This window comes from Lutra lutra, chromosome 8 (assembly GCF_902655055.1).
Source record: "Lutra lutra chromosome 8, mLutLut1.2, whole genome shotgun sequence".
Classification (NCBI taxonomy): Eukaryota; Metazoa; Chordata; class Mammalia; order Carnivora; family Mustelidae; genus Lutra; species Lutra lutra.
In genome coordinates this window covers 72576172-72720350 of record NC_062285.1, presented here as the reverse complement: position 1 = coordinate 72720350, position 144179 = coordinate 72576172, and the positions used below count along the sequence as shown (strand labels likewise).

At 37.5% G+C, this 144179-nt stretch overlaps 1 protein-coding gene and 1 pseudogene across 2 annotated transcripts; one reads left to right on the top strand and one right to left on the bottom strand.

Moving 5' to 3' along the window:
* Positions 1–53175: 53175 nt before the first annotated feature.
* ETNK1 (ethanolamine kinase 1) lies at positions 53176–115314 on the bottom strand. Of its 2 annotated transcripts, none has more exons than XM_047740468.1 (8): positions 114905–115314; positions 92301–92560; positions 77704–77844; positions 74883–75025; positions 65506–65589; positions 63596–63756; positions 53622–53695; positions 53176–53290 (listed from the first exon to the last, which is right to left on the bottom strand). In XM_047740468.1, the coding sequence occupies exons 1-8, from the start codon at positions 115058–115060 to the stop codon at positions 53218–53220; spliced, it is 1092 nt and encodes a 363-aa protein (XP_047596424.1). In that variant the 5' UTR covers positions 115061–115314; the 3' UTR covers positions 53176–53217. The 2 variants fall into 2 exon arrangements, with proteins under 2 accessions (XP_047596424.1, XP_047596425.1); XM_047740469.1 differs by lacking the exon at positions 114905–115314 and adding an exon at positions 97779–97784.
* A 347-nt stretch (positions 115315–115661) lies between these two features.
* On the top strand, positions 115662–138726 carry LOC125106937 (60S ribosomal protein L21-like; annotated as a pseudogene).
* Positions 138727–144179: the final 5453 nt, after the last annotated feature.

The window sequence follows — 144179 nt, the reverse complement described above, 5'->3', positions numbered from 1 at the left end:
AGTTCGAATGTTTAGAAGACGAGCCTCTCCTGGGAATAATGGGTATCAGGAGAAATGTCAGGCCCCCTCCGCAGCAAGATCATCTCATTAAAGAACAACAAAGAAGAAAAGGTACTGGCCTCGGGGCTCCTCTGAGCATCAGAGTCGGCCCACAGAGACCCCGTGGTCTCCAGCTTAAAAGACCCTCCCCCCCTTAACATTCTGAGTGCCCATAGACAGCGTGTCCTATAGGACTTTCCCCAAAAACAGGACCTGTCAGGACCTTCTGCTTACTGCATTGTTTATTTTTCCTTTCTCCTAATTAAGCCTTCTTCTAATCCTACAAGGTAATAATATTTGCAAATGAAGAATACCTGGTTATCTAGCAGGATGAATTTTCCAGGCTTCTGGGGAAAAAGTCATTCAAGCCAGAGAAATCTAATACACCCTCAGAAGGTAACCCAAACCCTTCACGATATAAATACATGGGTGCGGGAGTTAAATGTATACTCAGCACAGAGAAACCATGAACATTGTGACTCTGTGTGTGCATGTGTAACTGTAGAATTCTAAGCTGGTAGGGTGTGCTTTATATCTATATCATATGTTATCCAGATACCAGTTGTATATTATAAGCTGCATATGCAATACCATATGGACACCATAAAATATCACATGTGTTGTCAGGATAATTTTACATTTAGTGCACGATTAAAATGTCTTATATACCTATCTTCTCTGTGTGTACATGGATTTATCTAACAAATTGCCTTCACTATCAAATTCGGATACAAATCAAAGTTAAAGCCTCTTTCCTTAAATTTAATAAAAAGCAATATGGAAACGTGAATACAGTTTGTTTTTCTTCACTAGATTTTTTCTGCCACGCAGCATTTAACACTGGTGCAGCTGTCAATACCCATTCATCTGCTATCGGGCAGCTTTTTCCTTTCACTCACTGTGACATTTTTAAAGTGGCAAAAAAAAAAAAAAAGCTTAAAACAGCATATTTGTCACTTTTTTTTTTCTAGTGACCTTTTAAGCACTAGGGAAAATTACTCTCTATGTACTAAACCTTTTAATCATTACACACACATTTCACAATAGTGCTTTATATAGGGGTATCATTTAATTAAATTTAAGAAATTTACATGGTAAATGCTGCTGTTCATTTAATTATTCAGAAATTTAAACATAAGAAATACTCATAGCTCTTAGCTATGGTAACCATGTAATGCAACTGTAATTTATATTAGGAATCATTTTTTATAAGTGGAATTTCAGAAATAACTTGTACACACCCTCAGTTTCCAGCTTTTAAGTTAGCTTTTAAGACAAATAGCTATATGAAATATTCTCTTCAGTAAATAAAAAAAGATATGTGGATGGTTAAGCATCATAGGGAAGGTTTTGAAAAAGAAAATGCAAGCCTGAGTCTCGACCCTATCTCAGATCAGCTTTGTGACCTTGAGGGAGTCCCTGTGTCCCTCTGACTTGCACCTATTTCTCATCATGTGCAAAATAAGATACTCAAAGCCCCTTCTCTCTCTCACGGTGTGATTACAAGAACCAAATTAGCAAATGTTTGTGAAAATGCTCTGAAATCTATACAAAATGGAGAGTAATATGACTTTTAGTTCAAAAACAAAAATTTTGTTTCCTACACGTAGTGGAGAAATTTAAAATTCTTATAACGCATGAGAAAGAAATAAAATGCTTACAACAAGCTAAAATATCAACATTAGCAATACATTACTTAGTGTCCTTTCTAAAAACAGAAACAGAAATACTACTGTACTTTCTATGGATTGATATTAAAAATTGTAGGGGCGCCTGTGTGGCTCAGTGGGTTAAGTGTTTGCCTTTAGCTCAAGTTCTGATCTCAGAGTCCCAGAATCAAGGCCCAGGTCAGGCTCCCTGCTCAGTGGGGAGTCTGCTTCTCTCCTGCACCCTCACCTTGTGCTCTCTTTCTCTTCTTTGTCAAATAAATTAATAAAATCTTTCTTAAAAATTATAAAAGTTAATAATTCTGGATTTCCTGTTTTGTCTGACTCTTATTCTTATCACTTTCACTATAACTAACATATCATTAAAAGTGACCAGGTCTTTTTCCTCCTATACTCTCTACTCTGCAGCCTCGAAAATAAAAAGTGAATGGGCCTTATACCCTAAGACAGAATAGCTACTTTACCACCTATGAGTTGGTCATCAAGAGTACTTTGCTTTCCTTTAAAAAAAAAAAGATTTATTTATTTCTATTTTAGAGAGAGAGAGAGCGCAAGCCAGGGGAGGGACAGAGGGAGAGGGAGGGAATCCTCAAGCAGACTCCCCACTGAGCCTGGAGCCCAACACAGGACTCGATCCCATGACCCTGAGATCATGACTTGAGCCAAAATCAAGAGTCGGATGCTTAACCAACTGAGCCACCCAAGAGCCCCGAGGGTACTTAGCTTTTCAAAACATCAGATTCCTCACCTCTAGTAAAGAGAACATTTTAAAAGAGAGAAAAAGAACAAATACCTACCACATAAAGTTCTTTTGTGGGTCATAAATGGTATATTCTCAGGACCTGATACATAATAATCTCTCAGTCAATGGTATTCATCACTGTTGTTTGGGCAAGAAAATCTCTTACCACACTTTGCTCTAAAAGCAACAGGGAAGACTTATTGATTTGGCAGTTGAGCAAGAATCCTGGGAATCAAGACAAAGTCTTCATCCTTCCGGTAGTGGTCTTGGAGCCCTCTTCATTAGGCCTTCGCATCATGGTGAAGCGGCTTCTGGTAAAGACAGTCTCCCCTCAAGGCAAAGAGTCACTGTTGGTTTGCAACCTCAGGACCTTGGGTTGTAACCTAGGTGAAATTTGAAATTGGCCTCTGTGCAGAGAGGACAAGGAGAGACAAAAGAAAGAGGCAGGCCACTCCAGATTGGTAGATGGCCGTTTTAATAAGCAAGGGAATTTTGATATGAGGCTTATGTTGAGCAATTGCAAATTGAGAAAATTTCCATGCCTGCCCTTGAGAATCTTAGAAGTTTACATAAAGGTCTTAACTGGGTTCAGTCACACATGCCATCCAGATGGCCTTAGTACCACCTTACTCTCTCAAGGCTATGTCTAAGAAATAGCTCCTTGTGTGGGAATACTGGGTCACACAAATTCCAAGGGCAGGAGAAGGGGTGAGGAGCCTCTGGTTGTCTGTGTCTTTCCAACAGATCAACCAGTGGTCACATCCTCTCAGTGAGCTCCTCCAGCGATCATGGTGTCCTTCTCCCCTCCCCACCATTCCTCATATAGGCAGATAAGTGATGGAATGGACTTAAGTCATGCCTGGTAGTAAAAAGACTATTCTAACAGAGATCACTAAGTATCATAATAAAGACAAGTATTAGGACCACTTGAAACCATCATGTCAGGGAGCTTTGGAATAAGAACTGGGCTGGGTCTTAAAGGATGGATGAAATTTGCCAGGCTGTCATGACGGAGAAGAAAGCTTCTCTAAGTAGCACGCTCAAATATCAGCATTGGTGGTTCTGCTCAGATCAGCGAAGAACAGTTTGGGAACAGATGGAGATCAACAGGGATTGACTCATGGTACCATCCTGGAAAGTCTAGGTTTTATCCTCTCTTCACTAGGACCCAATAAAGTTTTCAGCAAGGAGGTAACACTCCCACATTTGTGTGGTAGAAAGATCACTTCACTGTGTGGAGAATAGGTTGGAAAAGATTGCATGATGAGAGATTAATTAGCAGACTTTGGAACAGTCTCAAAAAGAAAGTGTGAATCTGAACTAAGGCAGTACAGGTTTAAGTGGGAGAAGGGGGCAACTAAGTGATGGCATCAACAGAAATGAATGAATGAAAAGAAGTGAGAAGGGGAGAGGAGTTGAGGATTATTCCCAGTTTCCTGGCTAGTGTGACTAAGTGGACAGATAAAACATAATATCATGGTCAGTATTTCATAATAAAGTGAAATAGTGCTAAAACACAATTACAACAGCAGATATAATGAACCAATTACATATTTGCACTTATTTACGACACCTTTTTTTTAATATCTGACCCTTTGTAATAAAGGCTGAATAATTGTACTCCTATATACATAATTCACCTTGAATGTGTAACAGCTACAAATGCTATGCCATCTTATGAGCCATGCTATGCTCTTCAAAACTGGGAGATAACTCTCAGTAATGTTCTGTCATGCTGATAATGTTTTCAACAAAACATGGTATAATTTCCCTTACATTTACATTTAGTTGCCTTCTTAGAAAACTCTGCAGGGGCGCCTGGGTGGCTCAGTGGGTTAAGCCTCTGCCTTCAGCTCAGGTCATGATCCCAGGGTCCTGGGATCGAGTCCCGCATCAGGCTCTCTGCTCCGCAGGGAGCCTGCCTCCACCTCTCTCTCTGCCTGCCTCTCTGCCTACTTGTGATCTCTGTCTGTCAAATAAATAAATAAAATCTTTAAAAAAAAAACTCTGCATATGTTTAAGTGGTACAAATTTACTTTATGTTCACAGGTAAAATGGAATTACATTCCATGCTTAGAAAATTATGAACAGCTTTTTTCACCTACATAAATGGCTATTGGAAATATCTGGAGTTCTCCAGAAAACAGGGTAATTCTACATGGAATACAAAATCTCAAGCATCCCTGCCTCCCCCGTGCCATAGTAACCCCTAAGTCACTGGGGCACCTAAATCATTGGGACAATTAAAAATCTTCCCAACAAATTTCCAAAACATTCTCCAGGGAATGTTATCACTCTGAACCCATTAAGAAGTTGTGTGCTTGGGAAACGTTCCAGAAAAACATCATAGCATCCACTTTCTCAGCATCTGTGAGGCCCATTTCAGCCTAGAAATGAAAAGTCAACTTCTTCAAAAGGACTGTGGATCCTGCTAATTGAGAAATCTTCTTAGTTTTGACACAAATAATAATGGCCAACTGGAGAGTATGAGAAGGAAAAAGACAGGATCATATCCACTCTTCAGTTTTTAGGAGTCTCCTTTCTGTCTGAGTGTTTGCGTGACCTTGGGCAATTCAGGAACTGTAACAGGCCCCACTAGTCTGGAGGGAAACTGGGTGCAGACATGGAGAATGACCATATCTTTACTTTATGGTTGCCCTGCCCACTGGGTTGTTGAATCTGGGAGCATGCTGGAGGAAGCTCTCACTGGCTTTAAGAGCCAACCTAAATTTTCTAGAATTCTTTCAGCCAGTTGACAATCTATTGGAAGCTTGAAATTGGCCATGATGGTAGCACTTAAACACAGACATTGGCAAACACTACAAATCAGGCCTCTTCCTAATACCTGGAGCCGGTTGTTAAACACTAGCTGTAACCCCTCAGCCGAAGTTTTCCATTACCCTATAGGAAAGGGAAAGGTTGTCACCGAGGAGGCATTACAAAGGCCCATCATCCTTGATGTCCTATCTGGCCACATAGGCTGTTCATTATAACCTTACTCACTGCTTGGTGATTAATGCTACTGTTACTTGTGGGCGCCTCAGTGCTGTTCCTTTGAAGCATGCATGCAAGCATTTCACGGACCAGTAGCCTCTGTGCCAGCCACGGATATAGGAAACTAAAATGGCTCGCCCTATAGAGATGCTTCTGGGAAATCCTAGCACTTCTACCCGTCAAGGAGTGCGTTCCAGTCCTCCCCTAATCCTCTTACAGCAGCTAAGCTTTACTCAAACATTACCCTTGGGTTTAGAAACAGACTCACTCAGTTGTCACTCAGTCTATGGCCCCTATAACACCAAGCTGGGGGAAAAGCCACAACAGCCTCGAAAGCAACTTGAAACTGACAAATCCTTGAGCTTCAGTTTCTGGGCGGAAAAGAGTTAAGAGTTTTGTCACCTCCAAGTCACTAAAGGCTTCAGAAGTCAGTCAAATCTGCCGACTCAACACATTTTGCTTTAAATAGGAAAGATGCCAATTGAAGTTGAATGGCAAAAGAGATTTCCAGGCAGTGGCAAAGCTAAGGAGAAGACAGGAGAAGGGAATGTGTAGTAATAGCAGTGATTCCTACTTCAAACAATCTGACAGCATTTTCACTATTCTGTCTCCTTTCTCAATATGTCCTCTGAGTTAAGTATTATTTTGGCCATTTTACAAGTGGCAAATTAGAATGGTCAGATAAACCAGCCAGTTCCAGAACATCTGGAGAAAACAGAACTAAAACCCCAGTCTTCTGATATCTTTCTCTCAATCATTCTGACCCTGGGTACATGTTTCCCACTCAATAACAAGATAATGTAACTAAATATCCCTTGAACCACATTTATGCTTAGACTTTTATGCACATAAAACTTTTTTAAATAGCTGAAAATAGTCAAACGTCCATTTAGTTCAATTGAATTCTAGCATGTTTTTTAAAAAAAATCAATATAAACTACAAATAACTCCATATACTATCTGCTCCTTTTATCTTTTTCCTTTTTTTAAAAGTTTTATCGAACTATAATAAGCATACGATAAACACAGTAAGAGTACAATGTGAAAAGCTTCGATATATATATATATAAACCCATGAAACCATTACCACATTCAAGATAATGAATATTCATCACCCCCAAAATTTCCTTGTGCCTTTTATAATCCTTCTCACCTACCCATCCCACCTACCCCACACACAAACCAGGCAACACCTGATCTGCTTTGTCAATATAAGTTTTCATTTTCAAAGTTTTATAAAAATCGATTCATACAATATATAGCCTTTATGTGTCCTCTTTCTTTTTTTTTTTAATTTTTTTTTTTAGATTATTTATTTATTTATTTATTTGACAGAGAGAGATCACAAGTAGATGGAGAGGCAGGCAGAGAGAGAGAGGGAAGCAGGCTTCTTGCTGAGCAGAGAGCCCGACGCAGGACTCGATCCCAGGACGCTGAGATCATGACCTGAGCCGAAGGCAGCGGCTTAACCCACTGAGCCACCCAGGCGCCCTATGTGTCCTCTTTCACTCAGCATAATCATTTTGAGATATACTCATGTTGTTGCATATATTAATAGTTCCTTCCATTTTATTACTGAGAGCATTCCATTGTATGGATATGCTACAATTTGTTTCTCCATTCACCTTCTGAAGGACATTCAGCTGTTTTCCAGTTTGGAGCAATTACAAATGAAGCTGCTACGTCTTTGTATAGGGATGCCTGGGTGGCTTAGTGGGTTAGGCATCTGCCTTCAGCTCAGGTCATGATCCCAGGGTCCTGGCTTCAAGTCCTGCATCGGGTTCCTTGCTCAGTTGGGAGCCTACTTCTCCCTCTGCCTGCCGCTCCCCCTGCTTGTGCTCTCACTCTCTCTGACAAATAAATAAATAAAATCTTTTTTTAAAAGTCTTTGCATAGACATACGACTTCTTTTCTCTTAGGTTAATACCTTACACTGGAATGACTAGATCCTCTATAAGTGTATGTTTAACTTTTAAGAAATTGCCAAACTTTTCCAAAAGTGACTGTACCATTTTATATTCCCAAGAACATCATCTGAGAATTCCAGTTCCCTTACATCTTGGTCAACACTTTTTTATTTTAGCTTTTCTAATAGGTATGTTATCTCATTGAACGGTATCTCATTGTGGTTTTAATTTGCATTTCCCTAATGAATAATTATATTAAGCATCCGTTCATGTGTTTATTTGCCATCCATATAACTTCATTGGTAGAGACTACTTAAATCTATTGCCCTTCTTTAATTGGGTTGTTTTCATATTATTGAGTTTTAAGAGTTCTTTATATATTGTGGATATAGTCTCTTAGCAGATATTTGCTTTATGAATATTTTCTCCCACTCTATGGCTTGTCTTTTCAATCTCTTAACAGCACCCTTTGGAAAGAAATTTCTAATTTTTATGAGCTTTAATTTACCAATATTTTACTTTATAGACTTTTGGTGTCATATCTAAGAGAAATCTTTGCCTAACCTAAGATCACAAAGATTTTTCTCTTTTTTCTAGACATTTTATACTTTTCAATTTCCCATTTAGGTCTGTGATCCATTTTGAGATTTTGAGTTAATTTTTGCTTATAGTAGAAGGTTTGGATTGAAGTTTATTTTGTTTTATATATAGATATCCAATTATTCCAGCACCATTTGTTGAAAAGACTATCCTTTTTCCATTGGATTATTTCTGCATGTTTGTCAGAAATCAACTGGCCTACGTATATGTGTGTCTGTTTCTATGCTTCATTCTATTCCATTGATCTATTTGTCTATCCTTACACCATTACCATCCTTATTGATTACTGTAGCCTTTTAACAAGTCTTTATATCAGGTGATATTAGCCTTCTAGTTTTGTTTTTAGTTTTCAGAATCACTTAGGTACTCTAGATCTTTTGCATTTCCATGTGAATTTTAGAATCAGCTTGTCAATATCTCTCTCTCTCACACATAGACATACAAACACCCACAAAGACTTCTAGGATTTTAATCAGATTTATATTGAATCTATAAATCATTTTGGAGAGAACTGACAATTTTATTTCTATGTATGTGCAACTCCCCAAAATTAAAAATGATGCCACTTACAACAGCACCAAAAACATAAAATACTTAAAAATAGGTCTGATAGAGATGTGAAAGACCTGTTCACTGAACACTACAAAACAATGCTGAGGTAATTACAGAAGACCTAAGTAACTGAACTGAAATGCCTTGTTCATCAATCAAAATACTTGATATTGGACGTATTTCTTTTTTTTTTTTTTTTAGATTTTATTTATTTATTTGACAAATGCAGATCACAAGTAGGCAGAGAGGCAGGCAGAGAGAGAGAGAGAGGGGAGGAAGCAGGCTCCCCGCTGAGCAGAGAGCCCGATGTGGGGCTCCATCCCAGGACCCTGGAATCATGACCCGAGCGGAAGGCAGAAGCTTTAACCCACTGAGCCACCCGGCACTGCTCTTCTTCTTTTAATAATAGTCATCACTCCTTAGCTTCTCCTGGAGGTAGGTGGGGCCATTTAACTCTGTTCTGCCTGAAAGAATCTAAGCAAAAGACACATGCGTGACCTCTGGTTCATATCTTTTTCACTTTCTGTTTTTCCCTTCCTGTGGGCTGGTGAGGATGAAGTCAGCATTCTAGGGCAATGCCTCTTCACTGTGGTCCCCTGACCAGCAGCAACAGCATTAGAAATGCAAATTCTTGGTCCCTACCCCAGAGCTATTGAATCAGAAACTGGAGTTGGGGCCCAACAGCATTTTTAAAAGCCCTTCAGATGGTTCCAATGTGTGCTAACATTTGAGAAGAACCACCTTCTGACTGCAAAGCATCAGTTAGAACCTGGTTGGCTGAATAACCCCACAGATCAGAGTTGCCCACTCTCGCAGGATTCCCAGCTCACCTCCATCCTCTCAGATGACAGAGAAATAAACTTCTCTTGCTTGAGACATTTCTAATATTTGTCTCTCTGTTATCCCAACTTATCCTATCCCTAACTATATCCCCATCTTCCCTCTATGTGATAGTATCCTGCCCTTGTGTCGGGGGGATTCTCTTTTCAGATAAACTGTTTATCTCAGTGATAGTATCAGGGCATCTCTTCATGCCAAGGACTGTGTTGGCAAGGACTGTTCACTGATGGGTATATCACAGCAATAGCTAATACCTTTCCTATATAAATTCTGACATTTTGAAAAGCTGGATAAATAATAAAGTTATATTAATATGCTATATTCAAATAGATACAATTTATAAATTGTCCTATATAAGTCAGTCATAAAAATTAAAGTATGGAATGTATTTTCTGCCACTTTCCCTTTTTGTGTAATTCCTTTTCTTTTTCCCTAACTCTAAAGAGGAACTACAAGGTTTCTCTTTAGAGTGTTTACTTTTTCTAGTTCACTCCCATCATGTAGGTACTTTAGTTGTCAATAGCAGCAAGAACTACCCAGAAGACTCTTTAAAGGAATTAAGAAGGTATGAATAGCCCTAGTCACTAAAAGTAATAGAAGTAATGCTTTAAATAATAGTCACACTTGATCATTTTAAATCAAATCTACAAGTGGAAAAAAAAGAGAAAAATTATGACCTGGAAAAAGATGTATTTTTTAATTAGATAGTTGGACATCTATTTATATATATTATATGTACGTGTGTGTGTGTGTGTGTGTGTGTGTGTGTGTGTGTGTATATATATATATATATTCAAATATAGTGAAAGTGCAGTCCAGTCTCAGTGGAAAATTTTCAGTGGTTTATCATGAAGCACTTATGATGCTTGAATGAGCCTGTCAAACAACTTGAATACTTCCTGGTGACAGGAGATTCAAGTGTTCACAGCTCATTCAATATCATACTTATTTGTTAAGCACCTACTCTGTATCAGGCAGCCTCTTCAATTTCTGAACAACTACAATTGTTTAAAAGTTGTAACTCATACTGAGATGAAAACCTTCTTGTAAATAGCTTCAACACAGCTCTGTTGCAGAAACACAGGGTGCTAAGAGCCAGGGTTAGAGATTCAACTGCCTTCAGGGAGCTTACAGTGTCACGAGGGTAGGGACAAGTGATTCCAAGATGACTTCCTCATTCATGTACCTGGAACCTCTGTGCTCCCGGGACTCTCTCCTCAGCCACCACCTTTTCCTCTCCTCCTCCTGACAATGGAATTAATCTGACAAAGAAATTAATAAATGCCAGTGCACAGATGTTCAAAGTGCTTTGAGAACATGGAGGAACAAGCCACTAACTGATAAAGGAGTGGTCAGAGAAGGCTTTAGAGATAAGATGGTATTAAAGAGAGTTCTAAAAAATGAGCAGGAATCAAAAGACAAAAAACATTCCAGATATACTAAGAGTATGGTACAGGCATGGAGGCATAAGAGAACATGATATACTTGGGAAACTTCAAATAGCTCGGTATGTCCAGAATAAAAGGTTGGGGGATAAAAGATAAGACTGGCACAAATCTAGAAGGGACAAATTAGAAAGAGACTTGTACATCGTAAGGAGTTTAGTACTTCATTCTCCAGGGACTGGGGAATCAGGAAAGAATGTTCAGTTCTGATTAGAACAATTACACTGAAGTATAGAGAATGACTCAGAGAAAGGGGAAAACATAAAGAAGAATGGAGAGGAGAGCTATAAAGTGTTTATAAGTTTCTTCCTGTTTATTTCTTCTCTTTCTTCCTCTAGAAATAGGAAATATTTCTAAACCAAGGTAGCAGAAGTAAGGATATAGATAAAGGATATAAATATAGATAAAGGATATAAATATAGATAGTGAGATCATTATCAGGACTTAGCAACCAATTCAATATGGGGATCAAGGGAGAGGGCTCTCCTTCTGCCCTGTGAGGCATCACAAAATTCTTCCCTATGATACCTCTTCAGTTATTTGAGGATAATTATCATATTCTTTTCCTCACCCTTCAAACAAACTCATCCTCATCTCTTCAACCTAAGAACAATAAAATGCCATTCCCCAGTCCTACTATCTTCCAGTACTTAATTAGAGGATGGCTTATGTAAAATTTCTTCAACTCAGTAATAGACCCAAAGCTCAGTGAGTTGATAGATTCACTCCTCTTCAGCTTATAGGTATTTACACCAGCCAGAACATCTCCCTCACTTTTCAGTTGTCTAGAAAATATATTAATACTTCTAAATCAAGAACAAAAATAAAATCACCCAGAAATAAAGTTTAACATTTCATATTTTTGGCACTTAAAATATTCCTCTATTTGTGCTATCCTAACATGAGCATATGACTTGCAAAGTGAAGTAGCCATAAATCAGGCTACTGTAACACCCCTCCTCGCAGACATTTGTCAGGAAAAATAATTAGTATACTGGCTAAAAGAACACTAATAAAGCAGTGCATTTCATTTCATTTGGTCCTTATTCAACAATGGCAAAGAGTTCCAAAGCAAAAGACAAAGAAAATTAGAATTATCATTACCCTATACCCAACCCTACTGATGAAGCACATTTCTTGCAGCTGGCAAAACTCCTGGACCCAATCTTTATTTTTTAACCTATTGATCCTTTTCCATCAGGGGCAGACTTGTTCTGCCACAAGAGTTAGGTTTCCAAATTGGCCTTAGGGAGGCATGTGGGTTAGAAACAATATTGTCATTGGCCTAGTTTTGGCAGGATTGGTGGAAAATCAAACAACTGTTATGTTTTGGAGTTGTGGGCTAATAGTGCCCTCTGTTTTCCATTTTTGCTCCCATCAACAGAATTACCAGATGGCCAAGAAGCCACTAGAATAGAAGTAATGTTCCAATATGGTGGAAAAAGACCAACCCTGTAAACATTCTAACATGTATCCAGTGGCTTGAAATAGCAATCTAAATGTTGAGAGGTGAAGAGAAAAAAATAAGAAAGAAAACATAGCAGATGGGGCGCCTGGGTGGCTCAGTGGGTTAAGCCGCTGCCTTCGGCTCAGGTCATGATCTCAGGGTCCTGGGATCGAGCCCCACATCGGGCTCTCTGCTCAGTAGGGAGCCTGCTTCCTCCTCTCTACCTGCCTCTCTGCCTGCTTGTGATCTCTCTCTGTCAAATAAATAAATAAAATCTTAAAAAAAAAAAAAAAGAAAACATAGCAGAAGCTCTAAAGAAACTCACTCCTTTCACCACCATATCTTGTCCTTTTAGAGCAATAAATTCATTGCATATTCTAGTACTCTCAAAAGATCTCACCCAGCCTTCCAAATGTCAAACCTTATAGCTCAGTGAACCAAAATCAACTGAAAGGTTTGTTAAGACTCTTCCTAAACCCCCAAACTGGGTCCACAGTGAAGCCCAGAAATCTGAAATTTTAAAAATATTTCCAGATAATTCTAATAGTCACTCTGGGGACCACTCAGAGGAGTTGTACCTACAGGAAGAATTTTCAAGTGAGGGTGCTGAGTAGGGAAGTCATCAGTTGGGTAACATTTCAGTTTATCATCCTCTGCTCCCAACCCCCCTGATTTTTTTCTGTGCCAACAGAGAGAAGGTATAGCACCCAGGGTGATCAGATCCCCAAGCTGAGAACCAAAAATCTTTGGAATGATGAGTCAAGGAACTGCCTGGAGAAAAAAAAAAATCATCTCTGACAGTGTGGACATGCAGAACTAGTAGAATTCAATCATAAAACCTCACTATTTCTTCACTTCTGTCCTCAATTTTGGCTTATTTTAAGGAGCTGATTCTTCCTTTCCTCCTGTAAGAAATTCTGGGAAGACAGAACTGGTTTTTCCCGGCATTCTCAGATAACAAAGTCATCTTATCTGAAAAACTCTAATTTTATACTTAAAAATCAAGTCAAAACTGCAGGGTTTAAAGTTAAATCTTCCCTCCTTCTCCATTTCAACCTGCACTCCCAGTTTGGGCCTACACATTCAACTTTTTCTCAATTTCCTCTTGTTTCCTCCACCCTCTACTCTCTGCACTGCCCCCCCCCCCACCATGAAAGACTAAAAGTGGGACTGGGGTCAGAAGAGAGAAAGGAGAAGGAGGAAGGATACAAAGAGAAATGCTTTGGCTGACCAAAATTGATGCAATCTGACACTGGCTCCCTCTGGCTGATTTATAAAGTTGACTCTCACTGGTGAAGTGCAATGAAAGTTTCTTTGGAGACCCCTGCGGTCAGTGAAACGGCTTACCTGCAGAAGTAGGAGAATTCATTTGCTCAGGTACATGACTCACAATTCCTCCATTCAGTTCCTGATTTCCCCCATATACCCACAGCCTTTCTCAGATGAGCTCCCCTTGCCCTCTCTACCCCAAGGGACCTGGGCAGCATTCTAAGGCAGTCTGAAGCCAGCTTTCTTTCACACTTGTGGCCCACATTTAATTCATGGAAAAGACTTATGTGTCATTCCATGTCCCACCATCAAGGCAGGAAGCTCTAGCCAGAGCATCTTACTTTGAGGGGCTTCAAGCCTCTCAAACACCAGACAACTGCATCCCCCAAACAGCAGAAAACAATATCAGGATCTCTAATTTATCCCTTTGAAGCACATTCTGCTTGACTTGAGGTATAGAAGAAGTCTTTCCTTTAGTCCATCTGAATGAGAGAAGGGGATGAGTAGCGTACTAAAAACCATCTCTGAAAACTTGCCTCATATCTGCAACCACCTCCTCTTGATCTCTCCAACTTCCTTCATAGATTGGAAGTGGATGCTCTGTAAAATCAGTTCATAACAACCATCTTCTCAAAATGAGTTTAAGTGATCTTGCACCCACCCTTGGCACACAGTGTTTCCATTGTCTTTAGACCTCAGATGAAACAGGGATTTAAAGAGTCCCATTTTGCAACTGGGTGGCTAAAATCCTAGTACTTTAGACTGCCAGACTGAGAAGGGCAATGGATTTCCATTAGAGGAGCTGAACATGCCCTGCGTTCAGTTGGCTCTTTGACATTTGAAGTCTGGGCAGACTGGCAGGTCCCATTTGCCAAGGAGCAATTACTTCTGCAGTAATTAGGTCTGAAATCATGTTGCCTCTTTGAATCAAAAGCAGTTATCTGCACAAGATAACATTCAACCAGTACAGACACAGAAGAGTGTAAATAAACAACCAATGTTTCTTCAAACCAAGCACAGCACTGAATTTCATAGCAGATAAAGATTTTTAGAGTATTAAACATTATAAGACTATAATCACAAGGCTACCAGAGATTTATTAATTAAAGCCAAAACCTGGAAGCATACACTGAAGTTATTATTTATATTGTAATAGAAAAGGAACAGAGGAACAAAGGGGCTGGGAGAAGAAATCTTAAATGGTAAACTGAAAAGCAAAATCATAAAAATTTAGATATACCAAGGATTCTAAAGATCAACTAGTTTAATTCTTGTTTTACACAAAATAATAACAACAGTGATAGGCAACCCTAGTGAGCATTTACTATGTCTTAAGCACTTTATATATGTTATTTCATTTAATCCTAAGAAAGGCTGTGGTCGATTTAATTACTGTTCTTGAGTCTTCACTCCCTCCTTCCTTCTGCTAGGGAACCTTAAGTGCACTGCAGTGGGGAAAGTACACTTCTCCCCCTCATCCCCCACAGATAGTGGGCTTGGCCATGTCTTGCTTTGACTAATGTTTTGTTAGCACATGTAACACAAGTAGAGGAATTATGTGTATTTGTATGATTGGACTTGTCATCTTGCATTGTTGATATCCTTGCTGATCCAAGGAAAATTAAAAAACATATGGAACAAACCTAAACTCAACCTGAAGCCTAGAGCCAAAACCGACTAATGAGTATTCTGAAACAGATATGCCCCAACAAACCTGCAGACCCATGAGCTAGGAAAATTAATGCTGTGGTAAGCCACTGAGTTCAGGGCAGATTAGTATGTGGCATTATTTTGGCAACAGCTGACTAATTTGAAGGCCTAGACAAAGAGAAAGAATTTGTGCTCATCGTCAGAACAGTTCAAAAGAATTATATTCCCAGTTTTTCCCGGTCTACCTATTTGTCTCAATTTAGATACCTTGACTCTAACTTGTGCTCATTGCTGGAAGTTAAGGATTTTATTTGGAAAGAGATCTCCAAGGAACTCACAGAAATTTTGATTACCAAAGAACTAAAAACTTTGTCCCTCTCCCTTTTGGGGAGTGGGGAGTGGGGACGGTTGCTCTGTGTGAGATGTAAAGACAACGAGACATCTATAGTGTGACTCAAGCAACACATCAGCTTTAGGATGAACAAGAGCAAAGCAGACCAATAAAAGTTTTTCATTCAAAATGGACCATCAACTCCCAGGACCAGAAATATATAAATTTCTGGTATTAACTGATAGGTGTTTGTTGAGTGCTTATGCAATAGTAAGCCGAGGGTAAAGGTGGCAAGTCAGGAGTGGGTACTTGGGAGCAGCTAAAAATAAGAGTATGAGAAAGAGAGATCTTCCCTTGAGAAATTTTATCCCCATTAAAAAGAGACTCTCAGAGGTTCAAATTCATTGTTTCAAATCCCAAAACATTCAGAACTGCAAGGAAAGTCATATTTTGCTTAAAAAATAAATTTTAATTTGCTAACAAACTAAAACATCTGCCCCCACACACACTAGATGAAACCTACAGCAAACATCAACATAATGGTGAAAATTTTGAAGCATTAAGTTTAAAATTAGAAATAAGATAAACTGAGACTCTTGACTCCGGGGAAACAAACTGAAGGTTGCCAAAGGGGAGGTCAGTGGGAGGAGATGGAATAACCAACTGGGTAATGGGCATTAAAGAGGGCATGTGATATGATGAACACTGGGTGTTATACTGAGCTAATGAACCATTGAACATTAGATCAAAAAATGATGATGTATTATACCCTGGCTAATTGAATTTAAATAAAAATTTTTTTAAATTAAAAAAAAATGAAAAGAAATAGGACAAAGAAGGCTAATACCACCACTTCTGTTCACATTATACAGGTTCTCTGAAACAGTAAAATAAGAAAGAAAAAAGAAGTCAAAAGTCTGAGAAATGGAAAGGAAAAAAGTCAACAACCATCATTATTCACAGAATATATGATTATGTATATATAGAAACCTCAAAAGATTATACAGACAAAGTATTAGAACTATCCAGGGATTTTAACAAGATAGCTAATTAATTAATATTAACCAATATTAAAAAGTCAATTATACTTTTATATCCCAGGAACAGACATTTAGAATATATAACTTTTAAAAAAATCTCATTTAAAAGTCAACAATTTAGGGGCGCCTGGGTGGTTAAAGCCTCTGCCTTTGGCTCAGGCATTGGGATCCAGCCCCACATTGGGCTCTCTGCTCGGCGGGGAGCCTGCTTCCCTTCCTCTCTCTCTGCCTGCTTCTCTGCCTACTTGTGATCTCTGTCAAATAAATAAATAAAATCTTTGGGAAAAAAAAATCAACAATTTCAGGGCGCCTGGATGGCTCAGTGGGTTAAGCCTCTGCCTTTGGCTCAGGTCATGATCTCAGGGTTATGGGATGGAGCCCCGTTATCAGGCTCTCCACTCAGCAGGGACCCTGCTTCCCCCTCTCTCTCTACCTGCCTCTCTGCCTAGTTGTGATCTCTCTCTCTCTGTGTCAAATAAATAAATAAAATCTTAAAAAAATAAATAAAAGACATTTATTTTTTAAAAAAAGATTTAAAAAATTAAAAATAAAAGCCAACAATTTAAAAAAGGAATGTATTTAACAAAAGCTTTGTAAGATCACTGAGAATAAAAGTGAATACTTTACTGGAAGGCATAAAATATTAATAAATGAGAGATATACCACTTTTATGGGTTATATAAACATGTATGTATTGCAACCACATCACTAGCATGTTCTATATCTCCAATTTAGTTCCATTAACAGTCCAATAAGGTTTCATAAGTCATTAAAAGCTATTTTCAAAATCACATGTAGAATAATGGATGAAGAAAGATGGATAGTTATGTGACAAATCAATATAGTAAAATGTTCATTGTAGCATCTAAGTAGTGGGTTCAGAGGTGTTAGCTTACTATACAATTCTTTCAACTTCTTTTCATTTTTGAAACTTTTCATTTTGAAATATTGAGGAAAAATCACATGAAAAGTTCAAGGACTAGAATAGGCCAGACACTCCTGAAAAGGAAAAGCCAGCTGTTTTACCATATAGGAAAAGTTCGAATAAAAGTTATAACAATTAAGAGAGGGTGGCATTGGTTTGAGAACAGAAAGATGAAAAAATGGAATATAATAGAGTGTGGGCATTTGTGAAAACTTGATTTGTGGCAGATCTGATACTATAGACCTTGGGGAAGGGATGGACCACTCAATAAATCGTGCTAGGAAAATAAGCTATGCATATTAAAAATAATAAAAATATTAGAGACAAAGCTTTAAAACTTAGAAAAAAAGGTAAATGTATCTTCTAACTATCTTTGTAAAGGGGAAAGGTTTTTTTAATGACAAAAAATCATAACCCATAAAGGAAAAGATCAGTGTAATGTATTGTAAGATAAATTTTATTACATTAAAATTAAAAACTACTGTTCAACAAAAAATGGCATAAAGAGAGCAAAAGACTGAGGTGCCTGGCTGGCTCGGTTGGAAAAGCATGCAACTCTTGATCTCAGGGTCATGAGTTTAAGCCTCATGTAGGGTATAGAGATTACTTACATAAATAAAATTTTAAAAGAAGAGAGAGTAAACAATTCTACAATCTGGAAATAGATTACTTTTCAACTCACATGACTTTTCAACTCCTATAACTCAGTAAAGATTAATATCTATGTTTTATAAAAAATTTTATAAATCTTTGAGGAAAATGAAAAACAACTTTATAGAAAAAGTGGACAGATACAGGCATCTCACAGATGAAAAAGTACAAATAGACCATATATATGTTAAAACGTGTTCAAATCATTAGTTATAGAGGAAATACAAGTTAATACCATATGAAATGTTTTAATTGGGCAATATGTATATGAATGTTTATTTTATTGATGTTTTTAGACTGTACACATATATGCTATTTTCTATATGATATGATTTACCATACATGTCTCTTAAACAAATATATTAAATATATATGTCTTAAACAAAAATTTTAAGTGCAAAAAGATGTTGAAAAGCCTATAGGGAAGTAAAAATCTAAAAATCTCAATAAGGTGGAAAGAGATAAGCAAACTCCCTTAGAAATTCTTAACATTTCAGTGTCCTTCAACTTCAGAAATAAACCAAAACAAAGGTGACACGGGCTTATAATGTCCTTTAGAAAATTTCCTAAACTTTCCATAAAGTATAATCTAGTAGCTTAAAAACCACATAGGAGTTGATGAAGCCTTATTTATTATTCTCTTTGAAATTTACTAATTGTAGTTAAGTATATCTTTCTGTCCTAGGAAAGAGAGCAAAAGATGAAAACTATGACCAAATATCCTTTTTTCCTTCCTTTCCTCTTTTCTTCCTCCATTTGTCCCTCCTTCCTTCCCTTTCTTCCTTCCTTCCTTTTCCTTCTCTCACTCCTTCCATCCTTTTTGTCCCCTTCTGCATTTGTTTTCTATTACTGCAGAACAAATTAACAAAAAAAAAAAAAAAATTAACAGCTTAAAACAAAACAAAACAGGGGTGCCCAGGTGGCTCAGTTTGTTAAAGTATATGCCCTCAGCTCCAGTCATGATCCCAGGGTCCTGGAATCGAGCCCCACAAAGGGCTTCCTGCTCAGCAAGGAATGTGTTTCTCCTTCTCCCTCTGTCCCTCCCCCGACTCATGTTCTCTCTCTCTCTCTCTCTCTCTCTCTAATAAATAAAAAAATTAATTATTTCACAGTTTCTGTGAGTCAGAAGTTTGGTCACAGATTAACTACATATTCTGCTCAGGGTCTCACCAGGCTGAAAACAGGTGTGGTCAGGGTTGGAATCTCAACTGTGACTTAAGATCCTGTTCCAAGCTCATTCAGGTTTTTGGCCGAATTCAGATCCTTGTGGTTGTAGGACTGAGATCCCAGTATTCTTGCTGAGTTTTGGCTGAGGGGTCACTGTCAGTTCCTAAAGGCTGCCCTCAGGTTCCAACTACAAAGTCCTCCTGCAACATGTAGCCTACTTCTTCAAAGTCAGCAGATAAATCTCTCTCATGCTTCAGATCTGTCTTAACTTGTTTTATGGGTTCACCTGATTAGGTTAGGACCTCTTAGGGTAATCTCTGTTTTGATTCACAGAAATTCAACTGACTAGAGACTTTAATTACAGCTGGAAACCACAAATTATTTAAGATGTCTGAAACAGAATGACAGGTGGCAAGTGGGAGAAAGCTAAAGATATAGAGGCTAAGTCACACAGGACTTTTTATGCCATATAGGGAATGTGGCCGTTGTCCTAGCAACAGTTAGAAACCACTGAAGGAGTGAAGGTTTTTAAGAACAAAAATGTTAGAATGGAAGGGTCAGATCTGCATTTTAGAAGAATGGCTCTAGAGAGGAGTAAGAAAGATAAAGAGGGCAATTTATGGGGCCGTTGGTGGCACAGTCAATTGGGCTTCTGACTCTTGGTTTCTGCTCAGGTCAAGATCTCTGGGTCTTGAAATCAAGGCCCATCCCAGGCTCCCAAGTCAGTGAGGAGTCTGCTAAAGTTTCTCCTTTTGTCCTTCCCTGCACTTGTTCCGTGCACTCTCTCTCTCTTCCTAAAATAAATAAATAAATCTTTAAAAAAAAAAAAAAGAGGCAATTTATTTGAACAAGTATTTGTGGGACAAAGAGAGAATATGTAGCAAAAAATAACTCCAGAAGCTATTCCAAATTACTGTGGCATGCTCTCAGAAATTCTTTAATCTGAAAAAAAGTACGTAGCATCTACTCTTTGCCCAGGGACAAAGCTTATACACCAGGGGAAAAAAAAAGTGACCCTCCTCCTCTAGCTTACCACCGATATACACACATGACTTTTGATTAAATAGCTGAAAGACTCAAAAGCAAAAGGCAAAAGAGAATAAAATTTAGGGGAGAAGATTAGCACATCTAAGTCATACCACATCTTCATCTATTGTTGCCAGGTAGGGTAAAATTTCATTTTGTCCCTGAAGTCAAAGGGACACAGGAAACGTGGTCAGTTACAAATGTCATTGTATCCACAGGAGATAAATTGTTCAGGAGAAGAACAAACATGCCTGATGGGGAGATTGAGAAAAACTTTTCCCAAGGAACCTCTGTTATTTTAAGTAATACACCAAACTCTCAAGAGGTAAAAATAGAGGAGTGACCAGTGCACAGCTGGGTTTGCCAAAAAAGGTCTCCTGATGAAGGAAAGAGAGACTCTGTCTCTACAGAGAGAAGGGGCAAATCCTAGTAGTAAATTTATCTCCATACGCGGCATTTGATTACTTCTCAATTTGTCAAAGTGCTTGTTTTGTGATTGGAGCATCCCATGTGTATAATAAATTGCTAACTCCATCTCTTGACTGATTTGTAAATCTTGGTCCTTTTCAGGGATTAACTACTTGCTAAATTCATTTATCAAAATTAAAACTAGGTTTTTCAGAAAGCTGCCCTCCAAATCCCAAGATACTATGAAAGATTAACCTTTCGCAGATCCTTCCAGACTGCAAACCAGTGGGTGGCGTCAATGCAGGTGATTAATAGGAGCCATCTAAGGGCTGGGGGAAAGGCTGACTGACATTTCTCCCAGGTGACAGCATTAGCCATCTCCTGATCAACCTAAGAAAACACACATCCTGATACTCTCCATACTAATGGAACATTTCCAATTCATATTAGAACATCCATAGGAATTCTGTTTTGCCCTAGTCTACCAGAAGCTTTGACAGGTTTATCAGGCCTGCTTGACGCTGTAAAGCAGAATTCATTGACTTACCCTTTTCTTTTTTTTTTTTGACTCACCCTTTTTTAATCATTCTAGATAATCAGGAGCAGCAGCAGAATGAAACATATAGTCCAGAATGAATTAGTCATAGCTCTTCTGGTATGCCATTCTGAAGAAAGGATACTGGACATTTTTTTATTCCACTGACCCCTAACCCATCCAAATTGTACACAGTCTATGTATTCATCACAGGGAAGTACCCTCTTCTTCTGACTTCTTTCTCCCTTGTCTATTTACAGCCTGAGGTGCTATCTCGGGGTACTAGAAGCATTTCATCCAAATATCCACATTCACACAAAATGTTCCATCACCTTCCCAGTACAATCCTTGACATTTTCTCTTCCCTTCCTAAGAGGTGCATGCGGCAAACCTGCTTCTTGTGTGTGAAATGGCAGCTGGGCTCCTTAATGGTTCCCTCAGATCCTCTCCCTCCTTTATTCCTCAAAACAAACTCTTTGCCTCAGTTTGGAACAGGCCTGAGGATGCCCTAAATAAAGTGCCATCGAGGCTTTGTTTCCCACTGAAGGGTACAGGTCAGACCCAGATGGAGACATAAAACAGCATGTGTGCCACGAAAGTATTCCCAGATCCCCCTAATTACACTTGATGGAATTGTTCCCTTTGTAGCCTCTAAACCAGTGGTGAGTGACCTTTTCTCTCCCTTGGGGGCTACTAACTTACAGGATAATCACTTGGGTGCAGAGCATACAGGTTATGCTAATTCCATTCATCTTACAAGCCTCTGTTAAAGCTAGCATTACTGAGCAAGTATGGTGACCATGCACCGTGTAAAGCGATGTATATGCATTATTTCCACCAATCTCTACAACTCTGTGAGATATAGTCAAGTACCAATATCCATTTAAACCTGAGGAGACTGAGGCACTAGAAGAGTACATAGCTTGCCCAAAGCCACCCAGCTAGTGAGTGGCCAGGCCAGGAGTCAGACCCTGGCCTGCCTGGCCTTGGAGCCTGGGCCTTCTTCACCCCAGGTGAACCTCTACAGTCAGTGAGTTCTAGAATCACATGGACAGATGAGTCAGATGGAAGCAGAAGACAGCATTTCTGCCCCACCTCTCCCGGGGTTTTAATTCCAAGGAAAACATGTTAAAAGCTATTACAGAACAAAGAACAGTGTGGTGGTCCAGCATGGAGATTGAGACAGCTAACTCAGCCTGGAAGACTGAAGAAACCTTCTCGAGACAGGGAAGATTCAAGCTGTAAACGTGATGAAGAATATTCAAGGCAGGAGAATGGAGAATAAGCAATGGTCTAAAGTAAGGTGTTAGAGGGGCCATCTGGGCACTGCAGGCGGTTAAGCGTCTGCCTTCAGCTCAGGCCATGATCTCAGGGTCCTGGGATCAAGCCCCATGCTCAGCAGTGAGTCTGCTTCTCCCTCTTCCTCCCCGTCTGTGAACTCTCTTGCTCTCACTCTCTCTCAAATAAATAAATGTTTAAAAAAATTTTTAAACAGACAAATAAATAAATATAAGTACAGTGTTAGAAGAGGACATATACCAAGAAAATCAAGAAGCTTGACATGACACCAATAGAGTGGGCAGGAACAGGAGACTAAAAAAGGTTAATTTGGGCCTTAACTGCCATGCCAAAAAGTTTGGTTATTATTTTTTATATATTTTTGGATATTATTTTTTATTTTTTATTATCAGGTAAGGGAGCCCATTGCTCTTAAGCAAAAAAAAAAAAAAAAAAGTTTTATTCATGCTGACTTTTTACTTCAAGGAATATTAGCCAAGTGGAAGTAAGGCTAATGGAATAGCGTAGAGAGAAACTAGAAGCAATAGAACCTGTCTGGAGGCCAGAACAACAGGGAAAATGAGGTATTCAGAAAGACAGACCAGGTGTCTGGTCAGGTGGCTCAGTCGGTTAAGCAACTGCCTTCAGCTCAGGTCATGATCCCAGAGTCCTGGGATCGAGCCCCGAGTTGGGCCTCCCTGCTCAGTGGGGAGTCTGCTTCTCCCTCTCCCTCTGCTGCTCTGCCTGCTTGTGCTCTCTCTCACTCTCTCTTTAAAATAAATAAATAAAATCTTTAAAAAGAAAGAAAGCCAGACCAGTGGCAGCACCAGTGGAAAAGAAAGGCCAGCACAAGATACATTTTAAAATTTCTCCACATTAGATACCATCATCTTTTATACTATATATTTACTTAATGATTTTTGTATTCTCTGTCTCCCACTGAATTATAAGTCCCATGAGAGCCAAGATGTTTGCTGATCCATAGTGCCTAGGACAGTATCCCACAGAACCTCCACAAGTAGATTTAGAATCAATGAAGTAAATTTAAAAGACTTTAGGAATTGGCTGGATTTCATAGATGAGAGTGTTAGACTATCCAAATATCTAGTTTGGAAGACTGAATGGATGGTGACAGGAGATCCAGAACTCACCAGACAGAACCATTTTGAAGTGTTGGCAGAATTCTGGATTGATGTATGTTGCAGGCCATTTAAAGTTGGGGACTGGATTGCAAGAGAAGAGTTGAGACTAGTTTGAGAGAGTCTGGAGGCATCTGCACAGAGTTAGGTGCCAAAGCTATGAAAATTGATAAAACCAGGCAGAGTCTCTGAGGCAGGGGAAGAGAGGAGGGGAAGAGGAAAGCCATAAGCAACCATGAAATTTAAGAGCTAGGAGAAGCCAGCCAAAGAAACAAAGAAGAAACAGTGAAAAAAATCAAGAGAACTGGAAGGAAAGGTGTTCCTGGAAACACGAAAAGAGAGAGCCCAGGAAAGCAGAGCCTGGCACATTTGGGGATGATCAGTTGTGCCCTTAGCTATAAAAATAGCATGGAAGATGGGCCACTTGTTTCTGACCATCAGAACCTCTAGAGAGAAGAGCTGGAGACACAGAGGCAAGGACTGAAAGTAAACTGTTGACACAGAGGAGGTAGAAGTGGGCCTACCAGGAGCTCATGGACCCCTTTGTGCACCTTAGAGGAAGGCAGAACTTCTGGACAGAGGCAACCTTGCACCAGGATGCGTGGACCAGCAGGCAGAGCACCCCCTCCCACGTGCCCCGACCAGAACACAAGGAACAATGGAAAAGTCAATCTAAGATAAAGGAGAAAAGCTCACCAGTGTGGTACATTCAGGATGCAGAAAGAATATGCCTCAGAGTTTAGGAAGCACGGCAAAGGTTTGAAATGGGACAATAAAACGTACTAAGGACAAGAAAATGATTATCTCATCTGTTCTGATACTGGTGCCACAAATTGTGCAGGTGTATAATTTTCTTCCATCAGTGTTCAGAAGCTCAGCAAAAGAAAGGAGATGGTTATCTTCATCTTAAAATGTTTTAGAAAATTACAAAATGCTTCACTACCCATTTTAAAAATTGACATCAATCACAAAAATCTAGACTCTAGAAAACTACAGGAAAAGTAACTTAGTTTCCTCAACAAATAAACTGCAAGTTGAAAAAGAGAGAGAGGGGCGCCTGGGTGGCTCAGTGGGTTAAAGCCTCTGCCTTCAGCTCGGGTCATGATCCCAGGGTCCTGGGATCGAGCCCCACATCAGGCTCTCTGCTCTGCGGGGAGCCTGCTTCCTCCTCTCTCTCTCTGCCTGCCTCTCTGCCTACTTGTGATCTCTGTCTGTCAAATAAATAAATAAAATCTTTAAAAAAAAAAAAAAAGAAAGAAAAAGAGAGAGAAAGCTGGGAATGTGTACAGTAAAAAAAAATATGAGAAAAAAATCAACCAGTTACAGTGTACGTACTTTATCTGACTACAGATTCCAAAAGACAAATTTAAAATAGTATTAAAAATTTACATGGTAGAGGGATTAGAAATTTGAACATTAACTGGATTTTGTAATATTAAGGAATTGTTAACATTTTTGGAGTAATATTGGCACTGTCTTGCTTAAGAGTCCTCATGTATGAGCGATACATACACACTTACAGATGAACTTGTTACAGAACTGGAGCTTGCTTCAAAATAATTTGAAAAGCAAGGAAATGGGTGGGGAAATAGGTAAAATAAGAGCAGCCTTTGCAGCTGGAAAATAGGTACATAGAGATTCATTATACTATTCTGTGCCCTTTCAAACTGGTTTCCATTTTTCTACAATAGGTTTTGTTTAATTCTGTGACAAAGCTCTATTCTGTGAAAAATGGAAAAAACTGCATTACTTCGAATGATGGCCAGTTAAGGAAGATACAGATAAGGGAGGGAGGACATGTAAGGCAGAAAGGGGCAGAGATATCAAACAGATTGAAACACAGAGAAATAAAGGCATAAATATAAACAGAAAAAGAGGAAGCAACCAGAGTGAAGGACAGACTTGTGTAATGACATTACCACCTTGTGGTCTTTTAGGAGATTGCCCCCAAACAGGCAAACCATGATGTTTTTTCACACCTGTAGGCATTTGTGGGGTTATCAAGTCTACCCCTGCACCAGGTGTAACTGAGTTAAAGCCCATTCCTAAGCTTCAGTCGGGAGGTCTCTCACTTGTGCCTTAAACCTTCTTGACTCTTCCAATATTTTTAGATTGTACCTCCACTCATTGTCACAGGTCCCTACATTTCCTAAGCTTTATCGTCTGAAATTTCCCTTTATATATTCATGGTTAGCTCCTAATTTGGTATTTCAGGACATTATGAACAGATAGATCCTTATTCACTTGATCCAAACCCCTAATGATTTAATTAAAAAAAAAATAAGTTTTACCAAGGTATAACTGATATACCAAAAAATTGGACATATTTAATATATGCCATCTGATGAGCTTGGAGATATGCACACTCCCGTAAGACCATCACCACAATCAAGGTAATAAACATTCATTGTATCCATTTATATCATCTTTTCATCTTATCTCCAGCCTGACTAATCTTAATTTTTTTTAATGATTTTATTTATTTGACAGAGCAAAAGCAGGTGGCTCAGCAGGCAGAGAGAGGGAGAAGGGCTGAGCAGGGAGCCCAACGCAGGACTCTATCCCAGGACTCTGGGATCATGACCTAAGCTGAAGCCAGACACTTAACCGACTGAGCCCCCCGGGCGCCCCCTAATTTCTAACTCTTCTTTGAGCTTCCTTCTCCCCTTTCTCTAACCCTTCCCAACCCCACAGAAGTCATTCTTGCAGTGCATGACAAAGCAGCATATGTGTTCATACAGTATGGGCGGGGGTGGGGTGGGGGGTGGACAAAGGAAACAGTTAAGAACGTAGAACCGGAAGGATTCTAAAGCTAAAATGGCCCCACCATTCAGCCAGGCGACCCACACCAGACCACGCCACCTCCCTCACACTCAACAGCCCAAATAGCCCAAATCTTCTATCACCTGTGTTACATTTATTTTTTTTTTTTTCCTAATTGAGGAATTAAGGTTTACTGAGGAATAGCACAAACCTCCCTAAGAGGGAGAGGACCCAAAAGGGCTGCCCCGCCCGTGTGACTGTTCAGTCAACCCTCCTCCCGCGCAATGCTTCCTGCGTGAGCGCGTGCCGTGGGCCCGCGGCTGCGTGCGGAACGCGCTAGACGCCCAGGAGCCTCCCTGCTTCGCGTCCGCAGCTTCTCCCGCCTACCCTCACGCTGCGTCCAGCTACTTCTCCAAAACGCAAATCTAACCATGTGACTTTGTTTCCAACGCACCTCAACACCCACCAGAAAAGAACCCCAAATACGGACAGCCAACCTCTGCCAACCTGCACAACCCAACTGCTACGGCTCTTCTCCCAACTTACGCCCTCCGCGCCAGCCAAACCAGCCTACTTGGGGTTCCCAACAAGCCACTCTGCGCTTCGCACTCCCTTGCCTTGGCACATGTTGTTATCCCTTTCCAAAACCCCATTTTTAGGCCTGGCCAACGCCTAATCTTGATTTGTCTTAACTCCGACACTGAGTTAACACTCAGACCTAACCTCATTTTCCCAGCTGAGGATTCCCAGATACCTCATTCACACTATTGCTCCTTTTAAAGATTTTTATTTATTTGAGACAGAGAGAGAGAGAGAGAGAGACAGAACACAAGCAGGCGGAGCAACAGGCAGAGGGAGTAGGAGCATCACCGCCAGGGCAGGGAGCCCGATGTAGGACTCGATCCCAGGACCCCAGAATCAGGACCCGAGTGGAAGGCAGACCCTTAACCATCTAAGCCACCCAGGCTTACCCCCCACCACCACCATTACTCTCAACTCACAGTATCGTAAGAACGTGTTTTGTAGTGTCTCTCAACCCCTGCCTTCAGGCCCCCTTAAATGTAAGGTAACCTGAACAGTGCTACGAAGCTGTCCCTCCTGACCCACAAGGATATGTTCCAGGACCCCCGCGGGTACCAGAAACCACAGCTACTATTTTATTTCCTATGCATACATAACTGTGATAAAGTTTAACTTATAAGTTCGGTGCAGTAAGAAGTTAACAATAGCTAATAATAAAAGCGCAATTACCACGACATATTGTAAAGAAAGTTAGGCGAATGTGGTCTCTCTGTCTCTCTGGAATTTCTTACTACGAGGTACTCACCGGTCTTCCCGCGGTGACGTGAGACGATGAAATGCCTACCAGAGCAGATGAAGTGGGGGACGCCGCTATTACGACGTAGTGTTACGTCCTATTGCCTTTCTGCCCATTTGTCAGAAGGAAGATCACCTGTTCCAGGCCTGCGGTTGACCTGGGGTAACTGAAACCATGGACAGCGAAACTGCCGGATGGTGGGGGATTACTGGATTTACTTAAACTGTCCCAGAATTTAGCCCAGTGCCGGGGAAGGCGTGCCTATATGCAGTAAAGACTGGCTGCCTTCTCCCCTGCAGCTGTTTGTGGGAATCTAATCTCCAAAATGCAGGGGTTGAGAAACAGAGTGGGTGGCCAAAGCTTTAATGAGAGAAAGAAGATACCATTTGAGACTTACTGGATTTGGCTGTTTTTTAAATAATCAGCCAGTGTTGCAAGGATCTTCAAATTTCAGGTAGGAGTAAATGCACATTGGGGAGCCTGGGTGACTCAGTCTGTTAAGTGTCCCACTTGGTTTGGCTCAGGTCATGATCTTAGGCCCTTAGGCTCTGGCTCCGCGCTCAGCAAAGTCCGCTTGAGATTTTTTCCTCACTCCTCCCTCCTGCTCTGCTCCTCCCCCTGCGCGCCCTTGTGCTCACTCTCTCTTTCTCTCTCAAGTAAATAAATAAATAAAACATTTTTTTTAATCATGTACATCATTAGACCCAGAATTCTACTTGTAAGGATTGCGATCGATAATGTACACAAAGATTTAGACATAAGGATGTTTGTCCCATCACTATTAATGAAGTTTTTGTTGTTGTTGTTGTTGTTGTTTAAATCTAGGAACCCAAAATACCCAGAATAGGAACTTAGCAAAGCAAATTGTGGAATGGAATTCTAGGCAGCCATTAAAAATGATATAGTATGAAACTGAAAATTATTCTCCTAAAAAGCAAAAAACAGATTATGGTTATAAAACAGACATGGTCAATTGTAGTGTGTGTGTGTCTGTGTGTCTTTCTTTCTGTGTTCATTCCTACGATGGACTAATGTAATAGATTCATGTACATATATACACCTATAAACAAACACAAGACAGCCATGCATAATGGAAGTTTGGAAAATATATATACAAAAATGAAAATAGGCTTTTAAATAATTTGTTGGCTTATCTATTTTCTGATTTTTCTCCAGCAAACAGGTATTGTCTTTATAATAATAAGGGAAAAAAATAAAGTGGTGTGTTTTTGTAAAAGAAGAGGAGGAAAGGAAAGGAGGCTGAGTCCCCAAAGCCATCAGGAAAGCGGAACAGATGAAGCTGGCCTGAATTTAAAAGAGCATCTGAATCTCAATAACAGGAAGACCTATGGAATTTTACAGAAGGTTAAGCCAAGTGGTCGTACGTGCTGTAGTGTCAAATATTCAGATCAATATGTACTTGAGGTCAGTGTCAGTGGATGGAAATGATCTGAGGAGGAGGGAGCTAGAGGGAAAAGGTGATGTGAAGGTGATGTGTGTCAATATTAGGGGTCAGCCTATTCACATAACCTTTCTTTCCTTGGTTGCAACAGCCCTACACCCACCCCATACTGTGGCCCCATCCTTACTATAGGGACTTGGAGAATACTAGAAACTTACATTTGTCCGTGGAGAACAGGAAGGGTCTCCATGGAATTAGTGCAAGAAGAGTATCTAGGCCATGTACCTGCCCAGTATATCCTGATCTGCTTCACTAGACTTGGGCTTCCCTCTCCTAACCAGAGGTGAATGGACAGATTCTTGCCAAGTGCTTGGAAATTTATCTAAGTTTAGGTTTCACCAAAAATTTTGCACTGGTTGATTTACAAAGAAAACCAATAAAGAACTCTCTGCTCTCATTAGAATAGATATCACATATTCATTTTTAAAACCTTTTGTTCTGACAAAAAAAAATAAAAATAAAAAACCATGTTAGAAGAAAGAGGAAGTTGGAGATTATAATGGTTTGTTCTATGTGTTAACTTGACTAGGCCAAGAGATGCCCAGATAGCTGGTTAAACAGTATGTCTGGGTGTGCCCGTGAGGGTGTTTCCAGGAGAGATTGGGATCTGAATTGGTAGACTGAGTAAAGTAGATGGCCCTCCCCAGTGTGGGTGAGCATCATTCAATCTGTTGAGAGGCTGAATAGAACAAAAAAGGCAGAAGAAGGGAAGATATGCTATCTCACTGTTTGAGCGGGGCCATCAGTCTTTCACTGCCCTTGATTCTCTTGGTTCTCAGGCCTTCGGATCCAGAGTGGAACCTACACCATTGGTTCTTGGGCTCTCAGGCCTTTGAACTACACCAGCTCTCCTGGGTCTCCAGCTTGCAGATGGCAGATCATGGGACTTCTCAGCCTCCATAATCATGTAAGCCAATAAATTATTTTATATATATTTCTTATTGGTTCTGTTTCTCCAGCGAACTCATACAAAGGTAAAGAAGTGGAGATGGCAAGAGTAAACTGATCTTTCAAGAACTTTGGCTATGAAGTCAAATATAGAAGTGTGCTGGTAAAGGGGGGTAGTTACTTATTGTTATTTTGTTTCTCTGTTTTAAGATAAGAAACTTCAGTATTCTCATGTCCTGTGAGGAAAGCTATTAAAGGGGAAATACTGAGCATAAAGGAGAGGACACAGAGGGAGGCATTGGTATTGAACGAGATAAAGGGCATTAAAGCATCTCTACTTCTAAAGCTGCAGAAAAGCAGATGAGGAGGATACATAATCCTTGTAGTTTTGAAGATGTGATACGGTGGGACTTTTTGATTCTTTGTTAAATTGGAGGCAAGATCAACTGCTAGAGAGAGAGGGAGGTGCAGGGTGAAATAGTGGTTTTTAGGAGCATGATATATTTTTGGAAGAACCACCACAAATAATGCCTTCTTGGAAAAGACATGTCCCAGGAGGTGTCCTCTGGGAAGCAGACACAGAGACCCAAGTTGGGAGTACAAAGGATCACTGGAAAGTAACACCTATGAAAGAGGACTTAGGCCATCCCAGAAGTTCAGGGTTGTTCTGTTTTGTTGGTTGGACATTCAAAAGCGTCAGATCCAACTTGGTAGGTAGGAATTCATGCTATTAAGCCCATGCATAGCCTCCATCACTGCTAATACGGCCACTTCATGTGCCTATCATGCTAGCCTCCAGTGGCCACTGGTAAAGGCTGGCTAATGTCAATGGCCAAGCCATTTTGTCTACTTGGTTGGTTAGAGCCTCTGTGATGATGGATTCTCTCTGGGGCATGTTAATGGTTGATAGATTTTACATTTTTGTCCACTCCCATATATTCATCTATATGTCTCTATCTCAGATCTTGTCACTGATGTCTCAACCTTTATGCATCTCTGACCAGCTTGTCACTGCTTACAAATCCTTATATAGCGTAACTTTCTTCCACCCAAAGTGGTTAGTCTATTGTACCATACAGTATTCTGTCCACTGGGAATGTTTTCTTTCACCACTATATTTTTCAAGACCACCTTCAGGGGTTACCCTGAGTGGAGCAGTAATTCAGTTCCTGTCCACATCCGGCTTACATCTACATATCAAACCAACCAGTCTATAAATCAGGTTGAGGCTCGTTCTCCTTCCTTCAGCTGGTCAGACAGGACCTCCCATATGACGATAGGTATGAGTTGGAAGAGGGACAATAGTGCAAATATGATGACATAGGGGATAGGTTATCTGCTCAATCTGCTTATATCTTTTGGTACTGCTCATATTTTGTCCCAGATGTATTGTTGTTGTCAAAAACCAAGCTCCGTGCTTTGGAGCCAAAATATAACACAAAGACAGAGTGTGGGATAAAGAGGAACAATAGCTTTGTTACTTTTCTAGGCAAAGGAGGCTACCGCAGCTATGGCCTTCAAAAACTGCAAGCCCTGCGGAAAGCCATACACTTTCTACAAGAGCCAAATGGGCAATTAGAGACATGACAGGGCCTACCATTTCTGCAACATCTAGATCTTTAAGAATAGGACTAATCTCCACTGTCTTCCTCAGGATGCAATAATTTTTTTATTTTATTGGCTTGGGTGGGGGCAGTGCTTCCACATGGCCTTCCCCACTATGACTAACATCACCTCATAGGTCAACGATCCAATATGGAAGGTACTCCAACTTCCAAATATCTCGATTCCAAGTTTTCAGTGGGTACTGGGAAAATTACCACCAAAAAGTTGTATGAACCCAGTGTATCCAGTACAGCCAGACTTTGACAAGGACTCCACTTAGGGCCTGAATTCTACATGTCCCCACTCTAATGGGGGAACCATCATGATATTTCTGTTTCCAGTTATTAATCTGTGTTCCACAGACCTCAGATTTTCCAGGAAAATTCTCTTTCTCCAGTATACAGTCTCAGTGGAGGTCCCTTTAAATAAGGACAAGTCATTACAGTTTTATTTAACTATGGTGTTGCACTTATGACCCCCCTGAGGATCAGGCCAACTCTCTTGTAAATGGATTTCAAATTTGAAAATCATTCCTAACAATTGGGCAGGAGATTTTTATTAGCAAAACTGCCCTCAGGCTCATCCAGTTTTGCTCTTATTTACATATAATATGCTCATCTCTTTGCCCCAGGAGATGCTATTTTCTTTTTTTTTTTCCATTTTTTTTTAATTTAATTTTATTTTTTATAAACATATATTTTTATCCCCAGGGTTACAGGTCTGTGAATCGCCAGGTTTACACACTTCACAGCACTCACCATAGCACATAACCTCCCCAATGTCCATAGCCCAACCTCCCCCTCTCCCAACACCCCTCCCCCCATCAACCCTCAGTTTGTTTTGCGAGATTAAGAGTCACTTATGGTTTGTCTCCCTCCCAATCCCATCTTGTTTCATTTACTCTTCTCCTACCCCCTTAACCCCCCATGTTGCATCTCCTCTCCCTCATATCAGGGAGATCATATGATAGTCGTCTTTCTCCAATTGACTTATTTCGCTAAGCATGATACCCTCTAGTTCCATCCACATCATCGCAAATGGCAAGATTTCATTTCTTTTGATGGCTGCATAGTATTCCATTGTATATATATATATACCACATCTTCTTTATCCATTCATCTGTTGATGGACATCTAGGTTCTTTCCATAGTTTGGCTATTGTAGACATTGCTGCTATAAACATTCGGGTGCACGTGCCCCTTCAGATCACTACGTTTGTATCTTTAGGGTAAATACCCAGTAGTGCAATTGCTGGGTCATAGGGTAGTTCTATTTTCAACATTTTGAGGAACCTCCATACTGTTTTCCAGAGTGGTTGCACCAGCTTGCATTCCCACCAACAGTGTAGGAGGGTTCCCCTTTCTCCGCATCCTCGCCAGCAAGGAGATGCTATTTTCTATTAACCATCTCCACCAGACCCAATCCGTAGGTGTGTAGGGCTCTGAGTAAATGTTTTATAGGGCCCAGTCTGTATTTAAATTAGATTTAAATGTATCACAAAATCCATGAGCCCATGTCTAGTGACTTATCAATGAAGATTTAACACAATGGCTAGAGAAGAGGTAATTATATTGTTTTTCTGCTCAATCAGTGCACATAAGATTCTTTGTAGTGTCCAGAAACCACCTCTTTGTGTTTAGGTTTAGGAACAATCTCTTAATCTTTATTCTCAAATTCACCATTTCTGGCTAATTTCAGATCCTCTACTATTAAAAAAAAATAGCAACACAGTTATTAATCACAGTGTGATGGCTCTGCAGAGTACTTTGAAACATTAAAGATCTTCTTGTCTCTGCCTGCAGTTCCTTTATACCATTTATTTAATGCTGGTTACATCATTACTTGTGATTTTGCATCATCCTTTGTAGTTGCCATGAATACTGGCTTCCAATGACTCTCTCAAAGTTATTCCTGTACTTTATTGATGATAACTGCAAATGTGAGTCTTACCCAAACTATGAAAAAAAATGTGACCAAAAATGTGTTAAATTTACCATTTGTGGTTTTATAGCAAAAATGTAGAGCAATGAAAAAAAAATAGAACAATGTATCTTCCAACCATGTCTTCTCTTGAACTCTTTAGGCCCTATCACTACATTCCAAAAATATAGTCCCTTTTTATTTGACATCACTGTCTTCCACATACTACCACCAGCAGGAGAATAGATGAGGAACCCATGGGAGTGAGGTGAATGGTCTTAATTGCAAAAGGATTGTCTGTCTTTCGTCTAGCGTGGCTCAGTTGTGATCCATGTTAATCAGAGGCAAAAGAAGACATCAGTCAGAAGGACTCTTTGTTACCACAGAGCAATAGTCTTGAAAACCCTCAAAGAAGGTAGGTGCAATCACCCCAGGAAGCCTTCCTGAGCTAAAGGAGAGAGTGGAGTGACCACTCTGAGTACTAGCAGGAGAAGGGCTAGCAGAGTAAATGATGCCTAAAATCATGCCAACTGCCCTTGGGTGCTGTAGAAGAGAGCTGGTACCATGGCCAAAACATATACAGGTGAGAGCAATGCATGGGCCTACATGTGGTTCAATCCCAAGAATCAGCAGTAGACTATTGGTAGCCCAGAATCCTAAACTCATTCTGGTCCTACAGGAGTCACTGCAAAAGCAGAATGTCAGAACTATTTAGGTAGTAATCTTAATGATCTGTTGATATGCTAACAGTGGCTGGTACTAGCTTATGAGAGCCAACTGCTAACATCTCTCCCCAGCTTTGCATTCAGTGACATCACGGCAGTAGCCTGAAATTGGTCATCATAATATTTACACCTTCAGAACTGGCAAACTTCAGGGGCTTTTTTTGTGAGAGAGCTAGTTGTTAAACATTTATCAGCACACTGCTGACATGATCCCATGAGAGAGATACCATGATGAGCAGGAGTGATCTATTTTTCTGGCTGGCCTCTATAACTGAGGCCTGACCACAGGGCTCCAGGACAACCTCAGAAGATGAGTCCCTGGGCTTTTTGGGGAATCTCGTTGACCCCAGATGAAGGGTAGAGGACCAAAGAGCTCTGAAAGGAGAAAAATGGGAACCGGAGCCAGTGAAACCTGGTCTAGTCTTGCAATATCCTGCCTGGATGACAACCCCAGCCCCAACTGGGACTAGGCACCAGAGGAAGACTTAAGGTACTCCAAAGCATGGGGCTCATGGCAGGGCTTCTGCTTCCTCATATCTAATGGTGACGGGAAACTCATAATTGTCAACTGGTCAGGCTCCCTTGGCTGCTACTTCAGGCTTATTGTTTGCTTTGATAATCATGACCACCTAATTAGCCATCACCATCTCTCCTATACACTTAGAAGCACTATCATCCTTGCTATTGCTGAGACACATTCTGTGATAGCTTTTCCTACCATCAACCCTGGCTTCCAGAGGAAGTCCATTAACTGAACTTCTTGGTGATGTCAGTGACCCATTCACCTGCCCATTCTTGATGGCATTGGTGAGTAGTGTGTCCTCCAAGTCTCCCTGTGAAACGATCTTCTGTTGAGTTTTCTGGCCTCATATATCCAATTTCAGCATGTACAACTTCCCAAAACTTTAGTACCTTTTTCTAATGTCTACCATGGTGATTCAGGCATTTCAATCTCACTCACTGGGCCACTGCTTTTGCAACTTCTTGGAATCATCCTAGCAGTAAGTTTGCATCACTCCCTGGAGCCCTCACTAGGAAATTAAATTGCATATCCCAAGAGAATGCCCCAAATCAGTCAATTCATTGTAAGCGGTCATTGAGATGAGCTCTATTACTTGGTTTGCAATCCTTAGTTAACTGACCTCAGTTTTTCATTATCCAACTGCAGGATGTCAATGTAATTTACTAACAACAATCCAATTCTATTACCTTCAGATTTATCATTCTTCCTGTTATTTCAAACTCCTGAATGATCACACTGACCAATACATTTTCATCCTCCAGCACACCATCCTATTTCATCAACAGTGAAAGCATTATCAATTAGTTTGCCACTTAAGTACCAGGGTCTGTCTGTGTACCACCTACTAGGGCAGTGAGTAAACCAGCTCCAAGCTTCTATCTTATTGCTGCTTTCTTGGACGACTCATCACCAACTATTGCAGGTGGGTATTTCTGGAAAACAAATGCCAGGACAAGAGTCTGAAATGTAAAAGGCTTATTACTGGGGAATAGTATCTGTGAAAGAAAAGAGGAAGAAGCAGGATTTCTCAGGGGAAAATTCCAGAGCACGAGGCAGGCCTGACAGACTCTACTAGATCAGTGGGGAGCTCCAGAGCAAAAACTCCCCACTGGAAGAGTCCCACACAGGGCAGAAATCCTTAGGTCTTTGTACCATTGGCTGGGGGCTGCCCTGAAAGAAATGTGATGTCAGTTTAAATGAGGCAGAGCCTAAAGGGGCTTACAGCTGGAGACTATCAGCTAATCACACTCCATATAAAGTTTTGTTTGTTTTTTTAAGATTTTATTTACTTATTTGACAGAGAGAGAGATCACAAGTAGGCAGAGAAGCAGGCAGAGAGAGAGAGGGAAGCAGGCTCCCCGCTGAACAGAGAGCCCTATTCGGGGTTCAATCCCAGGATCCTGAGACCATGACCTGAGCCGAAGGCAGAGGCTTAACCCACTGAGCCACCCAGACGCCCCCATACAAAGTTTTTTCTTGAAGGGAGATCTGAGCAGCACGTTTCCAAATCTGCCACAAATATGCAAATATTGGTAAGTTTTTAAGATACTTACCTTGATAGGATAAATATATATGAACATGTTTGTAATTAAGGTTAGCCATGTTAAGAGTAAAAATAGAATATATAACTTTTAACCCAGCCATAAGTAAATTTTACACATACAACAGAAAGTTGGAAATAAAACAGAAGGTACAATAATACATCATATGAAATACTGAAATAGAACTATTTTAATATTGCACTAAAAGTAAGTGTTTTATCTCACCAATTAAAAGAGACTCTCAGAATGAATTTGATGATAATATGTTGCCTTTAAGAGCCATTCAGAGCAAAAGTACACAGAAAGATTAAACATGAACAATGGAAAAAAGATACACCAGGCAAATATGAATCAAAATAAAGCTTGGTAACCTATAGTAGCAGGTTTAATATCTGACAATATATACATATTCTTTTAAGATAGATGATGATAGAGATGCAATAGAAATGTCATTCACTGATAAAAGGAACATTAGAACAGTCCAGAGAGCTATCTGGCTCTTCTTATTAAAACAAATATGTTCAGAGGTGCCTGGGTGGCTCAGTAGTTAAGTGTCTGCCTTTGACTCAGGTCATGATCCCATGGTCCTGGGATGGAGTCTGCATCGGGCTCCCTGCTCAGCAGGAGGCCTGCTTCTCCTCCCACTCCCCCTGCTTGTGTTCCCTCTCTTGCTGTCTCTCTGTCGAATAAATAAAATCTTTTAAAAAAATAAAAAATAAAATAAATATATGTATACTCTATGACCCAGCAATTCTTCTCCTTGGATATATCCCAGTGAAATTATTACTCATGTCCACTAGTCGGTATATAATGAGGAAGCTCATTATCATATCACTGTTGGTGGTGGCAGAGTTAGAAGCCACCTGGGTATCCATTACTGGGAGAAAGGATAAGTGAAATGTGTTGGGATGAGCACCATGAAGTATTTTGCAGCTGAAAGACACAGTACCTTAGAGGCACATATTCACATAGCTACACAAAATTAGTCTTTAAAATATAGTACACCCTGTGTGGCTCAGTTGGTTGAGCATCCAACTCTTGATTTTGTTTCAGGTCATGACCTTGGAATCATGGGATTGAATCCCAAGTCATGCTCCACACTCAGTGTGGACTGTGCTTGGGATTCTTTTTCTCTGCCCCCTTCCTGCTTATGCTCTCCTCTCTCTCTCTCTAAATAAAATAAGTAAATAAATAAATAAAACATAGTACTTGATGAAAAAGTACTTGGTGAAAAACAGGAATAAAATCAATAATATCAGTTGTGTGAGTTAAAAACAAATGGTCACAAAACTATGCACATATTGTAAAACTACATTCAAAAAAAAGGTATACAATAAAAATGGTTGTTTATGAGGAGTAGGGGAATAGGAGTAGAGGATATGGATAAAAAGGGAATGAATTAAAAAATTAAAGGATTAACTAACTACAAGGGCTTTGTTAGGACCAGGAGTGGTAACACAGATTTAGGAATACAGGTAGCTCAGCCCTCTGCTCCGGAAGCCAAGTGCTCTTCGGGGCCCAGGCTACATTAGAGATTTTGGGACTGTAGAGGCATCAGCTAGCACAATTGTGTCATCATGCAGGGCCAGCCCCAGGGGTAGGAGTAGATGAGGCACATGGTTAGACATAGCCAAGCCTAAAGACTGGTTGGACGGTGGTGGAAGAGAAACAGTGGAGATCAGTAGTGAAGGATACCTGGCTGGAGGGTCTGAAGTGACACACCAGTGTCTAGTCTAGGCAACAGTGATAGGTCCAAGTTCTGAAGGTTTTAATGAACTAAAAGAAAAGGTTAGGCAGAACAACAAAAAGAGAGAGAAAAAAGAAAGAGGGAGGAAGGAAGGAAGGAAGGAAGGAGGAAGGGTCAGTCTAGATAAACAGGAGAATGTAACCAACGATCGGCATAATGAAGTTTCACATTTTTGTGGCACGTCTTCAGATGATGAATTAGGCACAGACTATGACCATGCAAATAGGCTATTGATATGAAATGAAAATGAAGAACACTAAAATTTGAAGAAGCCAAAGAACTTTCACCTTGAGTTACTGGAAGGGATATTCAAAGTCCAGCTAAGTTTTCTGTGGTGATGGCAGCAGTGAGAAAGAGAGAGGACTGTGGTTCAGGTACTGAATGAAGCCCTTCATGAGTAAGGAGGTGAAACCAGGAGAATAAAAAATAACAGTATGAAAAACAAGTGCAGCATGATGGAACTATGTTTCATGAACTTCACATAGGGCAAGCGTTTGTAGGAGAGAAATAGCAGTGAGAGGCTAAGAAAATATCCACAGTGCTCTGAGCCCTAGACACACGGCTTAATGAAAGAATGCACAGTCTTTGCTTAGGGAACTGTGACTAACTGGTATCCTCAGAAGAAAGGCTAAGAAAGTACCTTGTAAAACAGCTAATATTTACATACTTCCATCCCTTAAACCCCACCTCCAACACACACATACACACACCCCTCCCCTTACATACTTAGAAAAGTTCTATGATGATCCATGTTCCTACCATCTGTATTAGTTGGCTAAGGCTGCCATAACAAAAATACCGTAGACTGGATGGCTTAAACGATAGACACTTATTTTCTCAGTCTAGAGGCTAGAAGTCCATAATCAAGGTGCCATTTGATTTAGTTTCCAAGAACTCTCTTCCTGGATTGTAAAAGCTGTGTGGTCAAGTAGCGTTTCCTCACCTGTGTACTTGGGAGAGGAGGGAGTTAAGTTCTCTAGTGTCCCTTCTTATAAGGACACTAATCCTATCAAATCAGGGTTCCACCCTTCTGAGCTCCTTTAACCTTAATTATTTCCTCAGAAGTTCCATCCCCAAATACAGCCACACTGGGGGGTTAGAATTACAACACATCAATTTTAGGGCAACACATTCAGTGCCTAACAATCCAAAAACTAGGTAAAAATGGCCCCTATTCAAAAAAGAACCTACATGATATTTCACAGATCAAGGACTTGACATGAGAGCTCCAAAGTTACCTCCCTGTGGTAGCCAGTGTTCTGATACAGAAGGATTGTCAGCTTGCTTACCTTCTGAAATAGGAATTTTAAGTAGGGAATGCAACAAAGGAAAAAAGTGATATGGCAACATGACAAAATTATATTAAAGACTCCCAGTTTTTATGACATCTTTTTCAAAGGTGTTTTGGTTATTGTAATGAGAAAACGAAGCCCATAAAACCCATATCGTCATTGGGAGTTCCTGTAACCTGAATAGGGTCTTTCCACTACCCAACACTTATCTCTAGTTTCTGAATGTCTCCAGTGAGATACTCTTTTTCACAAGGAAAAAGAAAAGCAGAAACTAAATTCCACTCAACCATTACAAAGTCTGGTGCTATTAGCAACCCCCCCTTAGCTTTCGTTTTTTCATTGCAAAAGATAATCTGAGCTGATTTGTCAACACAGAATCAGCTAACACAAGAGAAAAAAAAATTGCTCCTCTAACCAAGGAAGGAAACTCGCACTGGCAAATATGGTCAAGCGGTTACATTTTCTTTCTTGTTTATTTTTCTTAGAATATTGCAAAGCTAAAACTCAGAAATCTTTTTTAACAGGATTGCTTTGGGTTCTTGTTAGGGATGTCACTAAGACAGCCTTTTACAAGGCACCTACACAGCCTTCTGCTTCCATGTGAAAAAAACTGCTAGAAGCACAATAAAATTTTAAATTCTTTCCAAGTGTTACAAAACTGGGAAAAAAGAGAACAGTTTGAGTTAGATTCTTAAAATGTGGTGAGATTAAAATGGCAATCCTTTATCAACTAATCACTAATACATGTTTTTATAAGAGACCAAATAAATTTTCAGCTATTAAGATTAACAATATAAATAGTTGAGGAAACCAACTAGAGAAATTGCAGTAGAAACTAAGATGTTTGTTTCATGATCTTGTGTTTAATTAAAATAATACAGTTTAAAAAAAATGGTATGTCAAAGAGTAGTGTTTTAGACTGATTCCTCTTTTGTGATGTCCTGGGTAAGGAACAGAGGATGTAATCCAATGCAAATGCCAAATCTTAAGGAAAAGTAAGTTCTTCCCTGCGTAATGAATTATTAATGATGGCCACTTTAAATAATAAAGTCAGTGATGCTTGCCTTGGGTTTTATTGTGAATAAAAGTATTTACACAGTATTATGAGAATAACAATTACAGATTTTGACTGAATTCATGTAAAGGAAAAAAAAATTTGTACTGCTTATCTCAGTTATAGACATACATTTTTAAAAACTATCCTCTGGGTGGGGCTTGAAAAGCTGTTAGCATGCTAGGTTCTAAGAACACTATATTCTGGACACCTCTAAGAAATCAGTAACATTTAACAAAATATCAACATACTTCTGTAAATTTTGGCTCAACTAAATAAACTAAAACCAAATCATACAGAATGATATGGTTAAAAAAAAAAAATGGTTCTCTGACTTCCAAAATAGTTCAGTGCAGCTTCCCCTGTGAGGTAGCTTCTCAGGTATCATGTCAGATCAGGAAAAGTTATTCCAGCCAGTCATTTCCAGGGCTTATCTCTCTCCAAGACCAAACACAGTCTTATTTTTTGCTTGACTAGAAATATTTCCTAAGACTTTGATTCATTCATTTAACAAACTAAGTGAGGTCCCATTATGTAAATCTACTCGGGGAAGGGACGCCTGGATGGCTCAGTCATCTGGGCATCTGACTCCAGCTCAGGTCATGATCTCCAGGTCCTGGGATCCAGTCCCAACCTGGGCCCCGCCAGGAGTCTGCTTTTCCCTCTGCCCCTGCCCCACCCGCTTATGCAAAAAGCAAAAAAAAATGTGAACTACGTGACACTAAATATACGGTGAAAAGGATTTTGTTTACAGTATGGGAGCTGAAACAAGAACGTAGAGTGTCAGTTTGTTCAATCTCAGCTGGGAATGTGCATGTCAGACACTCAAAATTTTTCATCACTCTGCACGTGTACATGTCTACAAATGACCACAAAAGAGCCCCAAGAACCAACTTTGGGGTTGCAAATAAATTTTGGCAAATAAGCAAATTCATAAATATGAAATCCATAAATAGTGAGGATAGACTGTGTTTGGGTGTGCACCACACCCTGATGATACAGAATATACCTTCTTCTCAAAAATACATGGGACATTCTCAAAATTGGATCACATATTAAGTCAAACATCAATAATTTCCATCAAGTAGAAATAATACAAACACTTGAAATAAATCAAGATACTAAGAACAAAACCAAATATCTAGGTCCTTCCACCTAGAAATTAAACAACTTTCTATTGAACAAGGAACAAATTATGCGATTCCTAAAAAACAGTAATTAAAGCACTGCAAGTTATAATACATAGTATTTGCTTGAAGGTAGTATTTAGAGAAAATTTCAGAACATTTAACAACCATACCAATTTAAAGTGTCAATTATATTCCCAACTGAAAAAGCTAAGATAAAAAGGTTCTACATTGAATGGAGGAGTAACTCCTATTGGACCAGGGTTCCATAGATCATCATAAACTTGAGATATATGAAATTATGTAAAAACACTAGAGAGCAACCAATAGCAAAAAGAAACTAAAGCAGAATTTACAGTTAGATGAAAGAGAATGAGATGGAGTTGTTAGGGTCTGTGATCAAAGGAGCGAGACTGATACAAAGTGAAGGTCAAGCAAGGCTTTATTTCGCACCAGTATTGAGAATCAAACCAACCGGTCAGGGCCGTCTCTTGCAGAGAGAGCAACGACCCCCAGCCTCACAGACTAGCTTTTATAGAGCAAAGGCCATGTGGTTGAGCCTGGCCAATGAGATTGTAACACACAGAGAAAGTTGCATAGTCGTGTCAGGTCACACGCAGGTGGCCAGTTGAATTACAATTTACCCTATAGTGGCTATTTGAACTAGCCTATCACTCTGGTCAGAATTGGCGCCCAAAAGGTGGGGTTTACATTCTTTGGTGGTTAGGGAAACGGTATGTGTGCTTTACTGATTGGACGTCTCCACCTGGCCTGACTTGTCCTTGCATTCTGGGCTCTGTTATTTCCACCTGACCTGACCCATCCTTGTATTTGGGCTCTGTTATCAGGGACTGGTCGACCATATTTTACTGGTTTCCCAGGCTTGCTTCTAAGTAAGTTCCTCTGGGGGGAAGTGGGTGCAGGGTCAGTGTAAGTTTACTGCACAAATCAACAAAATGGCTATTTAACTGAGATGGAGTCGCTCTGGCTAAGTAGGCCCTTACAGAGTTTTCCATTTTACTAGCATTATGCCTGAGGGCAAGCCACAAGCCAGAGGTTTGTGGTGTCACTAAAACCTAGAAAACCTATAGTCTTACTTGAAGAACAAGAGGACAGAGTTCAAAACAACCTCACAGCTAGAAAGGTATGAAAAATTTCAAAAAGACCCAGAGAGAAATGGCAGTAAAATCTGCATATATCTACTCTGCCCAAAACTCTGACTGACCTCTGAAATATGCATGTATGGGGCATACTCCAAGCAGACAAGCCCCCCCCCCACAAATAATAAAAATTAAACCCTGAAAATTTTAGCTGCCTCTTACCAAAGAGGAACCAGAGTTTGAGTCTTCGGTACAGCCAAGTTATACTACCTGCTAAAACAAAGAAAATCAATACTTTTCAGAGGATCATAATAGAATCAAGAGTCTCTACAAATCAATCACAATGTCCAGGATACAAATCAAAACCACAAGACATACAAAGAAACAAGAAAATATGAACCACACGCAAAAGAAACCTAATCAACAGATAGTCTCCAAGATGACTTGGTTACTGAGATTATTGGACGAGGATTTTAAAGCTGTTTTACAGCTATGCTCAGGGACATAAAGGTGACTCTGCACTTGATAAATAGGAAATCTCAGGAAAGACACAGAAACTTTAAAAATAATCAAATGGAGAGTTCAGAACTTTTAAAAATAATACCAAAGCAAAGGGGGCAGGGGTTGCCTGGGTGGCTCAGTCGTTAAGCATCTGCCTTCAGCTCAGGTCATGATCCCAGGGTCCTGGGATCAAGTCCCACATCCAGCTCCCTGCTTCTCCCTCTCCCACTCCCCCTGCTGGTGTTCCTGCTCTCGCTGTCTCCCTCTCTGTCAAATAAATAAAATCTTTTTAAAAAAGAAAATACCACCAAAATGAAAAAAGTCACTGGACAGGCATAACAGCAGTTTGGAAATGAGATGGGAGAAAGTATCAGTGAAAAATGATGACAGACCAACAGAAATATTCCAAACCTGAGAAAAAGAAAATAGATATTAGGGAAAAAATGAACTGAACATTAGAGACCTATCAAACAATATCAGTCTTTGGAGACTCACAAAGAAAAGAGAATGGGTCAGAATATATACTTGAAGAAATGGTGGAAATTCCCCCCAAATTTGATAAAAGATAAACTTACAGATTGAAAAAGGTCAAAACCTAAGCAGGATAATACAAAGGATGCACATTTAAATACATCATAATCAAATCACTAAAAAGCAACTAAAAAGAAAAGAAAATCTTGAAAAACGAGCCAGAAATGGGGCAATTGGGTGGCTCAGTCCCAGTTAACTCTGCATTTGGCTCTGGTCATGATCTGAGGGTCCTGGGGTCAAGCCCCATGTAGGCTCTCCACTCAGCATGGAATCTGCTTTTCCCTCTTTCTCTGCCTGCCGCTCCTCCCCTGCTTGTGCTCTCATTTTATCTCAAATAAATAAACTGAAGGAAGGGATGAAGGAATAAAGAGAGAAAGGAAATGTTAGAAAGGAAAGAAAGGAAGAAAACAGCCAGAAAAAAAAATAACAACATACTACATACACGGGAAAAAATGGAGGTGAGAAGACAACTTTCTTATGAAATACAAGTATTGAGGGATAAATGAGATTCATGTGTGCAAACTGCTCTCAAATAATTCACGAAAAGAAATAAAGAGAAAATGATAAAGAAATGTCAAGGGAGTTTGAATAAGGATATAAGGCAGTGCACTGAACTATTCTTGAGACTTTTCTGTAAATCTTAAATGATTTCAAAATAAAGTCATAAAAGCAGATGGATAAATATAGATGCATGGGTGTGTTATTTTAGATATATATATATATATATATATATATATATATATATATATATATATATACACATATATCACATATATATATAATTTCCTGATTGTCAGCTGACAGAATATAGAAGCAGTAACACCCCAGCAACAATGAGCACACCTGACACCCAGATCTTGGTTTCTAAATCTCATTCTCTATAAAGTCAGGGCTCCTTGAAGAAATAATTGAATTGAGGGTTGGGGAAGAGAAGTTACAAGACTAGCCTGGAAAGTCATATGTTGCCAGAAAAGGAAATGCTCAAGAAACAATATGAGCATATTGAAAGGTTACAGCAACCAACTTAGAGGAGCTCTCACTCAATTACCAAACTGGAACAAATTGAGCAACAAAATGACTGAATATATTACAGCCTATAGAATTAAGTATCCTTGTATTCTGATATAGTTGAATAAATAAGTAAATTGGAGGAAAATAACTCTTCCTACAGTAAAATTCCAATTTTAGAATTAAAACTGAAAGTAGAAGAGAGAAATAGCATATGAGCAACATGCAAACATCACAATAACTGCTGCAGGCAAAAACTGATGGTGGGTGCTAAAATAGCATAAAATCCCATAGTTTCAGAGAATCTCCTCCCACAAGATGCTTATTAATTAAAAGTAGAAAATGGGAGGGGCGCCTCGGGGGCTCAGTTGATTCAAGCATCTGCCTTCAGCTCAAGTCATGATCCTGAAGGCCTGAGATGAGCCCCCGTTCGACTCCCTGCTCAGCAGGGAGTCTGCTTCTCCCTCTCCCTCTCCTTCTCCCTCTGCCCCCTCCCCACCCCTCCCCTCTCTACCCTTATGCTCAAGCTCGCACACAGGGACACTAATAAATAAAATCCTAAAAAAAATAAAATGGGGAGACACTTGGCAGACACCACTTTAATCAAATGACTATGGTTAAAATCACTATGACTAGTGAACTTTATTAACATTTCATACCTCATGTGATACAATGAATGAAAAGGGCACATTAATTCTATAGTATTCTTAACAAAATATATATCATCAGATAAAGAAAAGGGAGAACAAATACGAAATGGGAGAGGCAAGGGAGAACTCTGGAATTGGATTAAAAACTAAGTGTCAGTATGTAGTTAATTTATAAAATGTAGTATTTACACATAAATGTGTTTCCTTGCTCTGCCAGCTAAAAGGGCCTAGGATGCGATATCACAGAACTACTGAGCATACCCAGTTACCAGATTTAAGTTTCTAAGGACCATTAAAAAAATTCCTTGAAAAAATGGCTGATTCTATGGCTCTGGATTTACTATAAAGCAAGAAAGTGCTCAAAACATGTTCTGGTACATCAGAAGGCGCTAGATCTGATGGGGCTCCCCCAAGCCAAATCTCAGACATTTTAACATCAACGTACATAAGTATAGTAACAGATTATAATCCACTAAATAAATCTGAGAGTCTATACTTAAAATACTGCCACATGAATGATAGATGACTTATAGATATACAGAGGATTCCTTACAATAAAATGGTGATATATGGGGGTGCCTGGGTGGCTCAGTGGGTTAAGACTCTGCCTTCGCCTCAGGTCATGATCTTAGGGTCCTGGGATCGAGCCCCGCATCAGGCTCTCTGCTCAGCTTCTCGTCCCCCGCCTGCCTGCCTCTCTCCCTACTTGTGATCTGTCAAATAAAAAAAATCTTTTTTAAAAAATGGTGAAATATGTGTATCATGTAACAGAACTGAAAAATGAGTATTTTGTAGCCATCATAATAAAGATTGATTTAGACAAATATCAAGTGTTGCTAAGTCGGGAGGGAAATGGGATGTTTGACAACAAGCAAGATACTTACACAATCTTAAAGTTTCTCCCCACAGATTGCTTATTTCCCCACAAGGGAAAAAATAAACACAGCCCTTATGCTCTAAAACTTTTTGTTTTTGTTTTGTTCTATCAGTATTAACTATTGGGATATTACTGGTTTTGTATTTTTTTTCCCTTTGCAACAACAGTTCATATAATCGAGGTACAATCTGTTGGATTTTTATGTATTTATTTCATTCCAGTTTGATTTAATTGTTGATACTTGTCAAACAGTAGACATTACTTGTTTTATTTATGATATATTTCAGCTTAAAGTTATGTTATTATATGTGGATGTAAATATAGATTTGGTGTTTTGCAAAAAAAAAAAAAAAGGTAACGGTAACAAGGTAACAAGGTAAAGACACAGGATAATACTTCGGCCAACTGATCAAAATCAACATTAACAATGAGTTCCTCAGATGTGATATCCTCAAAAAGACATCACTTTTGTAGTATTTTGACTGGCAATACATAACCTTATTCTAATAGAAATTTATCTAGAAAACACGAGATAAACCCAAAGTGGAAAACATTTTATCACACACACAAGGCTATTTTTGTTATGGAGAACTGATTTTCATGATATCTGACAGTAGGGATCATATCTTTCACATTACCTGATAATTAAAGTTTAATAAACACTGGGTGGATACTCCCTGCATAGACTAAGATGCTAAGTCCCAAAGAGTGTCTTTATTTATCTGTTTTTGGCCCTAATTCACAGTGAAGATACAAAGCATAGTGGTTGGAAGAATAATGAATTTTTAAACTAAGTAAATAGAATTTGTTGGGACGCCTGGGTGGCTCAGTCAGTTAAGTGGCTGCCTTCAGCTTTGTTTGTCATCCCAGGGTCCTGGGATCAAGTCCTGCATTGGGCTCCTTCCTAGTGGGGAACCTGCTTCTCCCTCTCCCTCTTGCTACTGCTCCACCTACCTCTGCTCTCTGTGAAATAAATTTAAAACTATTTAAAAAAAAAAGTAAATAGAATTTGTTTACTAAGTTACATAACATTCCACACTCTCAACTAAGTTTCTGAAAGCAAACTTTTTTCAAAACTTTTTAACACTATATAAAACCAGAGAATTAGAGAAATTTAAATGATCACTTCAAATACATAGTTATACACTATGAAAAGCCTTGTTTTCTGCCCCTCCCAAAAAAGAAAAACCACCAACAAAGTAAGTTGCAATAACAAGATTTATGGTACACTGCAGTTAGAACCCAACTTTATTGTTACAACCAATTTTTATTTACAGAATATAAATCTCTTCAAAAAGATACATTCCTTCATTTAATCAATGGTGAAAGGCCTTATTAAACAGAAATAAAGCCTAAACATCACTCATATTCAAACAGAAATACAAACGACTTCAATAAAAGTTTCTGAACATACAGCAAAAATGTATTTTTACTTAAGCAGTTACATGAATGAGGCTGTTTTAAATTTTCTTCACTGGCAACCCCATTTTTATCCACAGAACAAATTTTACACTTAAATTAACAGTAGTAAAAATGTAAAAATTAAATTTTAAACATGAAAATATGCAACGAAAAACAGGAAGTATCTCCATTACCAAACAGATTAACAAGTTCTCAGACACTCAGATACTTTCTGAGGCATATCAAAACACCTACATCAAAATTTGCATTCATTTGAGAGGTATCAATACATTTTCAGTGCTGAGACTATTTGTAGCACTTACAGTATATACAAAGCAGCATTATACTACTATGGTTCACATTTGATAAACACAAATTTAAGCTTTATGCCACAATTTTTCAATTCAACACACAGCTAACGCAGTGACAATTATTTATTTTGGTTGTTTTTTTTTTTCTTCTGAAACTCAATTAAGGAAATTATCACTTGAGAACATGGAATAACACCATGTCTTATTTCTTAAGATAACAGTATTATTTTAAAAGTCAAATACTTCATATCATGGAAACTTCACCTAGCTGTAAAAAGATTCCTCAATACAGTACAGTTAAAGTTTCCTCTTAGCGGATTCTACCAATTTATAGTTAGTTTTAATACATATAAACAACAGGAAACTTCTTCAGATTACTGGATAATAAAAATTTCAGTGTGTCACTTCCTAAACTGAAGTAGCAGCACACCACAACCATGCCAAGTAAATCCTCTTGGCTCCTCCACTGTTTTGGGGGGGTTTTCTCCAGGTCACAAAAGCTAGTTTACATGGATACTACCAGGTCTCAACCTATCTCTGAAAATTCCTTTATTAAAGAATTTTTAAATTTAATTAATTCAAATCAGCCAGCTTCTTCTTACCCTTCACTAACTAGTTGCAATACAACATGTAATGTTTTCAATTTTTTTAAACATTGTATGTTTTGTAAAATGATTAATGGTATTATACCATTAATGGGTAAGATGTAAACAAAAATATGCCTATATTTAGGGATTAAGAGTATTTTACAGAGTAATTTTTCATAACTAGAAAAGCTGAAAGGTTCATAATGAACACAGATTTTACTTTAACCTGTTTGATAACATCTATAGAATAGCAAGTGCATTAAGTACAGGAGAAAAGAGAAAGCAGATTTTAGGACAGAAACCTACAAAAAAGTTGAATTTGGGGTGCCTGAAACACAAAAGGATATTTTTCTATAAGCCTGTCATTTTTGCTCATTCAAAGAGTTGAAACCTTCTATTTCAAATTATGATCCAGAAATGAAAGTTGTTTGTATAAAAACTGTGTTCAGAAAAATCTAATTCATTATGTAAGATACCTTACTGATTTCAGTTTTCAAGTATTCAAGTAATGCAAACCCAAGCATTTTCTTTTATATCAACACAGTTACAGACTAAGCTTCAAAGATGAGGGAAAAAATCATTTAAAATAACTGATATACTTTTCTGTCCAAAGACATCAAACCCAAAACATAACACTATAATCACACAAGTGATATGTAACTGGAAAAAAAAGGTGGTTCGATATAACTAACGTCTTTTTTTTTTTAAAGAAAATAAAAGCAAAACAGATTGCCTTAATATGTAGCTAAGTTTCCAGTCAAAGGACATTCTAAAATCTAGTAATCTAAGGAAGAAAAATCAGAGCAAATCAATTCTGAAATGAAGAGAAAGCTGCTTTACCACATACTTATAATTCATTTCCTTCTTGCATAATAATTACTTCTGTTTGCCTTTTGAGGAAAGTAGTGTAAGTTGCTGCCAATAACAAAATTCTCTTCCTAGCATAAAGCATTGGTACCTTTGTCTATCAACAGAATGAGTGATTAATATCAGAATCTTAAGTCTATATCACTTTGGAATCCAACTAAAATGCTTATTAAAAGCAATTTAAAGCAGAAAATCAAACTGATAGTATTCAGTCTTATTATGTGTAATGATACAGAAATGTAATGATACAGAAATCTTCATATAATATAAAAAATAAAAAATCTATATAATTTTTAAAGTGAAGGTTTTTAATTTTTTAATTGAGAGTGCTTGGGGAAACTTTTTTCCTTTAAATCTGGAAGCTTAGTAACATATTTATAAGCTAAAACAAATATTTGTAGTTCAGCAAAGATGAAAATAGCAGTCGTTAAAAGATTAGTCATGACTTACATCTTTTTGTCTTTTACAATCCCCTAATGAACAACTTTATATTTAGAGAAGCCAAATGAGATAATCTTAAGTTGAACCAAGAGCTAGTATCATATCTCATATATATGGGATTTTGATTCACACAGAGTTGTGCAAAATTTCAAGGTTTTTTTTTTTTTGTAGAAAAAGGTAAACAACCTTGAAAATAGGAAAGGATAATACTTCAGTCTGCAATCATCACATTATATTCTTAATTTGCTTTAGCTTAGAATCATGACTCAAAAAAGTAGCTCTAGCAGTTAGTTTATCAATTTACTGCTCATAGGAATCTAATCTCACAAAAACTAATGGCCAACTAAAGAATGAAGAAAAGTCATATTAGGCACTGAGAGGCTAAATAAATAAGTACCGACATTAACAAAAACTGATAAACCCTATTTTTCCAGTTCCCCTTGTTATCCCACTATGCAGCCAGAACTTTTGGCTATTTCCAGTCTAAAACCAAAGAGCTGAATCATTTCCTTACCAAAAAAAGGAAAAAAAAAAATCTACAAAAGAGAACACAAAACAATACACAATCTCATATGCAAGATACAATTCACACTAGTTTACAATCTTTATTTACACTGTTTTATATACATTCCAGGCAGACCTAGCTGAGTTTTGTGCTCATGTTGATCTCAAATGACCATGTGAACAGTATGATTCACTACCACATCTCTCTGATTTCCAGAAAATCAGGTGGTAGCATGGGGTCAAGAGGGGAAAAAAAAATATTACTGGTCAGGTAAGATCATATAAGTATGTAAGGAACAAAAGGAAAAAATGTGGTATTTTGCTTGTTAAAGCATCCAGGCCACTATGGTCTATTGACTGACAACAATGAGTACACATGAATGCCTCTTCTCTAACAACCATTTTCATATTTACAAAATGAACTTACTACCAGCTGAGTTATTAGGTAAGGCATTCAAGTTCCTTAGCGTAACATAAAAAGGCAACAGACATCTCAGCAAGCCAAAGGACAAATTTTAGAGGGATGTTTTTCCTTTAGAATCCTTTAAATGGTGGATAAAAAGAAAAGCAATTTTGAACCCACTTATTAGTCTGCAGCTTGATACCAAAGACCTGTACAGGATGTGGTAGCATCATGACACCCAATATCTAGCTAAGAGTGGGGAAAATATCTTATATGTCTCATTTTGTTTCCAACTTCCACTGCATACTCCCAGGGCTAAAGTGATAGCCTCTATTCCCCCTTTACATTCAGTTCTATATGAACCTCTCTGAAAAACAAGAGTATCACAGCTAGCAGCTACGCACAGTCTACCAGCAAAGGCTCAGTGAATCTCTACTCAAGATAGTTGGAAGAATATGGAATAAGGTAGAAAACTGATCTTCTCTCCTCCCACAGTTCTCCAAGATATATATTGTTGCACTTTAAGAAGTCAGAAAGAAAGAAGAAAAAAAAAAAAATCAGGGGTTTTTTAATATATTATTCATTGTCCTAAGAAAATGTTCCAATCACAGATGAAAATTCCACCAAAAACAATTCTTCAAGCTCACTCTAACATTATGTAAAAAGCTATTAATTAATTGGTTCCATTCATTTAGTCAATTAGGTAAAATTCTACTGATCCTATAGTAATATGGTTTATAAAAACAGAAGTGAACATTTTAACATTGGGGAGGTAGAAAACAAATTTTAGTCTAACACTGTTATAGAAACAAGCAGATTTTAAGATTCTATTTATGTAACTAGAATTTACCATTTAAAATGGCCTTCAAGTGTTTCTACTTACTTTATTAGCTTTAAACATCTTGAGATAATCCAAGTATTTTAAAGCACTTATCTGAGTATATAAGTCATTTGGAATAATACATCAAACTCCCCAGAAGATTTCTCAGAGGATATATTTGTAGTTGCATATTCTGAATATGCAGATTCATTAAGTCAACTTTGTACATGGGCACTTATGTGACCAAAGTGCAAAGCCTGTCAGACTAATTTTCTAAGTTAACCATGACTGCTCAACTCCACAAACCATCAGTCTTCAAAACTTGAAGACTACTGATTGCAAAGATCTAACTTCCTTCCATATAGTAATTGCCACCCTCCTACTCCCAAAGAAAAAAATACAAACAAAACCAAGAGAAACTAAAACAGAAGCCCTCCTACCATGAATATTTCTGTTTAATTCACATTTTGTTAGATTTTAAGTGTATTAGATCAATGTCCTAAATGTTATTTCTTTTAACTGCTTTTAATTTATTTCTCTGAAGCTACATATATCACGTAATCATTTGCTATCATTCTAAAGACATGGAGCCAAACTGAAACATGAAACAAAGTGTTAAGGAATGAATCTGGAAAGGTAAAAAAGAATCTATCTAAATGCTATTTTCTTGTTCCCAAATATGATAACCATTCTATCTTTGTTTCAGAAATTAGCATTTGTTCTAACTAGCTAAACAGACAGAAACAAAGAATATTTCAGTAAGTAAAATTTTTGGTAAAAAAAAAAAATGTGGTATTATCAAATTTTAAGAACAAACTAGCAACTTAAATGACTGTATTTAGTATGTGAAAACATTATTTAATGCAGATTTTGGTAACATAAAATCATATCTATTCCAGGATTATAGGTAAATATTAATATTTATACTGTCAGACTATGTATGAAAGGATAATTTAATTTTAAGATATATTCCCCCCCAAGAAAAACACTTTCCAATATTCGATTCAAAAAGATGTACCACTAAAAGTAGACAGTAAATGTAATTCACCCTCATACACAGATATTTTTCTATGACCACCCTAAGTTATCTATAACAGTATCTGGCATTTTAAGAGTGAATGATTCATATTTCTTATAGTGTATCAAGATAAAAAGGTTACAATGAACACCTAGATTGTTTGCTAAAATTAAAATTCCTAAATTAAAACTTTAAAAAAATTTTTCTCTGGAACATTTTCATTGCTTACACTCAACCAACAGATGAAAGAGATGAAAGCAGTAACAGAATTATGTTAAATTTATAATAAATAATTCACATATAACATAGATTAAATTATCAAAGAAAGGATTAAACGGACATATTTATACGTTTTGCAGATTTAACAAACTTCTAATCCACCACATACTGATAGCAGTAGGTATACTTCTTGACATCATTCAGTCTATTTAAAAAATAGATTGGTTGTTTAGAGGCATAATTTGTAAAGCAAGATAACCAAATTAAACAACAGAATTTTAACAAACATTGGCTTTTCAAAATTTCTTAAGAAAAGATACACAAGCATTGTTCAGCCACTTGAGAATAATCAAATTTCTTCTTTACTCAGGCACTTTTAATGCAGTAACTTCAGGCTTCATTTTAAAGTACTGGTTAAAACGAACAATTGCATACCTAGTGAGAAAAGAATAACAACAAAATTAATGAAAAATTTAATCCTTCCTTCATTTTCCACTCACCCTTCTAAGCTGATTTTTTTTTTTTAAAGTTTTAGGATTTTTCAAAGGATGTATTTTTAGTTTATTGCACCATCTACTGGACACTTTTCTAATACAGTATTTAACAGATTATACCAGATTTCCTAGCAGACCAATTATTTAAATGTATGCAACCCTTATAACAGTTGATTGAGAATAATAACTACAGTGTACTCTATGAGTCCTTTGTGTACATAAAAAAAAAAAAGTAGAGACAAATGTAATACATACAGCACAGTTAAACTTACCCAAGGAAATCAAAATCAATAGTGGAGTATTTGGCTTGAATCAAAGCCCACAATCCCCAAAAGAAATGAGAAGCCTAAAAAGGAGAAAAGGAAAATCAAGAATTATAATACACTTCTCTATAAAACAATTATCTAATAATGTTTCCCTTTTTTAATCAACTCAATGCAGGATACTGTCTTGATGCTTTTTTTACATAAAATACTTAAAATACAGGTAATACTGAAGTGTACAGTAACCTAGATGGCTACAGATCACTTCTGTCCACACCAAAAGAGGTTAGACTGTATTATAACTGCTTAAAACACAGAGCCCAGGGGCGCCTGGGTGGCTCAGTGGGTTAAAGCCTCTGTCTTCAGCTTGGGCGTGATCCCTGGGTCCTGGGTCCAGGGAGCCTGCTTCCTCCTCTCTCTGCCTACTTGTGATCTCTGTCTGTCAAATAAATAAATAAAATCTTTAAAAAAAAAAACAAAAACAAAAACCAACACAGAGCCCAATTCCTGTAACTATTTTGTGAAGACAGAGTTCAGCATAAGCCCTAATAGATATTGATTATAATTGCTAACAGGCTTTCATATAAAATACATAATTACCAAAAGACTTTGTTTTTTGACATAAAAATAAAAACAAAAAGAGAAATCCAAATCTCAAAAACAAAAATTATTTAAATATTTAATTTCATATTTAAATATGAAAAATGTTCTAGACATGACAAACATCTGAAAACAATTTTTATTAGCCCAACAATTCTGCATAACCAACCATGATATAAAGTAACATGATTTTACTTATGTCAGAGAAAAATGCGTCTTAATACTTTAAGAGAAAAACAGATGAATGGTAGGAGCTGTAAAATAACTACTTATGTATGTGCTGTACAATCTATTTCCAGTTAAACATGAAAATATTTTAAGATTCTGATAATAACTAATAAAACTTCACTTCCCTCAAAGCAGCCTACTCCAACTAGAAATATTCCAACTAGGAAAAAAAGTCTTAAAGACAAGGGTTTTATTTCAGCTAAATAACAAAGTAACAACAAAGGCATCTAAGAAGAAAATTGCTCCACAGCTGTGATCTTATTATTAAAACAACCAAACAACCCAATTTGACAGACGAAACAACAAGGTGTATGAGAAAGGATTCTTAATTTGAATTGAGAACTGTGGGGGTTCAAGTCCAGGTCCTGCCACTAACTCCTTTTTCAACTTTCAATAAGTCACACATTTTTAAGGACCAAATCATCACTTTAAAAATATGAGAAACTAATTATTAGCCATTCTGTATTCCACACAGGATTGTTGAATGATTAATGGAAATTATAGATAGATGGGTAGATATAAATTTTTACCCTCTAAAGAGCTCTTTAAAGTATGTTGTAAAAATATCTATTTAAAAATAATGCGCTTTGTGTTTAACTTCCCCAAAAAACCACTATCAGGATATATAACTTCCCATCAAATACAGATATAGAAAAGAATAAACGATGCAGTAAAGAGTAAACAGAAAGTAAAAAAAAAAAAAAAAAAGAAAGAAAGAAAGTACACGCACATGAAGCCTAATGGTTAACTTAAGAAGAAAAAAAAAAAAAGCTGAGCTCTGGAGTCAAACTGCAAAAATTACTAGCTGAATGGCTTTGAGCAATTTAATTAACCCACCTATACCTCTGTTTCCCCATCTATAAAATGAAGAAATGATACTATGCTTTATAATAATAAGAATTATGTATTGGTCTTCAACTACTGTTTCTGGCTCATAGTTCCCCAAATCCTTAGAATTTCATTATTAAGAGCGATGGGAACATATTTTTGTTATAATATTTGATCTTGTATCTTAAGTTTCTAGAACAGTTCCAGAGCAATAAAAGTGAAAGGAAGTATCTTGTTATTCATAACAAGCCCCTTTCAACTACATCTGTTTATGTTAATGAGGTGACTTTTGGAAACCCCCTCCAGAGGAAGACTGGTTGCCAGGGGAACCAACCATGTGATCAGAGAGATGATCTTCCAGCCCCACCATCTCACCACCTTCAGGGAGGGGAGAAGTGAGACTGAGTTCAGTCTTTCAATGGCCAATGTTTTAATCAATCTTGCCTAGGTAATTAAGTCTCCATATAACCCAAAAGGAAGGGGTTCAGAGAGCTTCCAGGCCCAGTGAACCAGAACACATCTACAAGCTAGAGGGTGGTTACACCCTAAGCTCTAGGAGAACAGAAGTTCCTGTGCTTAGAACCCTTCTGGACCTCGCCCTAATTAAGTCTTTATCTGACTATTCTTCTGCATCCTTTATGATAAACTGATAAACATAATTAAATGCCTGAGTTCTGTGAGCCACTCTAGCAAATTATTTCCACCCACAGAGGAAGTTTTGGAAACCTCCACTTTATAGCCAGTGGGTAAGAAGGATAAGGAACAAGTGAGACTTGAGACTGACATCTGAAAAGGAAGATAGTGGGCTTGTTGAGTCTGAATCCTTAACCTGTGGGATCTGACACACAGAATTGTAGGACACACAGTCATGGCTGAGAATTGGAGAACTACTTGGTGGTGTGGAAAAAACACACACTGGAACCTAGTCTTTATATCCAGTATGTAACAAACATTCAATAAAATGCTAATATTATATAAAATAAAAATGATAAAAATAATAAAAATTTTCAAAAATGGTCTTCTCTCTACCTGAGGAAGTCTCAGGTATCGAGAAGTGAATTATGAGAAAAAATGAACCTTCCTTCTTTTTAAAGTACAGAACAGTGGTTCTCAACCATGGGAAATTCCTGAGGCCCAAACTATTTTTTTTAGTATTATTAATGTGTTACTTGCCTTTCTGACTATTTTAACATCTGCACCGATGGTTTAAAAGCAATGGTGGATGAAGCTAATGGTACCATACAGTATGTCAAGGCAGTGGCACCAAACATACACACACACACAAACACATACACACATCATCACGACACACAGTAAATAAAAGGCCAGTCTCACTAAAGAATGTCTTTTATGAAGCCATTGAAACTATTAATTTTATTATATTTCTACCCAAAGGAGGAAGATTCTTTCAAGGAAAAACATTTATAACTGAGTTATGAGCTGAACTTGCTCCACTGTTTAATGCATCATTTTTACTTGAAAGAATGACTAATATTCGAACTAGTTATTAGACTTGGGCATCTGGCAGATATTTCTCAGAGAATCTGTCATTTCAATGCAACTAATTGACAGTAACTGTTGCCAATCATAGTCTTCAAGTATTCAACCTAAAATTAGAACTTTGGAAAACCTATATTTGACTCTGTGAGTTTCACGGCTTCTCAATACAGTACTTAAAACTTTTTCTAATGATACTAATTGTGATATCAATGGATGTGATATTTTTATATCACATAAGGAGATGTATCAACATTTGTAAGATCTATACAACTCAAATCCATATTTTCCAAATAATGCTTACTAATTACAAAATCACACACTGCTAAAAGAGCCATTGGAGGGGCGCCTGGGTGGCTCAGTTGGTTAAGCAACTGTCTTCGGCTCAGGTCATGATCCTTGAGTCCCAGGATCAAGTCCCACATCTGGCTCCCTGCTCAGCAGGGAATCTGCTTCTCCCACTGACCTCTCTCCTCTCATACTCTCTCTAATATTCTCTCTCTCTCAAGTAAATAAATAAAATCTTAAAAAATAAAAATAAAAAATAAAATAAAAGAGCCATTGGAAGTACATATAAAGCAATGGTTTATAATGTACTGAAATACAAAAAGTTAACTGATGTTTTCAGACTGCACATTACAATTAACCTTTAAGAAATGATTACTTGCTGAGTTTTGGTGAAGTATCAAAAAGAATATCCACAATTATCTGAAAAGCCAAAATATTCATCTCTTCCAACAACACATATGTGAAACAGAACTTTCTTTATATACTTTAACCAAACCAGTATGTTGCAACAGATGAAATCTGAAAGTAGATGTAAGAATCTAGCTTTTATTAAGCCAGACGTTACAGAGCTTTGCAAAAGTCTAAATAATGCCATTCTTCTGTTTTTTGTTTTGGAAAACAGTTATTTTTCACTTAAAATGCATTTTTTTTTTTTAACTCACGTCTTTCGGGGGGAAAGAAGCAGGAGGGGTAAAGGGAGAGGAAGAGAGTATCTCAAGTAGACTTCACGCTGAGCGTAGAGCCCAAATGCAGGGCTCAGTTCTACAATCTGGAGATCAGAACCTGAGCCAAAACCAAAAGTCAAATGCTTAACAGGCTGTGCCACTCAGGCATGCTTCTAAGTTTATTATTTTTAAAAATATTTATTTAATAAATATTTTCAATTCGTTTTAACTTTCAATATGATAAATTTTGATAACTAACCTAAACAAAAGCTCATAGAGGTCTTCAAAAAAATCTGGACGTCTAAAGGGGGAATCCTGAAACCAAAAAGTTTGAGATCCACTAGTCTAAATCACCTAGACATACTTTAAGTGATACAAAAATCTTCTGTGAATGCTACTGTAATCTCTTCCTATTGGGCTAGTTCTGTAAGTAGAAAAGACTGAAAGTGGGAAATTCAACACCTAAAAATGGTATCAAACCAGCTCTTCCCACCATCTCAAGCAACATTCATTCATATAAGTAAGTGATTCTACACTAGAGGAGGATTATGTATAAAAACTTCACAAAAATCTCATTTTGGCAGATAACACCTTTTATAGGGTGAAAAATGAAAAATTTATGTGTAACATGACCGTCTTAAATGGATGAAAAAGAAATGCAGGAAACAGTCCGTTAATTATTTGTACTCCCCAAAGAGAATATTTAAGTCCAAATAAAATAATGTAATAATGTTGTGTGATTTACCTACTTCCTTCAGATTTGGAAATTACAGATATTTAAGACTATCAAAGGGCATTTTCATTTCTAGGCTACTCATCTATGCAGCAAAGAAAAATTCAAGGATTTTTATGATGAAAAAATAACTAAAATGTATCCTTTCTTAAAAATCCCTAAAAACTGGGGCGCCTGGGTGGCTCAGTGGGTTAAGCCACTGCCTTCGGCTCAGGTCATGATCTCAGAGTCCTGGGATGGAGCCCCGCATTGGGCTCTCTGCTCAGCAGGGAGCCTGCTTCCTCCTCTCTCTGCCTGCCTCTCTGCCTGCTTGTGATCTCTCTGTCAAATAAATAAATAAAATCTTTAAAAAAAAAATCCCTAAAAACTTAGAAATTATCCAAATTCTAAAATTTCCAAAGTCTAAAAACAATGTGTCTAAAGACTCTGAATAGCTTTAAAAACCTGTATGTATACCCCAGTTGATTTTATAGTGCAAATACCTTGTTTGCCATCTTATATTAGTTACAGTAAACAATCAGTGAAACATGAAGTCTTCGGCAATAAACAAACATTTGGTCAGCCATTTTCAAGGGCACCTGCGTGGCTCAGTCGGTTGAGCATCCCATTTGGCTCAGGTCATGATCTCGGGGTCATGGGATGGCGCCCTGCACTGGGTTCCATGCTCACTAGGGGTGGAGTCTACCTGGGATTCTCTCCCTCTCCCTCTCTACACCTTTCCCTGCCTCTGTGTGCATGTGTGTGTGTACATGCATGTGAACACACATACGTACTCTCTCTTTCTCTAAAAATAAATAAAACCTTAAAAAAAAAAACCCTCTTTTCCCCACTTATCAAATCAGTTTTATAATATATGTATATGCTGTCTTCGTGACAAGTCATCAAGGAAGGAAGAGGCCCAAAAGAGGAACAGTATTTAAGACATGTCCAAATGGACCAAGAGGAACTTGCTAAAGTATGCAGGGAAAGGGCATTCTAGGTAGGAAGAAATAACTATAAAAAAGGATATAGGCTTCAAACATGGAGTGTACAGAAAACAACATGACTCTGCTAGAGCAGAAATGGGAGGTAGAAAATGGGAAATAAGAATTTGAAGAACGTTATCATTTGGATTTCACTCTGAAGGTCACAGGGGACCATAAAGATTGAAAGTGATACAATTAGATTCATGAATTAGATCTAGTTATTAAGAAGATAACTTTTTAAGTGTACAGGATGAAATACAGACCGAAAAAAACCTGGAGGCAAAGAGACTAGCAAAGGCTAACACAGGTGAGAGATTAAGAGCTTAATCAAAGGTTATACAACTAAGGAGAAAGGATTAGAATTGAGAGAATTTTAGGAACTGGGAGTAACAACACTTGGAAATAGAAAAAAATATGAGAATGAAGAGGAACAAAAGACATAAAAGAAAATTCCTTCTTCCCTGGTTTCAGAAAACAGAATTCAGATGGTATTTTAATTACATCAAGATGGAATAAAGAATAAATAATGGGACAGAGGACACGGTGCATGAAATAAAATTCAAGTCTGGACATACTCCACTCAATTACTAAAGGAACACCAGACAGAGACAGATAGATACTGACCGGGAGATTGACATAGGAAAGAAATTCAACTTGGGCTCATTAACAGAAAGGACAAAAAAGTCATGGAATTAGGGGTGCCTGAGTGGCTCAGCTGGTTAAGCATCTACCCTTGACTCAGGTCCTGATCCCAGGGTCCTGGGATCAACCCCAAGTTAGGCTCCCTGCTCAGGGGGGGAATATGCTTCTCTCTCTCCCAATGACCCTACCCCTGCTCCTGCCCTCACTCGTGCCAGCTCTAATGAATTTTAAAAATCTAAAAAAAAAAAAAAAAAAAAAAGGCCATGTAATAATTAGAATACCCAATGAAAGTACATGAAGTGAAAGGAGAGGGGAGAGGAGCCCAAATTCAGGACACCAGAGAACACCAGTATTATAAGAGGATCGGGAGAAGAGGAAGAAAAGGAAGAGTCAGGAAAGGAAACTGAGCAGAAAACACAAATGAGATGAACCAAGGAAGAATAGTTATCACAAAAAGTAATGAAAGAGAAAACTAAACATCAAAGGTAAATACTGTTAAATGATATGGGCAGAGCAAGTAAGATTAAGTTTAAAAAAAAAAAAGACAAAGTTTAAACTGGACTTAGTAATTATGTCATTACTGGTAACCCTGACATGAACTTTTTTTTTTTTTTTTTAAATAATGATGGGAGAAGACAAGACAGCAGTGGTATGAGGAGGAATGCATGAAAGATGAAAAAGAAAAAAGACTGAGGGTTTGCTTTTATTTCCCCCTACCTTCCCAATTATTTACTCATTCAAACACCTGAGAATGTGACAGACATTTACTAAATGATTATGGGATGAAATTAAGAGTTGGTAAGAGAATTACGTAAACTGGCTAGCTTAAAAAACAAAAAAACAGGGGCGCCTGGGTGGCTCAGTGGGTTAAGCCTCTGCCTTCGGCTGGGGTCATGATCCCAGGGTCCTGGGATCGAGCCCCGCATTGGGCTCTCTGCTCAGCAGGGAGCCTGCTTCCTCCTCTCTCTCTGCCTGCCTCTCTGCCTACATGTGATCTCTGCCTGTCAAATAAATAAATAAAATCTTTAAAAAAACAAACAAACAAAAGAACAAAAAACAAAAAACCTACAAAAACAATCTTGAAAAAGAAAGGCAGATACATCAAATCTCAGGAGAATTAGTAATCTCAGTAAGAGGGGTTGATGAAGCCAAATGTGAGCATTCATCTAAAATTCTGCTATATTGTTTCTATTCTGAAGATGGAAAAGAGCCCCTGCCTCAAGAAAGTAACCCACCTCAAAAGAGAGAGGACTGCAGCACAATTTAAACTAGAAGAGGAACTCAAACCAAAGTTGGCTTCAGAACTGGTTCTCAATGGTTTCTTAATGAGGAAAAACTGGAAAATGGTATGAGAATCTCAGACTATAATAAACTTACTATATAATGATTATATAAAACTAAAGATTGTGTAAATTGACATGCTAAATGAGAAGTATTATTTAAAAAGTACTGAAGTTTTATATCTCATTAACCACCCTCTAATTCTTTTTCTGTAAGATCTTCTACTGAACACGTGACGTTTTGTGAAATATGTTTGCTGTACATTTCATATATATATATATTTTTTTTTTAAGATTTTATTTATTTATTTCACAGATAGAGGGGCCACAAGTAGGCAGAGAGGCAGGCAGAGACAGAGAGGGGAAGCAGGCTCCCTGCTGAGCAGAGAGACTGATGCGGGCCTCGATTCCAGGACCCTGAGTTCATGAACTGAGCCGAAGGCAGAGGCTTAACCCACGGAGCCACCCAGGCACCCTCATATATTCTTTTTTTAAAAATCAGGTTAAATAGTGTTTTTTTTTTTAATCAAGTTAAATAAATTTCCTTCGAATTCTAATCTGCTAAGATATTTAAAATAGCGATGGGTGTTAAATGTTACCTGAAAAGAAGTATTTTGTACAAATTATTTGCCCTTCCAAATAATTAATACATTGAAGAGATGCACTGTTTTCTTCTTCTTTTAAGCCTCCAATCTATATGACCCAAAGTAATATTAGTAGATATCTGATTAATGGATATGTATAAAAAACTTGATAATCAAACCAGAAGTAATTATTTTTCAATACCATGTATATATAACAACTACAGTACCCAAAGCTGCTAAATTTTTTTTTTAAAGATTTTATTTATTTGACAGACAGAGATTACAAGTAGGCAAGAGAGGCAGGCAGGGAGCGAGAGGAGGAAGCAGGCTCTCCGCGGAGCAGAGAGCCCGATGCAGGGCTCCATCCCAGGACCCTAGATCATGACCTGAGCCAAAAGCAGAGGCTTTAACCCACTGGGCCACCCAGGCGCCCCCAAAGCTACTAAATTTTTATCATCAAAAGTTTATATGGGAACCCCAGTTAGCTCTCTTAATAGTCAGCAGTGGTTCTGTTTGACTAACAATTTATAAGCTATGTGGACTTTTTGTGGAAATTAATAAACTAATGCATTAGGAACAATTTATGTTAATGGGTACATAAAAAATATAAATTATAGCAACAATAATATTCCTCGTGTTAATATAGAAATTGGCTAAACAGAAGTATTACAGTGATTCTCAAGTTCATTAAATGACCTTGTGAGAATGAAAACCCTACATTCCCTACTTTAATATCATCCTTAAATAGAATATATAGAAGCAGCAGGCATCCTAGTACCAGCTGGAGAGCATGCCATTAATTTAGTCAACACTTCTACTGAAAGTAGATACCAGAACAGGAGTCAAGTTTCAGCACACCCTCTTACCTGAGATGTATTCTGAATGGCTCTGGGAAAATGTCGCTCTTAAGACAATGCAAACAGTAACCCAGGAGCCATCAACAGGGTCTATTTGTAAAGACAATACAGCAAATATTCCCCATGTCAACTGTACCAAATTATATTAAAACTAAAAATAAGTAGTTAAAATAACTTCAACCTAGTATTCACTTGTGTAACACCTTAGCTGAAAGCTCATTCTAATTTATCACATCAATCTCAAAAGGTAATTTAAATGAACTATTATTTAAAAAATAAATGTGCTTGAGAGTACAGAGAAGTAGGTCTAGAAATAACTGCTTATCAAAAGAAGATGAAGACAAAATACTGGTTACGTTATGAAAACATAAGTCTACTGGCTCTTTCAATCTACTTTTAACATCTTAAGATGTGATGATTAAACATACTGTGGAAAATCTCATTTCCCATAAATCTGTTTTTGATTATATGTTTTTTGTAACATAAAGAAAGAGAATAGATATAATATAAAGAACTGTCTCACAATTAACTTTAACTCTAACTAGAATCCATTCATTAAATAATTACTGGGCACTTACCATGTCGGTAGGCACTATTATTCTAGAGGTTAGGGATACATCAGTGAATGAAACAAAATCTCTGTCCTCAAAAGCATTACAACAGAGGAACTATAAACAACAGTGTTTTGTCCTTATTTGAACAAAAATGCTCAGAACTCAAAAAGGGAAACTTTTAGAAGAAAATTTAAAAGCTTTTTAAAAGTATATTAAGAATCTTACAAAAAAAAAAAATCTCATTGTTTATATTTAAACTTACCAATGCAAACTGATTGACCTGAATGAAGAGTACTTCCACCTCCTTTTCAGTAACTTCAGTCCCAAAGCCCTTAAATTCTTTGTATGCTTCAAGGTAAGAACGCAACCACTGGCCCTGTAGTTGTCTGTCTGGATAGAGACTATAGTCTACATCACTCACACCTGAAATGGAAAAAAAGTACACTAAAGATTTTAAAAACACATAATCTCCTATATACTTTAATAATCCCTAAAGGAATCCTAAAATAACTAGATGTTAATAGCATTTATTAAAATAATAAACCAAAAAATCATAACATATTCCAACTTAAATTCCAACGCACAATACATTTCACCATCATAATCAATTCTTACTACTTCAATTTCTCCTCAAAGTGTGAAAGCTTCAACCACCCACAGAAGCCCCAAATCTTCATTTTAAGCAGCACTTCAGGAAATTCTTTTGCACACTAATAATATTTAGAGCATTTCCTAGAACTGCAGCTCTAAAAACATTTTTACCATTACTCACGAGTAAGAAATACATTTTATATTGAAACTTGATACACTCCCTTACCATTAAGTTCCACAAAAAATATGTACCCTAACTATACCTTCAACTCTGGTATTTTCTAATTCTTTCCTTCTCCATTCCTTGCTTTAAAATAATTACCCCACAAATCTGATTTTAAGATGTGCAGTTTGAAAAATGCTAACTTAAAAATAAAGTTCATAGTATTTTGCCTAACACTCAACGTTCTTCTTAAGTTGATCCAAACTTTACTTACCTGGTCTTATAACCCAACCCCTAAATTCTCCTTCATGAGTTTATATCCTACAAGCAGGTACATTCACCTTGACATTTTCTTCCTCCTTCCTGCAGTGCCTTCCTTTTGTTCTATCTGCACATCTCAAATTCTACCTAACTTGCAAGCTTTAGCTTGATTTTTTCCTACAGAAAAATCATACTAGGATCACCGTAGTTTCCTCTTTCAGATCGACAGCAGTGACTACCCACCATACCAACAAGGATATGGTGGTATCTCATACACGCACAGCTCTCTTCACTCCCTACAGATATGTGAAAATATATACAGCACATGTGTGGGGATATTAGCATGTATATGAAAAGTTTGGTATAGGGAAATAACTGAAAACATGTAAATTAAAACCCCTTATAATTTTTTCCTAGTCATAACCTAAAGTATATGAAAATATAGAAATGCATGAATGTATACAAATAGAAATTCAGCAATGAAAAGTTCCTACAAAGTGTAAACCATATAGGAGAATTTCCTAATCTTTAGTTTTAGAACATTTTGTGTGTTTCCAAATGTAGTCATAAAATGTATTTTAAATTAATTCCTTTTAAAATAAACCTGAAACTTTTATACTTGAGAGTGATAAAAGACTAATTTTCAGGGATAAAATGGAAAGCTTTACAATTATTCATAGCCAAAGACAAAAAAAAAAAATTATTGAGCTTCTTATTCCTAAAGTTCAAGTATACCATGAAAATAACAAAGTCTTTTAAATTATTTTTTAATTTTAAATCCAAGTTCTCTGTATTTAACTGTGATCTTGGTAAATTACTTTCTCCATTTGTAAACTGGGAATAATCTAACTGATAGGAATGTGGAGGAAAAAATGAGATGAGATTTATGAAGCACCTTATACTACATCAGGTCTTACTCTAAGCCACAAGTATTATTTCTTTTCTTATTTTCCTTAAGGAATTAAGGAAAGGGTCATCTCTTCTCCTTCTTCCAGTAATAAAGAAAAACAAAGAGCAAGGTCAGAAAAAGGTTAAAAAATATTGTTCCTACTCCCAGGTGAACTTCTCTAAGGAAAAACTGCAAACCAAAAATACAATTATAAAGGTATCATTTCAAAGTTATATATGTTGCTCTACTAGTTAAGCCTGGATTTTACCTGCAAATTCATTGAAATGATTTCCGATATCATATGCCAAGTAGTTGTATCCAGAATATTCATAATCAATGAACTGTACATCACCTATGTGAGACACAAAAACAAAGACATAAGAAATCATATATAAGATGAGAAAATCCCTATGCTATTTGTAATTAAACAGCTTCCAAAAGTTTGTCTCATTGTATGTGCTTGGTTACATGCACTTCTGAGACAATACAGGGTAAGGCTGTGAATTTTATGGCAATGAGCTTTACAAAATTCAAATTATATATTGTCAACAGCTTCTCAGTGAACATTAATGTCCACTATATTAAAGAAAAGTCAAAATAATCATTCTCCAAATTCAAACAAAAGCAAAATATCTCTTTCACCACAAGGGGGCATCACTCACTTAAAAATTCAAGTTTAATTAGAAATGAAGTTAATCTTTGAAAACTATTAATAAGCTATCACAATTTTAACAAAGTATGATACTCTGAAAGTAAACTGACAAGCTACTTTACATATATAAATCAAATATAAACTTTAAAAGACTTAAATTCTGTGAACCCTGCAGTTATGCTATCATACTTGATGACAAACTTAACAATATCCCTAATTTAAGAAATCAGTTGCTATAAACTCTTATTTTCCTGCAATGCTACGTAAATAAGATTTCTAATAGTATACCTGAGCAGCATTAAGGTGGTTGTTTTATCTTTAAAAAAAAAAAAGGTATAGTCATTTATACTAAACTTTTTTTGAGAAATTTTTACATAAGCTAGATTCCTATTCTAAATTAATGCTAAATATATATGCATATTTCATTATATTTCTCCAAAGACAGACTCCTGCTCAGGAACATTCATTTTTGAGTACTAAGTATTATAGAGGGTTTGTCTCAACAAAGATATAGGTCCTTCTTAAAGAGAGATAAGAGAAAAAGTTTGAGAGAGAGAGAGAGAGAGAGAAAGTTAGAGACGTTAAAAAAATAAAAATAAAAATAAAAATGGGTCACTGTCAACACCAGGCATCACAAACTCAAAGGCTTACAGGGTCATACAGTTAAAATGGATACACGAACAGAGATGGCTGTAAGAACAGTTTCTAAGCAGCTTATATTGAGAAAATGCATAGCAAATGCCTAGTTACACTGTCTTTTAAACATCAAACTAAAGGAACGAAACAAACTCCTGGTCTGCACGCAATGGCATTTCCTAAATAAAAGAACTCTTGAACTATATCATCTTGATACAGATATATATGTTTAATTTAGGGGTATATGTTGATCATATCCAAACTCAGAAAAAGAGAATTACATGACACAAAAATATCATGGCAAATGGAGTATTTTACATAAAAGCAAAAAAGTTTTTAATGTAATTGCATTAGTATGTAATTCTGAATTTGTATAAATAACAGTCAAGTCTAGAGTAAATTAAGTGAGCATCTCCAGAGTATCGAAACCGTTATCAAAACCTACATACTGACAAAATAAATATAAAGTTTTAAAATGTTGGTGACTATAATAAATCACTGCAATTCAACCACCACAAGTATTATAGTCTTGAATTCAAAAAACTATCCCACAGAAAATCTTAAAGTTAACCAAATCACTTTACTAAATTGCAGAAAGTGAGAACATGTTTTAGAGTTTGTTCTAGATACCACTGGAAATAAGAGGGTGAAGACCGCCATCATGATTAAATACTCTGCACCCATGAAAAAAAGTTTCATTTTCAAACTTAATCTTAGCCAAAAGGCCGAGAAGCGAGAAAAGTTTCATTTTCAAAAATTATTTGATGACCAGGAAAATTACAAATGTTATATGAAAAAAAGATACAAAATAGTAAACACAGTGATCCAAATTATTAAAATATTATGCCTGGAGAGAGAGAAAAGAACACATAATGCATAGGGGGAAAAAGATGAATGGAAATTAACCAAAACAATACGTTTCAACTGGTTTCTTTACAGGTGAGAGACAAGTGACCTTTTTTCCCTTGTATTTTAAATTACTTACAATAAACATTACTTTTAGAAGGAAAAAAGTGACAGTTTAAAAAGATTATGAATTCTCTAAACAAAATTGTCAATAGATAAGAGACTAATAATAAACAGTGACCTGGGATATACCTATCCAGCCAGCCTTATGAAATCAGGATTCAAGAAGATTCAACAGGTTGCACAGCTGAGCCAACCAAACAGTTTTAATACACAGGTTTTTTTAAATTGCTGTTGATTGCTTTAACTCTTTAAACACAAATTCTTGTAGAGCTCATATTAACTGTTACATGCCAATAAAAATACACAGCCCAGTCCTGAAGCTTACTTTTGCCACATAAACAGAAGCTTCAATTTCAATTTTCAAAATTATATTTAGAATTTGGCAAATACAGTTAAAATGGCAGGTAAAAATGCCTGCTTGTAAATACAATTTAAATAAAGCATAGATCATTTTAACAAAAGCTAAAAATCTGTTTCAGTATGAAAATTTTAGCAATGACTTTTTGTAGTAGCATTAATTCATTAAAACTAGCCTTTATTTTTAAATGCAATGTTGAGTTTATAAATAATGAAATTTAAAAAATAAGAAAATGAAGCTAACAAGATACAGATGAGGCTGTTACCAGGCTCCGTGCATGTGAACAAGTGATGCGATAAACCTCCAGTCAGTGCGTTTAAGAAGCACGGGGTGCGCCGCCACATGGCAGCAACAATGGCATACCTAATCTGTAGCAGATGAAGAAAATTTGGCAAACTCACATTTTACAAGACACAAAGCTTAAAAGGAAAATTGTTTAAAAAAAAAATCTGTATTAACTATTCTTTTTTCAAACTATGGCAAACAAAGTGGAACTCAACCTTAAATTTAATCTTCTGCAACAAAATAAAATTAAAGAGGCCTACTTCACTTATTTTGGGTGCCAGAAAAATCAAATTACTGGAAAATGGTTTCCTACTAACAGAAAACTTTTTTCCTTGTATAAATTTAACTTCTGACTTCTTAAATTTCCAATTGTTTAGAGGAACATCCACATCACAATTAAAAATTAATTGCTCATATGAGACAACTATCTTGTTAAATTCTTTAAGACATGAATTTTTAATTGAGGTTTCAAGGGTGGAAAAAAATGAGACTACTCCCTAAGTTTTCTTTTACAAAACTTTATATGTATGTTCATTTTCTGAGGGCATTCTCAAATTTCTAGAAACTCAAGGGATCCCTGACCTCTAAAAAAGTAAAGAAGCACTGCTTTAAGGGTTAAGACTATGTATTATTTATCTTTATATAATTAGCACACTGACTGCACATAAGGGGTAAATCATAAGATTAATGAATAACATTATATCCCGATTTTTCAAAAGCTACATTTTTCTTTTCATTACTTTATTTCCTGTGTATCTTCACAGAAATGAAATCCACACATTACTGAGTTTAGTTGTTCAAATCTTAGTGCAGCTGAAAACAGTCAGCCAATTTTTAAAGTACTTCAAAACCCAAAAAATTAATTTATTAATTAAGGCTATAAAATTCACATGCTACATTTGTTTGGATTCCCTTATTTTGTTAAGGAGAAAGGGATAAAAATAAAAAGTAAAATAACCAATATGAGAACTTGAAAACCTTTTCGACTCACTCTACTTACTCTGCAGTGTTAGGTAAGGCAGAAAGAGAACAGAGAGAAAAAATAACCACAATTACAGTACGGTTAGCAAAATGCTTTTTCTCTCAAAGAAAGGGAATATTCTGCTCTGAGAAACTTTCCCTTCATCCCTCACTCTGGTGTCCACTAGTACCTGTGTATAGCTTCACCACAACACTCATCATTCTGAACATAAATATCTGTTTCATGATCTGACTCCTCCACTATATGGAATATGGCTTCCTGGAAGGATACTAGGTCCCTTTCATTGTTCATCATGCAATCCACACAGTAATCTCTAGCACACAGTAAGTATTTAAATGCTTATAAATGGAGGGTTTTGCACAGAATGCTAGACACAATCATAACACACATATTTAAATGGGTAGTGGCAAAGAAAGAATAAGCATTAAACACTAAGAACAAAGTATGGCATTTCTGACATTCTTATCCACGTATATGCTTGGACATATAGTGGGATGAATGAATGAGAAAGAAAAAACACTGAGCTAGTAACTATTTTAGGCAGCTCTTCCTTTATAGTTCAGGTTTTTATAGTCCATTTAAGCTTTCGATAACCTGATTTTAAGGGTATTTTATTTGATGGTAAACAGTAACCAGAATACACGTTAAACAAGGTTAAGACTATCCTTCATAAAAACTTCACCTTGGAAAGTACAGGTTACCAAATATAAAAATAAATTTGTATTTACTTAAATTTTAAAACAAAACCAACAACAAAAAACCTGTCATTAAAATATCAATGAGACAACCAAACCACAGTATCTTTCATGAATACTAACTGGAGTGGGAAGATTTGGAGCCAATCAAGTGACTGAGAATGGTGCCTCACACATTTTTTTTTTTTTAAAGATTTTATTTATTTATTTGACAGAGATCACAAGCAAGCAGAGAGGCAGGCAGAGAGAGAGGAGGAAGCAGGCTCCCTGCTGAGCAGAGAGCCCGATGCGGGGCTCGATCCCAGGACTCTGAGATCATGACCTGAGCCAAAGGCAGCGGCTTAACCCACTGAGCCACCCAGGCGCCCCGCCTCACACATTTTTTATTTATAATGTGTAAATGTGTAAACTCTAAAGAAAAACCTGATTTCATTGTAATTCCCAGAAAAAGCTTTCTTTTTCTTCCACTCATGTATATTTCTTTAAAATAGCTGTAAATCAGCATCTTGTATTTCACTGACAGTGAGAAAAAAAAAATCAATGACTGCCATTACTGAAATTTAAAGTTCTGTAATTAGATCTTTATATGACCTTTTAATGAAGAAATGGGGAGAGGGAGAGAAATGAAACAGCTACCAATAAACATTCAGACAGAGCACCAAGACATGAGAAAACATACTCAAAAGCTTTAGCAATTAACTTCTAACATGGCAGCAGTTAAAAGGGTTAGTTGAAATTAAAATATTAGAATTAAAGTCAGTTAATCTATAAGCAATACTACAATTCATTCTACTTAATAAATTCTTTTTTAAAATAATGATTAACTTAAAACATGACTGACAGTCAGCAAGAACATGTCAGCAAGAACACTGCTTCCGGTTCTCTTACTATGTAATAAATTCTATCATCATATCATTAAGTATTCTTTCCTTACCTTTTTAAGATGTCATTTCACTGAAGGCAAGGAATGGGCCGTTGTTTACCAACCACCTAATTCCTGGCACTAACTTTTCAAAAATCTTGACAGCTACCATCACCTTCAGAAAGGAAGCTCACTCTTCTCCCACATTCCTGTGTCCTGTCAACTGACATGGTGAGAACAGGTAGAGGCAGTATTTCTTCCTGTGATGCCTACCATCTCCTATAACATTCACAGGTGCAGAAGCCTATAAACTGCAGGTGCTCACAGTCTTTGTGTATGTGTGTGTGTATAAACATGTACTTACACATTCATACACACAAACATATATACATATTTAAACTTCAGTCACTCAAGTTAGAGTTAAGATAAAATCTGAAAGCTGTACTTGAAGACAAACTGAATTGTCATCTCATACCTATAAGCCATAATTACCCTAGTTATGAGACACAGTCAACCACTGGCTTATGTAACTATTTTCACTTTTTCAGAATCAAGTACATTTTGTAAAATGCATCCTATAAACATAATAAAGAGGTTGGCAAACTATGTATGCTCAGGCTAAACCCAGCCCACTGTGTGGTTTTGTAAATAGTGTGGAACACAGTCACATGCATTTATTAATGTATTATCTGTGGCTGTGTTTGTGCTACAAAGGAATTGAACAGTTTCAAAAGAGGCTGTAATATGGTACACAAAGACTAAAATATGTACTATCTTCACCTTAGAGAAAAAGTCTGCCAACCCCTATTATAATAACAGCAGCTGTGAGCTACCAAGTACCTACTCCAATGCTATGTCCTTTTATACATGATCTAAAATTTTGTCAGCAACCATTTTAAGTAGGTATTACCTCTAAATTAGAAATAAAGCAAATTAAAAGTTCTAGATTATTAAAAAGTATAAAAACTGCATGGAAACCTGTTAAAGATGCAGATTCCTAAACCCATCTATAGAAATTCTTGTTCTTAGATGGAACCCAGAAACCTCCATTTTTTCCAAGTACCTTGGGTGATTCTGGTGCAGAAAGTCAAGAATCAAATACAAGCACTTAATGAAGAGATACAAAGCAGGTGCCTGGCTGGCTCAATCAGTGAAGCATGTAGCATGCTAGACCTCGCAGTTGTAAATCCAAGCCCCATGTCAGGTGTAAGAGATTACTTAACGATGATATTAAAAAAAAAAAAAATTTAAAATAATTTGTCTAGTATCACCTAGTTCTGTATGTGATTGAGCAAGAATGTAAACTTAAGTGCACCAGTTCCAACATCTACATTCTTTCCAACTTTTCTTAGTTGTAACTAAGCTCTAATACATCTGCTTTTAAGAGTTCCTTAGAAATGTTTAATCTGGTGACAATATAAAAAATCTAAGTTATTATGGTTGAAAATTACAGTGGAGACTACAAATTGATCCAGTATAAATTCATGAAGTTTAACTAAAATCTGCACTTCTGAGAAATGAAGGGTCTGAAACATACTACAGAGAGATACTGAGCTTGATGATGTTAAAGCCCATCTCTCGGCTTTCATCTTATTATATTTATATATTTTTAATTCAAGTGGGTACAAAATAGTGAAGTGCTGAACTCAAACCACATGAATGACTTAACAAGTGATAACAAATTAAACACATCTGTGAATATAATATACAACTTACTTATTCTACATAAAAATTATTTTAATCTCAAAAGACTTCACCCTTAGCTTTTAGATACTGTAACAAGTTAACCAGTTAAGGTAAAGAATTTTTGCAGTTCCTAGTTCTAATTATAATTATCCTCCTTGAGATTGCAGCTGTTAAGTACTAAATCTATAGTCTAAACTTTTTGTTCATTAATAACTAAATTTACAGAGTTTATAATTTCTTAAGCACAAGGAATGCTATGTTCTCCTTATAACTAAAGGCAAATATGTCATACAGTTATATTACTTTAAAAAATTAGCTCCTAATTTGAAACACATAATAATACACGGAACAAAGCTTCTGCCACACTCTCATGAGTTTTAGATTCTACTTGAACATTCCAACTGTATTTTCTTAATGCTATGTATCAACTAATCACATAGCAATTGATTCTTTTTTTTTAATGGATGCCATAAAGTCCAAACTTGCCTTCCTAAAAGACACTATAAAACCACTGGTAAGGAAAAACAACAGAACATATCCATAACTAACACACAAATAAACCACAAAGACAAGAAGAAACAAATGGTACACAACAGACTTCTTGAAGAAAGGAAAACTCTAAAAAAATATACAAAATAGTTACATTTGTTGAACTGTGAAATTCATTCTTCTGTGTAGGGAAGAAAAATTAGGCACAAAAATATGATTTAGGTAACTCCTGGTAAAATAAGCAAATGACAAATCTTAAAATCTTAGAGTCAAACTGAAACAGAAAGATTCTGTCTGAAAATATGAGAACTTTTCATATCACTGATCAACAGTTTAGATAGGCAACTGATTGAAAGTAAAAATGCATTTTTTTAATACCTAAGACAAAGTAATCTGATTTTTTTGGTCCCTTATATTTTAGTTTTATAAACAAGTTTGCTCTGTGAAATGAATATGCAAAAGAAACTTATAAAATAAAAATATGAAGTTAAAATATATTCCAAAGGAAATAACAGATTCTCTTTGATTAACTTGCAGTTAAAAATAAAGCTGAGTGTCCACTTCAACAAGATGAAGTTCCTCATTTGAAATTCCATTATATAGGATGTGTTATTTGGTCTTGCACTGAGCTTAAAAGCTAATACATTGTTTTAATGTATAACTAATACCCTTCTCTGTCTCACAAATGGCATTGAGATTTGGTTACTAGTATATAACATATTCTATACATAACAATTATATATAATTTATGGACAATAAATAATAAAGAACACTGTCAAGTACACCATGGTTTAGGGTACACCTGAAGATTTTTTTTTTTTTAAAGTTTCCATACAAAGACTTCACAACATTCAAAATAAAGATGTCAGCTTAATGTATTTTTAAAAAATAGAATCTCTAATCCACACTAAAATATAAAATATAAAATGTATTCAAACATGTTTTTAAGAATACGTGCTTCAATCTACCATCCTTGACAGTGCTCTTTGGTTGATCTTCTTCAAGTTAAAGTTAGTTATAAATATAAACCACCTTTGCATTAGAACAGGAACAACTTAAACTCTATTAAGAATGGTCACAATAGTAATTTCATAGTATTATGACCATTTAATCAAACTGTTTGACTTTAGTATCTTTACAAAAGCACAATTTTCACTGAAAATAGTCTTCCAACTATAATGCCTATTCTCAAAACTGGTTTCCTTTAAAATGCAAGTTTCATAGTTTCAGACTTTTTGAATTAATACTAATAATCCTTCAACAAAAATTATATTTTCAAATTTCAATTCAGCATTGAAGGGGCATCTACATTTTAGCAACCAAACCTCAAACCACTTTATCCAATAATATAATACAACGAGTATCTCCTAAATACGGAAACAGAGAATTTGGATACACCAAGATATGAACAATCACAGAAAACATTTCACCAAAAACTATCACTATCTGTACCTCAAAATTACTAAAACTATTTCCAAAGCTTCTTGATTACTACTTTAACAGATATAAATTTCAACAAGTACAAATAACATTTCCTCCATTATGTGGCTCTCTCCTTAACATCAAAATATCTAACAAATCAGAATCAACAGGTAATAGAAAATCTGGAGACATATTTGCTTCTAATACTGTTGTCCTTCCTAATACTGAGAAAATTCTGTATTTATTAAGAGCAGTGCAATGTCAGTTGGTTTTTCAATAACCCCAATTACAAGCAGGTCCATTTTCAAACCATGAATTACCAAATAGGTTTCACAGTTAAATTTAAAAACAAAGTCATTTTATCATTTTTCATTTAAAACTCTTAACAAGAACCACAAACTTTCTAAGAAACATATTTTATACAAATATATAAAGAATATATATTCCTAATTTAGCAGTTACCATGACTTAACAACCTAAAAGAAAATCTTTTAAGACTTCATGTTTTTAATCCTTACATCTGAATTAAATTTAGCGGTATAAAGATCAAAGGACCATTAAGAACATCAAAGAAATCAACTTTACTTACTGCTAAGGTCAGATACCTACCTTGTTTCTCATTGTAGATTATATTCTTACACAATAGGTCATTATGGCAAAGCACAACAGGTGAGCCCAGGTTGGAAAGAATCTCCTTCATCCAAGTCATTTCTTCCTGAAGAATCTGAGAGCTTGGGATATCACTTAAAAACCTTTTAGTTTAAAAAAAAAAAAAAAGTTATATATTGCTTATGTTAATGACTTTTTTCACATTTAAAGACTAACATCTATTTTTAGTGAATTCTTTCCATTCAATTACATAGACTCCTGAATTAAACCAAGCCAATTATTACAAAAGCTGGAATAAAGGAAAATCTTTACTTAATGAACTTAATATGAATAAAACAAACTAAGCAAGTTAAAATGCAGGGCAGTAAAGTAAAAAATTTGTTATTACAAAATTGGAGGAGAAAAGTAATATGTATACTTAATAGATAACATTTAGTAAGCACTATTCTAAATGTTTTACATTTGTCTCCAAGACAAAAAAAGTTTAATAAAAAGAAGTTTAAGTATATTATTTAAAGTTACAAGACAGTTTATTAAAGAACTAAAACATCTATTTCAAGCTTTGAAGGGTGAATGCAGTACAAATCAGCTAAATTTACCTATCACAGTCAACAGACAACTACTATTGATAAACCTTATCAATTCTATGATAATCATAGACATTATCTATGATAATCATATCATAGAATACTCCATTATCTATTATAGAAACTGTCTCAGAATAGTGAGCCTGGGAAGTATGGTAGGTAGAGTGGCAAACAGGACTGGAGATCATGGCTTTTTAATTCTTCAGTCTTCTGAACTCTTCATTACACTACATGTATATTCATTTGATAAAAGTAAAATGAAACAAAAATATGGTGCCACCACTCATTCCTCAATAGCACCATCTGGCTTTAAAAATTGCTGTTAGTTTATTCTTTCTCTCCCCTTAGCACTGTTTTCTTCATTCTCTCTCAACAGTCTCTCAAATTGCAGCCTTACTTTTCCATTTTACAATATAATAAAGATTCTCTACTAGTGAACTTAACTTTAATGAATTTGCCTATTCAGGTGGTTGCTGCCTGTATTTTCCCACTACTGTATTCTTCTTTACATACAGCTACCAAAAATAATCCTTATATACTTTTTTCAAGATGGTGTAATGGTTCAAGAATCTATCTGAAAGGTACAGAGTTGACTAGAAGTAACAGAACTGAAAGGATTGAACATAATTACAATCATATACAAACAAAAAGGAACAGAATGTGAACAGATTTTTTTAATATTTTGTTTTTAAAGTTTTAGTTTTAGATAATCTATTAGGGCAGGGTGCTTTTTGCATGCTGTTCTACATATGTTGTATATACTAACTCAATTAACCCTCATAAAAACTCTAAAAGGTAAATATACTACTCTTGTTATTTCCATTTTAATTTTGCCTAAGATAACACAGCAGAACTTTTTTTTTTTTTTTAGGATTTTATTAATTTATTTGACAGAGATCACAAGTAGGCAGAGAGGCAGGCAGAGAGAGAAGGGAAAGCAGGCTCCCTGCTGAGCAGAGAGCCTGATGCCGGGCTTGATCCCAGGACCTGGAATCATGACCTGAGCTGAAGGCAGAGGCTTTATTAACCCACTGAGCAACCCAGGTGCCCCATCACAGCAGAACTAATAAGTGGCAGAATTAAGGCTTCATCCTAGGCAGTCTGGCTCCACAGTCTTGTACTCTTAACCTACACAATACTATACTGCTATATCTCAAAAAGTTGAGAAAATCATACACTCACTACTGTCACCTAGTTCTTCATTATTTTTAAATTTTTCAATAAAATAGTTACTTCAAAAGAGAATTTTGTCATTTCCTGGATATCTAGCACAACGGACACATTTGCAGATGTTTGCCTATCCCAGTTAAAAGGGCATACTATTCCTAACAAATTCAGAGTTTGATAAACTACCTACAAATAAGAACATATTCACTGAGTGAATCAAACTAAACTCTGAAATAATAACTCAACAGAGCAATGAATTATAAGAAGTAAAAAGAATTGTGAATTGTAAGAAATAAGTAAAACTCTATAGGTCCTCCCTGCCTCTACTATTCTTAAAATGAAAAATTCCTGAATACAAGAGTTGGGAGTATGTTTTGGATATAAAGGAGAAAATAGAATTCCTAATTTTTGTACCAATAGTAATCACACTATAAAAACATGTTCATATAATTTAGATTCTAAATGCTAATTTATAAATTTTTTAATAAAAAATAATGAAATACCTTACTTGGAACCTGGAGAGTTAGATTTACAAAAGCTGAGTAGGACTCCAGTAATTAAATTTTCAACCTCATTATCTAGGACTTGAATAGTCTCAGTAAACTAAGACAAGCTAAACTTTTTCACACTCTAATATTACTATACTGCCCCAATACAAATCTCTAGGTCTATTTAAAACAGCTTTGAAAAAAAAAGAATTCTTATAAAAAGGGCTCCATGGCCAACTCATTCTGTGCAAAAAGTACCATTCATAGCAATCACTGTATTTACTTCCAAATAAATGTTCTATATTTGTTTCTTGGCTGGTCACCTCTACCCACTCCCCACCTGTACCCCAGGCTTTTGTAGGGTTTTGTTGTTGTTGTCCTCTTTTGTTTTTGAGTTGGCTGAGGTAGACAGTCATATTAACGTAGTGCCACCTGAGAGTCAAATGAATCAGTGCAAACTTAATCAAATGCAAAGACAGCAACCAAACCAGATTATATATACAAAAACCTTGTAAGCTCTCTCGAAAACTTCATAGCCAAAACAAGGTAAAACAATTTCAAATGTAATAGTAAATTTACCTTTTATTAAGGTTTTCATCTGCAAATCCTGTGGGAATGAGAGAGAAATATTTTCCCATCTTTAGCCATAGATTAGATTTGGGAATCCAGCCATTGTGTGCATGGATAGCATGGATTTTAGCAAGCTGACGTGCTATTAGCCTGTTTTAAAACAAAGCAGCATAAAAAGAAAATGTTAAGCATCATAGAGTTCATGTCTATTCATGAGTAAACTACCCTAGTGTGCATTCATTTTATAACATGATTTCATTTTTACCTAATATAAGAGTCAAAATAATTTGTCAAGTCAACTCTCACAAAGGAAAGGCAAGGAAATGTTTAAAGCATTAGTAGGAAGAAACACCTACAATTAATTCAGTGAATAAATACTGTGTCCAAAACAGGTTGAGTGTCTGCAAGTAGGGGGGCTATTCTGATTACATAAACAATGGTTAGGACCAAAACACAATTATAAATAATTTCAAAGCCCATATTAGACATTAATCAGAGATACATTTAAAGTTTGACCCTCGTCAATGAGGTTAAAGGACAAAAGGAGACTAAAGTAAAAAGGTAACTGGGCAGAAAAATGGCTTACAGAAGTTCATTCTTATAACTGTGTTAAAGACAAATTTCCTGAACAAACATTAAGATTCTATGATGTCAGAATTAATCTTCTTTATTCAATAATAAAATAATTTGAAGCTGTATATACATGTATCCATGCTATCTTTGTATCTGTAGAACCAAGAACAGCAAACATTAACATAAGAATAAGCACACAAAAGAGAAATAAGTTGGATCATGAGGGGGGAATAAGAGATCAATGATATCATAAGGTGAAACAATATTAGAATAATCGGGATCCAAGAAGAAGAAAGAGAGAGGGGAAAGAAGGTATACTGCAGCAAATTATAGCAGAGAACTTCCCCAATTTGGGGAAGAAAACAGGCATTGAAATCCAGGAAGCCCAGGGAACCCCCTCAAAATCAATAAAAATAAGTCAACACCCCAACATCTAATAGTACAACTTAACAAATCTCAAAGCAAAGAGAAAATCCTGAAAGCACATTGGGACAAGAGGTCTGTAACCTACAAGGGTAGAAACATTAGATTGTCAGCAGACCTATGCACAGGGACCTGGCAAGCCAGAAGGGATTGGCATGATATATTCAGGGTACTAAATGAGAATTTTATGCTAAGAATACTTTCTTCAGTTAGGCTGTCACTGAAAATAGAAGGAGGGATAAAAAGCTTCCAGGACAAAACAGAAACTAAAAAAATTTGCAATCACCAAACCAGCTCTACAGGAAATATTGAAAGGGGTCCTTCTAAGCAGAGAGAAAGCCCAAAAGTAACATAGACCAGGAAAGAACAGAGACAATATACAGTAACAGTCACCTTATAGGCAATACAATGGCATTAAATTCATATCTTTCAATAGGTACCCTGATTGTAAATGGACTAAATGCCACAATCAAGACACAGGGTATTAGGTCAGTTAAAAAAAAAGCCAAGACCCACTGATATGCTGTCTGCAAGACACTCATTTTAGATGCAAAGACAGCTCCAGATTTAAAGTGAGATGGTGAAAAACATTTATCATGCTAACAGATATCCAAAGAAAGCTGGGATGGAAATCCTTGTATCAGACATTAGATTTTAAACCAAAGACTATAAGAGATGAGGAAGAGCACTACATCATACTTAATGGGTCTATCCATTAAAAAGATCTAACAATTATAAATATTTATGCCCCTAACATGGGAGCAGCCAATTATATAAGCCAATTAATAACAAAATCAAAGAAACATATGGACAATAATACAATAATAGAAGGGGACTTCAACACCAAACCCTCATTGAAATGGACAGATCATTTAAGCAAAAGATCAACAAGAAAATAAGGGCTTTAAATGACACACTGGCCCAGACGGACATCACAGATATATTTAGAACATTCCATTCCCAAGCAACAGAATACACATTCTTCTCTAGTACAAATGGAACATTCTCCAGAACAGATCACAACCTGGGTCATAAATCAGGTCTCAACCGGTACCAAAAGACTAGGTCCCTGCATATTTTCAGACCACAATGCTTTGAAACTGGAACTAAATCACAAGAGAAAAGTTGGAAAGAACTCAAATGCATGGACGCTAAGAGCATCCTACTAAAGAATGAATGGGTCAACCACGAAATTAAAGAAAGAACAATTTTAAAAATTTATGGAAACAAATGAAAATGAGAACACAACTGTTCAAACTCTTTTGATTTCAGCAAAGGCAATCCTAAGAGGAAAATACAGAGCAATACAAGCCTTTCTCAAGAAACAGGAAAGGTCTCAAATACAGAACCTAACTCTACACCTAAAGGAACTGAAGAAAGAATAGCAATTAAAGCCTAAACCCAGCAGTTAAAAAGAAATAATAAAGATCAAAGCAGAAGTCAATGAACCAGAAACCAAAACAACAGTAGGACATCAATGAAACTAGGAGGAGGTTCTTTGAAAGAATTAGTGAGACTGATAAACCCCTGGCCAGACTTAACAAAAAGAAAAAAGAAAGGACCCAAAGTAATAAAATCATGAATGAAAGAGGAGAGATCACAACCAACACCAAAGAAATAAAAACAATTACAAAAACATATTATGAGCAACTATACACCAGCAAATTAGACAATCTGGAAGAAATGGATGCATTCCTAGAGACATATAAACTACCAAAACTGAACCAGGAAGAAAAAGAAAACCTAAACAGACCCATAACCAGCAAAGAAATTGAAGCAGTAATCAAAAATCTCCTACAAACAAGAGCCTAGGGCCAGATGGCTCCCCAGGGGAATTCTATCAAACACTTAAAGAAATAATACCTATTTTTCTGAAACTGTTCCAAAAAATAGAAATGGAAGGAACACTTCCAAACTCATTTTATGAGGCCAGCATTACCTTGATCCCAAAACCAAAGACCCCACCAAAAAGGAGAATTACAGAATTATAGACCAATTACAGACCCATGCTAATGAACATGGATGCAAAAATTCTCACCAAAATACTAGCCAATAGGATCCAACAGTACATTAAGAGGATTATTCACCAGACCAAATGGGATTTATTCCTGGTCTGCAAGATTGGTTCAATATCCACAAATCAATGTGATACACTACATTAATAAAAGAAAGGACAAGAACCATATGATACTCTCAACAGATGCAGAAAAAGCACTTGACAAAGTACAGGATCCTTTCTTAATTAAAACTCTTCACACTCTAAGTATAGAGAGTATATACCTCAATATCAAAAAAAGCCATCTATGAAAAACCCACAGCAAATATCATTCTTAATAGGGAAAAACTGAGAGCTTTTCCCCTAAGTTCAGAAACACGGCAGGGATGACTACTATCACCACTGCTATTCAACATTGTACTAGAAGTCCTAGCCTTAGCAATCAGACAAAAAAAGAAATAAAAGGCACATGAATCAGCAAAGAAGTAGTCACACTCTCACTCTTTGCAGATGATATGATACTTTATGTGGAAAACCCAGAAGACTCCACCCCAAAACTGCTAGAACTTATACAGGAATTCAGTAAAGAGGCAGGATATAAAATCAATGCACAGAAGTCAGGCTCTCTGCTCAGCGGGAAGCCTGCTTCCCCCTCTCTCTCTGCCTGCCTCTCTGCCTACTTGTGGTCTGTGTCTGTCAAATAAATAAATGAAAGCTTTAGAAATCAGTTGCATTTCTATAAATCAACAAAAAGACAGAAGAAAAAGAAATAAGGAGTCAATACCATTTACAATTGCACCCAAAACCATAAGATACTTAGGAATAAATCTAAACAAAGAGGCAAAGGATCTGTACGCAAAAAACAACAAAGTACTCAGGAAAGAAACCGAGGAACACACAAAGAAATGGAAAAATGTTCCATGCTCATGGACTAGAAGAACAAATATTGTGAAAATGTCTATGCTACCTGGAGCAATCTACATATTCAATGCAATCCCTATCAAAATACCATCATTTTTTTTTCTTTTTCACAGAAATGGAACAAATAATCCTAAAATTTGTATGGAACCAGAATAGACCCCGAATAACTAGAGGAATGTTGAAAAAGAAAACCAAAGTCGGTGGCATCATAATTTGGAACTTCAAGCTCTATTACAAAGCTATAATCAACAAGACAGCACGGTCCTAGCCCAAAAACAGACACATAAATCAATGGAACAGAACAGAGAACTCAGAAATGAACTCTCAATTCTATGGTCAACAAAGCAGGAAAGAATGTCAATGGAAAAAAGACAGTCTCTTCAACAAATGGTGTCAGGAAAACTGGACAGCCACATGCAGAAAAATGAAACTGAACCATTTCCTTATACCACACACAAAAATAGTCTCAAAAATGGATGAAAGACCCCAATGTGAGACAGGAATCCATCAAAATCCTTGAGGAGAATACAGGCAGCAACCTCTTTGACCTCGGCCGCAGCAACTTTTTCCTAGGAACATCGCCAAAGGCAAGGGAAGCAAGGGCAAAAATGAACTATTGGGGCTTCATCAAGATGTAAAGGTTTTGCACACCAAAGGAAATAGTCAACAAAACAAAAAGACAACTGACAGAATGGGAGAAGATATTTGCAAATGACATATCAGATAAATGGCCAGTATCCAAAATCCATAAAGAATTTATCAGACTCAACACCCAAAGAACAAATGATCCAATCAAGAAATAGGTAGAAGACATGAACACACATTTCTGTAAAGAAGACATCCAAATGGCCAACAGACACATGAAAAAGTGCTCAACTCGGCATCAGGGAAACACAAATCAAAACCGCAATGACATACCACCTCACACCAGTCAGAATGACTAAAAGTAACAAGTCAGGAAACAGACAGGTGTTGGCAAGGATGCAAAGAAAGAGGAACCCTCCTACACTGTTGATGGGAATGAAAGCTGGCACAGCCACTCTGGACACCATATGGAGGTTCCACAAAAAGATAAAAATAGAGCTACCCTAACAACCGAGCAATTGCACTACTGGGTATTTACCCTAAAGATACAAATGTAGTGATCCAAAGAAGCACATGCACCCCAGTATTTATATGCTAGCAATGTCTACAATAGCCAAACTATGGAAAAAGCCCCCATATGTCCATCAAAAGATGAATAGGTAAAGAAGATGTGGCATATATATACAACGGACTACTTCTCAGCCATCAAAAAAAACAAAAACAAAAACAAAAACACCTTGCCATTTGCAACAACGTAAATGGAACTGTAGGGTATTGTGCTAAGCGAAAAAAGTCAATCAGAGAAAGACTATCATATGATCTCACTCATATGTAGAACTTAAAAAACAAAAGGAGCATAAGAAAAGAAAGGAAAAGATGAAAACCAGAAGAAATCAAAGAGGGAGACAAACCATAAGAGACTCTTAATCATAGGAAACAAACTGAAGGTTGCTGGGGAAGAGGGGGCGTGGGGATGGGGTCACTGGGTGATGGGCATTAAGGAGGGCACACGATGTAAAGAGCACTGGGTACTATTTAAGAGTGATGTATCACTGACCTCTACCCTCAGAAACCAGTAACACATTATATGTTAGTTAATCTAAATCTATATGTTAGTTATCTCAACTTTTAAAAGACTTGCCCCCCTAAAAAAATAATAAATAAGGCTTCACTGCACTAACATCCAAGGCAAATGCTACTTTAAAATCCCATCCTCAGTAAAGCAAAACATTTAAAAATTTCAACACTTCAGAGAATTTTCTTAAATATTCAGTAATACTAACTGTCCCCACTCTTGGAGGCTTTTAAAAAATTAAGAGCAAGGGGCACCTTGGCGGCTCAGTTGGTTAAGCAGGTGCCTTCGGCTCAGGTCATGATGCCAGGATCCTGGGATCAAGCCCCATGCTAGACTCCCTGCTCCCCACATCCCCTGTGTTATCTCTCTCCCCCAGATAAATAAAATCTTAAAAAAAAAAATTAAGAGCATTGTTAACAATAACAAGAATTTTTTAATTGAAAAATAATCCCTAATCCTACCACTCCAATAGTTTACTTCATCTTTACATACACCCTTTGGATTTTCACATAAGCCAATTATTGTGATTATAGCCACAGTTCAGCAATTAAGCTGGTTTCTTCCATCTTAACCCTGCATCAGCCATTCTGCGTATTTTAGACAATAATCAAAATTATAATTTCAACAAGTAGCATAGTATTTGTGCTGATATGCCTTGGTTATATCTGAATATAAGCATTGTCATGACATAAACATATTACTTTTATGAATTATTATATATTGCCCTATTAATTTCTAAGAGAACATTACCAGTATTACTTGTAACTCACAATGTATCAGTTACACTACAATACAATCCAGCACTGGAAGTCAGTGTTTTCTACTTATGCTTTTTGATAAATGTGCAATAATTAATTTTAAACTGCATTTTGTCCCATTATATCTGTTGCTGGGTGGTTTTTAATTAAACTGCAGACAGGATTCCTAGCAAAAGGCAAGTTTTAAAGAAATACCAGATGAGAAAATTCCTAAACTGTGAATTTTTAAAAATTTTCTGAATATCTCTGTGGAGCTTGATTGCCACAGAAAAGTTCAAATAAAACACGTCATGATAAATTTCCTTAAGCTGAATTACTCGCTAATCGTTAACCTGGTGGTCTTTATCATACCATTCCCTCACTGCCTCTTCCATATGTTCTGCCTCTTCCTTTAAACTCCAGTTCAAAGGTGATCTCAGTGGAACACTGCCTAACTTCCCACAGTTACTTTTTTTGAAAACCTTTTCTGTTCTTCTTTGTATACTATTTGCTTACTTTTTTCCAAGATTATTGTCTGTCACACACTGCAAATTACTTGGAAGGAGGGCAGGGACTACCTGAATTCTTTTTCTTTCCCTAGACTAAACATAAATACATGTCATATTTTTAATAGTCAAAGCAGATACTCTAGAAAAATCATAACACAGGCAAGTAGCTATGTCTGAATGAACCATAGCAAGAGAGCACTGTGGACTTTGATCTAAGGCTCAATCAACATTTACTGTTGGCTGTGTATCAGTTCACCTAATAACAATGGCTCAAAATGTGATACCTAACTAATCCAAAATTAGTAATAAGCCCTATAAATTGATAAATGAAAGACCCTTTTTATCATAAATATATGAAATTCATTTTTTAAATTTTTAAAAATTTTTAAAGATTTTATTTATTTGACAAAGATCACAAGTAGGCAGAGAGGCAGGCAGAGAGGGTAGGGTGGGGGGAAGAAGCTCCCTGCTGAACAGAGAGCACTATGCAGGGCTCCATCCCAGGACGCTGGGATCATGACCTGAGCCGAAAGCAGAGGCTTTAACCCACTGAGCCACCCTGGCACCCCAAAATTCATTTTTTAAAGGAGAAAAGCTAAATATATAAAGCACATTATCCTATATTTACATCCCTAACCTCTTCTTGGGGCTCTATAATTATCATTCATTCAATTGCTTACTTGATATTTCTTTAAAAAATACTTCACTGTACATACTCAAAAATAATAAAACATTCCTTTTGAAATCATTTATAATTTACCTATTTTATTAATATGCCCTTCCTTCGGGACACCTGGGTGGCTCAGTTGGTTAAGCAGCTGCCTTCGGCTCAGGTCATGATCCCAGCGTCCTGGGATCGAGTCCCACATCGGGCTACCTGCTCGTCAGGGAGCCTGCTTCTCCCTCTGCCTCTGCCTGCCATTCTGTCTGCCTGTGCTCGCTCTCTCTCCCTCTCTCTCACTGACAAATAAATAAATAAAATCTTTAAAAAAAAAAAAATATGCCCTTCCTTCAATGAGTTCCTTCTGTATTTTGTTTTATAGTAATTAGCAAAACTGTATGAACATTTTACTATCCCATGAGAATTACACTACCTGAAATAAATTTAATTGCAAAATAAATAGCCAGTATTAACTACTCATAGTGTCAACTAACTATATCCTTACTATCATCTTTTTTTCCTTCCTTTCTCAAACTCTATTCTGTTTTTCCAAAATTGTGAGTCAACTCAGTGTATCATTCATTTCAAGCCAATTATAACAGAACTTAATTAAAAGTATTGCTATTTGGTCTCTAACAGCATTTTTTTAAATGAAAGGTGTATATGCCTGTATTAGTATCATATACTCTAAATAAGTAGATCTAACAAAGTATAGGAAAAGGCTACTTGTAGTAGACTTTTTAGAGCAGTTTTAGGTTCACAGCAAAATTGAGGGGAAGATTCAGAGATTTTCCCAAATTCCCCCTATCCAACACTAGCATCACCTCCTCCATTATCAACACCAGAGCAGTGCATTTGTTGCAACTGAAGAACAAACACTGACACCCAAAGTCCATAGTTTACATCAGGGTACACACTTAGTGGTGTACATTCTATGGGTCTGAACAAATTTATGACAGGTATCCACCATAAAGTATCATACAGACATTTTCACTGCCCTAAAAATCCTGTTTCACCTATTCTCCTATTCACCTCCTTCCCCACTAACCCTTAGCAATCACTGATCTTTTTAGTGACTCCACAGTTTTATCTTTTTCTGAATATCATATAGTTAATTTAATGCAAACAAGTTATGACATGGTATCAAATACCAGAGTGAGCCTTACCAAAATTTCACTGTTCTTGATCAAATACTGTTAATTATTCGGGCACCTGGGTGGCTCAGTCAGTTAAGCATCCAACTCTTGATTTCAGCTCAGGTTATGATCTCAGGGTTGTGAGATTGAGTCCTGTGTGGGGCTCCACGCTCAGCAGCAAGTCTGCTTGAGATTCTGTCTTTCCCGCTCCCTCTCCACTGTCCCTTCCCCTCACGCTCTTACTCCCCCCTCTCTAAAATAAATAAACCTTTAAAAAAAATTCAAAAAATACTATAATTATTCTTTGTACTTAAGATTATTTAAAATCAATTATGCAAACCTTTCCTTTTAAAACAGAAATTCTATAGTAAGCTTAATGACAATTATTTGATTATATAAAATGATCACAAGTCAATAAATGGGAGAAAGTCTGCATTTATTTTCTTCTTGAGTCTTTTCACTTCAATCCTACAAATTTTCACAATATGTTATTTTTTTATGTGGTTAACAAAGGCCTTACTATTTTCCTTTATATTTTATGAGCTTTTCCCAGTAAGTAAAAAGATACTCATCACTATCTTTAGGATATACTTTTACTAGCCACGTGACCTTTGGCAAATTACTTAAAATCTTTGTACCTTATTTTTCTCATCTATTAAAATAGGATCTTAATATTACCTATACCCTGGGATTATTGTGAGTTGAATTTATTAATACACAATAGGTAAGTTTGTGGAGCACCTGGCTGGCTCAGTCGTGTAGCATGCAACTCTTGATATCAGGGTCATGAGTTCAAGCCCCACACTGAGCATAGTTTACTTAATAAGAAAATATTAAAAAACATATATAGAAATGCCTGGGTGGCTCAGTCAGTTGAGTGTCTGACTCTTGGTTTTGGCTCAGGTCACGATCTCAGGATTGTGAGATGGAGCTCCACTTCAGGCTCCATGCTCAGTAGGGAGTCTACTTGGCATTCTCTCTTTCCCTCTCCCTTTGCCCCTCCCCTCCAATCTCTCTCTCTAAAATAAATCTTTAAAAACAAATACACACATACACACACACAAAGAGGTATTTAGAAGTGCCCAGTTCATATTCAGTGCTGAATCAATATTAGCCTCCATCACTTTAATATATTATTTCTCTAATAAGAATTGTTAACATACCTATTACTACTTTTTTAGTATCAATTAAAAATAAAACCTTGACTTTTTAAATTTTTTAATAAAAGCATGCACCTTTTTTTTTTTTTTAAGATTTTACTTATTTATTTGAGAGAGGTGGGGTGGGGGAGCATGCGTGCGCGAGCATAAGCCAGGGAGAAAGGCAGACGGATAGGGAGAAGCAAACTTCCCGCTGAGCAGGAAGCTCAATGCCAGACTTGATCCCAGAACCCTGGGATCATGACCTGAGCTGGAGGCAACCACATAACTAACTGAGCCACACAGGAACCCCAGCTTTCTTTTCTTTTTTTAAGATTTATTTATTTGAGAGACAGCAAGCACATGAGTTCGGGGGAGGAGCAGAGAGAGAAAGTCTTCAAGCAGATTCCCCTGAGTGTGAAGCCCAATGCAGGGCTAGATCCCATGACTTATGAGATTATTACCTTAGCTGAAACCAAGAGTCAGACGCTTAACCAACTGAGCCATCCAGGTGCTCCTAAAATCTTGACTTTTTAACATAAAATGGTTTCTCAGAGGAAGTTAAAATAAAAACCAAATCAAGGGACAACTCATGGATAGTAATTACCCAAAATCACTTAGTTAAGAATGATTCCGAAATCTCATCTATGTTCAGAGATAAAGAGTTTCAAGACTGGTTACTTTTGTCTGTCTAAACAAGAAGGGGGGTTTAGTGATGGCAATAATTACTTGCTATGCTACATCTATATGCTGCTAAGGTTCACCTTAAGGAATACTACAGAATATGCTATAATAAACAGTACATAACAACAAAAAAGTCTACGAATTTTAAAACTCAGAAAATATGCTTCTACAAGCGCAATAAAGGATGCCCAGGTGGCTCAGTGGGGTAAGCATCTGCCTTTGGCTCACGTCATGAACCCAGGGTCCTGGGATGGAGCCCCACATCAGACTTCCTGCTCAGTGGAGAGTTTGCTTCTCCCTCTCTCCATGCTTGTGCTTGCACACTCTCTCTCCCTCAAACAAATAAAATCTTTAAATAAATAATAAAAGCATAATAAAGTCAACTGATTAGAAATATCTATAATTTGCCTAAATACTTTAATACCTTAATGTCCAAGTTATTATAAGATCTGCCTAAGTCAAATAAAATGTGAAAAGTCTTTAGGAAAAAAAAATTGTAATAACTATAAAAGCTAACATTTACATAGTGTTTAACATATGCCAGGCCTTGTTCTAAACTTTTTACATATACTAACAACTTTAATCCTTCCAACAACCCTAGAAGTAGGTACTATTATTATTCTCATTTTTTAGATAAGGAAACTGAGGCACAAAATGTTTAAGGGCTATGCCCAAATTCACATAGCCCGTAAATCTGAAGCAGTCTGGTTCCACTGTGTGTCCTTCGTGATGAAGATATAATGCCATATATAGAATTTCACAAGGCTTTAGATTCCATAACATTCCACAATCACTCAAAGAGGAAAAAAACCTGCCCTAGGCATCCAGTTTCCATCATGAGACTACAAAGTAAATAGAAGGGAGAAATCTGAATGTGAAACTCTGACCAACAAATAGTAACCATTGGATAGTTCTTTCAACTGAAAGCTGAAATTTGGTGTGTTAAAGACAGTTAAGGAATATCAACGTCAAATCCATGTAAGTATGGGTTTTACAAAGGCAGTTAAGACTGCTACACCAGTAAAGGTGGTATTACCCTTAAGCAACTTTCTTCTTACATCTTTTGGACACTGACTCTTAAAACTAGTATTCTTCTTCCTGCTTTAGTTACCAAGAAGCTAATATGGCCCTTCTCTAACAACCTTATGGAATATACTTCTTGTATCTGAATCTAACTCCAGCTTTTCCTTTGGCCTAATTTCATCTAATCACTTTTAATCCTGTTATATATATGTATCTCAAACATCTCAAACCATCTGCCTACCACTAAGGTCATGATCCCAGGGTCCTGGGATTGAACCCCACGTGTGGCTCCCTGCTCAGCTGGGGAGTCTGCTGCTCCCTCCCCGCTCTGTCTCTGCTCATGTGCTCGCTCACTCTCTCTCTCTCTCTCCCCGTCATTCTCTCTCTCAAATAAATAAAATATTTTTAAAAAAAAGACTGAGAATTTATAAATGAATCTGATATACACAAAACTGAAGACCACAAAAAATTGTGACCCAAAAGAAAAAACATATTATCTATTAATCAGAGTTCTTCAATTCATTCTCAACAGTACATTCACGTAAGGGAAGAGACTCTTATCTGGGTAAAAACTGGGGTTTGAGTAGATAGATTTCTATGCCAAAATATTTTAAAATATTATTTGAAACCAGTTTAAAATAGGCAAATACTGAGGCACCTGGGTGGCTCAGTGGGTTAGGCTTCTGCCTTCGGCCCAGGTCTGGTCTCAAAGTCCTGGGATTGAGCCCCGCATCGGGCTCTCTGCTCCGCAGGGAGCCTGCTTCCCCCCACTCTCTCTCTTCCTGCTGCTCTACCTACTTGTGATCTCTCTCTGTCAAATAAATAAATAAAATCTTTGAAAAAAAAAAGGTAAATACTGGGCCATTTCATTTTCATCAGTTAATGAAGCAACTCTTAAAATATGGTCCAGGCTCTCTCTCTCTAATAAATAAACATATTTAAAAGAAGAAGAAAGAAAGAAAGAATGAAAGAAAGAAAGAAAAGAGAAGAGAAGAGGGGGGACCTGGGTGGCTTAGTCGTTAAGCAACTGCCTTCGGCTCAGGTCCTGATCCCAGGGCCCTGGGATGGACCCCTCCATCAGGCTCCCCGCTCTGTGGGGAGTCTGCTTCTCTCTCCCTAACCCTCTGCCCCTCCCCCTGCTCATGCTCACAATTGCTCTCTCTCTTTCTCAAGTAAATAAATAAAAATTTAAAACATATATATCATCCGGAACCCTAGAGATTCAAACACTTGGTTTAAGTTTAACTCAAAACCTTCAGGTTTATGAAATTAAAACTACTTTCATAAAATACTATTTACCTTTTTCACTCTAATTCTCTGAGTAAATGCTGTAGTTTTTAAGAAGCTACCAACGTTACCACCCTGACAGCTAACAATGTGTGCTTGATATTTTTGTACTCAAAAAAAGTTGTTTTCATTTCTAACATGGTAAATACTGATAGATAAAACTCACAGAAACTCTTTCGGTCTTCAATAACCTTTAAGAGTTATAAATGGGTCATAAGAAAAAAATACTTAAGAACTTTGGCAGTTTTCAAATTAAGCTCATACACTAATTTTTAAGAGCAGAAAAAGAACTGTAAAAGACTAATTTTGAACAAATGATCTAGCATATTCAATAAATTATTCTTACAGAAAACATAATGTACTGAATTAAAGTTTAATAAAAAGACATAACACACTAAATTAAATAACAAGTTTAAAAAGTAACAGTGTTAACAGAATTTAAAGAATCTTAGTAAGCAGAAACTCTGAAAATACAAGCAACTGGCTTACAAAAGTTAGCAATAAGAAATGTGTAATTCTTTAGTCCAAGTACTACTTTAAAAAATTAAGGGGACCACTTCACAGCAGTCAGAATGGCTAAAATTAACAAGTCAGGGAAACAACAAATGTTGGAAAGGATGTGGAGAGAATGGAACTTTCTCACAGTGCTGGTGGGAATGCAAACTGGAGCAAAAAAACAATATAGAGATTCTTCATAAAGGTAAAAATAGAGCTGCCCTATGACCCAGAAATTGCACTACTGGGTATTTACCCCATAGGTAAAATGTAGGTGATCTGAGGTGGCACCTGCACCCCAATGTTTATAGTAGCAATGTCCACAACAGCCCAACTATGGAAAGAGCCCCGATGTCCATCAACAGATGAAAGGATAAAGAAGATGTGGTACACACATACACACACACACACACACACACACACACACACACACACACACACACTGGAATATTACTAAGCCATCAAAAAAGCAGAGAGGGCGCTAGGTGGCTCAGTTGGTTAAGCAACTGCCTTCGGCTAGGGTCATGATCCCAGGTTCCTGGGATCAAGCACCACATCAGGATCCTTGCTCAGCGGGAGCCTGCTTCTCCCTCCCTCTCTCTGCATGCTGCTCCCCCTCTGTTGTGCGCTCACACATGTGCATGCTCTCTGTCAAATAAATAAGTAAATAATTTTTTTAAAAATGAAATCTTGCCATCTGCAAAGACATGGATGGAACTAGCGGATATTAGGCTAAGCAGAATTAAGTCAATCAGAACAAGATAATTTTATGATCTCACTCATTTGTGGAATTAAGAAACAAACAGAGGAACATAGGGGAAGGCAGCAAAAAATAAAACAAGATGAAACCAGAGAGGGAGACAAACCATAAGAGACATCTTAATTACAGGAAACAAACTGAGGATGGCTGGAGAGGAGGGGGTAGGAAACAGGGTCACTGGGTGATAGGCATTAAGGAAGGCATTACGATGTAATGAGCACTGGGTGTTATATACAACTGATCAATCACTGAACTCTACCTCTGAAATTAATAATACACCATATGTTAATTAACGGAATTAAAATTTTAAAAAACAAAATAAAGTAAAATAAATAATTAATTGATTAAGGGGAAGCCTTGACACTCTGAAGACTAATCCAAAACCACATCTCACAGTCTTTTTTTTGCAGTCAACGATGAAACAGCAAACAGGATTTTTTTTCTTCAACAAAACCAAAACAGAACCCTAACTAAAGAAAGTTTCTAAGATAACCAAATAGTTGCTCAAAGGAAGAAAAGGCAGTTTTAAAAAATAATTTCTTTAGCATACTTAACACTCTTATTTTTCAAAAAAGAAAAATTATTTAGAAAAAGAAATGTACCTGAAAATGGCAGGGTTGCAGACATGCTTTGGATCCAATGCTTCTCCCTGTATAAATTCATAGCATAGTCCATTATTGAAGGTACAGTAGAGTTGTGGTGCACAGCCATGAGCCTGCAACACTCGGAAACTCTTCACTTCCTCATCTCGATCAACTAACAACTCAGTCTTATTGCCATAAATTCGCACCAGGACTACATCCTCCATTGTATTACTCACATAACAGCCAATAAGTTTATTTGTGATTCCATCTGTGAAAAGCTGCCCAAAAAAAAAGAAAAGGAAAGGAAAGAAAAGAAAAAATGAGGGAAAAAGCAATTATTTAATGAATGAAACAGCAGATAGATTAAAATAATTAAGTACTAATTAAAAGTATCTACTTTTTAACATAAAAAACTTTTAAATACAATTTTATCTAACATGTCTATAATTTTAATTCTAGATATAAAGATAAAGGAATGCTATAATTCCTATAACATTATATCTTTCTTGATCCAAAAGTGTTAATTATTCAATCTCCAGTACTTCCACACAATGTTTTGACACCTATTATATCTCAAAGTATGCCTGTACTGCAATCATTGCAAATGTGTGCATATACACACACACACAATTTCTCCTATGTCTAATAAATTCAAAAGTCTCTGAAGACAGAGACACTGCTCTCCTCCAGCATGGCATATAACATATAAAAGGTCTTTAATAATGTTTACAAGTATATACACAAATATACAAATATAAATCTACCATAAGTTACACATTGTGGTAAATCTCCAACTTCTAAAATTTAATTTTAAATGTTAATTTTAAGAGTTACTTAATACAACATGCATTAGAAATTGTTTTTAAGCATTCAGGTTATAATTCAAACTTGAATGCTATGGCTAAAAATGCACAACCCTAATTAGAGGAAGTGAGAGGTTACATAGAGATTTCTACAACAGTTTCTAAAAGGGACTTTTGGGACTTTTCAAGAGCTTAAGTCAAAAATTTCAAGTTCTTTTTTTATATCTGAGCACAAATGGTACCTTTAAAAAGCAAAGAGATTTTAGCAGTATTAGTTCAAATCCACTCAAAAAGTGCAACTTTCATTTTCCTCTGATACTAAAATTAATTTTTCTATTTGCTCAATTATAATCTAAAGCTTTTGGAGGCTCTCGGGTGGAATGAAGGGACAAGAGATAAAAGTGTAACCAAAAGTTAACGAAATTTTTTTCCCAAGAAAACTGGCAAAAAGCAAAAGGAAAAAGGGCCAAAGAGTAAGTTTTAAATGAACACATATTTACCTAATGCCTGAGAAAGAATATAAATGTTTCTCTTTCAAGAAGATTATTGTAATGATAAATGACACTGGAAAAGGCTTTACATCTTCAGATGAAAATTTTAAAGGTATTTCTTAAGGTAATACTAGTTACTAGTTACTAGTTTTTATATAAATTTCTTTATTGTATACAAGACTTGACTATTATTGACTACCTTACCCAATGTAGGTAAATTGTATGAGCTAATGTAAAGAGACTTATTTTAAATATCTACTTTTTCAGGTATGCAGGTATGCAGTATCCCTTTCCACCTAGATTTCACAAAAATAGTATACAGCATTGACGAGAAGTATATTCACTTAAACTAAATGTTAATCATTTTATTAAAAACTGTGTTGAAAAGCATGTTGTTTATTACAAAGCCGTATCAATTTACACAAGTTATTCTGTAGCTTTTTCAGATGTCATGTACAGATAAAATATTTCAATTTACTGTAACAAAGATTGAGAAACTAATCTTAACATTCTCTATTGTACAACAGCCACATACTTCCAGTGAAATGACAGTCACAATAAATCCTTTAGAGTAAAAAAAAATGCATGAATATTAAAACTTCGCATCTATAAAAATATTTTATGTATAAATAAGGGATAAAAACACCTGCAAAGATATTCAACAAAACTTTAGGAAAATTAAATCTTGGTTTTTTCTTTTCTTGTTTCTCTAATTTAAACTTTTTTTTTTTTTTTTTTTTTTTTTGGCTTATGTATGTTTTCTCACTTTCTTTTTCCTGCAATGAGGCCCAAAAGTTAGGAACTGACCAGGCCTACACAGTACGGCCTTGTGGTTCTGATGAACATAAATAATTTCACACAACACCAACATCAGATGAGGCCACTCTGACCACAATGGACCAAGACAAAAACAAAGCCACTTTGTAATCATGTCTGAACATAGACAAAATTTAAAAAATTTTCAAGACACAAAAATAACTAAATATCCCCCTATTTGGGTTAATATGAATGACTGCTGTTCCTTTTCCAGCCACAGCTCTGGCCCTGCTTCATTCCTTCGGTCTTCTAGGTAAGATTAAGATATCAGTCACAGACTTGGCCCACTTTCTTCCTGACAGCTCCCAATCCAGAGGAAAGCCTAGTTCCTTGAACACTCTCCCAAATCAGCAAACCCAAATTCTATATTAAGTCCCTTCTAACACCTACTTACTAAGAGCCCTACCATTCTGAGCAATATACAGTCTCTCTTAAACCCAACTTGTTCACCTATTAGTGTGTTCCTGATGGTCTGTCACTGGCTTTAAAGATGTATGGATAAATGATTTTTGCCCTTGGATGGTTCCCACCTCATATATACACCTATAAGAAATTCAGTGTGCTGAACCTTCTGAAACATACAACAAAATGCACTCGATATTTATTAGATACATACAGTGTACTAGATATATACTAAAAATATAAAATTTAGGGGAGCCTGGGTGACTCAGTCACCCATGCCTTTAGCTCAGGTCATGATCTCAGGGTCCTAGGATAGAGCCCTAAGTCGGGTTCTCTGCTCAGTGGAGCATCTGCTACTCCTGCTGTCCTCCCCCACCTTCCCCTGCTCGTGCTCTCTCTCTCTCTCTCCCCCCTCAAATAAATAAAATCTTAAGGGAAAAAAATGTAAAATTTCATCTCAATGGAGGTGGGACAAAAAACTAACACAAATTTCACAGAGCTCCTTTTCTCCAGGATTATCCTATACTGTTTATCATGTATTTAGGATAGTACTAGCTTAGAGGAGGAGCTACAAAGCAAGACATGAGTCTGAATTCTAGCTGTGTTATCTATAAGCTGAGTAACCCTGGGCAAGTCACTTAACCCCTATGTGCTTCATTCTCCTTACATATAATATTAACATACTGGAATCTATTTCATAGCATTATTTGGATTAATGAATTAATATACATAAAAGCATTTAGAACAGTGACTGGCACACACTAAGATCTTAACATGTATGTAGAGAACTACATTTTTCACATTTTAACAAAAACAGCAAAATAATTCACAATAAAAGAATGAATTAAGATAAAACCTATGTTACAAATTTATATATTAGCCCTAGACTCTAAGCTACACTGGTCCCACATAGCATACCTTAAAAGCAAGACCCAAAAGACTCAAACTATTCCCAAATAACTACAAAAACTATTCAGTGCCTAAGAAGGTAAAAATTCACAATCTGACATTCAATTAAAAATTACCAGGTATATAAAAAAGGAAGAAAAATATAATCCATAATGAGGGGGAAAATCAATTAACTGAAACCAACCAGAACTGACACAGATGTTAGGATCAGCAGACATTAAAACAAATATGTTCTGCATTCTATAACAAAAACTTATGCAGAAACACTGAATATAAAAAGACAAAAGTCAAGCTTCTCAAGAAGTCTAAGGAGAAAAATACACTAGATGTATTTAACAGTAAGTTAGATACTGCCCCCCAAAAAAGCAAACTTGGAAAGAGAGCAATAGAAACTATCCAAAACAAAACACAGGGGGAAAATTAGCTAATTGAGAGAAAAAATGAGCATGAGTGAATAAGCAAAGTATCCATGAGCAGAGAGAATCTGTATCCCTTAAAAGAGGAAAAGAGAAACAATATTTTTTAAATGGCCAAAATTTACCCAAATTTGATGAAAAACTAGAAACTCGAAGATCCTAGAAACTCAATAAGCCTGAACCCAAGAAATATAAGGAAAAACGATACCAACACATCTCACAATAAAATTGTTTAAAACCAAAGATGAATCATGTAATGGTAACAGTACCCATTCATCTTACTTTCCATCTACTCAGGCAAATTTCAGAGAGCCATCCTTGAACCCTCTCCCTCCATTCCCCACATAAATAGATAATTCTTAAAACCTAGATGTAATTTTTTTTTTAAGATTTTATTTATTTGACAGACAGAGATCACAAGTAGGCAGAGAGGCAGACAGATAGAGAGAGAGGGGGAAGCAGGCTCCCTGCAGAGCACAGAGCCCGATGTGGGGCTCGATCCCAGGACACTGGGACCATGACCTGAGCCGAAGGCAGAGGCTTTAACCCACTGAGCCACCCAGGTGCCCCCCTAGATGTAATTCTTAAGACCTCTGTTTCTGGGGTGCCTGGGTGGCTCAGGTAATGATCCCTGGGTCCTGGGATCAAGTCCTACATGGGGCTCCCTGCTCAGCAGGGAGTCTGCTTCTCCTTCTCTCTCTCCCTTCTGTACACATGCACGCGCGCTCTCTCAAACAGATAAAATAAACGAAACAAAACAAAACAAAAAAAAAAACCTCTGTTTCTTGGGATGGCTGGGTGGCTCAGTCAGTTAAGAGTCTGCCTTTGGCTCAGGTCATGATCTCAGCATTGGGTTCCCTGCTCAGTGAGGAGTCTGCTTCCTCTCTGCCCTTCCCCCGTACTTGTGCGCACACTCTCCCTCTCTTCCTCGCTCTGCTCTCTCTCTCAAATAAAATATTTTTCAAATAAATAAATAAATAAAATACAAATATGAACATGATAAATGGGAATCTTCAAATGGCCCCACACTGCCCCGAGGAGAATTTCAAGCTCCTTAGGGCACACATTCCTTGATATGTGGGGCTTGATCCTAGAACCTTGGGATCATGACCTGAGCCGAAGGCAGAGGTTTTAATCCACTGAGCCACCCAGGCGCCCCATAACTGTTTGAATCTTGAGCACAGTTCTCAAGAGCTGATTTTTTTAAAACAGGAAAAAAATCATTATGTACACAAGCGATCTGAACAACAGAATTAAAAATCCAACTTACTTGACATACACAGAATGATGTATCCAACAATACACATAATTTTCAAGCCTACACTAAATATTACCAAAACTGACTAAAGGCTTGATTATAAACAAGCCTCAACAAACATCAAAGATTAAATCATTCAGAGTACTTTCTCAAACTACAAGAGAATATGTACTGGACATCAATAACACAAACTGCACATAAACTTATACACCCCAAATAGATTAAGATAGTAAATTTTATGTTGTTTTTCACCACAGTAAAGAAAAAGACTTTAAAATTCTCCCACTCATTTGAAATGAAGCCATAATGGATGTAAGTAATCCATGGGATGAAGGAAAAAAGATAATTAGAAAACATTCTGAAATGAATGATAATAAAGACATTTCAAAACTTATGGGTACCTGAAGGGTCACGTAAAAGAAAATATAAAAATAAAAAAGGCAGAAAATTAATGATTTAAGCTTCCAGCTCAAGAAACTAGAAAAAGAACAGGCAATTAATCTTAAAAAGAAAAAAGAAAAAATTAGGAAGAAAACAAAGGGGAAAATTATCAACAAAACAGAAAAACTCAACAATCAAAAATTGTTCTTTTTAAAGATAATGTTGATTACTTCTGAGCAAAACTATCAAGGAAAAAAAAAAAAAGACCACAAACTATCAGTAAGATACCAAAACATGTCAAGGACATTACAAGAAAATTATAAAGACCACTCTTCTCATGAACATAGTTGCAAAATCTTAATCAAAATATTATTTACGGGGGCACTGGGCTGGCTCAGTCAGAAGAGCATGAAACTCTTGATCTCAAGGTGGTGAGTTCAAGCCCCAATACAGGTGTAGAGATTACTTAAATAAAAACTTAAAAATATATATTAATAATACAATATTTTAAAAAAGAATATCAGAACCAAATAGGACAATAGGACTTACTCTATGAAAGCAAAGGTTTTTAACATTCAAATTTTTTTTAAAAATCTATGTTATTCTGCTGAGTAACGAAAAGTGGAGGCAAATAATACAACCATTATTAGATGAAAAAAAAACCACATGATAAAACTCAATGCTCATCTATGATGAAAACATTTGCAAACTAAGAATAAAATGAAAACTCAGAGCCCCTAGCTGGCTCAGTCCATAGAGCATGGGACTCTTGATCTGGGGGTTCTGAGTTCGAGCCCTACACTGGGTACAAAGATCACTTAAAAATGCATACACACCTAAGTTAAAAGAGGAAACTTCCTTAATCTGACAGAGTAGCCAAAGAAAACCTACACACATCATACCTCATAATAAATTATTCTAAGTGTTCTCCCTGAGACTGGGAACCAGATAAAGATGCCCACTATCATCTTCTATTTCAACACTGTGCTGGACATCCTGGCCAGTGCAGTAAGGCAAAAATAATAATAATAATAATAATAATAGAATAGGAATAGGAAAGGGAAAAACAAAACTGTCATTATGTGCAGATATAAAAAATGCAAAAAGTATACACATTAAACATTAGTTAATGTTTGAAAAATTCAATACAGGGGCGCCTGGGTGGCTCAGTGGGTTAAAGCCTCTGCCTTTGGCTCAGGCCATGATCCCAGGGTTCTGGGATCGAGCCCCACATCAGGCTCTCCGCTTGGCAGGGAGCCTGCTTCCTCCTCTCTCTCTCTGCCTGCCTCTCTGCCTACTTGTGATCTCTGTCTGTCAAATAAATAAATAAAATCTTTTAAAAAAGAAAAATTCAATACAGAACAATCAACTGAATTTCTATATACCAACAATCCACTTTTTTTAAATGAACCTTTTATAATATCAAAAAACATCAAATTCCTGGGCAGGAGATCAAATGAAACATGCAATATCACTACATTGAAAACTTCAAAAGTCTGAGAGAAGGGGTGCCTGGCTAGCTCAGCCTGTAAGACATGCAACTCTTGATCTTGAGGACATGAGTTCAAGTCCCATATGAGTTCAAGTAGAGTTTACTTTAAGAAAAAGTTTGAGGGCGCCTGGGTGGCTCAGTGGGTTAAGCCGCTGCCTTCGGCTCAGGTCATGATCTCAGGGTCCTGGGATCGAGTCCCGCATCGGGCTCTCTGCTCAGCAGAGATCCTGCTTCCCTCTCTCTCTCTCTGCCTGCCTGTCCATCTACTTGTGATCTCTCTGTGTCAAATAAATAAATAAAATCTTTAAAAAAAAAAAAGAAAGAAAAAGTTTGAGAGAAATAAAAGGACTAAATAAATAGGATATACTTTGTTTATGGATTTTAAAACAATATTATTAATGATTTTACTTCTCAAAAATCTATAGATTCCACAAAGTATCAAACTGTCATCCAGTTTCTTTCGTGAAAACTGAAAAGCTAATAAGTGTGCAATTTATATGGCAATTTAAAAAGTCAAGAACAGGCGCACCTGGGTGGCTCAGTGGGTTGAGCCGCTGCCTTTGGCTCAGGTCATGATCTCAGGGTCCTGGGATCAAGTCCCGCATGGGGCTCTCTGCTCAGCAGGGAGCCTGCTTCTCTCTCTCTCTCTCTCTCTCTCTGCCTGCCTCTCCGTCTACTTGTGATCTCTGTCAAATAAATAAATAAAATCTTAAAAAAAAAAAAAAAAAGTCAAGAACAGGGGCGCCGGATGGCTCAGTACGTTAAAGCCTCTGCCTTTGGCTCAGGTCATGATCCCAGGGTACTGGGATTTAGCCCCACTTCGAGCTCTCTGCTCTCTGCTCGGCAGGGAGCCTGTTTCCCTTCCTCTCTCCCCACCTGCCTCTTTGCCTACTTGTGATCTCTGTCTGTCAAATTAATAAATAAAATCTTAAAAAAAAAAAAGTCAAGAACAGTCACAGCAATTTTAAAGAACAAAGTCAGAATCCTATACCAAGGACTACGGTAATTATATCACATACCAATACCCATAGCATTTCATCAGGTTCTATGCTTAATGATGTATGCTTTTTATTATCACTTATCAACAAACAAATTTTTATTAGAAAGCGTTAATGTAATATTCAGATCAGGAAGAACATACTTTCACAGAAATCTTCTCATAGTATTCTCAGAGAAAATTCCCCAAAGCTTTATGGTTTTTAAAGCTAAAAAGAATTATACAGGTCCTTTGGCACTTCTCTAACTTCTACCTTAGTATTTTTTTCCTTTTTTTTTAAAGATTTTATTTATTTTTGCAAGAGAGAGAGAATGAGAGAGAGAGAGCATTCGCATGAGTCGGGGGGAGGGGCAGAGGGAGAGGCTAACTCCCCACTGAGTGGGGAGCCTGACTGGAGACTCCATCCCAGGATCCTGGGATCATGACCAAGCCAAAAGCAGACACTTAACCAGCTGAACCACCCAGGTGCCTTCCACCTTAGTAATATAGAGAGGAGATACAGATATGAATATATACAGATGGTCCCCAACTTACAGTGGATGGTCTAACTTACAATTTTCCAACTTTACAATGCTGTAAAAGCAATATACATTCAGTAGAAACCATACTTTGAATCTGAATTAGGGCTGGCAACATGCAATATGATGCTCTCCCATGATGATGGGCAGCAGTAGTTGCAACTCTCAATCAACATGATCATGAGAGTAAACAACTGATATACTTACACCCATTCTGTACCCATACAACCATTCTATTTTTCACTTACAGTACAGTATTCAATAAATTATATAGAATTTTCAACACTATTATAAAACAGTCTTTGTATTAGATGATTTTGCCCAACTGTAGGCAAGTATCACTGTTCGGGCACATTTAAGATAGGCTAGGTAGGCTAGGCGAGGGGAACCCTGGTGGCTCAGTGGGTTAAGCCTCTGCCTTCAGCTCAGGTCATGGTCTCAGAGTCCTGGGATCCAGCCCTGCATCAGGCTCTCTGCTCAGCAGGGAGCCTGCTTTCCCCTCTTCCTGTGCCTGCCTCTCCACTTACTTGTGATCTCTGTCAAATAAATAAATAAAATCTTAAAAAAAAAAAAAAAAGATAAGCCAGGCTAAACTAATGATGTGCAGTAGGTCATGTGTGTAAAATGCATTTTTTTTTAAAGATTTTATTTATTTATTTGACAGACAGAGATCACAAATAGGCAGAGAGGCAGGCAGAGAGAGAGAGGAGGAAGCAGGCTCCCCGCTGAGCAGAGAGCCCGATGCGGGGCTCGATCCCAGGACCCTGGGATCATGACCTGAGCCGAAAGCAGAGGCTTTAACCCATTGAGCCACCCAGGCGCCCCGTAAAATGCATTTTTAATTTAGGATATTTTTTACTTACACTGGTATTAGGACATAACTACAACCTAAGTCAAAGGATATGAAATGAAATGAAATTTCTCAGCCTATTGCATGTATTCTCAACACAGATCACCACCAAAGGAGCAAAAAAAAAAATCTTAGGTATTAAAATAGTTTGTGGATCACCAAAACTCAACAATGACAAAATCCTATTCTTTGGTACATAATTTCTGCTAGGTAGAAAAAAAAATGTTTTTAATTAATTTAAACTTTCTGTTTAGAGAGTAATTATCAAAAGGGTTGAGAAACAATGGCCTAGAACACAGACATATTCAATAAATGTTTGCTTATGCAGAGACTGATTGTAAAATACCTTGGAAATGATCAATTTATGGAATGAGAACACTATGGCCTAGATAAGTTCCCTTATTTTTTTTTTTAAAGATTTTATTTATTTATTCGACAGACAGAGATCATAAGTAGGCAGAGAGGCAGGCAGAGAGAGAGGTGGAGGCAGGCTCCCTGCTGAGCAGAGAGCCTAATGTGGGGCTCGATCTCAGGACCCTGGGATCATGACCTGAACCGAAGGCAGAGGCTTTAACCCACTGAGCCACCCAGGCACCCCGATAAGTTCCCTTATTTATCCAAAGTTATACAATGGCAGAACAGGTTAAAAGGTGGTATCGTGACTCTTAATCTGCTTCAAGGATATCAATCAAGTTCACTAGCATGATCCTAGACTCACTGTAATATTGCTAAAACATTATTTGGGGGAAAATATAAAGAAGCAGTTAGAAGATGATAAATTCCTGATGCCAGCTGCTTGCCAAATCACCCACAGTATTAAACAGTAGGCATGCTGCCATCTGTTACAGGAGGTAAAAGTAAATGAAACCTAGCAATGACAGACCTAACCCCAGGAGTTTAGTCACTGAATCCACAATAAGATGCAAAATGAGAAATTGGCTAAATACACAATTCCCTGGCTATTGTTAGCACAGTACCTAGAACAGAAAACTAAAGACACTTTTAGGGTGGATTGTGACGTTACACAGACCCAGATTCCAACTGGTCCAATGCAACATCAAGATGCTAACCTCAAAACCAACACAAAAGAGAAAAATCATGCTGAATAGTAGATTTAGAGCTGCTTACCAAAATGATTCAGGTGGCAAGGAGACAAAATCAGGAAACTACTGAAACCATGGCATATATATATATATATATATATATATATATATATATTCATTCATTCAGTGGCTCAAGCCAGCTCCCTAAAAACACTGTATTAATATGGCCCATAAAGATTGTTAATAAGGAGTCTATGGTTTGAAGACCCTGGCATGTTTGCATTAATGCAGGATCCACACCTCACTAATGACCGTTCTTAATGGCAGTGACAAACCCAAACAAGAGTGCTAGTCTGGTACAATGATTCAAAGTGGATAGAAAGTTTGCTTATCCTGAGAACTGTCCTGTCCTTCGCATGCAAAGTGGAATAGTCCAGATGAAGTAGCTGATATGCTAAACATGCAGGCCATGCTAGACTTGCTTTATAGTGACCAAGATATTCAATCACTTAATATGTCCCACCCCCAAGTCATGGTGAATACTGTGATAAAGACTGCTCCTACTACATGGATTCCCCATATACCTTTACTGTTACCAACACAAGAAACTATTCAGATATTGGATCAGATTTGCTGTCTCAAGCTCTCTGTCATGGGTCTTAGGAATTAATACCAAGAAAATTAGAATGCCTCACTAGCAAGTGGAAAAGATAAGGAAGCTGGCAAATCTACTTGCCCCAACAGGATGTCAGTTTTCCGTGGTATCAAAAAAGCAGATAAATAAAGCAGGTATCGATGAGATTGAAGCAAAAGTTTTTAACCCAACATTATCAGAGACTTGGTGGACTGACAGGAGCTGCTACTAGTCTCCCAGCATTGAAGGGCCCCTAACAAATTCACTCTATTTACTTTAGTTTGGGATACCTCAAAAAACCAGAACACGAAGAGAATACAAAGATGATTAATAAGAGTGTGCCATCAACGTGGGGCACACTCTTATTCAAGATCTTAATCAAGATGAAAAAAGACTATGAAGGTAGGATCCTGACCCTCAGTAGCCAGGGATCCAAGACCAATGCACATATGTGGGTAAAATGGCCTAGAGTTGGAGAGAGGAAATCTTTTTGAGATTCCTTAATATGGAAGCCCAGTGTATTGAATCTAATACCTACATGAGAGATTCTAAAAGGACCAACAATTAAAACTAGAGATATGGGGATGCTACTGTTGATGGGAACCTTTGGATGCAAATTAAGTGTTGGAACAGATATTATATGAGGTGGTTTTGTCTCCTCTGCCAGAATGTATTACTAAATAGATTATTTTTATACGAATGCTTCCGTTATTTACTACTATTGTAAAACAGAAGACACATAAATTCACCCTTCAGTCTGGACTTACTGACCGTATCAATTGGAAACTTACAGAATTGCCCAAACCTACCACGGATGCTATTTACAGCAATATAGAATACCTGGTGGGCAAAAAGAGTTGATAGCTTTAATGATACCTTAGAAGCTAAATAAATATCAATAAACTGGGGCACCTGGGTGGCTCAGTGGGTTAAAGCCTCTGCCTTCGGCTCAGGTCATGATCCCAGGGTCCTGGGATCGAGCCCCACATCGGGCTCTCTGCTCAGTGGGGAGCCTGCTTCCTCCTCTCTCTCTGCCTGCCTCTCTGCCTACTTGTGATTTCTGTCTGTCAAATAAATAAATAAATACTCTTTAAAAAAATAAATAAATAAATAAATAAATAAATATCAATAAACTTGAAGGTCATCTTAAGACCCCCAAAACAAGGGGCACCTGGGTGGCTCAGTGGGTTAAGCCGCTGCCTTCGGCTCAGGTCATGATCTCAGGGTCCTGGGATCGAGTCCCGCATCGGGCTCTCTGCTCAGCAGGGAGCCTGCTTCCCTCTCTCTCTCTGCCTGCTTCTCTGCCTACTTGTGATCTCTGTCAAATAAATAAATAAAATCTTTGAGAAAAAAAAAAAAGAACCCCAAAACATTAATCCACTCCTTTCAGTATGTGGCACTGTCCTGCAACTACAAACCCTGAGATGATAAAAATATTAAACTCTATCGAGCCACTATGAAACTTCTTTAGTCCTAAGGATGATTTAAGATACCAAGGAGGGAACCTGTTTTGACATGTATTTATGGCCTAGAATTTAAATGAATAAACTCTCAGGCCAATTAAATAATAAAGACAACCTACAATTAAGATAATGATTACTAAACAAACTATAAAGCCTAGAAAGGTAAAAATTAATACATACCAGTTAGAAGAAACCACCGGATTCCATCATCTTCCAAAACAACAAAATTAAAAGGAATCTAATAAACAATACCATTTTCGTGTCTCCCATTGGCAAAAATTTTTTAATTTGGTTATCAGGGATTGGATAAGGTATAAGGAAAAACATACTCTCCAACACTATGTTGAGGAGTATAAATTAACACACCTTTCATGACAATTAGCAATATTAAAGTGAGAAACAGCCTGATAGTTTTATGTGTCAACTTGGATTGGCTATAATACTCAGTTACTCAAACACTAATTTAGATGCAGCTGTGAAAGTATTTTGTAGATGCACTTAACACCCACTATCAGTTACATGGGTGGGCCTCATCCAATCACTTTAAGGAATGTAAAAGTAAAACTAAGTTTTAAGTGTCTCTGAAGAAATTCTGCCTTAAGGGGGGCCTGGGTGGCTCAGTGGGTTAAGCCTCTGCCTTCTGCCCAGGTCATGATCTCAAGGTCCTGGGATGAGCCCCGCATCAGCCTCTCTGCTCAGCAGGGAGCCTGCTATGCCCTCTCTCTGCCTGCCTCTCTGCCTACTTGTGATCTCTCTGTTAAACAAATAAACAAAATCTTTAAAAAAAAAAAAAAAGAAAGAAAGAAAGAAAGAAAGAAAGAAAGAAATTAATTCTACCTTAAGACTACAGCCATCGGGGTGCCTGTGTGGTTCAGTCAATTAAGCATCTGACTCTTGGTTTTTGGCTCAGGTATCAGTCTCATGGGTGGTGGGGTTGAGCCCCACATCAGGCTCTGCACTGGAGCGCCATGCCCAGCAGGGAGTCTGCTTGAAGATTCTCTCCCTCTGACCCTCCCCTGACTCATGTCTCTCCCCTTCCCCCCCCCCCCCCGCCCACCCGCACACACACACAGGCTTTCCCTCTCTCTCAAATAAATAAATCTTAAAAAAAAAAAAAAAAAAAAAAAAGACTACAGAATCAACTCCTAAGTTTCTAGCCTATTATCCTGTGCTACAATTCAGACTTAATCAGCCTCTACAACTGGTATAAGCCAATTCTTTGAAATAAAGCCCAGATACAACGACCATAACTGGCAGTTTTCACCCTTTTAATTCCACTAATAAGGTTTATGGGTGTCTAGAAGGTTCCATCAGAGGAGCATGTGACTCTTTTTTTTTTTTAATACAATTTTTTTTTTTTTACAGAGAGAAATCACAAGTAGGCAGAGAGGCAGGCAGAGAGAGAGGAGGAAGCAGGCTCCCCACTGAGGAGACAGCCCGATGTGGGGCTTGAACCCAGGACCTGGGATCATGACCTGAGCCGAAGGCAGCGGCTTAACCCACTGAGCCACCCAGGCGCCCTGAGCATGTGACTCTTGATCTTAGGATTGTGAGTTCCAGTCCCATACTGGGTGTAGAAATTACTTTAAATAAATAAACTCAAAAAAAAAAAAAAAAAAAAAAAAAAGAATTTACTCTGAGGACACATTTAGAAAAGCTTTCCAAAATATACATATAAAAGCAGTTTATGTAATACTGTTTTTAATATGCAAAAAATAAAGACAATTCAGTTATTTTAAAAATATGGGTGGCTCAGTCAGTTGAGCCTCTAACTCTCAGTTTCCACTCAGGTCATGATCTCAGAATCATGAGATCGAGCCCCACATCAGGCTCCAAGCCCAGCAGGGAGACTGCTTGAGATTCTCCCTCTCCCTCTGCCCCTCACCCCATCTGAGCAAGCATGCATGCATGCAATGTGTGCACAGGCTCTCTCTTTCAAATAAATAAACCCTTAAAAAAATATATGGGCAAGGGCGCCTGGGTTGCTCAGTCGGCTAAGCATCTATCTTCGGCTCAGGTCATGATCTCAGTCTCAGGGTCCTTGGATGGAGCCCTGCACCAGGATCCCTGATCAGCAGGGAGTCCGCTTCCTCTCTCTCTCTGCCCCTCCTCTCCACTTAGGCTATCTCTCAAATAAATAAATAAAATCTTTTAAAAAATTATACATGGGGCAGACTACATCTACTGACAAAAGAGGATGTCTAAGATATATTATTTTAAAACGCAACATACAGAATAACTTTGTTGTGTATACAAAAGGAATATAATTATATTTACTGATATTTATTAACACATGTAGGTATGTGCTGTAATAAATCTATATCTGCTAATTTTTTAGAAGTTCAAAAACTGCTCACCAAATTGCTATGAGGAGAATGAGTGACTTGGAAGTTGAAGGAGTTAAACTTTTTACTTTTCATCTCATAGCCTTGTATATGTTTTAAATATTCTGTTCAAAAGAGCATATATTATTTATGTTTTTTTTATGTTTTTTAAACAAAGTCAAGAGGTTTAGATAGGCTATGAACCTTTCTAATTTTCTACTTAATACTCTCCAGAATTTTTTAAATTTAATTTTAATAATTAATTCACATGATGTTTAACATAACCAAATACTATGTTTACAGCTATCAAACACTGAAGTCAGTAACATACCAACATGGAAAAGTGAAAGAAAGGCAGCATGAAAAAAAGGAATACAAAGGAGTACGTATGGTGTGATAATAACTATGTAAAATATATATGGAAAAAACAGAAGATAATAAAAGAACAGTTGATTTTTTAAATAAAATATGGATAGGAAATGGTTTTTCTTCCTAGTCAGTTTCAATATTATGATGTCTTTTTTCGTAAAACTAAATTATTTCATGTTCATGTCCCTTGTGAAAGGAAATACCCTTAATATATTATTTTCTCATACTACTGACTTGCAAAAAAAATGACTAATTCAAAATAGTCCATTGGTTTAAAAAAAAAAAAAAAAAACTGCTATTGTTACTACCACTAGAGGGAGGGAGAGATTAGGACCAGGAAGGAAAATGGGAAATATTCTGGGTTGCTGATATTTTCTTTGCTGGGGTTTGGGTTACACAGTATTTGTTTTACAAAAAAAATTTATGTTTCATGTATTTTCCTGTATGTTTATTCTATCTAACAATTTTTAAAAGGGTGATAAAAATGTATTTATGGCCCATCTGTTATATCAAAGAGCAAAGTAACTCCTGAGAAGACAAAATCATGAAAAATAACCTGATTCCTTAAACATGGGTCTTCCATTATTTCACCATCTTTATCACCAACAGAAGCAGAAAACAACAACAACAACAACAACAAAAACTTAGGCTTCCCTTTTCCCTCATCTGCAAGCAATTAACTCCTGCATATTTATTTTCTGAAATATCAAATCTGTCCTTTATTTTCATCTCCAAAGCCACCGTCCTAATTTGGATCACAGCACCTCTTGTCTGGACTAATATAACAGTCTCTCCCAGGTTAAGTCTTTCTAAAACCTTTTTTAATGTGATATTCAGACCAAAATATATATTTATCATCTAATTCAGTACACACTTTCATATGAAACTAAAACAAGCTTCACCAATCAGTCCTTACCTTATTATATGCAAGGCTCTCAGATCTATCCTATCACATCCTATTTTAATTCATCTTTTTAAACTCTAGTGGTTTCAACCTACTATATTGATTTTAACATCCTATTAGTGTGGGGTAACCACCAGTTCAAAACCAGTGTCCTAAGCAATCACTTATTCCCCAGTTCAAAACATCTCATTCAACTACTGCTGCCTGCAATACAGCCTGCCACTGCTCTAAAAAATACACAATATAACTCATCTGCCTAAAAATATTAACTGGCTTCCCATTATATCCTAGATAACAAAATATCACCTCCTTAATGAAGCACAAAACCTTCATATCTAACAACTCAGTTTCTCAAAAATCAGTCCCACTTCTTTTCTGGTTTACACTCCATTCTGCCCAAAATACATATGGCCTCGCTGTGGTTTTTTTCCCCTCACAATCTAACTTTGTGAACGTATTTTTCATTGCCCAGAATTATTTTTCATTGCTCCCCCACTCCATCTGACCATATCTTTCCTTCAAAACTCAGCTCAGGTATCCCCTCCTCTATGAAGCCTCCCCTCCTACATTTTCCCATGCCTACCTTCTGTTATGGTTAGTTGTACAGAAGAATGCTGCTTAAAATTAGCATCATACCTGCTACAAAAAATATGTATCAGGGGCACCTGGGTGGCTCAGTCAGTTAAGTATCAGGCTCCTGATTTTGGCTCAGGTCAAGGTCTCAGGGTGTGACATCAAGCCCTGCATCGGGCTCCTTGCTCATCCAGAGTCTGCTTTTCTCTCTCTCCCTCCCACCCCCTCTTCACTTGCCCACGCTCACTCTCTCCCTCTCTAAAATAAAAAATAAATCTTTTAAAATAAATAAATACATATATGTCAGAATTACTGAATTTTAGGAGTTTACAACGGTTTCTAATCAATTATTTCACTTACAAATGGAGGGGTTTGCTGAGGGAGATGGGTGGTGGCAGGAGGCACGTAATACTAAAATATACTATACATAATTTTATGTATTTCATTTCTCAGGATATTCTTTTTTTAAAGATTTTTATTTTATTTATTTGTCAGAGAGAGAGAGAGAGAGAGAGCGAGAGTGAGCACAAGCAGATAGTGTCAGGCAGAGGCAGAGGGAGAAGCAGGCTCCCTGCCGAGCAAGGAGCCCGATGTGGGACTCGATCCCAGGACTCTGGGATCATGACCTGAGCTGAAGGCAGCCGCTTAACCAACTGAGCCACCCAGGCATCCCTCATTTCTCAGGATATTCTACTATTAGTAGTAAAATAGTAAAAACTGGTGCTGGTAGTAAAATTACTATTAACAGTAAAGCAATATTAGAGTAGCAAAATTCTATTATTTTCTGCTAATCCTCTATTTCCCAGAGATTTAAAACTTGCCAAAGGTTACAAATAGCTGGTATCAGGATTCAAAAACCATCCTCTTCCCACCACATTGTGCTGAAGCCCCAAAGAGGACAAGTTATTTGCTTAGCCCAAGTCACACAGCCATTAATACTTGAAAATGAACTAGTATGTGAGGCTTCTAACTTTTTAGTCACATCTCAGTAAAAGACATGGGAGCTTATTATATCTTTGGGGAGCCTAGCCAGCTCAATTGGTAGAGCATCAACTGTTGCTGTCAAGGTCATGAGTTCAAGTCCCACACTGGGGATAGAGATTACTTAAAAAATATGTATTTATATATGTGTATATATACATCTTTGATAGCAGCCTATCAAACATACACCTCTCTTAGCTATATTCAACAAAGTTTTAGGGCCTACCACCCATCAAATATTTTATTATTATAAAACACTGAAATCAAAAAGAGGAGGAATAAGAAATGGAAAACTGGACATAAGTGCTAATATTAAAAGTTGTGTTGAATAAAAATTATGACCCCTTATATTTATCTACAGGATTCAAGATTCCTATAAATAACATATCCTTTTGGCACACTTAATACATTACTTAAATCTACGTAAGACTTTTCAGAGACTTCTATCACTTAAAGTAAGGAACAAACTCTGTTTTTGTTTTGTTTTTGAAAGATTTATTTATTTATATATTTGAGAGACTGTGTGCCACAAGCCAGGGTGGGCGGGGGAGCAGGCACAAGAGGGCAACAGTGTGTGCAGAGGGAGAGTAAGAGAATCTCAAGCAGACTCCACATGGAATAGAGCCTGGAGCAGGAGATCATGACCCAAGCTGAAATCAAGTCAGACGCTCAACCTACTGAGCCACCCAGGCACCCACAAACTCTTATTTTTTAAAACAGGGAAAAAGGGTACCTGGGTGACTCAGTTGTTAGGCATCTGCCCTTGGCTCGGGTCATGATCCCAAGGTCCTGGGACTGAGCCCCACATCAGGCTCCCTGCTCCTCAGGAAGCCTGCTTCTCCCTCTCCCACTTCCCCTGCTTGTGTTCCTGCTCTCTGCCTGTCAAATAAATAAATAAAATCTTAAAACACACACACACACACACACACACAAAAAACAAAACCCACCTGAAACTAAGGTAACCTTGTGTGCCAACTATACTTTAAAAAGTTAGAACACTATGGGACACCTGGGTGGCTCAGTTGGTTAAGCAGCTGCCTTCGGCTCAGGTCATGATCCCAGAGTCCTGGGATCGAGTCCCACATCGGGCTCCTTGCTCGGCAGGGAGCCTGCTTCTCCCTCTGCCTCTGCCGGCCACTCTGTATGCCTGTGCTCGCTCTCTCTTCCTCTCTCTCTCTGATAAATATATAAAATCTTTAAAAAAAAAAAAAAAAAAGTTAGAACACTAAAGGAGATATAGTTTAAAAAGAACTATATATATTTTGGTTTTGATTCTTCATTTAAAATATTATTAAAGGGGGGCACCTGGGTGACTCAGTGGGTTAAAGCCTCTGCCTTCAACTCAGGTCATGATCCCAGGGTCCTGGGATCGAGCCCCACATCGGGCTCTCTGGGCAGTGGGGAGCCTGCTTCCCCTTCTCTCTCTCTCTGCCTGCCTCTCTGCCTACTTGTGATCTCTGTCTGTCAAATAAATAAATAAAATCTTAAAAAAATATATATATATTATTAAAGGGCTACCTGAGTGGCTCAGTTGCTTGAACCTCTGCCTTTGGCTCTGGTCATGATCTCAGGGCCCTGGGATTAAGCCCCTCATCAGGTTCCCTACTCTTCAGGGAGCCTACTTCTCCCTCTACCCCTGCTTGTGTGTGTGCGTGCACACTCTCTCATCAAATAAATAAAATCTTTTTAAATAAATAAAATATTATCAGATATGAAATATCAAATATCAGTATTAAAATAAGAGGGATTCTAGATTTATTAATAGGATATTTTAGTGACTATCTCCAACACAGCTGAATAAAGAGAAGGTAGAGGGTATGAAAACTGCTATGCAGCTACATAACCAAACACAAATACTGGTTTCCAAGGTAGCATATGTATGCTTAAAAAATAAAGGAATATCAAAGCTATGCATCCAAAAACATAAAGAAACTTATAGTACAGCAAAAATAGTATGATTTTTAAACATTCTTCTGTAGTCTCTGCACATGAATATGAATGTTCATTCCAAAAACACTACATTGTGATTGTTTTCTCTTCCCTATTAGACTAGGAATTTCAATAAATTATGAAACAAAAAGCACGTGACTGGTACAGTTGTTTCTGATCTAGTCTGCCTACTCTAAGTAGGATACACTCCAAAAAGCTTACCACCCCTTTTATACTTTATTTTTTCAATCTTGTGTGAATAGGAAAAACAAAAAATGAACTTGTTAAAATCCCATCTAAAAAGAGATACAGCATTCCATGTGACTGTAAGTTTTGAGCAAAGACTGGGCCCTGTATCATTCTGACTGCATCAAAGTCTTTTTTGCTTGCTTCTGGATTTTCCAGTATGTTCTGAATAGTTCAGCTCAGATGTAATCACCAGGTAAAATAAGTACTACTACACTAAGCTTCTAAGGTATGTTTAAAGCAAATTTTAAGTATATAATCTTTGAAAAAATTGGCTATATACCAGTATCAATCTGTTGAATATATGATACATACGTCCCCTTCTGAAATGTTAAGTATTATCTTTATACTTCAAAGGAAATAAAAGCAAATCTCAAAAGAAATATATATATGCATCATAAAGAAGAGTTTGAATGACAGAATATGGGAGTCAGATTTTCTCGAGTTGAGAAACCACCAATGAATGACCACCAATTCAGAATAAGAGCTGTCTCAGCTTCTAGATCAAAAGCATTGTTTGCATAGGGAAGGATTATATTTCTAACCCATAATCATCCTTAGAGCAAAATAAGTGGTAGTATTTACCTTCACTGACAAATAAGTATATTACAAATTTGGATTAGGAGTCCAAAGGCCTTAAAGTCAAAAGTTGCTGCATAATAAAAGGTAAGATTCAATCACAAATACTTTCTGACAATCAAAAAGTTTGATGTTGGGGCGCCTGGGTGGCTCAGTGGGTTAAGCCGCTGCTTTCAGCTCAGGTCATGATCTCAGGGTCCTGGGATCGAGTCCCACATCGGGCTCTCTGCTCAGCAAGAAGCCTGCTTCCCTCTCTCTCTCTCTCTGCCTGCCTCTCCGTCTACTTGTGATCTCTCTCTGTCAAATAAATAAATAAAATCTTTAAAAAAAAAAAGTTTGATGTTACCAAATTTTGTCCCTTTTTTACCTATACCCTGGCTTTATTTCACGGAGTTTCACTTCTAAAATAAATAAATAAATAAATAAGTATCTACCTAATACAGTTGTTTGTAGGATTAAATGATAAAATATATACATGACCTAACTCACAACCTGGCACACTGGTACCTAAAGGTAGCTATTATTCCTGTTCTACAGACAAATACATCATCAATGGAAACACAAATCTTCAAAGCTTCCAATTTTAAAGTCTCTACTTAAAAAGTAGCATAGTCTGCCAGTACCAAAGGTTCCCAGGAAGCAGCACTGCCTTTAGTTAGCATCTGTTTAGTTTATAGTTGACTGCCAGAATATAAATCATTTTAATAAATACAAAACTCTTCTGTAGTAAGAGTTAATGAATAATAAACCAAAGCTCAGAGTTTCAATTGGGAAGTTTCAAGTAATTCAACTTTCTTAGCCATACTATTTTTTCAAATTACACATGAGAATCATTCTGGATTCACTATGTCCTGTTTAGTTAGCTAATACTCCCTTAAAACTTCAAAATTTTTGTCTAACAATTTTTTTTCCCAGAACATGTGAGTCCTTTCAATATGCTCAAAACTATTCTAGGCAACAAGAACCGAAACTAACACTTCTGAAAGCCCAAGTGTCAGGAACTGTTCTGGGCCCTAGAGCACTATTCATGTTTTATTCATCTTTGTATAGGTGACTACTTTAGCAAAGAATCTGAGATACTGTTAATTCAATAACACTGCTGAATAAATTAGTCAACAAAATAAAGCAGATAGAGGCGCCTGGGTGGCTCAGTGGGTTAAGCCGCTGCCTTCGGCTCAGGTCATGATCCCAGGTCCTGGGTTCGAGCCCCACATCGGGCTTTCTGCTCATCAGGGAGCCTGCTTCCTCCTCTCTCTCTGCCTGCCTCTCTGCTTACTTGTGATTTCTCTGTCAAATAAATAAATAAAATCTTTAAAAAAAATAATAAAGCAGATAATTTGGCTACTTCTTACATTATTGCTCAGATGTGAAACAAACCCCAAATATCTCAGTCTTCAAAATTATTGACTTTATTTAGAGTATGCAAGGAAAATGGAGGTTCACTGTCGTACACCCTGAAACTCTGAAAGTTAAAATATTCAAAATAAATGTCATCTATACTAAATAACTTATTAGAAATAAGTTATTAGAAAACTCCCAGATCCATAAGGATTTTTTTTCTCCCAATTTTTATTCTACGAATACAACGGCACACTGATTGACCTAACATCAAATAGGATTAATTTTACTAATACGACTAAAAAAATTCAGAAATATCGATTCAAGTAAAATATGTGGAATGCTACACAAGAAGCCAATCGAGTGATGCATGGCCATGGTTATGACTTGGAAATCGAGTACTCTCGCCCATCCGAGGATTTAAGATACAGCGCAGGGCGAGACATCAATGGGAGTAAACCGCCGGGGAGGGGGAGGGGCGGGAAGGGAAAGGAAAAGATCACAAGGATTAATTCCTACATCATCTGTGGCAGGCGAGAAGGTACCTAGGGCCGACTGAAGAGGACCCCTTGCAGGGGGAATGGAAAAGGTTCCTTTGCAGTTAGAAGGGACCGGAGACTGGGAGGAGGGGCGACCATCAACAGGAATTTTCCTGGGGTGAATGGATGCGTCACTTACGTAGCTGCTTCCAGAAAAAAAATCTGCCCTAGGGACAACCTCAATCAGCAATTGTGAAGGGAGGGGGAGTGACCTTCGCAGGTCTGAGGAAGGAAGCACAGGGCCCCTCGCCCAAGGGCTCCCGTCGGGTCTGCCCCATCATCCGGGAACTGAAGGGACTGAGAGCCCCCGCCACCCCCCACCGGCCGAGTCCAGGTTGGGAGACCCCGGGCGGGATGAGGGCGTTACCTGCAGGGTCACCTCCTGAGGGTCCCAGTGCGGCCGCAGGTGCTGCAGGAGGCTTAGGGCGCCCTCCCGGCAGCGCTGCTCCTCCTGATCCTGAACCGTGACGTCCAACTTGGGCACCTCCGGGGAGCCGTGCGGAACGTGGATGTAATTGGCCATGGCCCAGGCGACGGCAGAGACTACCACCACGACGACGGCGACGGCGACCACGAGCACGGCGGGCGCCGACAGGCTGGTGGACCCTTCCGTCCCGGGGCGCCCTCGCAGGAGGGCTAGGGGCGCTCCAACGGACGGCCGACCGGTAGGAAAAGGGCTGGACACGGCACTCTCGCCGACCCGGGTCTGGACAGCGGCTGAGCTGAGCAGAGCAGAGGATGTTCACGGGAAGAATTCCGCTCGTCTGTGCTCCACCGCCAGCCACCGCGGAGCATGCCGGGACTGGCCTGACGCTGGCGTCATGCGCGGGGCGGGGCCTCCGTCTGCGTCACCCGCTAACGCCGGCTCTCCAACGCCAGCACAATGGGCTGGCTGCCGGGAGTCTGGGGGCTGTTGGTCCTACAACAGCCCGCCCGGCGTGCTGCTAGTCTGAGAACGCAGGCTCCCCATGAGGCACGAGCCTGAGCTCCGACAGGACTCGCAGGGCAGTGAAGCTTTAGCTCGGCTGATAGGAGCGTTTGGGGACTAGGTCGTTTTGGGAAGCGAGGGGCCTGTCCTGAGATAACCCCCGGAAAAGTCTCTGAATTTGGCCTGAGGATGGACGATGGGGGAGGCACTGGATCGGGGCCCCGATCACGGAGCTGCCCTGTACTGGCGACTGCACAGCTGAGTGGGCAACCACATTCCCATCAGCTGTATACTGAGATCACAGTATTTGGGGCAAATGTAATTCAGATACTTGTGTAAGACAACGACAGCACTTCAGGATTTATTTTTAAGGCCAAATGTTTGACCATACTGAGAATTATTCAGAGCCAGGAAAAACAGGTTGTAGTCTAGGATGAAGATGAAAGGGAAGGAAAGAAAAATAGTTTGGAGACTCAGCACTGCAGTGGCTCCCTGCCTGTTTCAGGGTATCCCTGCATGGACCTTAAAATAGCTACCTTAAAGATTTGTAGCTTACAAGTTTTATAACAGCTATTTCCACTGTTAACGTAATATTGGAAACTGGATAATCCACAAGGAATGTACTGGGGCCTCCTAATTTTCTTTATGATTTAGGAAAATGGTTTGAGATGTGACTTATTAATCTGTCTTCCCTGAAATACTTAGGACATGGTGAATATCTTTATTAGTGGCAAATTAAATCACTAATTCAGCGTAACTAACATTCAAATGCTTAAATGCCTCCTGAGCATGAGTTTACGTTCTGATTATTCAAAATGAACATACTTAGTTTTGTAAATCATAAACAGCTCACTATCAATGAGAGTAAACTCATAAACTAAAAAGAACAAGAAGGGCACCTGCAGGGCTCCATTGGCTAAGCTTCCAACTCCTGATTTTGGCTAAGGTCAAGAACTCAGGGTGGTAAGATGGAGGCCCGCAGGGAATCTGCTTGAAATTCTCTCCCTCTCCCAGTCCTGCCCACCACATATAGGTGCACGCTCTCACGCTCGCTCTCTCTCTCTCTCTCTCTCTCAAATAAATCAATTTCAGGGCCCCTGGTGGCTCAGTCAGTTAAGTGTCTCCTTTGACTCAGGTTATGATTTCAGAGTCCCAGGACTGAGCCCCATCTTCAGCTCCCTGCTAAGCAGGGAGTCAGTTTCTCCCTCTCCCTATGCCCCTCTCTCTGCTCATGCTCTCTCACTCTCTGTCTCCTTCTCTCAAATAAAATCTTTTAAAAAGGAAGAAGAATAAATAGAGTTATAATACAGCAAGGAACTTAATCAACATTTTCTAGACTTTGGTTTTTTTTTTTAAATCATGTGCTTTAAAAAACTATCTATTCCTTCCAATTTGGAGAGAAATAATACACTAATGCTTTCACATTTCAGATACTATCTCTTGTATTTTTGTACAATTTGTATGTATTTTATACTAAACAAACAGTTGACGTTTCAAAAATTTAAAAATTATATTTTGAATTGTGAAATAATTTAATAGCAAATTATTAAAAAAATATTTTGAGGGGCACCTGGCTGGCTGAGTCAGTAGAGCATATGACTCTTGATCCGGGGATTTTGATTTGACCCCCTTGTAGGATATAAAGATTACCTACAAATTAATTCTGGAAGATTAAAAACTTTAATGTTATAAGCAAAACTTTACATAAAAAGGGTGCCTGGGTAGCTTAGTTGGTTGGGGGTCCAATCCTTGATTTAGGTTCAGGTCATGATTTTGGCAGCACCAGACTGAGCCCTGGATCAGGGTCCACACTCAGTGGGAAGTCTGCTTCTCTCCTTCTCCCTCTCCCTCTGCCCCTGCCCCAGCTATACAATTGCAAGAACTTGCATTCTCTCTCTCTCTCTCAAATAAATACATTAATCTTTAAAATACATAAGAAATGTCTATTCTTATCAACTTGATCTATATGTTCAATGCAGTTCCAGTCCAAATCCCAACAAATTATTTTTGACAAACTTTCAAGTTTATATGGAGAGGAAAGGGACCCAGATTAGCCAATGAAATACTAAAGAAGAACAAAGTCAGAAGACAGACACTACCCATCTTCAAGACTTACTATGAAGCTACAGTGATTAAGACAGTGAAGTATTAGCAAAGAATAGACAAATCAGTGTAACACAATAGGCAGTGCAGAAATAGATTCATATAAATATAGTTAACTAATCTTTGAAAAAGCATAAGGCAATTCAATGGAGAAAGGATAATTTTTTCAATAAATAGTGCTAGAAGGACTTGATGTCCACATACACGAAAAGAGGAATCTAGACATAGACTTTATGTCTTTCCCAAAATTAACTCAAAATGGATTATATACCTAAGTGCAAAAAAAAAAAAAAAAAAACTATTAAATTGTTAAGACAAAACATAGGAGAAAATCTAAGTGACCTTGGGTTTGGCAATGACTTTTTAAAGATTTTATTTATTTATTTGACAGAGAGAGATCACAAGTAGGCAGAGAGGCAGGCAGAGAGAGAGAGAGGAGGAAGCAGGCTCCCTGCAGAGCAGAGAGCCCGATGCGGGGCTCGATCCCAGGACCCTGGGATCATGACCTGAGCCGAAGGCAGAGGCTTTAACCCACTGAGCCACCCAGGCGCCCCAGCAATGACTTTTTAGGTACAACATCAAAAACATAACCCATGAAAGAAAAAATGGTGAGTGGGACTTCATTAAAATTGAAAACTTCTGCTCTGTGAAGAACAGTTAAGAAAATGAAAAGCCAAACTACATGACTGGGAGAAAATATTTTCAAAACACATATATAATAAAAGACTTCTGTCCAAAATACACAAAGAACTCTTAACAATAGGGAAAAAAACAATTTCAAAATGGGCAAAGGAGGAGGTGTCTGGGTGGCTCAGTCGGCTAACCATCAGACTCTCAATTTTGGCTCAGATCGTGATCTCAGGGTCATGAGATTGACCCCCATGTTGAGTCTACTTAAGATTCTCTCTCTCCCTCTCCCTCAGCCCCACTGCCCAAGTACTCTCTCTCCCTCCCTCTTTCTCTCAAATAAATAAATAAACCTTAAAAAAAAAAAAAAGAAAGAAAGAAAAAAGAAAAGAAAAAAAAAGACCTGAGCTGAGATCAAGAGTCAGAAGTTTAACTGATTGAGCCACCCAGTCAACACAGGACAGGTAAGTTTTTTGTAATATAATTGTCTATGTAATATAATCAAAAAAGAACTATTATTCAGAATACTGCTAACAAGAAAACCAAACCACTCAGTAGAAAAATGGTCAGAGAATATCAATTCTCAGAAGATGAAATCCAAACAGTCAATAAGCTTATGAAAATAAAGTAACTCCAAACAATAATGAGATACCATTTTATATCCTTTAGATTAGAAAAAAAATGAATTCCTATAATCCCAATTTTACATTATTATTTTCTTTCCAATTGTACATTATTGATGGGAAAGTAAATTTATTTGGAAAAAAAGCTCTGGAGAGCAATATTGCAATATTTAATAAAGATGAAGATAGGTGTTCTTTACCACCCACAAATTTCAATTCCAAAATTATACAAAAGTCCCACATATACACATGAGAAAGTATGTAAGAATGTATTCTGCAGTATTGTTCAAAATAGCTAAAACTATCGACAACCTAGCTATCCTTCATTAGGGAAATGACTGGATGAAGATAAGAAGGTAGGTAAGAATATCCTACAAAAAAATAAAGATGGCAGGTGAAATATATGCATATATATATGCATATATTTAGGAGATAACAGTGACCCTAGAAGTCAGAAATCAAGCAGTAGCTCTGGGAATCCAACAGCACCTCTGTTTAGTTTGCAAACAGTTGGCTTCTCTGTCTTTTCTCTCTGTTTTTATCTGTATTTTGCTTCTAATTATCTGTTTGTGCTTCCTTGTGATTTCTTCCTACTGGGTTTTCTCCATGTATGTCCCTATCATTCAGATAGGGAGCCCTTCCCACTGCTTCCTTTATCACAACAAGCTTTTTAATTTTTTTCTTGAGATTTTATTTATTTATTTGAGAGAGAGAATATGTATGTGAATCAGTGCAGGGAGGGGCAGAGGAAGAGAGAGAAGCAGACTCCCTGCTGAGCAGGCCTGGATCCCAGGACACTGAGATCATGACCTGAGCTGAAGTCAGACACTTAAACAACTGAGCAACCCAGGCCCCCCCAAGCTGTTTTATTTTTTAGGTATCACTTATGACCATGTAAGTTGTCTTAAAATCAACATATTTACTTTTTTAGAATTTATCTTTTGTACTACAATGTTACCCCCAGGAGAGCAAAGCCACAGTCTGTCTTGTCTGTTGCCATACTGACTGGCATAGTGCCTAGAGCATAAAAGGTACCCAATAAATAAATGTTTAAGCCCACCTAGTTAGCTCCTGAAATTCCGCCAGTCTCACATAAGAATAGCCCTCATTCAAGGGTTGTATTTTCTCATCCCCATAGGAGTACTCTGATTATGTTGAGCTGTTCTACCTGATTACTTCCTAGACCACAGGCCAGCCCATAAATTATCTCTGGCTTTGGAACAAATTCTTCGCTGCAGGGTATCATTAAATCTGCCCAGCACTTTGCAACAGGTCTAGAGTATAGAAGATAGTTATGAAAATATAACATCGGGGGCACGATGTGGGGGCACCACATTGGTGGCTCAGTTGGTTAAGCATGGGCCTTCGACTCAGGTCATGATCCCAGGGTGCAGGGATCAAGTCCCACATCAGGGTCCCTGCTCAGCAGGGAGTATGCTTCTCTCCCTCTGCCTGCTGCTCCCCCTGCTTGTGCATGCTCTCTCTCTCTCTGGCAAATACATACATACATACATACATACATACATACATACATCACTGATATATAATGTCAGACATGTTTTAATCCCCTTCCCGCATTTAGCATGACATTGGGGTCTCCAATACCTGCCTCCTATCTCTGGTTCTTAAAGTCCCACTCATTTTTCAGAGTTTAACTGTCCAATGATCAGGTTGATCGAGCTGAAGGGGAGCAGAATTTACCATCTCAAAACATGTCACTTTGGCATAAGGATTATTTTGAGCTAAAGGCAATCAAAACCCAGCAGATTCAGGAAAAGCTCTTTACCTCCCCCTCAACTGCCTAAATTTACATTGGAAAGGGGGGCTGGAAAAAGAGCTATTCCAGAGGTATCTTTTTCCCTAGGAAACTTATCTGCATAGCAGGGCAAACTGTTTTCTAAACATCTCCTCTGACTACCTATGGATGGTCTTCCTCCCTTTCATATTCCCAAACCATTACCCCTTTTCTTAGCTCAGGATGTTTCATGAGCTTCAGTTATCTGGCTGTCCTTTGAGTATCCCCATCTTTATAGGGCTTCCACATACATAATTTTGTTTGTTTTTCTTCGGTTAACCTGATTTATATCAATTTAATTTAGACCAACCGAAAAAAACATAGAATGGATGAAGGGAAAATTTTTCTATCCCTATAAAAACCTATCTGGATTTCCCTAGTCCAAATTTACTTTTCTCTTTTATACATCTTTTAGAACACCTAACAAATTCTGTCATATGCCACCCACATTGTAGATGTAAGTCATAAAGATTGTGCTACACATAAAAGACTAGTAAAACATTTAAGACCTGTTACATAATGAGCATTTTGTATGAGGGAATGAAAGGATCATTGAATATAATTCCAGAGGCTCTGGTCATAAATTTTTTAATTACAGTGGAGTTAACTTCACAAAGAATTTGCAGAAGAAAATATTCTGTGACAAGATTATATGGTGACATCTAATAGCTAAATCAGACATCAAATTGGAAACATATTTAGGTGCGCTTTGGTGGCCCAGTGGGTTAAGCCTCTGCTTTCAGCTCAGGTCATGATCTCAAGGTCCTGGGATCGAGCTCCGCATCAGGCTCTCTGTGAGGCTCTCTGTTCAGCAGAGAGCCTGCTTCCCCCTTCCCCTCTGCCTACCTCTCTGCCTACTTGTGATCTCTCTGTCAAATAAATGAATAAAATCTTAAAAAAAAAAAAAGTCTATATTTAAAAAAAAAAAAAGAAAACATTTAAAATGAATCATTCGGGGCACCTGGGTGGCTCAGTGGGTTAAAGCCTCTGCCTTCGGCTCAGTTCATGATCCTGGGGTCCTCGGATCGAGCCCCACATCGGGCTCTCTGCTCAGTGGGGCACCTGCTTCCCACTCTCTCTCTCTCTGCCTCTCTGCCTACTTGTGATCACTCTCTCTTTCTCTGTGTGAAATAAATAAATAAATAAAATCTTTAAAATGAATCATCCTTGGGGCAACTGGGTGGCTCAGTGGATTAAACAGCTGGCTCTTGATTTCGACTTAGGTCATGATCTTAGGGTTCTGGGATCAAACCCACATTGGCCTCTCATTTAGTGCAGTCCACTTAAGAGTCTATCTCTCCCCTCTCTCTCTGCTCCTTCCACTCCCTTCCTCTGAAATAAATAAATAAAAATCTTAAAAAAAAAAAAAAGAATCACTCTTGTGTGCCTAACAGAGAATCAGAGTTATTTAATGTCATTGTAAAGTGAATTGAAAATTCAGAAATCAAAAACATCTGTGATACTTGACATTAAAGGATGTGGTAGTGGGGCATGGCTGGCTCAGTCAGAAGAGCATATGACTCGTGATCTGGGAGTGTGAGTTTAAACTCCACATTGGGTACAGAGATTTCTTAATAAATAAATAGGGATGCCTGATGGGCTCAATGGATCAAGTGTCTGCCTTCAGCTCAAGTCATGATCCCAGGGTCTTGGGACCCACCCCATGTGGGTTCTTTGCTCAGTTGGGAGTCTGCTTCTCCCTCTCATTCTGCCTGCCGTGCCCCCTGCTTCTATCCTCTCTCACTCTCTGTGCCAAATAAATAAAATATTTTTAAAAAATTAAACTTTTTTAAAAATGTAAAAGATATGAATACTCTGTTCTTCTATTCTCCCACCAAAATGAAAAAGGAAGACCTACATGCTTAGATTTTCAGAGATGCTGCATAAAAATGAGGCTACACCTGTTCTGCACTTCACAATTTTAAGACAGCCTAAGGGGCCTGGGCATGTTTAAAACTACAACAGCCACATTAAACATCGGAGAAAGGCTGTGCTACTTACACATGTTATACACAGTTATAAGAGCTAATTAATATTTAACTCTATAAAACATGTCTATTAGTGCTTGTTCTAGCTTGCCTCTCTTTCATATTCCTAGAATCAGATTATTACTCCATTATTTCACACAATAGATGAAGTCTTTGAGAGCAAGAATTCTATCATTTTCCTCTTTACATCATCCTCCATGGTCTCAAAGCAATGTCTTGCATATTGTAAATACAATTATAGATTTAATTGAACAGAGAAAGTTTTATTGTAATTTTTACCATCTAGGGACGCCTGGTTGGCTCAGTTGGTTAGGCGTCTGTCTGCCTTCAACTCTGCTCATGATCCCAGAGTATTTGGATTGAGTCCCACATTGGGCTCCTTGCTCAGACGGGAGCCTGCTTCTCCCCCCTCTGCCTGCTGTTCCTTTGCTTGTGCTCTCTCTGTATCTCTGACAAATAAATAAATGAAATCTTTTTTAAAAAATGTTTTAACCATCTGAAATATATAAGTGGAAAACTTTAAAAAAAATCTGCATAGGAATGAAGCACTTCGCTGGCTCAGCTGGTAGAGCATGTGACTCTTGATCTTGGGGTTGTGGGTTCAAGCCCCATGTTGGGCAGAGAGATTACTTAAAAAAAAAAGCAAAAAAAAAAAAAAAAAACAACAAAACAGGGGCACCTGGCTGGGTCAGTTGGTTTAGTGTCTGCCTTCAGCTCAGGTCATGATCTCAGGGTCCTGGGATCAAGCCCCCCCATGTCGGGGTCCCAGTTTAGCAGGGAGTTTGTTTCTCCCTCTCCTTCTTCCTTTCCCCTTGCTCGTGTTCTCTCTCTCTCTCTCTCTTTCTCTCCCTCTCTCAAAATAAATAAAATCTTTTAAAAATTAAATAAAAGACTATTTGTTTAAAAAAATCTTTATAGGAGTAAGGAAAGGGGATGTACCTTACCGAATGTTGAGTCATTTCATAAAACCATAAATTGTGAGGTCAACACAGGAACAAATAGATCATTCATGGACTAGACCTAAGGAAAAAAGAAGAGAAAGAAAAAAAAACCCAAGTATATATGGGTAGCTAATATGCAATAAAGGTAATATTCTAAATCAGTGGGAAAACAGAATAATTTAAAAATCATATTGAGATCATATTTTTCATAGAATTTGATGAAGTGGGTTTAGCAGTGCTTATTATTGTTCTTCAAGTGGTATTAATTAAAAGTTCACAAGTGTTGATCAATACTTCATCTTAATTCTATATAAATCAGTGGCAAAAACATCACCTTACAGGTAAAAGAACAAATATTTTGCCTATTTAAATCCTGTGTTTTCTTTTTAAATTCATTTTTCCGAGGATTTAGCTGATGATTGGCATTTACTAGGCACTTAATAATAATTTGTCAAATGATGAAATGGGTGATAAGATAAATATGTTCTACATTATAGTTTGAAACAATTTTTTTAGGGACTCCTAGGTGGCTCAGTCGGTTAGGTGTCTGCCTTCGGCTCAGATCAAGATCCCAGGGTCCTGGGATAGAGTCCCCATCATGTTCCTTGCTCAACAGGAAGCCTGCTTCTCCCTCTGACTGCTGCTCCCCCTGTTTGTGCATTCTCTCTCTCTCTCTCTCAATCTGACAAATAAATAAATAAGATCTAAAGAAAAAAATATTTTTTCAGACTCCTAAGACATACTGATTTGAATAATCACTCTATATTGTTTTACTTCCATTCCAACTTTACCAGATGTACCTAATCGCTTTAACATTGATTCCTAAGTTAAACATTTAATATCTCTCCTCTTATGCCTATTCCATATCACATAAGGAGTGTTTGAAGCAATATTTTGATAGTCGTAGGTAAGGGTTTCAGAGCAACTTTGTGTGCACATGAATTACAAAAGGCCATTGCCTACTACCTGTGTAACCACCACATACGAAAAACACACATCAAGTAATGACCACTTACTGCAGCTTCAGATTTTATTCTATCTTGTCCAAAACATAGTTTTGCTTTCTAGCTCTTTAAAGCATATTACGCAGAGATTAGAGAGGTAATGAAGGAGTTTAAAAGGATTTGAGATTTGTAGTTAGAATTCCTGCTATAGAATTTGAGAAACTTATCTAATCTTTTTGAACCTCAGTTTCCTTATCTGCAAAATAGTGATAATAACAGGGATGTCAAGAAGATTTAAGTAGATAGTTGTCGGATATTCAAAATAATCTCTGGTCCTAATAAGGGCTCAAATCTCAAATTTTATATTATGAGTCCTTATTACTAAATGTTTATCCAAACTAAATGAAATGGTACATAATAAATAGTTATTATTAAATGAGATGGTTCTGGGCACCTGGGTGGCTCAGTTGGTTAAATGTCTGCCTTCAGCTCAGGTCATGATCCCAGGGTCCTGGGATATAGTTCCACAGGGGGCTCCCTGCTCAGCGGGGAGTCTGCTTCTCCCTCTCCCTCTGCCTGCCATTTCCCCTGCTCGTACCCTACCCTCTCTCTGTGTGTGTCAAGTACATAAGTAAAATCTTTTTTTTTTTTTAAAGATTTTTACTTATTTGACAGACAGAGATCACAAGTAGGCAGAGAGGCAGGCAGAGAGAGAGAGAGGAGGAAGCAGGCTCCCCGCTGAGCAGAGAGCCTGTGCAGGGTTCGATCCCAGGACCTTGGGATCATGACCTGAGCCGAAGGCAGAGGCTTTAACCCACTGAGCCACCCAGGCACCCCCATAAGTAAAATCTTTAAAAATTTTTTTTAAATGAGATGGTTTTATTATTAATAAATCGTGGAAGGAAAAAGATTTTCTTAACCCAGGGAGTTGTTCCAATGTTTTGACATTAGTTCAGTAAGTGAGTTTCAAAACCCAGAACTGAGTTACAGCTTTGGGGTCTGCCTATCCCAAGGATATTTCTTTCTTCTTTTCTAGGGATAGATTTAATGGAGCTTAAAGGAGAATATTCTGGGAGAAGAGTGAGGGGAATATCAAGGACCTGCTTTCACTGGCCCTTTGTAATCCACTATGTCTGCTCATGTTACTCTCCTTTTCTTCCCATGGTGTATTTTAAACCTGCCCTGAGTAACATGACCTGGAAAGAGAGAACAATAGCAAGGAATGAGGACTGACACAGTGACTACGGCTCAGTGATAATGTCTGCAAGTCACCTAAACTCAAAGCAGATACAGAGAGATTGGCAATTGTTTTGTTGGAGGATTTACGGATATGAAAATTCTGAAGATTGCTGCTGAAGAGTTAAGTGAAATACCAGTTGTTTTTTTTTTTGTTTTGTTTTGGTGTGTTTTTTAAGTGAAGATGGGTAGTATGAGCCCTCTTAATTGTAAACTGGCAAGAAAAACCAGGATGCCTAGGTAACCACTAGATAAGACCTTATCAGGCAATGCGGTAATATAACAATCCAGCAGAGCTTTAAGCATAGCAAGGCTAAATCCTGATGACTTAAAAAGGACAAAGCCTACTGAACTAATTAATTAACTTTTATGATGGTGTTAGGCCATTAGTGACAATGAGGAAACACTGGATTTCATGAATTTGGACTTTGGTAAAATGTGATTCTTCTTGTCAACATGTTAGGACCATAAGATCTAGAATCTGGTATTATGCAGTAGAGAGAATTATACAGTAAAGAGAAAATTGACTGGATATCTTGTCCAAATGGTTTGCAGTACGACAGCTGACAAAATGTGCCAAATGGGGCTACTAAAGGATCAGTCCCAGGGATTTTCAATCTGTGACAAGTATGAGACTTTTTTTTTTAAAAACCAGTAATAGTTTCTACCTACTCCTACAACTTTGAGTCAGTGTTCAGAAATAATAGTAGTCAAACCAAGCCCATATGGCTTGACCCAAAGCCATATGTCTGAAATAAACATATGAGAGGTGACCGATACGCAGAAAACAGATGAAAAGAAAAAAGTTGGGTTGGGGGGAGAAGGAGAAGAGGCAGAATGGGAGGAAAATCCAATTAATATAAAGTGTCCTAGCTACCCATAAAAGAAATTTAAAACGTATGTATTCTATAGATACAAATTGATTCTTTTAATATAATTGTACTTTGTGTTGATCATAAAATAATAAACATTAAAACAGGACACATGTTAAGTCATACAAAATCAAAATTATTAACCTATGGCTGAAAATAAGGGTCAGAAATTAAGAAACAAAGAAACATTCCTCTAAATAAAAACTGAGTGGAAAAGGAAATTTAAATTCATTAACAATATTTGGGAAGTAATTGATATGAAAACAATATATACAAGATGGGCTGCTGCCAAATCAGAACTTATACTTGTGCGTTAATTTATGACTGTTTTGTCATCAAAATAGGAAAAGAGTTAGTAAGCACTGTGTTTATAATTTTAAAACACCCTGGGGGGGGGGCATCTGGGTGGCTTAGTTGGTTCAGGAACTGACTCTTGAATTCAGCTCAGGTCTTGATCTCAGGGTCATGAGTTTGAGTCTAGAGTCGGGCTCCACATTGGGCATGGAGCCTACTTAAATAAATAGATAAATAAAATTAAAACACCCTAAGGAAGGAAAGGTGGGGGCACGACGAGACCCATAAAATCAATCTCTTTTTGAACTCAGCCACGGCTACCTTAGTTACAATAGAATATAAAAATGTATGGGCACCTTGGTGGCTAAGTCAGTTAAGAGTGTGACTCTTTTTAAATTATTTTATTTTATTTTTAAAAGATTGTATTTATTCATTTGACAGAGAGAGAGAGAGTGAAAGAGAGAGCACAAGCAGGGGGAGCGGCAGGCAGAGGGAGTGGGAGAAGCAGGCTCTCTGCTAAGCAAAGAGCATAATGTGGGGCTTGATCCCAGGAACCTGGGATCATGACCTGAGCTGAAGGCATTCACTTAACTAAGCCACCCAGGCTCCCCTTAAATTTTCTTATTAGAGATTTCATTTATTCACTTGAGAGAGAGAGAAAGAGCACGAGTTGGAGGGAGGGGCAGAAGGAGAGCAGGCTCCTGACTGAACAGGGAGCCCAACATGGGGTTTGATGCCAGGACCTTGGGATCATGACCTGAGCTGAGGCCACACTTAACCTACCGAGCCACCCAGGTGCCCCTAGAGTCCAATTCTTGATTTTGGATCAGGTCCATGATCTCAGGGTCGTGAGATTCTGCCCTGCATCAGACTCCGTGTTGGGTATAAAACCTGCCTAAGTTTTTCTCTCTTGGGGCACCTGGGTGGCTTAGTCGTTAAGCAGCTACCCTCAGCCCAGGTCATGGTCCTAAAGTCCTGGAATCAAGTCCCGAATCAGGTTCCCTGCTCTGCTGGAAGCCTGCTTCTCCCTCTCCCACTCCCCCTGCTTGTGTTCCCTCTCTTGCTCTGTCTCTGTCAAATAAATAAAATCTAAAAAAAAAAAGATTCTCTCTCTCTCTCCCTCTTCCTCTGCTCCTCCCTGCTTCCCCCAAACCCCTACAACTCACATATGCTCTCTCTCTCATGCTCTCTCTCTCAAAGAAAAAAAAAAAAAAAGTAAATGGGATCTATATACCTCCAATAACTAATGTGGAAGAAAAAATATTTTTCTAAAAGATTATATTGGCAATTATAGCAAAAAGAATAAATTACCCAGAACTAAAAATGTGCAAGGATTTTTTTCCTATAGTACATACTAATTTTTTAAAAAACTATAAAATATTAATATATATAATGAAAAAATCCTGTATTTTTTTTCTGCTCACCAATAATTATCAGTAACATTAGTATCAGATGATTTGGTTAAAATTATTTAATCAAAATGGCAATTGGCCAAGACATATTCCCAGCAATTTTAATTTTCTTTTTTTTTTTTTATTAATATATAATGTATCATTTGCCCCAGGGGTACAGGTCTGTGAATCATCAGGCTTACACACTTCACAGCACTCACCATAGCACATACCCTCCCAAATGTCCATAACCCAACCACCCTCTCCATACCCCCTGCCCACCCTCAGTTTGTTTTGTGAGATTAAGAGTCTCTTATGGTTTGTCTCCCTCCCGATCCCATCTTGTTTCATTTTTTTCCTTCCCTACCCCTCAAAGCAATTTTAATTTTCAAACATGATGTCCCATTTAACAATTTGTCAGTATTTATTTATATTTTTTTCCTTTTTTTTTTTTTAATTTAAAGACTTTATTTGACAGACATCACAAGTAGGCAGAGAGGCAGGCAGAGAGAGAGAAAGGGAAGCAGGCTTTCTGCTGAGCAGAGAGCCCGATGTGGGGCTCAATTCTCTGGGATCATGACCTGAGCCGAAGGCAGAGGCTTTAACCCACTGAGCCACCCAGGCACCCCTATTTATATTATTTTTATTTATTGTTTAAACCATAGTGATTTGGGAAACTGTATGTTAACTGCAATAAAACCCAGTCTATTCTGAATGACAGTTGTGACTTAAGTTTTCAGATTACTGCACCAAATGATTAAGGTTTAGGAAGTATTAAAATGGCTTTTGAGACTTCATGGCACAATATAAAATCTAAATATGAATCAAATTCTTTGTATTGGGGGAGCTAGTCAAAATTTTACAATGATTTAAAATGTCTTTTGGAATCTCTGAAATGGAAACACAATTAAGACCCTTTTATGAAGCAGAGAAAATGAAATTGGTTGTCAAACAATATCACTGTGTTGAATTCTGCCAAGTAACTGATAGAATTTATACGGGAAATGTTCCTTTGAATTCCATTTGAAATTTTAAAGCCTAAAGTAAAAATGATTCTGATCATTATGGGTTAAGCTATATAATTTAGTTATTAATAATAGGCCCTTTACCAAAATTCTCAAATCCTAAAAGCTCTAAAAACCAAAAGTTCTTTTTGACATTTGCCACAGACTAATTAACAATTCAGAGCTAAACTGAAACCAAATTACTTATTGTCCTCATTCATTCCACTTTGTGTGAATTCATAAGTTTAAATCAGGTGTATTCATTTATTCGCTTATAGGTAGATTCCCAGACTCTGCTGGAAATTTTATACAAATTTGCTGTATGCTCTGGTTTACCTTTCTACAATCTGAAAAATTCTGAGTTCCAAAACACTTCAGACCTCATGGGTTTTTGATAAGGGGTATGGGCTTGTAATATTTAAGGTTTTTTCCTAATGTATAGTCTGTACCAGACTACTCCAAATGCTTTATTTATTTTAACTTAACTCGTCTCACAATACTTAGAAGAAGAGAGGTACAGATGTTATTTCTATTTTACAGGTTGGGAAACTGACACAGAGAAAGGTGAAATAATTCACAAAGCTAGTAAGGAGTGAAACCTAGATTCCTATCACTGCTACAGTCAGACAGAGGGCTCTTGAATCAGAGGTCAAGGCTTGCTTAGCAGGGAGGTAAAACAAAGCTAGTTTAATGACTATTCATACTTAGTTTTCTCATTGTAAAATGTGAATGATATTACTAATTAGCTCATCAGATTATTACCTCGATTAAATAAGTTATGTAAATTGTTTAACACAATGGCATATAGTATCTACTCAATATGTTTGCTATTGTTAACAGAGTTAGTTTATGTCAACCTGAAATACTTATCACAATGCGAACCTTGAAATACTTTAAGGCAACGAAGATTTTGCATCAGTAAAAAGAAAATATCTGGGGTGACTGGGTGGCTCAGTCAGTGTGTCTGCCCTTGGCTCAGGTCATGATCTCAGGGTCCTGGGTTAGAGCCCTGAGTCAGGCTCCCTCCTCAGCAGGGAGTCTGCTTCTCCCTCTACCTCTGCCCCTTTTCCCCCTCCCCCCGTTCATGCCTGCTCATGCTCTCTCTATCTCTCTCTCAGATAAATAAGTAAATAAATAATATCTCTTTTAAAAAAGAAAGAAAATATCTGTCTGGAGTACATAGGACTGTATTTATAACTTTAAAAAAATAATATATGCGAATGAAACCCATTTTTTTTCTTGTGCTGTGGTTTCCATAACATGGTGACATGAGTAGGTAATCAATAGATGTTTCTTGAATGAACAGTGTTGCAAAGTTATAAAGAGGCAACCACATGCTTCAAACTGTGAAATGTTGATTCTGAGTCCATACAAGATACATATCACTGAAAGCCTTGGTTGATAATGATAGATAATAAAATGTTAATGAGTTCATTGACTTCCCATAAACAAACAATAGAGTCCACAGTACATATTTCATTAGGGTTGTGCTGAAGAACATCTTACCATGCTTACCTGGCAAGATGTGCAATAAAGAGCAAAAGGAACAGAGCTTTCCTTCCCATTCTAAATCCCTCAGGCCACAAACTAGCTGACATAGGAGAAGGGAGACACTCTGGTGAGCTGAACCCAGACCCTAGCAGGTCAAACTAAGTTGAACTTTAAGTAACTGAATATCACTGGAAAGCTCTGGGATCTGACTGAGATGTCAGTAAGAGATGAATCAGGGGATTTTGATAGGAGAGTTGAAATCATTTAGAAAAATATAAGTTTTATGTTTATACCATACTGAGGGGAGACTGCTTATTAATTTAATTATTTTATATTTTTCTGGTAAAAGGGCTTTGAAAACCTTTCAGAGCCCTTAAAGATTTTAAGAGCCCATAAGATACTTCAGAATAACTTATAATACATATGAATCATGTGATACCAACATTCTTTTTTTTCTTTTTAAGATTTTATTTATTTATTTGAGAGAGAATGAGTGAAAGAGAGCATGAGAGAGGAGAAGGTGAGAGGGAGAAGCAGACTCTCCAAAGAGCTGGGAGCCCGATGCAGGACTAGATCCTGGAAGTCCAGGATCATGACCTGAGCCGAAGGCAGCCGCTCAATCAACTGAGCCACTCAGGAGCCCAACATTCTTAACAAATAACTTGTATACCAAAACTGTTACATTATTTATTTCACTTAATTTTATCATGCTAGAATGCCACTTGTGAGTTGTGATTAGTAATTTTTCATAAAAGGAGTAGAACACCATAAACATGTCCTTCCTTTGGTTTGTACCCCCCAAACTCCTACTCATATTTCAAGATCAGTACAGACTAGTAAAATGAAAAGGCACAGGTGTGTGGTTGTTTCAGTCAGTAGAGCATAAGACTCTTGATCTTGGATTGTGAGTTGAGCTCTACATTGGGTGTAGAGCTTATTGAAAAATAACATCTTAAAAAAATTAAAATAAAATGAAAAGGCAACCTTTGGAAGGGTAGAAAATACTTGCAAACTATGCATCTTATAGAGGGTTAATATCCAAAGAGCAGATTGGTCAGTGCTTAGGAGGAGGGGTGATGGGGAAAGAATAAGTGAAGATGGTCAAAGACCACAAACTTCTAGTTTTAAGACGAACAAGTTCTGGAGATCTTATGAATAGCAAGGTGACTATAACTAACAATACTATATTATATACTTGAAAATTGCTAAGAGTAAATCTTGAAGTTTCTTATTACACAAAAAAGTAACTTTATGAGGTGATGTGTGTGTTAACTAACCTTACGTATGTTAACTAGTCTCCTCTCATGATATATACCTACACCGAATCATCACATTGTGCACCTTAAACTTACACAATATGATATGTCAATTTATATCTCAATAAAGCTATGAAAAAATAAAAGAAACTGTTTGGAACTAGATAGAGATGGTCATTGTATAACATTGTGAATGTTATGGCTAAATGTCACTGAATTGTTCAATTTTAAATGGTTACTTTTGTTATGTCAATTTCATTTTAATGAAAACAGAAAGTAAAAGACCAGTAGAAATGTCGTCTTTAGTAAAGTCACAGGTAATATACTTCCATTTCACCCTATGTGATAATTATCTGTCCATGTTTCTTTTCCCCTAACTGGATGTATGCTCTGTAAAGATAGAAACTACGTTTATCTATTTTTTTATCCCCTGCCTAGCACAATGCCTACCACATAGCAGGCACTTAGAAAATCACTGAGTTAAAAAGTAAGTTGTAATTGTGATAGAAATAATCTACAAGAGGCATTTTTAAACAAAATTTTAATATTGGTGGCAAAATAGTACCCAATTATATGTCCTGTACTATTTCCATTTTAGACCTATGACAAATGAAAACGTCTTTTCTAGATGAGAAAATAAACTGTGTTCTATGGTTAACAAGATTGGAGGAATAAACAAATCAATTTGGTTTTAATTGTAAAAAAAAAACAACCTTCCTTTTATGTATTTTTATCAAGAAAGTTGAAGTTAAGTTTTGGATGGCTAGCACATTTTGGAAAAGTCATTGATGTTCCTGAGTATGACATGCTGAAGGTGCCAGGTTATTCAGACCTTTCTCATAAGATTACAGGAGATTTACCTGACAGAGCTGATAATTGATTTCATTTCTCACCAAATTGCTGACACTAATATACCTGTTAAAATTATGAAAAACATCTAACTTTTGTTGGCTTTTTAAAGATCACATTGTTTACTTCAGGCTGTGACGAATTTATTACCATGAAGTCAGTGAAACAGTTCTAAGAGATCTTAATTTCCTGGTAACGTGAGAGCGAGTTTGGTGGTGGAATATGACCTAAGGCTTGCAATTCTACACGATTGCTTAACTTCTTCAAGTAACTCATTAACTATTTGTACTGTGAATAGAAAATGCATGATGATTTTGAAGTAACTAAATAGACTAATAAATGTTTATGGAAATAGGAAATTCTTCATAATTTTATGCTCTCAGAGGGCTCTACTGCTTGTGAATTGTCTTTCATTCACTGGGATATTCCCTCAAATATTTCCTTTGTATGTAACTATTACAGCCTCAAATGTGGTGTGGTTAGGGTTGTAAAGCCTTCATTTGAACTTTGTTTTGTGATTCATTTCTCATAACAATGGAACTTTCAATTTGGCACATACTTAAATATGTGCTTGGAAATATTCTTCAAAGAAATAAACATAGTGATGTAGTGATGAATGAAAAAAACATTCTAGTAAGAAGCAAAGTTAATATTGTTTAGTTTAGGATCTTATACATGATGGTGTACCTTTAAAGTAACATTGGTTTTAATATGGCTATTTTCTCAGCTTTACAAGTCTGGCTACACATCTCCTTCTATCTGTTGACTTAGATAAATTGTCTAATATAGACATAAAATTTCCTCAAATAATTTGGAATATTTTCATCTTTTGTTTCCTGACAAAGAAGGGAACCTAACTAATTATTTTACAGTTTAAGAGTATTTGAGGGGCTCCTAGGTGGCTCAGTGGGTTAAGGCCTCTGCCTTTGTCTTGGTTCATGGTCCTGAGGTCCTGGAATGGAGCACTGCATTGGGCTCTCTGCTAGGCGGGGGGCCTGCTTCTTCCCCTCTCTCTGCCTGCCTCTCTGCCTACTTGTGATCTCTGTCTGTGAAATAAATAAATAAAATCTTAAAAAAAAAAAGAGTATTTGAACTGAACTGCAATTAAAGAATCTTCTTTGTTTCTGATACATAACTGTTTTCCACACATGGATGAGTATCTCAATGAAAGAAAGTAATAGTTCCCCTGAACTGAGTTAAAATCAGACCCTTATAGGATTGTTAGTAATTTATAATGCCATTAAAATAAAGACAAAAGAATAAGTACTCTTTGTGAGGATGTGGATAAATATAACCAGAAAATCTAGGCTGATTATATGTGTGCCTCCTGGGAGTTAAAGTAATGGGTCAGGTACTAGTACACAACTAACGTCTATTGAACATGATTCTATGCCAGCCAGTGCTCTGCACATTTTATGAACATCACTGATCTTCACAAGCACTCTGCGAGAGAGAACCATGATGAGGTACATAGCTCTCTTCAAGGAGAGAAAAACTTTTCACTAAAACTTCACAATATTAGGCAACTGAATCTATTCTTAAAAGATATCTCCAATTATTTTCTTTTTTTTTTTTTTAAAGATTTGGTTTATTTATTTGTCACAAAGTCAGACAGACAAAGAGCACAAGCAGGGTGTGCAGCAGGCAGAGGGAGAAGCAGGGTCCCCGCTGAGCAAGGAGCCCCAGGTGAGGCTTGATTCTACGACCCTGGGATCATGACCTGAGCTGGCCAGGCATCCCTCCAGTTATTTTCAGTTGTAGTTTTTGTAGAACCTGCTTTTAGGCAACAGGTTTGAGCAATGGATGTTTGAGCAGGGCCTAAGGGCCCACAGGGACTGCCAAGCTGAATGCAAACGAGCTCATTAAGTAACCTACCTCGAAATAGCCATAGTCCCTAACTAACCAATGTAACTACTTACAACCAAGCACAGTTGCCAGAAAAGGGAAAATTACATATGTCCCCATACTTCCTCACTCTGCCCTATAACTGGGGCCCCTCACCACTGTCTTGTGGCAACAGTCTCTCCTTGGCTGTCCTGCCTGCCAATTGTTTGTGGTGTATTTGATAAACTTCTATGTTCTTCACTCTGCGTTTGGTGAAGACTTCCACTGACAGTGCCACCAGCCCCCATCCAATCAGAGCACCCCACAGTTTTACAAATGATGTGTAATGTTGCATCTGAAATCCGGCTGTCAGTTCGGGAAAATAATGATGAAGAGCATGGTTGAGAAGAAGAGAAGTTTGAGCAGGTTAATGAAACATTTCCAAATGCTGTTCCTTATGGAAAACTTAACATCACTGTAGCTCTGTGGCCCAGGGAAGAGAAAACTTCTATAGCTATCTTTAGATATTTGAAGGGCATTTTGTACAAAACAAATCAGATCTCATTTTTGTGTTGCTCTGAGGCACAAACAAGTTAAATGAGATGAGAAAGGTAAAGGGAGAGTGTGTGAATGAATGGGGTCCCTTTGCATGACTGAAAGCACTCAAGATTAACATGGAGGGGAGAGTTTGTTCTTTTCTTTTCTTTTAAAAGATTGTATTCATTTGAGAGAAAGAGAGAGACAATGAGAGAGAGCATGAGCTGGGGGAGAGGCAGAGGGAAAGGCAGAGGCAGACTCCCTCCTAAGCAGGGAGTCCAATGTGAGGTTCCATCCCAGGACCAGGGATCTGAGCTGAAGGCAGATGCTTAACCATCTGAGCTACCTGGGAACCCCTATTTGTGTTCTTTTAAAATGTATTTCAAAATATAAAACAACTTTACCAAAACATGGGAGGAGAGGAAGGAAAGAAAGGGAAGAAGAGAAGGAAGGAAGGAGGAGGACTGAAGGGAGGAAAGGAGAGATAAACATAGGGATAATCTATCAAAGATTACTTTAAGAAGTAAATGCAAAGTAATGTTAAGATGTAAGCCAGGACACAGAAAAACCTGGATCCAGGAGTCCCAGACAGCCCAGGTTCAGCCACTCGCTGCTCACAAAATCCAAAGACACAGAGACAAGCAGTGGTGCAACAGGAAAGGAATTTATTTCAGTGAGGCCAACACCAGGAAGACAATGGACTAATGTCTCAGACTGTCTCTTCAAAGTGCTGAAATACTTCGAGGTTTGTATACTGAAAATGTGGAACAAAAGTTGGTGAGTACAAGCAGCCGGGCAGTTAAAGGTCAGATCATCATTGTCACAGATGGGGTCTTGCTGGCTCAGGGCAGGCCTTAAAAGGGGACACTTGTCCACAGGGTATTTTGCCAAAATTAAGAGATAAGCTGGTAAGAAAAACTTAATCAATTAGAAAGTTCGAGGGAGATATGGAGGGAAGTAGTTGAAGATGTCTTTCAAAGATGATAGTCATTCTTTTCCTTTTTTTTTTTTTTAAGATTTTATTTGACACAGAGAGAGAGCATAAGCAGGGAGAGCTTTAGGCAGAGGGAGAGGGAGAAGCAGACTCCCGTTGAGCAAGTAGCCCAATGCAGGACATGGATCCTAAGACACCGAGATCATTACCTGAGCTGAAAGCAGTTGCTTAACCAACTGAGCCACCCAGGCACATCTGCAGTCATTGTTTTCTAACAATAGGAAAGTATCCAATCTTACTATTTGACAAGCATAACAAAAATCAGAAAAACAATCACATAAAAAAAGACACTAAGAGGGACACCTGGGTGGCATAGGTCATGATCCCCGGGTCATTGGGTTGAGCCCCATGTTGGGCTCCATGCTGCATGCTGGGCATGGAGCCACCTAAGATTCTCTCCCTCCCTAAAAAAAAAAAAAAAAAAAAAAAAGAAAAGAAAAGGAAGAAAGAAAGAAAGAAAGAAAAGACAAGAAAGTAGGGACTTTCTTTGACCGAACAAGGCTTTTCATAATCTGAGAGACTCTCCAAAGAAGATAAGCTGGGTACAGTGAATGCAGCATGAAAGAAAGAAGAGCTGCAAGCAGTGGGAAACAGAAACACAGAAGTGGAAGTTCTAAAGCAAGAAGAGCTTGGTTCATGGGTGGCTCAGTCAGTTAAATATCTGCCTTGGACTCGGGTCATGATCCTAGGGTACTAGGAACCAGCCCAAGTTGGGTTCCCTGCTCAGTGGGGAGTCTGCTGCTCCCTCTCCTTCCTGCTCTTCTTTTCCTCCCTGCTGGTGCTCTCTCTGTCTCTCTATCAAATAAAGAAATAAAATCTTTAAGAAAAAGTTTTTTGTTTCATACCAAACCAAACAAAACAAAACAGACAACAACAACAACAACAACAAAAAAACCCAAAACCCTAAAAGTTGGTGTTTATGGCTGGAAAGTAGTGAAGTAAAAGTAGTGCAAGAAGTGTTTGGAGGTGAAAGTGTTTGGAGGTGAAAGTGTTTGGAGGTGAAAGTGTTTGGAGGTGAAAGTGTTTGGAGGTGAAAGTGTTTGGAGGTGAAAGTGTTTGGAGGTGAAAGCCAAAGTATATAGGCCAGAAGTGGTTTTTATTTCAAGTGGAATGGAAAGAAACTGAACTTCTTTCAATAGGCAAGTGACGGGATCTAGTGTGGTTTGAGAAAGATTCAACCACCATACAGAAGCACAGAAGCACTGGGGGCCGGGCAGAAGTAGGAAGACCAATCAGAAAACTGTAGCAGGAGTCCTTGCTCCCTGTGAGTGATCTGACTGTCCTTGCCGTGGCCCAGGGGAAAGGGGCAGATGATGACATTTGCGTGGAGCCCAACAACAGAGCATCTTCATTTGGAGCCAATAAACATTTATTGAGAGTCTACTGCATACCAGGCCCTGTGTTAGGTAATGGGGACTCAACAGTGAACAAAAGTGACACAAACCCATATTAGTGCAGAGAGTAGAACCATGAATACCCACACAAGTCCCCGTATGGTGTGCTGGAAGGTAAAAAGATGAAGAAACAAAGCAGAGAAAGAGGAATAGTGAGTAGCTGATGGATTGCCATTTTAAATGCTACAGTTGTTTTTGTATAATTTGTGATCTTTGACTTTGGAGATTTACAAAGACATTTTGAGGAAAAAAGAACAAAGGGGGTCCAAAAGCAGAGTTAACAGGGCCAAAGAGGCATAAGGGGTCACCAGGGGTCCTATAGTCCTTCATGGAGTCAGTACTGAAGACTCCCCCAGCCCCCAAATCAATAGGCCCAGCTTCCTGCCTCTGGGTCATATTGCCAATAGCAGTGGTCACATCAGTGTTCATCAAGATAAGTTACTCTTAATCCCCTTCACTTCTTTCACTCATTCCCTCACCCACCTCCATGCTGGGCATGGAGTCTGCTTAAGATTCTTTCTCTCCCTTTCCCTCTGCCCCTCCCTGCTTGAGCTCACTCTCTTAAACAAAAAAAGACAGTAAGCCACTAAGCAATAAAATACGTGGGAACTGCCATTTCCCAGTAACTCGCAAAATAACCAACACAGAGGGAAAGAGGAGCCCCCAACCCCCATTCCCTAGGCCTTTTAGAAAACATGGAGTGATTCCTTTGGCCACATATATGCAAATCTACAAGAAAGGTGATATTGTGAACATCAAGGGAACAGGCACTGTTCAAAAAGGAACACCCACACATGTTTCTGTGGCAAAGCTGGAAGAGTCTACAATGTTACTCAGCATGCTGTTGGCGATGTTGTCAACAAACAAGAGTTAAGACTGTTGCCAAGAGGATTAATGCATATTAAGCACTCAAAGAGCAGAGATAGCTGCCTGCAAGGTATGAAGGAAAATGATCAGAAAAAGAAGGAAGCAAAAGAGAAAGGTACTTGGGTTCAATGGAAGCTCCAGCCTGTTCTGCCCAGAGAAACACACTTTGTGAGAACCAATAGAAGGGAGCCTGAGCTCCTGGAACCCATTCCCTATGAACTCACAGCATGATAAGTATAAAAAACAAACAAACAAACAAAAAACCCTCAAGACAGTTTAAAAAAAAAAAAAAGAAAGAGAAAGAAAAAAGAAAAAAACTGACAATATAAAACATTTATAACTTTCATCCTATAATTTCTGTGCGTCTATCCTAGTGAAATATTTAAAACAAGAAAGAAACCATGATTACAAATATATTCATAACAAGGGCTTGTAAGTAGTAGAAGAATGGAAATAATATCAATCCAATAATAGAACAATGTTACATTAACTACAATATATGCACTTGGTAGAAGCTTAAGCTATTAATGAAGGATTGTCGGAAGAAAGGCAAGCAGGGACAAGCCCCCCCCCCCCCCCGTTCTAAGAGGAAAACTACCCTTAAAAGGAAAAGAGCCCATCTGTTATTCTAGGCTCTTTACTCAGTGCCCAGCTTTGAGACATCCTATTGGGGGGGACTTACAACTTGAATGTGACAGAAAGGAAGGGAATGGTCTTGAGCGTCCTAACCCAGGCCCAAGGGTCAGTTCAATAGCCAATGGGATATTTAAACAAAGAGCTTGATCTGGTGGCTTGTGCCTGAGGGCAGTGGTAGCCACTGTCCACTTGATTCCTGAGGCTACAAAATACCACACTGGAAGGAGCCCTCCACCCTTTCCCACGAGACTGGTAGAGGAAAAATACCTGATTAGGTGTGACAGGTACATGAAGGGTTAATCAGATTATAACAGCCCATAAAAACCCATAGATTTAAACACCAAACTGACAACCCCCTGGCGTCCCCTCCCTCTACAGGATCTTTGTACTATCGCTTAATAAGCTTTGCTTTGCTGCCCACCACTCATCATCTGGTCTACCTCTTCATTCTTCAGTGTAACCAAGAACAGGGAATGCTAAAGAAAAGGAAATCCTGCAACACAATCATCCAAAAGGTGTTTTCAAATAATATGTACCAGCATAGAAAAATATTTGTTGATAAATGGAGACATTCTCAGAGATGTGTAGTTCAAATAGCCAAAATATTTTTAAAGGAATTCTAATAATTTACTTGGCTCTCCTCTAAAGTTGTTAATAAACTCAATTCATAAATCCCACCAGTACTTCCCACATTTCTTTTTCTTTCCTTTCGATTTTCTGTAACACCATGTTATTCTGGAGCCAGTTCTGGAGAGTATTTTGCGATATTCTCTTCCCTTTTTTCTCAGCTGCTTTCCTTTTCTCTCTATCACCTCTGTTTTATTTTCTTTTTTTTTTTAATATTTTATTTATTTATTTGACATGGGGGGTGGGTAGAGAGCAAGCACAAGTAGGGAGAGCAGCAGACAGAGAGAGAAGAGAGAGATGAACAGGGAGCCCAATGTGGGACTCTATCCCCCGGGACCCTGGGATTATGACCTGAGCCGAAGGCAGCCGCCCAACCAACTGAGCCACCCAGGCGTCCCTCCAGCTCCTCTATTTTAAATGACCCTGGTCAGTTAGCTTTTTCTTTTCTTAACATCCTTCACAATCTTGAATTTTACATCTCAAAGGTCCTTCAATCCAGGCTGGCAGAGTGACCTTTTCTCTGGAGGAAAAGTGTGGGACGCTGAGATGAGATGGGGGATAAAAAGCAGTCAGCATTGGCATTCTATCTTTCAGCAGGGGAAGGTCATTTCTACAATAAGACTTTTTCATCCTGTTCAATTATGAACAGGGTAACAGAACTTTAGATGCCAAATATTGAAACTTGGTTTTCAGGTTTTGTTATCCAACTAGGTTTGGGTTTCAGTGTATCCCACCAGATACATTGTATTCCCCCCAGAAATTCATCATCTATATCTTCATCAACATTGGGTGTTTCTTCATCACTTTCTTCATGTGAAACTAAGTAAAATTGTTTTAAGTTACTGTTATACACTTACATTAATAGTAACCTAAATGGAAGTGTTAAAATGAAAAGGACTACAAAGTTCTCACAGACAGAAGGGCCAGGATTTTGCTATAAAAATAAAGACTTCTACTTGAACTGTGTCCTAGGATCCTGCCAATTCCCTGATGGTTTACATAAGTATGATTACGTACATCCTAGTTACACTGAGGAGCAGAGTGCCAAGAAGTAGCCAGTTAATAGGGAATAGGTCAAGAGGAAGGAAAACAAGTAAAGGCTTAATATTGCTTCCTTGTTTTTGATTTTTAAAAAAATTTCCATTTCTAAATATAATGATATTACTAGAGCCCTGCTGCTCTCTTTGATTAAATGAGAAAAGATTAATTGCTACACTTGGCACCTCACTAGATACTTCCTGTAATATCCTGTTTTCTGTTAACTACTTGATAATTCAATTAAAAGTCAGTAGAATTATAAGTAGGTGAGATGAAGTCTCATGAGGTCTTGAATTTACTTTAAAATATTTTAGCAACAAAAAGAAAGAAAAGGATGGTAGATGAAACTAATATGGCAAAGAATTTATAATTTTTAAATCTAGGTGTAACATGTATTAATAAGCATTCAGTGTACCAGCCTCTTCACTTTTGTGGTGTTAAAAATTTTCATAAGATTAAAATCTATGGTTACATTGAAGGTAATCAAGCTCTTAGCTTTAAAGAGTAAAGGTTCATGTTCAACCAAAGAAGAATTTGATTGGTTGCATCTTAATTTATCCAGAATACTATTGAACATTTCTGATAACTGAAAATTTTCTAACTCTCTAAAGATGAAAAAAAAAACCTATTCAATGATAAATATCAGATTCAAGACATTTTGACATTCAGCATGCTTAACAGTAACACCAATTTATACTTGTCACAGTGAAAAATCCAAACGCTCCCGATACCCAGATTCTTCCGTATTTCCCACCTCCCACCCCACCCCTCTTCTTCTCACCCCTCACCCTGTATTTTAGTCTTGGATTTAGCCCTAAACACCCTTTTATTTTACTTTATTGCTCTTATTGACTTACTTGAATAAAAAATAAGCTACATAACATCCAAGAGAAAAAGACTCTTGGATCAAAAAGAATTTTAGAAGAACTAGGACAAATAATAAGAGTGGTGGTAAATAAAGAGAGAAGGTTTCAAGTCCTCTATTATGGACCAAGGCAGTATTATGGATATTTTACATAGAGCAGAGTAAGACACTTTCTGATATTGTTTGCGAGAAATATTTGTTTTTTATTTCTTGAGAGTCACTAGAATGGCCCTATTGCTTATTCAAATGTCAGGCAGATAGAGATCTTTAGAGGTGTAATGCTCTTGTGATAAGAGTAGAGCAAATATCTTTCATTGTTTCATCAAGTCTGTCACTAACTGTGACTCCTCAAATGTAAATCTGGTTATGTAGGGCAGAAGTAGATGAATTTGTATAAAGAGTTAGGACCTTCTGGGAGGAAATAAATCCTAAATATTCTCTCTGGGGATATCCTACTACGTTCTCCTCTCTGACATACAAAATTAAAGAATGCTACTGGAATGGAGAAGGCAGACTTCATTCATCCAAGGGCTAGCGGTAGGAAAAGGCAGCATGTCTCCTAAAATACAATTAATGTAGAGAAAGGAGTTTTTATCTGTACTAGCAGGTCTAACTCATGATGCATAAATAATACAAAAGTAAGTAGAGAAAGGGGTATCTGGCTGGCTCAGTCAGTGGAGCATGTGACTCTTGATCTCTGGGTGTTGGGTGTAGAGCTCACTTTAAAAAAGGAAAGAAGCAGAGTAATAAACATATTTATACTGTTTTACACATAAACCATTAATTGGCACTTAACATCCTTTCCTTGAATAAGACAAAACTTTTACCTCTCTTTGAATTTTCCCATCCTTCACCACCTACTGCGTTAAAATCATCTGGAAATTCAGCTCTAAATTACCTAATTCAGCTCTAAATTACCTAAATTCAGCTCTAAATTCTGTTGTAGTGGACAAAGCAAGAGGTATTCAAATTTCATACAATCTGCTCTATGGTCCCCAGCTTCTTCATCTTAAACCCTGACTTGGTTCCCAACTTGCTTCCTTATCCGAATAGTTCTCACCCTTGATTTCCATGCAAGGCCCCATTTCCCCCTTGAAAGCTCACCAAGCATCTCACTTCCCAAAGATACTTTTCTGCCTCTGAATTCCTATTACCTTTACCATTCATTTTCATACTCTTCTCTATTACTACATTTTAAGTATATATATATATGTATATATGTATATACATATATATATAAACTAAAATTGAGCTTATTTGAGAGCAATGACTGCATTCTAGATCTCTCTGCACTCTTCAAGGGCTTACTGTGGTATTTTAAATATGGGCTAAACATTAGACTAAAATTCTAATTTAGTCAGAACACACAAGTTCTTCCCCTACCTCTCCTTGGTTCTTTTTAGCTTAGTAACGGTCACAGACAACTGATTGTGAGTCTTAGGGCTTTTATTAGTGTACCTAGCAACCAGGAGGGTTCCCAAGGATACAAACCCTGAAGATACATGCTTTTGAAATGGTAACTAATGGAACTAAGGAGGTAGTATTAAAACAGAGTACATTTCCATATAAACTGAAATCATATGTCAATATTAGAACTACTGTATAATTAACTGTGGCTTTATGGTCTCGGTAGGAGCTATTATTGCCCTCTTTATAATCAAACACTTTTTTTTAGTCACATCAAGCAAACATCTCTAACTTTCACAAAATGAAGTAATGAAGACTGACTAGAGGAATACCAAGAACAATGTTACAACCAACCATGTGCACATAAGGCAGATTTAACAAATACTAACATTCAGCCATCTTTCCTAAGAAATAAAACAGAGACAAAGCCCTCTCGCCTTGTCTTTTCTCTTTCCCCAGAAGAACAGCTATCCCAAAGTTGATAATAATATATGTATATTTTTCCTCTCCATGTTTGTATATATTTTACCATACATCTATATACCCATTAACGCTATATAAGATTATTCTCCATGTTTACAAATATTACACAAATGTTATAGCATACATAGTGTTCTGCAAACTTTCTTCATTAGAAATTATGTGTTTGAGATTTAAGCATACAAATATATGCAGTGGATTCCCTTAAATTGCTGCATATGATTCCATAAGATATTTCATAATATACGATTTGTTTATCTATTCTCTTATTGAAACGCATTAATTTATTTCCAGTTGGGGGGGGCACTGGATTGACTCAGTAGGTAAAGCATAGGACTCTTGATCTCGAGGCTGTGAATTTGAGCCCCATGTTGGACATAGAGCTTACTTAAAAAAGAAAAAAAAGATTGAGATGCCTGGGTGATGTAGTTGGTTAAGTGTCTGACTCTTGGTTTCAGCTCAGGTCTTGATCTCATGGGTCGTGGGATCAAGCCCCTTTGGGCTCTGTGCTCAGTGGGGAGTCTGCTTGAAGATTATCTCTCTCTACGCCTCCCCCCATACATGTGCATGTGTACTCTCTCTCTCTCTCTCTTTCTCATTTAAATAAATAAGTCTTTAAGAAAAAAGATTA

Excerpts from the sequence above, each read along its gene's own strand:
- ETNK1 (XM_047740468.1), bottom strand. The coding sequence starts at position 115,060 with ATGGCCAATTACATCCACGTTCCGCACGGCTCCCCGGAGGTGCCCAAG. Across the intron at positions 75,026-77,703 it reads GATGAAAACCTTAATAAAAG|GTTTTTAAGTGATATCCCAA; the intron begins GTAAATTTACTA and ends TTAAACTAAAAG. Across the intron at positions 63,757-65,505 it reads TCATTTCAATGAATTTGCAG|GTGTGAGTGATGTAGACTAT; the intron begins GTAAAATCCAGG and ends TTTCCATTTCAG.